The following is a 144,179-nucleotide window of genomic DNA, read 5'->3' as shown; positions in this document are numbered from 1 at the left end:
GAATCAAAAATACAACTACTGAGTCCCGTCTATGTGCCAAGAATGAAGTTAGGCAGTCTAGTGATAAATGTCCATAAGACCTCGGCTGGCATGACCATCACCTGCTGAGTTAGACCTTTCCCACCTTCAAACTGTAGATAATAAAACCAACATCACGTAATTATTATAAAGAGAGGAGAAAAGTTCAGGGACAATGTCTGGTGCACAGCCAGCATGCAGTCAACAGGAGTGCTGATTCTTTCTCACTCATTAGGAAGCACTAGTTCCAGGGTATCTTACACGAGAGGTTCAAACACCTAGCAGCAACTCTAGACAGCATCCCAGCTACAGAAAATTTCAGGTCAGCAGCCAGGATTTGAGCTTCAGCTCTCTTACCATCCCAGAGACTAGAGGAGCTCCTGGATTCAAATGACACATCTCAGTGGACACTGAGAAAGGTTTAAAACAGATTGGACCTCTCAGCTGGCATCATGGAAGTAGGAGTCAAAGACAGACTTGCTGCAAGGTCATCGGAGGTTTAGAAAAAGACAGATGTTCTTTGACATTCCCTGGTTCCTTCTTAGAGAGACAAACATAAACAGAAAATCAGTTTGTCCTTTGAAGAAGAAGTTCCAGATGGAAACAGCAAGGCTGTCTTACTCTGTGAATGTTTCCTTGATCCATCCCCAGGGCTCCCAGCAAAGTCCAAATCCCTTGGGCACCACTGTCTGGTAAACAACCCTCTAATGTTGCCTGAAGCTCAATTACAAAAATATCTAGCTTCTCCCTAAACTAGACATTCCTCCAGGGCAGAGAGTGTGTTGTATATGTGTTGATATTAATCTGACAAGGAAAAAAGCCAATAATTATTAAGTGCCTACTATACAACAACCACTTTTTTTTTTTTTTTTTTTTTTTTTTTTTTTTTTAAGATGGAGTCTCGCTCTGTTGCCCAGGCTGGAGTGCAGTGGTGCGATCTTGGCTCACTGTAGCTTCTGACTCCCTGGTTCAAGTGATTCTCCCGCCTTAACCTCCTGAGTAGCTGGGATTACAGGCATGCGCCACCACACCCAGCTAATTTTTATATTTTTAGTAGAGACTGGGTTTCACCATGTTGGCCAGGTTAGTCTTCATTTCCTGACCTCATGATCTGCCCAACTCGGCCTCCCAAAATGCTGGGATTATAGGCATGAGCCACTGTGCCCGGCCAACAAACACTTTTAAAACACAGAGATATTTATATATTATGCATACTTTAAAAAATTAAACTAATCCATGTAAACCGTATTTTATACTTTCTTTTTCTCACTGAAGTTTGGAGTGATAGCCTTATTTCTTTTAATGGTTATGAATATTTCCTCATATAGATGTATCATAATTAATTTAAGCATTCTACTACTGATTGATTTTTATAATTTTTCCTCTTCCGTTTGTTTTATCAAATTTACTATCTGTAGTCTTTGTCTGCATCAATGATTACTTCCTAACAACAGACTCCTAGAAGTCACTATGACACTGTCTTGTGTATAGTGAGACAGTAAGGCATAGAGGTAATAAGCAACAACTCGGGAACTAAACCACATTAACTAGCTGTCTAACCTTAAGTAGGACATTTAACCTTTCTGGTTAGAGTTTCTTTACTCTAAACCATAAGCGATCATAGTAACCAACTCATAGGTCTGTGGCAAACAGTAAATGAATTAATATATGGAAAGCACATAGAATAGTGCCTGCCACATACTAAGTGCTCTATTTTTGCTGTTATTATTTGTATTTATGCAGCTGTACCCCCATAAGACTGGGAGATCCTTGAGGACAGTGGCCATGTCTCACTCATGTACTCCACCCCCCTCAACCTGTCACTGAGAAGGAGCTCTGTGCATATTTGCTGAATAAATAAGATATGCGAATGGGGAAATCAAACATTTACCTGGTTGTGGTCAGTGTTCCATAGTAAATGGTTCATTAATTTGAATTACATTTTTATCCACATGTATATATACATATATATGAAACCTTACCAGTCTTTCACACCTCAGTTTGGAATGAGTTTCTTGCATATTTTCTGGAGACAAAGATGTTAAGTGGAAGAAAAAGGACACAAAAGGTCTAGGTGCCCCAGAGAAAGAGCAGAACAGACACCGCCAGGAGCGCATAGAACAGAGGAATGATGTGGTCCGTTCAAAAACAATGTCCATGCCTCCTCCATTTCATCTAGTTTTGGCTCTGCACTTGTAAAATTATATTAGAGTCAGGCTCCTATTCACTTAACTGTGGTTGATCATTTCCTTATCCATCAACAGAATAAACCTAGAATAGGGAAGCAAACAAGGACAGAAGCCAATGATTATTGAGTGCCTACTGTAAACACACTTTTAAATAATAATATTATTGGAGTTTCACACACACACCCAGCAGTTCTATATGATTATCCTCTTCCCACAAATGAGAAAACTGAGATACAGCCATGCTTGGTCATACAGCTGGGGGAAAAAAAAAAAAAAACAAAAAAACAGAGCAATGATTTAAACCCTGCCCTCTTTACATCTTGGTGCTAACCTTTTCTTCCTTGTTTAAGCAGCACGGACCCAAATAGGGCTCATTCCTAAGAAGCAAGACTTTGCAAGCTTAGCGTCCTAGCATTCTGAACCAAGCAGGAAAAGAGAGAGTTCATCAACTTTAAATCTCATTCGTAAAACTGCCTATAAGCATAGTCATTTTCCTTTGTTTCTGCTTGGGTACCATGTTGGGAGATGGGAAGAAGCAATCTGTCCTGAAACAGGTCCAAAGAAGGCCTCTCAGTCAACAAGTGGGAACTTGTGTCATCAGGGAACCAAAACTGCTGAATGTTCTGTAGCTGGAGGGGATCCACCACAGGAGACTATCAGAGGCAGCATTCAAAATTCTACAGAAATATTCTTCAAATCAGCAGCTTCTGCTTTGATTGTAGAAAGTGGAAGAAAGAAAAGAAAAAGATGTTTTGTTCTTATTTTTCATTGTTTACTTTTTTCTCATTTTACATTTGTTTTCATTTTGCATTTTTTACTGTGTCAAGTTGTGATCCTAGTCAAAGAAGCCTGAAATGATTTAATGTGGTCCCTATGAGGGTTGGGTGTTTTATAGAGAAAGGTTCAAATACATTTGGAATATATGTGCTGCTTAGGCATATGAATTATGCATATACTAAGGTAAAATCATAGATTTATTTTCAATTTTGCTTCCAAGTATTTCATAACACAAATCTTCTATTATTACCTCATGTGTTATCATCTCTTAATGGGGAAATAAAATGGAGACCAGAATTTATTTTCCCTATACAGGTGGGAAAACTGAAGAACTAGGATTAAGTAACTCCCCAAAGTCTGGAAAAATAAAAGATATTTTTTAAAAGATAAGAAAAGGAAAAGAAAAACCTACTCATTTAGAGTCCTAGAATAACAGTAACGTCTAACGTTGCCCTAACGTTGTCACCAATGCAAGGATCCTCCTAGTATATCCTTAGGGGACAGCCATCCAAATCCTGCTTCTGTACATCCAACAAAGGGAAGATGTTTTTCCTCTCAGTGGGAACCCATATTTCAAAGAAAATATTCCACATGAGCAATGCAGATGCATGGCAGGCACTGAACAGGCCCGGGGAATGCTGAAATCTATCTGCAAGGCAGTGTTAATCCCAGGTGGTTAGTGATCAGTGACATGGCTCAACTGTGGCATACTGAAGTATTCAGGAATTTGTTTCTTCAGGAACAGTTATGTATGTGTCTGGTTCAAATGCTGAGTCAAGACCTCACCCTTCCTCATGTTACCAACTTATTTCATTTTAACCTTCTTATAGGGATAGAATTTGCATGTGTGAGATAGTTAGAATGCCAAGTATTTATGAAGCATTTCCAGTGCTTTTACTCATGTATTCTTACAGTCACTCTAAAGAAGCATTACTATCCCCATCTTACAAATGTAGAAATTGAGGGTTAAAAAGTTGTCCCAGTGGGAAAGCAGAAGACCAAAGACACTATCAGTGTTAAGGGCTGATCTTGGGATTATATTAGGAACTTTAAAAAGAAGTTGTAATTCTAGTTGATGGATGGTGGTCTATCACAGGGGATGACTTCTGAGCTTGGCTTTGAGGATGAGGGAGAAGAAGGCTTTTCAGATTAAAGGAACAACATCAAGAAAAGACATGGGGCCTTGAAAGAAGATACTGAATTTGTAATACTTCTTAAAGGTAGCTCACCTGACTCTCCAACCAGACTCTCTTCATTATACCCTTGTACAGAGAAGGTACCTGTATGTATTTATTGATTGCCTGCTGGGAGATTAGCTGATGCCATTCCTATCACCATAACAATCAAGTGGGCTTTTAACAGCTATATTTGGAACTTGGAGACCTATTTTCAGATGCAAGCACTGAATCAGAAAAGTAGAGTTGGAAAAACTTAGGGATGGTCTTCTCTAGAGCTTCCAAACTTGTCTTTAGTAATGAAAATCTTTTTTCAGACAGTATTTTCAACGTACCATAGATAGGCATGTATTCCTTGGTATTTTGTCTCAAATAAAACCTAAATTTTATTTGAGAAACTACCCTTTTCACATACAGTATGTAGGATTGACCACAACCCAGCTCTAATTTGGGTCAGTAATTGGTTTAAACCATGCATCAGGTTGTATTTCTCTGGGACCATGATTGCTTTAGGGTAGCCAAGTGATCTCTGCTGATTCAATCAGATTGATCCCAAAGAATTGCCTGGGACTACTGAACTAGAATAGCTTCACTGGTTGAGATGATGAGGATGTGAAGGTTAGAACTGCCAGGAGCCATGGCTGCTACCATTAGCAGTTCTAGCCTGAGGTCAAAGCCAGCAGAGAAGGCTGATCCTTGAGAAATATAAAGAAATGAGCCTCTAATGTAAATATAGTTAACCTGCTGGATCAAGCTGTTTCCCAATCCAGTTGCCTCTGGCCTTCTTAGTTAAGTAAATAAATAGATTATCTTTTATGCTTCACCCAGTTTGAGTGGGATTTTCTGTTAGTTGCAAATGAAAGCATTTTTAAAGAATCCAAAACCCCGTAATAAGAAATAGATAAAACCAGATTCTCCCAGTTAAGGTGACGGCAGGAAACTTAGAGTCTCACCCACAATGTACTTTCGATTTCTAAAATGTGGTGCAGATGAACTTTACTATCTAGTTTAATCCTTTTTATTTTACAAATGGCCAAACCATGATTCAAAGCGAATATTAAAATATTGACAATACACGTGAAGGAATACAAACATGGGTACAAGTTTATTTGTTTTTTAAAAAGCAGATTTCAAAAAATTGGACAGGATGAAGGGTTGCTGCTTAAAAATTAGAAAGATTTTATCTAGAGAAATCACAATAATGCAGGATTCAAAATAACACGAAATAAGCCATCAGAAATTACAATATAATCACTTATGTAGTATAAGCATGTTCTACAATGTCTATAAAAAGTATTAACAGTTATTGCCCTATAGATAGTTGATCATGCTTAAAAATTGCATTAAAGTACTGTTTGCTACTTTAACCATGCTTGTAAACTTGCTACAGAAATTTCTGGTATGTTCTAATAAAAATACACTTTTCCTAGGGAGGGGCTGGTTTTATATTATGCCATTCATCTTACTTGTTATTTCAACTGTACACAGCTTTGGCTGGGCGCGATGGCTCACGCCTGTAATCCCAGCATTTTGGGAGGCCCAGGCGGGTGGATCACGAGGTCAGGAGATTGAGACCATCCTGGCTAATATGGTGAAACCCCATCTCTACTAAAAATACAAAAAAAAAAAAATTAGCCGGGCGTGGTGGCGGGTGCCTGTAGTCCCAGCTACTCGGGGAGGCTGAGGCAGGAGAATGGCGTGAACCCGGGAGGCGGAGCTTGCAGAGCAGAGATGGTGCCACTGCACTCCAGCCTGGGCGCAGAGTGAGACTCCAACCTCAAAAAAAAGAAAAAAAAAGAAACTGTACACAGTACACAGCTTTACACTATGATGCATTACCCTGTAACTTCAACTTTCTCTCTGACAGACATCGCTGTTACAGGGTATATCCTTAAGGCAAAACAAAAGAAATTCAACAGACAGGTCAAAATTTGGGACACAATATAAAAGGCACATAGTAGACCATTTTGCCGTGGTCAACTTGTAAAACATCATGATCCACAAAGGTCAGAAGACTAACCAAATTTACATAACTGCACAGAGAGAGGGGAAAGTAGAACATGTGTATGAATACATAATCAATAAATGAGTCATTTATTCTCAGTTTAAAGTTATCTTCAGAGAGGTGCTAAATCCACAAACCACATTGCCTTTATTCTTTTTTGCCAGTGAATAAAAAAGAAAAACAATTTAGTAGTTAGATGAAAAGATTTTAATCTAAAATTTCAAAGAGCATTATTTTATTGTGTCTCTTATCTAAAGATCAGTCATTACATGACTGCTTTCCAGAGTTTAAGAAGTGTTTCATAGAAATGTGTCTGATTAAAAGCTCGGAACTCAGCTTAATACAAAAACGGGTTTATCCTTCTGATTGATGGAATGGAAGTAGTACTTGTAATAATGAGGCAGGAGAATAGGGTCTGAAGGCAGGGAACCTCAGGCTGATTCAAGCTTCCTTCCTAGAACTCAATCAAAAGGAAAACCCCAACTTTCCATGCCCAAGTAACAAAAGAGCCAGAGGCTACTCCCTTTGCAACCCCCAGTTTTCTGTGTGGCAGATGAAAAACTAAAAGTACCTCTGATTGGTCACTTCCCACAACCCATCAGGCTGGCTGCGGGGCAAGTCTTCCTTTGTATAGGAGTATAACTTTGTAACTTCTGTTTAGCCTCTGGTTGCTTTACACGACCAATCAGACGTTTGCATATAGTGTAACTTTGTAACTTTGCTTCAGGCTCTGATTGGTTCCCTACCACAACCAATCAGACTGATTATGGGCCCCTACTTCATTTACATAGGGTATACACAAAGTAACCAATGGGACACCAATGGGACACCTCTAGAGAGTATTTAAACCTCAGAAAACTCTAACTGGGTCCTTGAGCCTCTTGCTCGGGCCACTCCTACCCTGTGGACTGTATTTCCCTTTTCAATCAATCTCTGCTTTTGTTACTTCATTCTTTCCTTGCTTTGTTTATGCACTTTGTCCAATTCTTTGTTTAAGGTGCTAGGAACCTGGACACAACCTCCACCTGGACACCCTCTACCAAACAATAACTCATAAATTCTGGTTAAAAGGAGAAATAATCATGAAATCTTGGTTAAAGATAAATAATTAAAAAATAGTTATTTAGTATTATTCTTGGTGACCCATATGAGCCCTTTTTATAGTATTTTTTCTTTCATCTGAAAATTTTGAGTAAAGGAGAGTTTTAAAAACTTCATTTATGGTTTGTGGCATAGTCGCTGAAGTATTTGAGAAACACTTAAGAGACTGGGAATTGGTATACAACAATATAATGATTCATTCATAAGAATCTGAGGAAGTTATCTTTCCCCCATAAAAAGAGTGAGCAATTTAGCTACTCAAATCTTTTCATTTTGTTTGGGCTGTCTTAGGTCAGTGAAAGCATTATTAACTAGTTATCAGAGTCATGGTTTATTAGAAATGCCAGCTTGGGTGGGTTTTAGTAAAATTTGAGGTCATGCAGCTTTTCTTAGACCCAGAGAGGGAAACTGAGGGATCTGCTATCCCATGTCAGCATGCTGAGAGGAAACTGTTTGAATTCCAACCTGTCCCTGCATATATGTGACTTCCGACAAATTACTCATCTTTTTTTCGGATGACTTCCTTAGTTTTCTCAACTGTAAACTGAAAATATGTATACTATTTTAAAGGACTGTTGTAAAGATTAGATTGGTTTAAAACTCTTAAGATGATTTCTGGCATATGGTAAACACTCAGCATTAGTCTTTATTAACATATAAGTCTAGTGAAACTGACATAATTAGGCAGTTTGTGCCATGAATGGCTTCACCTCGAGGAAAGCTAATACAGAGAAACCTGATCTCACCAGCCAGATAAATGTGAGGCTGGTCTCCCAGGTCAGCCTGGATATTCACTGGTTGTGGCGGGCAGAATTCTAAGATGTCTCCAAGATCCCAGTCCCTCTTATTCAGAGCCTTTCTAACCTCTTCCCCATGAACACAGGTAGAATCTTTCATGTGATGGGTTATTACCCTCATGGTTAGGTTACTAATCAGTGACTTTGTGTTAACCAAAAGAGTGATTATCAAGGTGGGCTTGACATAATCAGGAGAACTTTATAAGGCACCGGGCTCTTCCTGGAGTTAGATAGATTTGAAATGTGAGAAGCTGCACTTAGAGGAAGCTGCATGGCAAGGAACTGAAGTAGTCTCCAGAAAATGAGAACAGTCCCTGGCTTGCAGTCAGCCACAAAATGGGAGCATTTTGCCTACAGCCTTAAGGAACTGAATTCTTCCAACAGCTATGAGGGCTACAAGGGACTCTTAGCTTGAGAGGAGACCACATCCCAGGTGATACCTTGATTTCATCCTTGTGGCACAGTGAGCAGAGACCTGGGTAGATCTGACTGGACTCCTGACCTACAGAACTATGAAATAATAAATTGGTGTTGCTTTAAACCACTAAGTTTGTGGTTATTTATTATTAGGCAGCAGTAGAAAATGAATACACTGTTAATGATCCAAAGTTGTGCATCATTTGCCTGGCTCATCAGAGGCCAGGAGAGTAGATACTAAGAGCTTGTGATTATTATTTTGCTTTTTATCTGTCCCAGAAAGGGAAGCACAACTCAGGGAATTTTGTGGTCCCAGAGGATGGCTATGTTCATTCTTATGACCCTCTGCAGGAAGATTACTGTCATCCCCAAATACCCTCTTCAGCAAAGTCCCTAGAAGACTTCTTAAATTTTGTCATCCTTTAGCCTTCTGCTTAATTGAAATAAAGAGAAACTTCCCCTAATCACTCAGTCTAATGTCCACCTCCCAGAGGTCCTTCATAGTGCTGGTCCATGATTATCTTGTTTATTTGCTTTCTGGCTTGCTACTATGCTCTGATTTGAAAGTAAGAAACATGAAGGCAAGGACCTTGCTTATTTTGCTCACTGTTATATCTCCAGAGCCAGTACAAGTGGCTGGCAATGAATGAACAGTTGCTACATGAAAGTATAATAGAGAAAGGCAGCCAGTGCCAACATTGCAAACACACAACACTGTTATACACTCGTATACCTGGCATTCACACATAGCTCTATTAAAAGGTTTTTTTGTTTGTTTGTTTTTTTGAGACGGAGTCTAGCTCTGCCTCCTGGGTTCACGCCATTCTCCTGCCTCAGCCTCCTGAGGAGCTGGGACTACAGGTGCCTGCCACCACGCCCGGCTAATGTTTTGTATTTTTAGTAGAGGCGGGTTTTCACTGTGTTAGCCAGAATGGTCTCGATCTCCTGACCTCGTGATCTGCCCGCCTTGGCCTCCCAAAGTGCTGGGATTACAGGCGTGAGCCACTGCGCCTGGCAGGTTTTTGTGTGTGTGTGTTGTTGTTGTTTTGAGATGGAGCTTTGCTCTTGTTGCCCTGGCTGGAGTGCAATGGTGAGATCTCAGCTCACCACAACCTCTGCCTCCAGGATTCAAGCGATTCTCCTGCCTCAGCCTCCTGAGTAGCTAGGATTATAAGCATGTGCCACCATGCCCAGCTTATTTTGTATTTTTAGTAGAGATGGGTTTTCTCCATGTTGGTCAGGCTGGTCTCAAACTCCCAACCTCAGGTGACCTGCCTGCTTCGGCCTCTGAAAGTGCTGGGATTACAGATGTGAGCCACTGCACCTGGCCATAGCACTTTGTTCATATTCTTATAATAAAAATTTTGATGCTAGTTTATGCGATTCTTGAGGACAGAGGTAACATCCTGTTATCTTTGTACCTTTGTGCTAAACCCAGTAATCAATGTGTAGTCAATGTTCAATAAATGTTTGTGGAATATAATGGCAATTGATAATTAAACTAAAAAATACAATTATTCTCAACATGAATATATATATATGACTAAGTGTAATTCTTTTTTAAGAAACATACCAATTTTTAACCAACATCTTGATTTTAACCCAGTGAAATCCATTTTGGGAGTCTGGCCTTCTGAACTATGAGATAATAAACTTTTGTCATTTAAGCCACTAAGTTTATGGTTATTGGCTAGAGCAATAAGAGACTGAGGCAGATGTCTCCTCCTTACAGAGATCAGTTTGCATTGCAGGACATATTATCAGTGGTTTGGGGTCCTGCCACGAATGGGAACCATAGATTTTACCTTCACTAAAGCTTTTCTCATCATCTCTCAGGCTTCCTCCCCAACCTTGTGCCTGCATGTGATATGGCAGAATAGAAAGAACATGGGCTTCAGAATCAGAGAAACATAAATTTAAATCCCAGTTCCACCACTTATCACTAACATGACCTGGGACAGCTAACTCCTCCTCTCTGGTTATTTCAGTATTGTTATAAGGGTTAGAAAGCAAAGAAATCAAAACAATGAAGATAATGTTATGAGTGATGACCAAAGCAGCCTTCCAAGGAGGTACTCACACTAGAGTTTTTCTGCTCTGAACATCCACAGCATTGCATGGTGGCAGGGCCTGTGGAAAGCTGGGTTGTTCCCGTATACTCTAGGGAAAGAAGTTTGGTGCCACCAGTCTCAGTCCTGGGGTGACGTAAAGGGCAGCAGAGACTGGCTAAGAACAGAAAAGATGAGACAAATGAATGAAAGTGCAGCAAATTCTATAATGTGAACTTCCCTGGGACTTTCAAATCTTCAGTAATTAGTTCTAACTTTATATGTTCTCAACATGACTGTGTTTTTTATGTAAACTTTCATCGAAGCTTATTCTTAGAACCACTTTGATTTAGGATAAAACAGAGAGAAGATTCAGGCAGAAGGTAATCATGAGAGGGTATAGCCCCTAGAAATAAATAATAAGCAAGGAAGAACTTTGGGCTTCCATCAATGGTGAGATTGAGCCAAGATTACCAAACTCCCTAAAAGACAAAGCCAGGGTCCTGCTAACAACTCGTTGCAGGAATGCCTGGAAAATTACAGGCAATCAAATGGTGAAGACTTCAATTTGGGTGGTGTTTTGTATGCTTTCTTCTCTCATTTGAACCATATTGACTTACCAGTTTGCCTAGATAGAGATATGGAAAGAAGTTGATCTAACAGGAAAACAGTGGGGGTGGCACCTGGTAATAGCAATCATGAGGTCTATTGCCCCTTCAGGGCCCAGAATGTATCCCTTTTGTTCCCAATCACCCTTCTGCCCTCTACTCCAATGCTGTCTGCTGGGGAAGACTTAACACAAGAGAGCAGGTGGCTTCACAAGTCTTTCATTTGGGTAATGAGTTGGAACACTGACCTAAAGCCAAGCCCAAGGATCCTCCCAGCTGCTCCACACTGGAAGTTGACACACAGTAACATATATGCATATGTGTCCGTGTTGAGATGGGGTGGGGCATCATTTTTTGTAATAATCAACAAGCTTGTAGCTGTTTCCTGCCTATGTTATAAACCAGGATAAGAGCTTCCTGGATCACTTGATCTCTTTTTGTGCTGGTAAAAATAATCAAGCCTGTCTTTAGGCAATTAGCTACCTCTTCAGGTCATCAACTTTATGCACAATTTCCAAGGAACTCCTCCTTGCCTTTTCCAAACCACTGTGGGAAATGATTGGAAGGAGACAGCCAAAGGCCAACAATATAGGGCGAGGCCCCTGGGCATCCTTCTCTTCTCTGGGGAAGGTTAATGAACTGTACTTGGGGAACAAAGAGAACTTTGACAACAGAGATTCTGACAGTTTCATAAGGCAGGAAATGTGGCCATTATCAACCCAGAGCTGGGTTGACACAATCTATGTGTTTATATACCTTCTCTAAGTTTGTGGACATTGTTCAAATGGAAGAGGAAGAAAACACAAGAAGGAAATCCTCTTCCTTTTGGCAAGACATAGACAGAAATTCACATGCTTGACCTGCATCTGTTGTCTCAAGGAACAAGTCACCCTCACTGTGTTGGGTGTCACAAAGAGAGTTTAAAAGACAGCATCATCACCATCAAATCATTCATTCAAAAGCCATTTATTGAGCACTGATTATAGGACAGGTGCCAAGGTTACAACAGTAAGCAAAAAGTCATTGTCCTTCTTTTGCCTCATGGAACTCCTCATCTAGTCATTGTTGTGGTTCACCTCGTCATCATCCTCATTGCAAACACCACTACCATCTCCCTTTTTATCTCTTAGGGCAATTTTAAAAATTAAGTATGAGTCTGGGTGCAGTGGCTCATGCCTGTAATCCAAGCACTTTGGGACGCCGAGGCAGGTGGATCACCTGAGGTCAGGAGTTCAACACCAGCCTCGAGAACATGGCAAAACCCCGTCTCTACTAACAATACAAAAAAATTAGCCAGGCGTGGTGGTGGGTGCCTATAATCTTAGTTACTCGGGAGACTGAGGTAGGAGAATCGCTATAACCCTGGAAGCAGAGGTTTCAGTGAGCTGTGATTGTGCCATTGCACACTAGCCTAGGTGACAGAGTGAGACTCTTTCTCAAAAAAGAAATAAAAATTAAAAAAGTATGTTTATGAAGCACCCAGGGATCAAAAAAAGGAACATAAAAATAAAATCTTTAAAAAATTTAAAAAGTGAAAAAGAATTATCTGGGGATTTTATTAAAAGGCAAATTTTCAGATATATTTGCCATGCTACGAATTAGAAAATCTTGAGGAGAGTCCCAGGACTCAGTATTTTCAAAGTAATTCAGATAGTTCTGATGTACATATTTCACGGTCTATATTTTGCAAATATTGTCTTACGTTATAGCACTTTTGTCACATTCATTGTGTTTTGAATATCACAAAAGTCCAATAAGGTAGACAGAATGGGAAATATTATCTCCAATTTACTTATGAGGAAAATGAATGCATAAAACTGTGCATTTATCCTAATTTAATATAACTGATATCTAATTTGTTCAAGCCTCTGTTTTAGAAGTTGCAGAGAAGAATGATATACTTAATGAGTTTGTATTAGAAGGGAAAAGCAATGTATACAATGTGTCAGATGCTTTACATGCTATATTATTTGTAACTTACTCTAATATGTATTAGTAATACATGCATATAAATGCATTATATTAGCCTTAATTTAAACCCTAAGGGTGATACATTTCTTCATTTGCTAATTTGTTCATTCACTTGTCTAATATTTATTGAGCACCAATTATGTGGCTGACATTGCTTTTTGTATTTTGAATGCAGTGTTTTATTAAACACATTTTAAAAGTCTTCCTGGAGCTCATATTATAGGGCAGAAACAGAGATCAGGAAGTCACAGCACAGTGTGATTAGTTCATATTTGTAGGGGTATATCTAGGAGTCCACACTCTAGATGTAACTGTGCAAGTGCTTAGTAGCACTATCCATATCTACATCAGAGGGTTTGCTGATTCGTATAAGGATGCCAGAAATTATGCCTTGGTGAAATAAACGATATTCAAGATGTGTAGTTGACAAGAAACATTATAAGACAAGTTTACTCTTTCATGAATAAAGCAGCTGACATTGACAAGCCCAGTAGCCTAACATCTTTGGCATAACTAGGTCTAGAATTCTATTTGATCATCTTTCTCCTCCCGTTAATGGAGGACTCTGTCATCTTATCTTTTCTTTTTTTTTTTTTTTTTTTTTTTTTTGAGATGGAGTCTCGCTCTGTCACCCAGGCTGGAGTGCAGTGGCGCGATCTCAGCTCACTGCAAGCTCCACCTCCCGGGTTCATGCCATTCTCTTGCCTCAGCCTCCCGAGTAGCTGGGACTACAGACTCCCGCCACCACGCCCAGCTAATTTTTTTTGTATTTTTAGTAGAGACAGGGTTTCACCATATTGGCCAGGTTGGCCTCAAACTCCTGACCTTGTGATCTGCCTGCCTCAGCCTCCCAAAGTGCTGGGATTACAGGCGTGAGCCACCGTGCCCGGCCCATCTTATCTTACTGGATAATTTCCTGAACCTGTATGCACCTCAGAATAAGGACTGCATGCAAGGTGCTTATTGAAACGACTAAAAGGATAGAGAGGGAGAAATCACCAGGTTTCTGGGAATAGGCTGCATGACTATTTGGGAACTATTTGATAATAAGTGTTTGTACAAGCGGCAGAATTCTTTCTGAGACTTGCTCTCATCAAAAATCCCTTCCACAAGTGAGATTCTTGGGGAGCAAATTCACAACCCCACCTGCCTGTCATTGTCACAGCCATTGTTTGCCAAAATAATCTGACAATTATGAGCAGACAAATTGACATCCCAATTTGTACCAGATTGTGTTATTTAATCGCTTATAATAATAAGGTGAGGTGGTGTAGACAATCTTATTATCTCCAGTTTACAGATTAGGCACTTCAGGTTTTAAGAGGTTAAATAATTTACCTGATGCTGTTATTAGATATTGAGTAGCAGAGCAAGGGTTTAAACTGGTTTGTTTCTAAAGCCTGTACTATTTCCACTTACTCACTCTGGTTTGAGAAGATCCTGCTGTCACAAAATCTATGTAAAAACCATCTCTCAATAGTTCTCAGTGGCCTTATGTTTCACTTGGTCATTCTCTTTCACACCAGCCACATTCAACCTACCTTTGAGTTTCCTCTCCAACCTTCTGTCCATGAAGAGCCAATTTAAATTTCCCTTCTGGAAGAATTTCCCAGTAGTTGACGATCACTTTTTTTTTTTTTTTTAGACGGAGTCTCGCTCTGTGGCCCAGGCTGGAGTGCAGTGGCCGGATCTCAGCTCACTGCAAGCCCCGCCTCCCGGGTTTACGCCATTCTCCTGTCTCAGCCTTCCGAGTAGCTGGGACTACAGGTGCCCGCCACCTCGCCCGGCTAGTTTTTTGTATTTTTTTAGTAGAGACGGGGTTTGTTTCACTGTGTAGGCCAGGATGGTCTCGATCTCCTGACCTCGTGATCCGCCCGTCTCGGCCTCCCAAAGTACTGGGATTACAGGCTTGAGCCACCGCGCCCGGCCGACGCTCACTTTTTGATCTATGTTAAACCTTTTCTCCCTCAAGTAACTAACTGAAAAAATTTTCAGATGAAATATTTTTTTCTATAGTTTTCTAATACTCCATAGCACCTAGTATGATGCAATACATGTAGAAAGCGTATGATCTTTGTTGCCTCCGCAGGTAAAATGGAACTGCACAGCTTAGCACGTAGTACCTGGCATATAATAGATACTTATAGGTACTCACTCTTGAAATTAGAATTTTCACAGGATTCTAGATAATATAGTGGATGTCACTTTCAGTTTAGATGATCAGAACTAGAAAACCAGTGAGATTCCTTTTGTAATTTAAAAGACTTATTCTAAATGGCTATTATTTACTCATTCTTTTAAATATAAGGCTTAAAGGTCTTGGAACAAGAGGTTCATTCTTAATATATAATGTATGTATCCAAAAATCTGAGTCAGCAATGAGGTTATCTGAGGCCAACCTGAGAAAATATTTGTGGAGGGAGGTTCTGGATAGTGTGAGCAGAACTGAGATGGAATACAGAATATGGGGAAGGAAAAGTGTGCACAGAGCCAAAGCTTTACATATTAGATTTTCTCCATTGATTATAAACAAATCAGAAGAAAAGATATTTCGTGCACCATATATTAAGTTCAAAACAGCCCTTTACTTACTTTGGAAACACCAAGCACATTTCACATCTTGTCACTTCTTAATGATTAGTGTGCTGAATACCATTTGATGTCAATTAAAACAGACTGAGTTTGCAATTATTGCTTAGTTATATGCAGACATGTGATAGAATCACAGCATTTAATATATGCATGCTCATGTATATAGCTATGTGCAACTTGTTTCCAAATCCAATACCAAGCTGAACAATTCAAGAGGGGATTTTGTTAATTTATGAATTTCTTTAAATTAATGTTCTATGGTGCAATATAAATTCATTAGTTTTAGGTATATGTGTTTGAAAAGAATGAAATTATCAGAAACTGAGACTGTTGTCAAAATAAGAAATACAGTCATTCTGTAAACAAGTATGGATAATACAATTAGCAAAAATAACTATGAGCTTTATGCAAACTCGAAGGGTAGAAAACTCATTTCAATTAAAACTTAAGAAAGAAGGTGTTTTTGTGACACGCGCATGTATGATAAATACCCATAACATATTGAACTATGAGAAACAGCAACTTTATGATGAAAGCATTGGTTTTTAAAGTGATACAGTTTTAGATATGGGTCCCTGTTCTACCAGCTGAATTTACTTTCTATTTCTGAGCTTTAGTTTTCTCCCCTTTAAATATAGGGGTAAGCATAATTGTTCCTATCTCAAGGAGTTGTCTGAATAAATGAGATAGTATACATGAAAATTCCCATCACACAAGTGGGATGGTTACTTACCTCCCCCTCTTTTTTTTTTTTTTTTTTTTTTTTTTGCCTCTGTTGGTGTTTATTATGAATATAGCCATATGTTATTCTATTTGGAAGGGCCATCGGATACATACAAGAGGATATAGGCAGGCATTCTCTTGTGTCTTTCGTGCATTGTATGCAGAAAGTAGAGAGTGGAAATTTTCAAAAGTGCTGTTTGAGATATTCCCAAGGTTTTTCCTGCTAGGCTATGGCCAGCAATTTAATTAGAGACAAGATCTCTCATTAGCCAAAAGAAAGTCAGATGACAAGTTATTGCTATACTGAAAAGATACCTTGAATATAGGAAATCCCCAAGGAGCCTTGATGGGCAGCAAGGAGGCAGAAGGAAGAACCAAGCACATGCTGAAGGCCAGGGCAGTGCAGGGAGTCAGGCTGTAACAGCCGAGTGAAAGGAACCAGCAAAGCACACCAGCAGGAGAGGAAGATTCCATTTGAACCCAAGCTACATGACCCATCCAAGTCCTAAAGCTCATCAATGTTATGCACCTTCTCAGCATACCCAGGTGCCAAGCACAGGGGCAGGTAAGGAACATCTCCAATGACATATTCTGATCTAATGAGGCAAGCACTGAACCAGGAGCCAAGAGACCCAGATTCAATCCGTCTTCCACTTAGAAACTCTGTAATATGGCGCAAGTAAATTCCTTCAGTGCCCTCACTTGTAAAACACTGATAATGTTTGCTCTCTTTCACAGGTAGTATGAGATTAAAAAAAAAAAAAAGAAAGAAAAGAAAAAAAGGAACATGAAACAACACAGGTTAGAGGTCAATGACATAGACTGCCTGGATTCAAATCCAGATCCTGTACTTACAGCAGCACCCAATCTTGCCAAGTGTAGCTGTACCTCAGTGTGCTCATCTGAAAAAATGGGATAATAAGATGCCTTTCTCAAAGAGTTGTAGGCAATAAGTGATACCAGCAGTACATGTGAAGTGTTCACAACAGAGCCAGACATACAGAAGACATTCAGTAAATTTAATGTGAACTATGATTAGTAATGAGAACATGAATAACCAAACATCACCTGTTTGTGGACAGGTGTTTTAGGAAGAAAATAGAACTTGGTTCCAGAATCAGACAGACTTAGGCTCTGATTCAAATTCCATAAATATGAGCTGGATGATTTGAAAGACATTCAACCTTTCTTAATAAATATATTTTTTTTTAATTTGCAAACTAGGCATGTTAATTCACTTTACACTTTGTTCTTACAAAGATTTGAAATGGTCTATGTCAAGCAGATAAAATATGGTATATTTTCGATGAATGGTAATTATGTACAGTTGTAGGATGATAGACACATTTAGAAGGCATTGGTATTAGAACTGATATTATTGCAAGTTTTTTCCTGAGCAATGGATGGACTTCTCAGATGCTAAGACTGTGACATTATTGAGTCAGTGTGAACAAGGTGAGCCAGTGCAGCTGGGAAAGTCGAGAACCTGGTTTAAAACAAGTATAAACGCTTCTTCCTTTATAGACAACCCAATCAGAATAGACATTCAAACAATTCATCTGTCCCCTGTGGTTTACATTCATAGTGCATTTTGCCCAGTCCTCTCTCCTCTCTGGTCCCCTGTGTTGGTGAGACCAATGAGGAGAACAGTACAATGTCCTGGGACAGAAATGCCACAGGTAGCCTGAGGATATGAGCTCTTTGTCCTGTAGGTCTCAGACATCAACAATGCTGCCAGTGTTCTCAGAAACGCTGGAATGTGGATGGAGGCCAGCTGGACTCAACTACCACAAAAGCAGACCAAAGAGTTGCAAATGGGCCAGGAGGAAGGCAAGAAGATGGGTATTTGAGAATTCAGGTTGTGGTGCACTCTCACAGTGCTCTTCAAAGCACTGGGCTCGTCCCAGTTCAACGCGTGCCAAGTACCCAAAGGAGCAAGCAACACGCTTCTGATTCCCAGTAGAAAGTCATGGCTTAGAAGAAATATGAAGGGGTAAATTGCCTCAGCAATGACTAAGTTTCTCATTCACGGCAGGTGCTTTATACGTTGATCCCATTTGGTCCCCATAGCACCTGTGTCAAGTTTCAATCATCCCAATGATGCAGGTGCACTGTAACCCTTCAACCAATTTTCATTATGATTATTGTTGTTGTCATCATTATTATTGGAAACGGAGAGAAAGAGACTCATGGCAGTTAAGTCATTTGCCCAAATGTATACAGCTGCTTAGCGTCAAAGCTAGGACTCAAACTAGTGGCCTATCCTTTGCATAAAAGCCTACAGCCTAAATGACTCATTAAACACCTTCCCTGAACCAATGGCCATATTAGGAGCATAAACAGAGATAAAATGGTTTGCTCTAAAAAACTGAAAGTCTAGTGAAACGTTTTGCAGACTCTAGGACATAGCCTTCAGTAGGTCATTAAGCTACTTTGAAGTCATCACAAATACATTTTTAATACTTTGTTAAAAAATTTAAGTATAGAATGCATGTTACATAACACTAGTATTTGATGACACTTTTGTTTTAATCATATGTAAATATACATATATGTGTATGTGCCATATCATAATGTACAAAATATATCTTTTTTTTTTTTGAGACAGAGTCTGCTCTGTCACCCAGGCTCTGTTGCCCAGGGAGAGTGCAGTAATGACTGCAGTGTAACCTCAACCTAAAAAATAGCTCATAATAATCATGGTGAGAAACTTCTGGAAGCTATTCGTTTAGTAATTTTGCAAGCAAAAGACACAGAGATTTATGTGGGGCATTCCCTACTTGCTAACTCTTGTCCTCAGTCTCTACGGTATCTCGAGTGGAAGAGAAGGATTATAAAGCCCAAGTCAATAGTTAGGACTTAATAAAGCAGACTTCTGTAATCCACAGTGAACATCTCAGTATACTACAAAATCCAATAGCATGATATGAATTAAGGTTTGAATTAAGCTGGAGTTAAGGTAATTTTTTCATTCAACCAACATTCAACTAACATTTGTTTATCCTCCTCTGTGTACTAGGAATATATTTTCTACTGTACTAGTATATTGTCTACTGTACTAGGTACTAAAGAGAGGAGGTTCAAAAGACAGATATATTATTGCCCTGTCCTCATAGAGCTCACAAGTCCTTTCACAAATACGAATTGAACACCCTGTATGCACTAGAACCTGTGCAAGGATCCAGGAATATCAGAGTAATGCCAAACAATGTTGGAGTATGAGGATCAAGAAAAAACATATGCCCCATATACATTTTTTTTTTTTTTTTTGAGACGGAGTTTCGCCCTTGTCGCTCAGGCTGGAGTGCAGTGGCACAATCTAGGCTCACTGCCACCTCTGCCTCCTGGGTTCAAGTGATTCTCCTGCTTCAGTCTCCCGAGTAGCTGGGATTACAGGCGCCCACCACCACGACCGGCTAATTTTTTTGTATTTTTAGTAGAGACGGGGTTTCGCTATGTTGGGCAGGCTGGTCTCCAACTGCTGACCTCGTGATCCGCCCGGCTTGGCCTCCCAAAGTCCTGGTATTACAGGCACTAGCCACTGCGCCCGGCCTATATATGTTTTAATATAAAGATTTAATTTTATTATTTTATTTTTAGTTTACAAATCATATATATTTATGGGATACAATGTGATGATTTGATCTACGTATACATTATCGAAAGATTTAATTAAATCAACATATCCATCACCTCAATAATTTATCATTTTTGGTTGTGAGAATGTTAAAAATCTTTTTTAGTAATTTTGAAACATAAAATACATTTTTATTAACTGTGGTCAACATGCAGTGCAATAGATTATTAAAATCTTTTCTCCAAGAAATAACATTTATTTCTCCAATAAATAAAACTTTGTACCCTTCAATTAATAACATCTTCCTTTTCCCCATCCTTTCCACTTTGCCCTAGCCTTTGGTAACCACCTATCTATTCTCTGTTTTTAGGAGACTGACTTTTTTCAGATTCCACATATAAGTGAGAGCATATAATATTTGTGTTCCTGTGCCTGGCTTATTTCCCTTAGCATAATGTCCCCCAGTTCCATCCATGCTGTCACAAGATTAGAACTTCCTTATTTTTAAAGACTGTGTAGTGTACCATTGTATATGTATACTATATTTTAAAAAATCCATTAATTTGTTGATAGATACTTAGATTGCTTCCATAACTTGGCTAGTGTGACAAATGTTGAAATTAACATGGGAGTGCAGATATCTCTTTGACATACTGATTTCAATTCTTTTGAATATTGATTTCAATTCTTTTGAATATACACCCATAAATGGGATTGTGGATTATATGGTAATTTTATTTTTAGCATTTTTTTAAGGAAATTCCCATTTTCCAAAATTTCCATGCTAATTTACATTCTCCCCAGCAATGTACAAGTGTTTCTTTCTCCCCTTCCTCACCAACACTTTTTATGATTTGTCTTTTTAATAGCAGCTGTTCTAACAGGTTTGAAGTAATATCTCATTGTGGTTTTCTTGCTTTTCCCTCATGATGAAAGAAATTGAGTATTTTTCATATATTTGTTGGCCATTCATGTGGCATATTAATATGTTTGTAATTTATTTAAGAACATTAAAATCATTGAAGAATATTGAAGTCTAAAAGTAGGTGTACTAAAACTCAATACATTATTTTAAGATTAAATATTTTATTTATACCCAAAATGAACTTATTTTAATTTTAATTTCCTGTTTTGTTGATGAGAAAACTCACCAATATATTCAAAATCAGCTTCTTGCTGATCTCATTTTTATTTGGGGAAATTGCTATGTTTAACAATTTATCTTGACCAAATGAAATGGTCTTACATAATGATTAATACAAATCCAGTCTTATTTAAAATATTATGTTCACAATGGAATGTTTGCACTAATTTCTATTTTTAAAAGCACTGCACTAAAATATTATTTATCTTGGTTGTTTATGTGTTTTGCTTCCTCTACTCTTTCACTGAATTTTGCAGCCAGTCAGGTGTTTCACTCAACTCACCCTAGTCCCAGCACTGAAGAAAACATCAGCAAAATAAGATAGAGCCCTTGTTCTCCAGCTTTTATAATCCAATGGGAGGTCAAAGTAAGTAGACACATACGAGCTAACATAAGTGCTCTTCTAAGTACTTTACATAAATTAATTCATTTAATTCTTCCAGCAATTTTATGAGGCATATACTACTTATAATTCCTGTTTTACCAAAAAAAAAAAAAAAAAAGAAAGAAAGAAAAAAATTTAGGGACAGAGTAGTTAAGAAACAAACTCAAAGTCTAAGATACTATGCCTGTAATTGAACCCAGACAGCCTGGCTCCAATTCTGAAAAATCAACCACTGAGTAGTCTCTAGATTAAGAGAGGTGGTTGTAGTTTTTTATTTAAAGGATCATCAGCTTAGCTGGAGAAACAAAAAGAGAACATGATATTACATCATATAGGATTTTTAAAACCAACTTAAAAATAATAATTACAATAATTAACACTTTGGGTAATCTGCCCCCAGATAGTTCTCCTGAAAAATGTGATTTTCCTTCCCTGAGCTATATACTTTTCATTCCCAAGGAGGATCATAGTAATTCTCTCTACAAATGCTTAAATTAAATCAGAGAATTTCCTTAAGATGAATTTACACTCACAAATTGACATCTTTTGCACAGTAAGTAGCCACACTGAGACCTACTACACTGAATCTATGTCTCTGAATATTGCATCTTATCCATTCTTTGAACAAATATTTATTAAGCACCTACTGTGAGTCAATTTTATTTTTAAAGAAAATATAAAATATATTTAAAGCATCAATCCACAAGTCCGTTTTACTCTGAATTCTTTTGGAGACATCCCTGAGGAGGAAGCAGTACTAATGCATAAAGCTATATCCTCAAATATAAAACTATATGTAACACACATCTGTATGACGGTTTATGGGTTACAATGTGTTTTCATGTACATTATTTCATTTGCTATTCATCCTCTATAATGTCTCAGGAGATAAGTAAAATTAAAATAACACTAATTTAAAACACTCTAATTAAAGGAGCCTAAAATGGTAAGCACTAGCAATAGATAAACTCTAATTGTTGCCCCACCGAGGAAGAGAGTTTGAAAAAATAGGTCATACATAATGGTTTTCCCTGTAGGGAAGGAAGATAAAATGCTGAAGCCCTGCCACTAACCGCTAACCACTTGGGTGGTATCAGGTTAAATCATTAAGCTCTGTATTTTAGTTTCCTTACCAATATAGTGAGTTTTCAGTCACATGCCAGTTCATCTCACAGAGTGAGATGAGTCCCTCAAGTACAGAGATTGTTCATCTTTTCATCTCTGCAGTTCCCATGCCCAGTACAGGTCCTGGTATGTAGAGGGCACCCAACATGTATGTTGAAAGGATGGATGATGGATGGATGGATGGATCAGTAGATGTGTCAATGGGTGGACGAATAAATGACTAATGAACTGATTTTGTCTGCCCTTTTGGCCCTTTCCTTGAATCTGTGACACTCACCCATCACTTGAAGCCAGTGGTGGGTGCTAGTTCAACTATGGCATTTGCCTAGGGTCTTTGCACTTGCTATGGAAGAGGTATGCTCTTGTTTGAATTATTTACCTTCTTCATTCTACTTGCCATTTGGATTCCAGATCAAATGTGTTTTCTTCAGAGTTTTCTTCCCTAATCACCTCTTAATGTTGCCTGCTTAGTCCTGTTTTATCAGTCATCCTGCTTTACTATCTTCAGAGCTCTTAGCACTCTTTGAATGATATTATTAATTTTTGCTAATTTACATATATGTTGCTTGTTTTTCCCATTGAATGCGAGCTTCATTAGGCCAGGGAATTAGTTTCTCTTATCCACTACTGAACCCTCAGTTTATAATACAGTGATGGTACTTAGTAGCACATAATAAATTATTGTTACATGAATGAACAAATTAGCCCCAATCACTCTTTCAAGTACTGATATGACCTAATATTCCTGCTTTAAAAATTACTTTCTGGAAATTGGACCTGGTAATTGGCCTTATAATCTTGGTTGCAACGTTTTCTCCAGGTCTACTTTCCCATTTTAGAAACCTTGAACTTTCTCACCCATCTCCTCCAGTGCAAATCCATAACCCACTAACTCCCAAAACTCTAAAAATAAAATAATTTCTTCCTACTTCCTCTTTCCCATGAAACTTTCATTGATCAGGCTTATTCCTAGATTTCCTCTTATGAGAGGATCTAGAAATGGATGGATGGTTGGATGGATGAATGGATAAATCAATGATGAATTCGTTTATAAATTGATAATGATGAATTTAAAAATACTTTCAAGGTTTATGACAGTTTTCACCAGTTGAGTACTTGTAAAACGTCTTTTGTTTTCTCTACAAAGCTTTCTCCAGTGAAAGAGAATTGCCATTATTCCAGGACCCTACTACTACTCTTACAAAAACCCATTTTGAGTTTGGAAAACATTGACTAATTAAGACAAAATATTTAAAGCTGCAACTGAAAATCAAAACAAACATCAACTTTATTACTTAAAAAAATGAATCGGAGGATGTGATATAGATGTATTACATCAATAAGCTCTGTTCCAATTATCTACCATAGCTGCCTAACAGCCACCCAAAAATTAATTACTTAGTAAGAGTTATTTATTTCACTCATGAATATCCAACTTGGGCAGAGCTTAGTAGGGACAGCTTGTGTCTGCTTCATGTGGCATCATCTGGGATGGCTCCACCAGGCAGGAGGATCCACGTTCAAGGAGGCTTATGCACATGATCAGCAGGTTCCTTGGTAGGCTAGTTCTGACTGCTGCTGAGCCTGGCTGAGGGTATCAGCTGGAAGCCTTGCATCCTCTCCATGGGCTACTTGAGCTTCCTTGCAGCCTGGAGCAAGATGACAAGAGCAAACATTCCAAGAGAATAAGGAGGAAGTGCATATCATTTTCATGCCCTAGTCTTGGAAGTAACAGTATTATCACTTTTGCCATACGCTATAGATCCAAATAGTCACATACTCTCTGCCTATATTCAAGGTTAGGGAACAGAGACTACATGTATTTATTTATTATTCTTTTTTTTTTTCTTTTTTGCCCTCGGCCAGTGGAAGATGAGAAAGAGACTCCATTACTTGATGGAAGAATGATAAGGTTCTAAAGAGTGTGAGATGGGTGGTATTGCTGGAACCATCTTCAGAAAATAAAATATGCCACAGGCTTCCTAATACTGAGTCCCAGAATTAGAGAGACATACCCTTCTTGTCATAGGCAGCTCTGGTAAACCCACATTGATGCCAGCCCCTGTAAAACTTAGGGCATGGAGCAACTGATGGGACAGAAAGGTTACACTGAACTGAATTCTAAAACCCAATCCGAGCCAATTAAACACAAAGAATCATCGGCTAGAGTTTCTAAGAGAGAGAAGTATACTCTCTTACACATGATTTGATGGTGTGAAGATGTGAGGTTTATACTTATTTCAGATATTTTGTCAACATTAGAAGAAATAGCTAAGGAATAATGTCACCACACAGAGGAGTCAGAGACAAGAGATAATCCTAGTGGCATTATTCAACTGAATCAAATGTTTAAAGTTGGATGAAACATTGGACTTTTAATTTACATGAGCCAATACATTCCCTGTTATTAATATTTGCAAGCCATTGTAAGTTGGTGTTTCATTCATTTACCACCTATCCTCCTATACTCTGCATGCCACTAGGGGAGTGTCTCTCATAATGAACGACACTATAGATGATAATGATATATACATCTTGGAAATTCTCTATCTGTTCCTTTATTGCCTCAGCAACATATGGTTTGGACCTGGGCAAATTCTCCCCAAGACTTCCAGTTACCTCTGCTTTGGTGGGCTTCTCTACTTACTTACAGTGTCTCCTACCTCCCACCCATTCCCCATCCCCACCATTCAGCAACCCCCTCACCAATACCCACATCTTCTCTGATCTGATCACTCACATTCTTTTATCAGTTCTCCCATTTCCCACTTCTTCAAGTACAGAGTTCTCAATCTTGTCCCCTAAGCCTCTTCTTTTACCTTTCCAGATTTAACTCCCATGAACTTGATAATCCATCCCAACTTTATGACTCAGTTCTCTGACAAGAATGCACCTTTTTTCCCTCATTTCTCAATTTTGTTATTGCTGTTCCTTCTATGATATATGAAAGATGGCCACAGAGCCCTTGCTATTTCTTTCATCAAGAGGGGCAGTCTGTATATCTAGTACAAAGAAAGGACAAATATTTAAGGTGATGGACATCCTAAGTATACTGATTTGATCTTTACAAATTATATAAATGTATTAAATTACCACATGTAACCTCCCCAAAAAGAGTCTGAACCTTTTTTTGTAAACCTGGGTTGGTCTTGGGGACATGATTGATCAACAGAATGCAGCTGAAGTGACACTCTGGGATTTCCAAGACTAGGTTACCAGAAGCCTTAAAGCTTCTTCCTGGGCTTCTTAGAATATATGTCTCTTTGTTCTGGGTTTCTTGGAATGAATGATTTTTCTTGGAACACTTTCGAATCCCAGCCACTGGAATTCATTCTGTCAAAAAGTCCATGTCAGCCATGTAGAGTAGATACAAGATGAAATAAATGCTTGACCAGCCTTCAGCTGTGCTACCCATTGTGAAAAAGGCACCAGATGTGTGTGTGAAGCCACCCTGGAACCCTCAGATCAGTCCACCTGCAAGCTGAGTACCACTGAGTTACCTTGCTTGATGTTCCTTGGAACACAAGAAGAAAGCAGCCAACCTCTACCTAAATTCTACATGCACACAGTAGAGCATCTGTGGCCACTGTAGTTAAGGTGAAAAGGAAAAAGGAATGAATTATAGATCCATCTTAAAATGTTTACACACACAATAGAGATATCTTGAAATGGTTACTTTTTAAGTCATTGACTTTTAAAAATAATTTGAATATAGCAATAGATAACTAGAACACCCTTCGTCAAAGTAGGTCTAAGTTCACTAGAAAAAATCATAAGAAAATCTTACCTCTTTCTTCTACCTGAACTTAAAAGACAAGAATCTTTTGGATTGATTGATTTTGGACAAGAATCTATCATTGCAGTTTGATGGTGCTAGACAGGTTGAAGGAATATTTCAAGCATATGATCCTTTTGTGTATCTTGTTATAGTTGAATGTGTAGAGTTGGCAAGGTGTGGGCAAAAGAACATTATGCCAATGGTGGTAATATGAGGAAATGATGATATCATGTTAGAAGTCCAGGAGCAAGTATGAATGTTCCCTGAATAGAGAAACTGTCTGCCTTCAAATGACCCTGCATCTAAAAACCCATTTCTTAAAATGTAAAAGAAAATTAGCATTGCTGATTCTTCATGATAAACATTTTAAAATTATATTTTGCAATGAAGATTATTTCTATCTCTCCCCCACCCCATATTTTTTTTCTCTCACATTACTCCCTGATCCCTGCAAAAACAAAAAAAAAGGGGGGGGATTATTAAGTGTTCTAAGTTTTTCTGTTTAGCCAAATTCTGTCTGGTGTTTGTAATTTGCAACTGATCATAAAGTTTTACATATTAAAATAAAGAACTTTGCCATATTTGAAAGAAGACCAAGGTTATGTTATCCATTCATTTTAACATTAGACACAATCAGCCCAATGAGGAAGAGGAGGAAAAGGAGGAGAAGAAGAAAAGAAAGAGAGAGGAAGAGGAAGATGATCAAAGTGGAAATGTGGCCGGGCGCGGTGGCTCATGTCTATCATCTCAGCACTTTGGGAGGCCAAGGTGGGCAGATCACTTGTTTATAGACCTCCTATGGCATATACCTCTCCACATTTTTATAATTGCCATTTATACACGTTTTTAAGTTCCTAGAATATTGTCCTTCAAGGCAAAAATCCTGGTATAATCTTCTTGATAGTCTTAGGGCCTAATGTTACCAAAATGCCAGGGGTTTGGTCTTGGTCCTGTAGCTTGCTGCTTGAAGAGCTAGACCCCGAGACAACAAGAGTTGCCAGGTGAGAAGGCTTTATCTGGGTGCTGCAGCAAAGGAGACAGGAGATGAGTCTCCAACCTGCCTGACTACAACTGGGGGTTTATATAGCAGAGAAGGACTGTAGCTACAAGCAGGAAGGAATTAGGGAGCGATAAGGAAGCAATCATGATGAATGAGGGGTCTGAGCTCTCGTTATCTGGATGTGGTGATCTAGTGAGTTTCAGTCCCTTGCCTGAGGGTCAGTTTCCTGAGAAGAGAATTCAGATGGGGCAAATATAAGTTTCAAATTTTAAGAGCAGGAGAGTCAATTTCTATATTTATTCAAAAAACCCATAAACGTTATTTCTATGGCGCAATTGGGCTGATTTCACTAGCCCAGTGCTTGGATATCTTCAGTGCATTATTGAGTAAATAACTTCTCAGTAAATAACTGCTGAATTAAAGGAAGGTGGCGATGATGGCAGTGGTTGTGGAAGAGGCGCTGGTTAGTAGCCACGATGATTGTTTTTGGTGGGAATGTTACCGACGGTGGTGATGATGATACTGATGACAGAGGTGGTCCTACTGATGTTGGTGAGGTTGGTATTGTTGAGTCCTAACTAAGAGAAAGGAGCACTAAATTATCTAGGAGTAATATCATTTTGATAATCAAGGAAAATTTGGTGGTAAGCCTGATTGCCAGTCTATGCAACAGTTAGCAGGAGAAAATAGCAGACTTTCTCTGATAGCTTTGGGATCTGATGAATAGACAGCAGAGGCTACTGGGAGCAATTTTATCAGTCTCTAGAGAGTCCTAGCTGACTCCCTAAATGCCTCTTTGCTCCAGGACTTGGTTTTTTGAAGGAATTGAGCAAGGAATATGAAAGAAGAGGGATAAATAGTCACACCCAGAGTAACTTCCCATCCCTCATTGTCTCATGCAAAGAAAAGACATTCTTTAGAAGGGATCCTTCCAAAGAAAACATCCTGAGCATCTAAGTATCCTGCTTGTGGATCCCCAGTAGCCAGCACGCTGACTCACTGATATTTGTGCAGCTCCCATGTGCCAGTGAATTATAATGAGAATATTCTGGGCAATCAAATTACTGGATCTGAAGGGGATGGTGAAGTAGGGGTTGCCCACATAGGTCACTTTCTAGAAAGCAGGTTCCAAAAATGTCTTTCTGTGCACTGAGAATTGGATCTCACCATTCCAACAGAGAGAATACTTCCTGCCCATAACATACATAGACCGAAGGAATTAAAATGCAATGAGTTATTTGAAAGCTTATTGTACTTAAATCCACAAAAATTAGGTACTTTTCAACTTATTTATCCTGTGCTGTATTTAAACCACTTCCCTCCTGCCTTTGTTCTGTAAATAACCATTCCAAAATCTAAACTGCCTATCGAACAACAAAGCAATGATTCAGTTAATAATTATAAACCTTAACAATTCAGCATGCACCCACTTATAGAAGAACTAGATATCACTTGCCTGAAATATTTGACAGTCATACAAGAAAGCAATGGGCTACTTAAACAACGCAGTCATGTTGGGAGCTGTTGGGGAAGGGGTAAGGGCGGGGAGGATTGTTTTTGAATGAAACTTCGTCTACGTGGTTCCAATGGATTCTTTCCCACACAAGCTCAAGCCTACATCTCACAGAGCTATTAGGTCTGTTCACTTCCTTGTGCTCTGCTCCAAGAATTAGTGAGTCATGTTTTAAGCACAAATTCTTAACATAGGTGCTACCAGGGAACAAAGGAAAACAAAATGCCTCATTCTTTTATTCATCTTTTGAAAGGAAACTCATGGCGGAAACATTTGTATAACATTCCATTTATGTAACCTGAGAAATATCAGCTGAAGGAAAGAACAGTACAGCTGAGGAAGGGGACTGTGGTGCTTTCTTTCCACAAACCCATGCCCCTCCTAGACTATTAGTTCCTAATGTGTTTCACAGCTCGTGGGCCAGCAAGGAAATGTGAGGGCACATAGCGGGAGGCAGAGAGGTGGAGGGGAGCACATCAGGAGAGCCCAAATGCTCCAGCAGGTATTAGGAAATGCTTCAGTAGAGTGTGTGCAAGCATGGGCTGCAGAGTCAGGCAGACCACTGGCTGTGTGACCCTGGGCAGGTGGCTGAACGTCTCTGTGCCGTAGCATCATTGTTGGGAAGAACGAGGATAACAAAGAAACATACCACAGGGACAACAGAAAACCATGTCTGATACATAAACCAAATTCAATAAAGCTCCTTGGGTCCAATTCTGCTTTCTTCTCTTGGATCGGTCATTTTGCTCCTCTTAGTTCCAGTCTCCTCATCTTTCTCTGAATCTTTTATACTTGGGATTGGTGGAAAAGTTACAGAAATGTTCTGAAAATGGAAAAATGTCATTACAACCTAGCCATAGCTCACACATATCAGTGTGAACCAGGAATCCACCACTTGTGACCACAAAAGGGAAAGGAGAAAGAATACAAGTCTTTCCAGCTCTGTATTGCCCATACATCTTGGATATGTTGAAAAACCTTTACTGACTATCTTCAAGTTAGTTTATTAATGCTCTACTATTTTTTATTTCTGTCATAGTATGCATACGATGTATTAGACAGGGCTCTGGGTACAGATGGGCAGGGTTTAAATGACAGATTTAAGGCAGTGGCTCACACCTGTAATCCCAGCACTTTCGGAGGCCAAGGCAGACTGATCACTTGAGGTCAGGAGTTCAAGACCAGCCTGGCCAACATGGCAAAACACTGTCTCTACTAATAATACAAAAATTAGTCGGGCTCGTTGGCACACACCTGTAATCCCAGCTACTTGGGAGGCTGAGGCACAAGAATTGCTTAAACCTGGGAGGCGGAGGTTGCAGTGAGCTGAGATCACACCACTGCACTCCAGCCTGGGTGACAGAGTAAAACTGTCAATCAATCAATCAATCAATCAATAATGGATGTTCTCCTATGTGCCCTGGAGCAAGTGAATTGAACCCTGGTTTTTTCCTGCCGCAGGCTTACCAAAGTTAATTTTGTTCATTGGTCTATTCAAAGAACCAGCTTTTGCTTCTTTTTATCCTTTTTACTATGTTGTTTTCTATATCACAAATTTCATCTTTTGCATTGGCAATGCCCATGTATTCCCTCATGATTTACTTTGAATTTTCCCTAGATTCTTAACAAAAATTATTTATTTTCGGTGATAAAATAATAAAGGCATTTTAGGCTATACATTTTTCTGTAATAATAGATTTATTTCTAATAGGTTTTGACAACAAGTAATCGTCTTTTCACTGATTCCTAGATAGGATTTCATTTCTATTTTTATTTCTTCTTGGCTCTCAGGCTTATATTAAAGAACATTCCATATTCATACTTTCCCAGTAGTTAAACTTTTAAAAATTCTATTTACTTTGATTTTCTATTTGTTGGGCATATGAACTATAGCCCTAGATTTCTAAATTTACTGAATTATAATCAGAAAAGGGCAACTTAAAAAATCTATATTTGGGGGAAAATCATTATTATTTTTAGAGACATGGTCTTGCTCTGTCACCTGGGCTGGAATGCAGTGGTGCAATCATAGCTCACTGTAGCCTCAAACTCCTGGGCTCATGCGATCCTCCCACCTCAACCTCCCAAGTAACTAGGACTTCAGATGCATGCCACCACATCTGGCTAACTTTTAAAGTTTTGGGGGAGATGCGGGTCTCACTGTGTTGCAAGCATGGGCTGCCGAGTCAGGCAGATCACTGGCTGTGTGACCCTGGGCAGGTGGCTGAACGTCTCTGTTCCTAACCCTAACCCTAACCCTGACCCAGGCTGGTTTCAAACTCCTGGTCTCAAGGAATTCTCCCACTTTGGCCTCCCTAAAAGTGCTGAGATTACAGGTGTACTCCAAGAGTGCTGAGATTACAGGTGTGAGCCACTACTCCTGGCCCCAGGGTACTTTTTAAAGTTATTTTTTTATTGCAATCAAATACTGCGTTTTAAAATTTGTTACTTAGATGTAAGAGAGAATTAATATCCTCTCTGTATAGTTCCTTACATATATAAAAGCAAGCTTATTTAAATTACTCAAATAAGTATATCTTTCAGAAATAACTGTCAAGTTTTTCAATCATATTCTGAGACAGGTGAAACTGTTTTATCTTGCATTTCTGAATTGTTCATTTTACTGTTACATAATAAGACACTGATTAGATGCTTTGGGTTTTGAAGTTTTTCCTTACCTGATTGGCCAACTCTCTAAGTCTCAGTTTGTCCATCCATAAAATAGAAGTAATAATGCTTGTATTGTAGAGTTGTAAAAATATACAATGAGAAAAATATTGTGAGGTACCCAGCATAGTAGCCACCATACAGTAGACAATAACCTATTTTACTTATCTACCTTTCATTCCTTAAGCTAACTATCTGTTAGTCCCAAGAATAAAATCTTGGGACTGGGAAAAGTCTTCTTAATTTCTATTTAGGGGCCCTGGATCATTGAGATTCTTCTTTCCTGTTAACTACCAGGCTATGGTTTTGAAAGAATCTCTGTTAGAAATATAATAGCATCATTCTCGACAGAAGAATGGAAAACTAGTGTTCTAAACTGGATCAAAGGGTGTCTTGTGAAATAATGCAGTCATTGTTCTCTATAGTTTTGCTCCAATAGGTCGAGGATATACTAGTGTATCAGGGGTAGCTATGGATCCTGGGATTTCCCCTTTACCACAAAGGAGATGATGTAGGTGTGAAATTCCAGGCACCTTGCCCATCTTTTGTAATCCATTCTTCTTTTTTTCTCTCTACCGGTTGCTTCAGATTCTAACTCTACAGCCCACCTGGCTTAGAGTGCTGATGCCTTCTCAAGGCTTCCTCACTAAACTTCCTAGAAGCTATGTTCCAAGGAAGGTAGAATCATTGTTCTGGAAAACTAACTAAAACTACATTCAATGCTTATCAATAGATGACTCACTCAACATATTAACTTTCACATTTTAAATTATATGCTCTTACTCATTAAATATACACAAAGCTTTTTCTCTCTCTCCTCTTTCTCCCAGAAGTGTTTGCAAAATTCTTTCTTTTTCCTATAAGTTTAAATACTTCTACAAAGTTATGTCTTTTATGAAAGAGAAATGTTAGTAGCAAAAGGTACAACATTTGCTAAACAGGTCAGGTGGCATCTACAAACACATCACCCTGAGTTTTCACAGAAAGCCTGAGAGAAGATGTCATGTTCACTTTTCTGAAGACAAAACAGAGGCTCAGAGAATCAGCTTGCTGAAGGTTTCACAGCTGGCAGATCTAGGAATCTAAACCATTTCTGTTATCATGGCCCATGTTCCATTTGGTTATGCTCTCCTCCCACAAACCTCCCTTAGGTTTTGGAAACTGAAAAATGTATGTGGAGTGATTGCCTGAGGTTCCTCTAGTTAGAATTGATCGATTGAGCCACATCTACAGCAATATTAGATGGGGAGGAACCCCATGAATCCTCAAATCTCTTTTAAGAAAACCATTGAGGGTCCTGAATGCTTATATGCTCCATATGGACATTTGGTGCTTTTTTTATTTGGCTTAAGTGAAGCAGCGTCATTGTCTGGGGTAAATACCCAGGGTTCATCATCTCGTGCCAAGAAGATTAAGGACACAGACCACATGAGGAGTGAGTTTAGGAGCAGAGGGTTAACAGGCAAAAGAAACAGAAAGGAGACCAGCTCTCTCCCTTGTAAGAGAGAGGGGCTCCCAAAAGGGGAAAAAACCACCCCTTGGTGGACTGCACCAGAATTTATAGGCAGGCTGAAGGAGGTAGTGTCTGATTTACGTAAGGCTCACAGATTGGTTCAACCAGGTGTGATGTTTACATAGTGCAGAGGGAAAGGCTGGTCACCCCACCTGAATCTTGTTAAGTAAATTGGGTCTTTGCCTGGCGGGGGCCATATTGTCTTCTCCTTACTGTACACATGGTTTGGCAAAGAGAAGGGAAGATGGAGCCACTCTTTTGAACGTGCCTAGTCCCACGTAGCCTTTTCCTATTGGCACAACTGTGGGCATTCACCCGTGCAAGCTTCCAGCTTGCTTATCGATGTCTGCAGCTTGATTATACAGGCTGCTCTTTGTTAGAAAATGATCTGGGGGCTGCTTTTCATTAAAAGGAAAACTTTACCAAGGACTCCTGTACCCTCACTATCTGCCTAAGTAATTTCTTCCTAACTCCTATACCATGAGGACTGACATTCTTCAGAGGTAAGGTGTTATGCTGCAAGTTTGTATTATCTGGCAAATTGATTGGAAGATGTTACAGTAAATTATCTCCAAAGATGATGCCGTAAATTAATTATTTTCCTCTATGCACATGATACTCTGCCCATCTAAATTTATAGTCTGCTTCTTATTCTCTTAAGCCCGGAGTGGACTTTTGACTTGTTTTGGTGAGCAAAATATAGCAAAAATGATGCTATGCCAGTTCCAGGTTTATTCTTTAACAAGTCCGGCAGCTTCTGCTTTCATTCTTAAAGCCAGCCACCATCTAAGACATCAGATTAACCTGAGACTACCATGCTGTGAAAAAACACAAACCAGCCACATGGAGGGGCCACATGGAAGAGGATGAGGCACTGTCCATGTGAATGAAGTCTCTCAGATCTTCCATCCCAGCCCAGACACCAGCTGGATACAGCCAAAGCAGTGACTCAGTTGATACCACTAGACAGAGAAGAGCTGCGTGCTGAGCCAAGGCAACCTACAGAATCAGGAGAAGTATTTTTATTTTTTGTTTAATCCATTAAGTTTTAGGGTGTGTTACTACACAGCAATGGATAATTGGTGGATGTTTAGGTCAAGAATAGACAAAAATTAAAAATTTAAAAAAAAAACTTGTTCTAATGGCCCATACATAATCCACCAATCGCCAGGAGTTTGCAACTCTGGCTGAACATCAGAATCACCTGGAAAGTTTTTTAAACTACAGATGCTCAAAACCTAATGGAAGCCTTTAAAATGCAAAACTTTAAGGCCTACACATTTGCATGTTTTTAAATTCCCTCAATATATATAAAATGAGCAGTTATTGTACTAACCCACGAAATTAAAGACTCATTTACTTTAAGAAGTTCCTTTTTCAAAATGCAAATTCTTTCAGGGAGTGATAAATCAAGCAGATGGTCACAGGATTACATCTTTAATCAGATTGTTTTCTTAACTCCTGGCCAGGATTAGCAAATGTAGAGTACAGGAGAGTTAAAGACAAAGCGTGCACACACCTGACCAGGGAGCTATTGACTGAGGTCCCAAAGAGATGTCATTAGAACAGCCTACGGTGAGCTTGGGCCTAATGTGTGCCTGGAAATTGGAAGACAGGTGCAAAAGGTACAGTGGAAGATTGACAAGGCTGATTACAACTATTCTGATGTCAAGTCACTGAAAATCACCCCAGGAGTGGCCCTTAGAGCTTGTTATTTAGGAACCTAAGAAATTATTATGGAGGTTACTAAAAGGGAGCACAGTAAAGATCCAGTCAGATAACAATACCTGTGCTCATACCTGACCTCTCAGAAGGCCAGGATATGAAGTTGTTCTGATTCCTCTTCCCTAATCAAAGAAATAGAATGTGTCTAAAGATAAGTCCAAGAAGAGTCAGAGTTCAGTGTTGAAAATGGAGTGTTGAAGAAAGAAGGCTTTTGTTGTGAGCCAGGGAATTCCTATGTCTTTGTCTTTTCCTTCATATTTCCCCTAAGCTGCCCAGACCACCTTCCTCACAAAGCCTCACAGGGTGGTTACCTGTCCCTGAGGAGTGGTGAGTCAGCTCCCTCTGAGAACTTTTCACTTTTACTATTTCTCTCTTACTGAGTCTGTACTAAGATACACCTGGGGGTTTTATGTTCCCTAAAGAAAGGAAGTGAAACGTACTGCGTTTGCTATACTACTCAACCTTCCTTTCTCGATGTGGAAAGAACAATAAATCTATAGTTCCTGAAATCTCTGTACTTCCTGTGTTGCTTAGTCAATAAGAAGAGAATTAGCAGGTACTGAGCACCCACCATATGTTAATTGCATTACCTGCATTCTCGTATCAATGATCATGCCCTATGAGTTATACTTGTTGAAATAAGTTTTGTGATCCCATTTGACAGAATAGGACACTGAGGCTAAGATTTTGAGGTTGCTTGCCTAAAATCATATAATTAAGAAATGATGGGAACAGGATTTGAGCCCAGATTTGGTTGACCTATATCCTATAATTCTAGCCAACGAAGTATCTCTGCCAAGAATTTAAAAAACATCATTATTTCAGGGACTGGAGTGGGACATTTTCAGCAGGTCATTTTGTTAGCATACGAACATAGCCTAACCACCTGCTACTTCAGATCAAAGTCAAAATCCAGCAGCATTTGTCTCACCTGGAAGTAAGTACTATTGACGCATGCTACTCAAGTGAGCGCTGCTGACAGGCCACATTGACATCATCTGGGAGCCTGTGTGAAATGTGGCATCTCAAGACCCACTCCAGGCCTACTGAATTAGAGTCTGCATTTTCACAAAGTCCGCATGTACCTTAGTAGGCAGATTAAAGTTTGAGAAGCACTGACCTAAATTAATGTGTTCTAATTATTTGAGCCTGATACCTCGCTGATTTTTTTTTTCTAGACACAGTGCTACTTACATACTTGAATTCCTAGGGACTTCACATCTCACAATGGGGGGGGGGCTTGAAACCCAAATAGGCAAAATCGGGGATTGCAGACTTCCCAGTAAATTAGTGGCAGACTCAGACCTAAGACAAGTCCTTACCAGATGCTCAACACCTGTCATTTAGACATCATGTATTAAGCTCTAGGTCTGTGCCAGGAACCTTGCTAGGTGCTGAGGATTCAGTGGTGAAAGAAATAATTTGTGCCCTCAAAGAACCCCTGATCCATTGAGGGAGACAGATACACACACGAGCAATGATGAAACAATATGGCAATGGGGAGACAGAGTGACACAGGTGACATGAAGCTTCCAATAGGAGACACTTGGAGTCGCCAGGCTTCGTAGAAGAGGTGCAGCCTTCACCAGACCAGGTGCCACCAACTTTGTGATTAATTGATGTTCCAGCTCCCCCTCTATCATTCATTCCCCTTTCTCCTTTTCACTTGTCTTCACTCCATTCTCTTTACCATCGCCCCTTGGCCTGGGTCCCTTCTACTTCTCAGATTCCCATCTTTTCCTTCAAGGCTTTTCCCGCCGGCTCACCCTAATCCACAAGTTCTGCTTTCTCTTAACACCTGTAACTTTTCTGTATTCTATCTGTTTCCAGATCCTCCTTCCCACCATCACCACCGTAGGAGCCTTAAAAACTAAAAAGCCCCATAACAGGCCCTACCCTCAACTCTAGAGATGATTCTAGGTCATCACTTTTTCCCCAGAGGTGCGTGTGCAGCAAGGGTTGAGATGAGAACCTTGTTGACCCCGCTCGCCTGCCATCTACCCCTAGCAGCTTGCATTACGGAGAGAGGCAGAGTTTATAAAGGCCTCTGCACCCATCATCCCATTTGATTCCCACATCAGCCCCATAAAATAACAAGTAAGAGGTGCTTAGTCCATTTTACAGACGGGAAAAGTTGCCCAGATCTGGGACCTATGTCTTCTGACTCGCCCTGTGCTGCTTGGAGAATATGTGTATGGTTAGAATGAAGGCAGAGCCCTGCCTTGCTCTTTCAATGCCCCCATTTCCCTAGCCTAACGTGTAAGCTGCTCAGCTCAGAGCTAACTGATGGTTGATGGTTGATGACAACTGCTTATTGAAGGAGGCATGTGTCATTTTCCCAGGTCTCGAAGGTCTCCACCTGAGAAAGAGGAACTAGGAGTTGGGTGTAAATCAGAAACCATATGACCAGACACACTTGAGTACACTCTGTGAGAAAAGGGAAGGATGCGGACAGCCAGAGGTATTGGAACTTCCCTCAAAATCAATCAGGAGTCATGTTCTGATCAGAAGCGCAGATAAGAGGATCATGAGGACTGAAATGTTCTAGGGTTTCGTTCCTTCCCACCCAGCCACCACCTGCTATTCTGTCTGAGCAGTGCTCTCGTGAACGGGACCCTTCTTACCTATCCTTGCCTAGAAAGTAAACATGGAAACACTATGAAGCTCCCCTCTCTCCTGATTCTGAATGCAGCCCAGGAAGCAGGACTGATGAGAGGAGCCCTTAGCAAACATAAACTTGGGCAGGAAGGGGTTGGGAGTGAGGACTAGGAAAAAAACCTTCTTTTGCTTTCTTTTTTTGTAATCTCTTTGCTAGGTTTTCTCCATGTTCTGCTTCAGAAATAGACTGGATATGTCCTATGTATGTTTTATTCCTCTCATCTCAGGAATAATTTCCAGTTCTTAGAAAAGAGCAAGGCAAGGAACGGACAGGGGCGGGCTGAACGCCTCCCTGCTGTGAGGAAGGAGGCACGGATAGGGCGCACAGGAGAGCTGACATTATACAATCCACATATCAGCATTTCTGGGGCAGCCAGGAGGTTATTCCTAAGGGGAGCATGTTCTAAACCAGCAGAAAATAAATGCTGCTTCAAAAATAAGCATTTCAGGCTGTGACTTTCTTGGGTCAGAGAAGCCTTGTTATTTTTCAGAGTAAATCTGCCCCAGCACACACGGCTGCTGCACTAAAAGGGCTTATTTCAGAAGGCACTGGGTCCTCATTTTCATAAATAAATAAACCCTCACAGGCCTTTGGAATCTGATTATATTTGGGACAAAACTCCTAAATATAGGGCCATTGTCTGAAACCATGTGACCCACCCCAGTCTTTTAACTTAATTGTATCTATTAAAGAATGGCATGCTTCCAGGGCCAGGATTAGGCTGTAAGCTGGTTTTCAACAAATATCATGGGTTCTTTTGTGTTGTTTGCAGGGGAAGTGGGGACAAATGACTTTCTCTTGATTAGAAAAGCTAATACTTTCATTTCAAAACACCAAGAAAAAATAAAACCCTCTTCATTGGTGTTTGTCATTTTTCTTGGATAGGACAAAATCCTATTCTTAGAGAAAAGCCTAACGCACACATCCACCCTCTGTGTTGCTAACTGGTGGAGACGTTGGTTTCTATCTTAGCGTCTTTTGTTAACTGACCCATTCCCAACTTTATTATTATTACTATTATTAATTAATATTAATTATTATTATTTTGAGACAGAATCTTGCTCTGTTGCCCAGGTTGGAGTACAGTGGTGCAGTCTTGGCTCACTGCAACTTCCACCTCCTGGGTTCAAGCAATTCTCCTGCCTCAGCCTCCTGAGTAGCTGGGATTGCAGGCACCTGCCACCACCATGCCTGACTAATTTTTGTATGTTTAATATAGACGGAGTTTTGCCATGTTGGCCAGGCTGGTCTTGAACTCCTGACCTCAGGTGATCTACCTGCCTCAGCCTCCCAAAGTGCTGGGATTACAGGCGTGAGCTACTGCACCCAGTTCCAACTTGATTAGTTTAATTTAGAGGAGTGACGTCAACTCTATTCATTCACCAGAAAACTATCTACTAGTGTGGACCAAGTCTGAGGAAACACTTGGTCTATAGAACAGATGGCTGGCTTGCCTTGATGAGGCTGTCTGTTAAATGGGTAGGAAGACATTAATAAATAATTCACACCATAAGCCATCTACTTTTATTGGAATAAATTCCTTGAAAAAGGGCTGTGAAGACATAGGCCTGGACCTTGGAATATAGGCAGGGGGTTCAGGAACGGCTTTTCTGAGGCAATAACATTTCAAATGAGACTTTCAGGAATAAGAGTGGGCTAGGGAAGAGAAGCCGGAAGGGCAGGTGTTCTTGGCAGGGGGGGTGACCAGTGTGAGTGTCCCGAAAGAAGGCCAGCTTCTGCCACCATGCCCGGCCTGGAAGCTAGACAGGTAGCAATGGTAAATGCATGGCATGTGATTGGAACACAGAAGAGGGATACCAGCATCAAAAAGGCTTCCTGGAGGAGACACAACTGAGCCAGGTGAAAGGAGGCAGGATGAGGTACATTTCTGAAAGAGGAGATGTGGCAAGGTCACAGAGGCCACAGGGACTTGGGGAGTGAGATGAAGCAAAGTCCAACTCTTATTGCAGGGGTAGGAAGCTGGGGAAGTGTGGGCAGAGATTTGAAACCATCACATGGAGATGTGGAGAGAGTGGGAGCCCTGGAGGGCCAATGGGGTGTTGGTAGAACAAGGTCGAATTGAAGTGTTTGGATGAACGCTTCGAGTGAAGCAAACTTAGAAATAGGGCCTCCTCGTAAAACTGAAGAATCACACTTCAGACTTGCTCCAGGTTAAATTTTATTCACAAAAGCAGATGGCTGTGGACTGGATTTGGCCCATGGGCTGTGGTTTGCCTACTTCTGCTCCAGACAGGAGACTGGAGGTTCAGGGAAAAGCATACGGTGTATACTAACCATGGTGGCAATCTCTTTTGGAGAGGAATGCGTTAAGTGAAACCATCTTGCTGGCATCTCTTTCTGTGCTGGTTGGTTTCTTGTGGTTCAGAAACACAGTGAGTAAGTCAGTCAACAACTCTTGTGCAAGAGTTTTCTAGGTTCCAGGTCTGTGCTAGGACCCAGAGATCAGTGAGAACAAAATGGAAGGGACATCTTTGTGCCCAGTCAGTGAGCTGGCGCATGTTGATTGTCCACTATGGGGCAGGCTCTCTACCAACATCTTGAGATTCAGTACTGAACACTTTTAGTGGCACGTGTATCCCTCCATCTGTCCATCCATCCACCCAGCGACTTAACAAGCATGTCATGAATTTCTGGCAGCATAAGACATGTTGGCAGAACTCTGTGGGATTTATTGGTAACCCAGCCATGACTCTTGCTTCCAACTTGCCTACCTTCTAGAGAGAGAGATAAGCCAAGTGCATTAAATATCCAAGATCTGAGGTGGACAGGGTAATGTACTGCCAGCAGAGAACAGATGGGGATGGAGTGGGTGCTCAGAGCAGAATAAGATGACTTTCAGCTGGAAGAGATCAGGAAGGCTGACAAGATGACGTCTAGTTTCCTGTTAACCCTTTAAAGTGACATGTGAGTCTCTGCAAGGATTACAAGCAGATTTGAAAAGACAATGCTCTTTTGTACATGCTATTAGCCCTCGGGTCCCATCAGGGCAAGTCTTACAAATGCCTTATGATTTCACAGTCCTGGAGATGGCTCCTTTCTCCTACCAGCAAAAGTATCTTACCCAGCACGGTTTGCCTATTTGCTAGGAATTTTCATATGTGTCAGCTCTTGAGTTGAGCACTGAAGGGAGTTATTAATAGAAAACAATAATAATTCTTGCAATAACTCTGTGCAGTGTATTGTTCCATCTATTTTAAAGATGGGGAAGCTGACGCTAAGAGGAGTAAGTAGCTTGCCTGGTATTACAGAAGAGAGGGAAGCAAGCACGGAACCCATATCTCTTGACTCTCAGATGATTCTCTCTTTAACAAACTCTCTGGTTGCCAGTCTTCAGATTAGTAGCCTATAATTTGCTTTGACTTCTTCCTCCATTCAGGTCAGCTTCCTGCTTGACATTTCTTTCTCCACTCCACTTCTCAGAGATGGCTCTTTCTGTTTTACTCCCACAACCAGCTCCATGCTCATCATTATTGGGTCAACAAACATTTATTTTCTGCCCACAGGGGATCATAGTCTATTATCCAGGATTTTCCTGGGTAATAAATTGGCCTTCTCACTTTTTACTTTCCCCTTTCAAATCTGCCGATCAGATACCAATAATAAGCCATCTCTTTAGTGTAATGTAAGACACATTCACTGATTATCTAACTTGTGGCAGGCATTGTCCTGGGTCTTGAGGAAGAAAAATTATAAATTTACAAATCTCATAGTTTACAAAGCATTTTATTGAAGCCAGATAGGCTTCAGGATAAATAGCAAACTTCATTGGAAATGGTCATAGGGAGTCTGGGCAAAAGAAACACTCTCAATACAGAAAGAAAGAAAAGATGGGTTTTCTGAAAAAAAGAAGCAGCAGCTTGTGCAGTATTTGGCAGCCCCAGCCAACAGCACAAGAGGAAAGGGAGAAAGAGCACCTCATTCCCAATTGTGGGGCAAGAACAGATTCAATATAGCTATTTAAGAAGCCAAGACAGAATTACATGGGTAGGGAGGATGTCCTGTTACCAGAGCCCAAAAGTTTAACACCCTTTGATCACCTTCCGTCTAGAGAGACCACTCAGCAAAGGTCGTTGGCTATGATAATTAAACTGTTTTTCTAAATAGAAGCAATTTCAAGAAGGCAGGTTGACCTTTGGGAGAATTTCTAGCAGCAATCACTTCATGATTGATTGGGAATATCTGCAAATACACGTGTCCTGAGAGATGAATGAGAAATGTGGGCAGTTACTGTTTTCCCAATGAGTCTATTTGTCCTTGTGGAACACTTTAGGGGAGAGTAGCATTGAGGAAACAAAAATGGCCCAGGGATCTTGGAAGCTCTATCTGTGAATGTGTTCCTCAGTTCTCGGATTTAGGGGATTGGGGAGGGATGTGGAAAGCGTAGACAGAAGGCACTGCAGAAGAGGAGAGTAAATGACTTTAGGTCATTGAACTGGTTTTTGATAGAAATCAAGTTAAGAAAAATAGAAGTCAATAGTACTAAGTTTGAACTTTATCTTTCTAAAAACTGCTTCTGTGGGCAGAGTTCATATGCTGGAGGAATGAATCATAATGACACCCCTTGGTATGACCCTGGGGAGAATAAATGTGACTTATTTGAGGTTTCTGAGCATGACTTTCAGAAAGAAAACAAGAGGAGAGGGAAATACCCTTTCTCTCTGTCACACTGTCAGGTTAGAAACTCACTTTAGGGGCCACAACCTATGACAAATACGCTCATGCAAATTCTGCACTCGCTTCCACGCTCCATTTCTTTGCCAACTATGTAGCTAAGCAAAATGGAACAAGAAATAGTGTCTTGGGAGAAATAAAATTGCTGGATTAGATACAGGCCACCTTTATATAAAGAAAAAAAGTTAAAATTATGCTGCTGGTGAAATGAGTCCATCTGGGTTATTGTGGAATTTTATGTGAGACTGAGATAGCTGATTAAGATGATGATGCTTGAGTATTATCATTTTAGTAATAAATATTTCCAGAATCAAAGTGAATAATATGTAGGGAAGAGGGAAGCAAACTGCAGCCATGGGCCAGCAGCCTGGTTTTTTGTTTCGTTTTGTTTTATGGTTCTTGAGCTAAGAATAATTTTTAAATTTTGAAGCGGCTACATTTTATTTTATTTTATTTTATTTTATTTTATTTTTTTTTTTTTTTTTAGGCTAGTCTAGTGAATACATTTTAAATGCTTATACAAGCACTGAAGTGATAGCTTCAATTTTGCCTGTTGGCACACAAAGTCTACAATATTAATTATCTGTATCTTCTAAAAAACAGTTTGTCAGCCCCTGGGATAATAAATAGTAGATATAGGCTGGGCATGGTGGCTCTTGCCTATAATCCCAGCACTTTGAGAAGCTGAGGCAGGCAGATCACCTGAGGTCAGGAGTTCGAGACCAGCCTGGCCAACATGATGAAGCCCTGTTTCTACTAAAAATACAAAAAATTCTCTGGGTGTGGTGGCACATGCCTGTAGCACCTGTAATCCCAGCTGCTCAGGAGGCTGAGGCAGGGGAATCACTTGAACCTGGGAGGTGGAGGTCGCAGTGAGCTGAGATTGCACCATTGCACTCCAGCTCGGGCAACAAGAGTGAAACTCCATCTCAAAAAAAAAAAAAAAAAAAAAAAAAAGAATGTATAGTCTCCTGGGTCAAAGAGATCTGAATTTGGATTCTGCCTAGATACATCATTAATTAATTTCAAAATACTTACCAAGTAGGTATTCTTTCTTCACTTGGCTTCCAAGATACCACCCTCTCCTGAATTTCTTCCTTCCTCACTCACCAATTCTTACCAATCTTCTTTGCCAGTTGTTCCCAGTCTTCCTGATCTCTCAGCACCAAGACCATGGCTCAGGTCTTGGCCCCACTCCTCTTTTCCACCTGTACTCACCGGGTGCTTGTGCTGAGTTCATTCTTCCCATTTTATTTACTAACACCAATGTGCTGATGACTTCCAAATTTATACTTTTAGCCCGGGCCTCTCCCTTACACTCTATGGTCATAATACAACTATCATCTTTAATATCTCCATTTGATGATGAACATAGATCTCAAACTTAATACATACAAAAAAGAGCTTCTGATCTTCATCCCCAAACCTGATTTTTCTAGAGTCTTCCTTGTATTGGTAAATGATAACTTCATTCTCCCTGTTATGTCGGCTTCTTCATTGGAACTAGGCATCGAACTTGTCTCAGAGCTGATATAAAGAATAAACGATCCTCAATCGCTGATACTCTTGAGATCGTTTATTCTTTATATCAGCTCTGAGACAAGTTCGATGCCTATTCTCAGCAATCTATCGCAAGAACAGAAAACCAAACACCGCATGTTCTCACTCATAGGTGGGAACTGAACAATGAGATCACTTGGACTCAGGAAGGGGAACATCACACACCGGGGCCTATCACGGGGAGCGGGGAGGGGGGAGGGATGGCATTGGGAGTTATACCTGATGTAAATGACGAGTTGATGGGTGCAGCACGCCAACATGGCACAGGTATACATATGTAACAAACCTGCACGTTATCCACATGTACCCTAGAAAAAGTATAATAAAAAAAAAAAAGAAAAAGAAAAAACAAAGAATAAACGAGATAATACAGTTTTACTGCTTCTCATAATACCTACCACATTCAGCATTCGGTAAGAGTGAGGAGAGGAGAGCATAACCTTCCAATTCTTTCATCTAATGGCTATGTTCTTTCCTTCTCTTTCAGACCCTTACTATCTTATCCCAGAACCATTACAAAAATTTAGTAACTGGTAGCCTTGATTTAGTAGTAAAGTGCTAAATACAGAAAATATTATTCTCCTCATTTAAAGATGAGGAAAAATGAAACAGCCAAGATGCCCTAGTCTCCCCTCTTAGCAAGCACCGAAGTTGGAATTTAAACACCAGCCCATCTGAAAAGCCAGTGTTCTCCAGGCTCAACCTCTGCAACACAACCTTCACCAGCTTACTCTCAGGTGAAGAGCAGACCCTACGAGGCTAAATATGATAACAAAACAGGGTAACTGGACTATAGGAGACAAGAGCAGGGCTTCTTCAACCGAGCTAACATATCAGAATTCTCTGAAATTTTTATGCAGATTCCTGAGCTTTGCACTAGAACTACTGAATCAGGTCGGGCCCAAGAATGTATACATTTTTAAAGCTCCAAAGGCATTTTTGAGCAGTCAGATTTAGGCACTCCTGCTCCAGGATTTAAAAGGAAGATTTCATAATATTTAGAGCCAATAAATATAATACAATAACCTACAACTCTCAAACCAAAAACCATATTTTCCAATATATAAATGGGCAAAGGGCATAAAAGGAGGATTTACAAAAGAGGAAGCAAAATGGTTAATAGAAATATTTCAAGTTATGAGACCTACTTATATTCAAATAATACAAACTTCTAAATGTTAATAAAATGCCATTTTAGCTGCCAAATTAGCCAAGATTTTATTAATGCAGATACAATATTCCTGTGAGTATGTGATGAAATGAGCACTTTCATAAACTACTGAGAAAGCAAATATTGGAGCCACCACTTTGAAAACCAATTTGGTAGCAAGTACCAAAGTCTTGGAAATGTCAGTAGTCTTTAATTCAGAAACTCCCTTATACAAATATATCCAATAAAATTATCCAAAAGGAATGAAAAAAAAATATACTGCACCTAAAAGACATTTATAACAATCATTTACAAAAGCAAAATAAATAAAAATAAGTGAAATGTTAAACAAGAGAAAATGTGAATTATTCAGCATCATTGTATTATTAAGCAGTTATCAGATCTTTCAGAATACACTATATTATTTCATTTTACACAAATAAATAAATAAATATGCCGGGGGAAATGTTTGAGTGTCCCTACATCAAATTGTTAACAACAGAGTCTGTGAGTGGAGTGTAATATTATTCTACACATATAAATTTGTTCAGACAAATTATGCTAAATCTACAACTCAAAATATGATGTTTCTTCTTTTTAGAAGGTTCTACCCAGCTTTCTATGCTGGTAAAATATTTTTGTTTTAAGAACTAATGCAAGTGTCATCTCCCCTAGAAAATCTAAGTGTTTTTTACCCAAGCAGTGATCCATTTATCCCCTTTATTTGTTAGCATAGATTACCTGTATTTTAGCACTTACTTGCTATTCAAAAATTATCTGTTGCTGTATTTTTTCCTCCTAGCAGACTATGAGCTGCCTGAAGGCAAGATCTGGGAGTCCTATATGGTCAAAAGTGTTTATTAAATTAAAGATAAAATGATAAAATTCCTTGAATGATAAAATTCCTTGAAAGATCAATGGAAACCTTCCATTTAGTGTCTGTGACTCCATCACAAAGAATGCTGTGCAAATTGCTAAGAGGGTAGATGACTGTTTTTATCACCAGAAAAAAAAAAAAAAGAACAGAAAATGGTAAATAGTTATCTCATATTGATGAGATGGTGGATATATTAATTACCTTGATTATAGTGATTATATCAAAATGTATATGTGTATCAAGACATCAAGCTATGCACCTTAAATATATACAATATTTATCAATTATACCTCAATAAATGTAAAAAAAAAAGCTGTGAAAGACTTTTGGCTTCTACTTAGGATATAGAAAGCAGGAAAGAGTAGCACTCCTAGAGGTACTAGGACATAATGCTAAAGAATCTGCAAATTCGGCTGGGCACGGTGGCTCAAGCCTGTAATCCCAGCACTTTGGGAGGCCGAGACGGGTGGATCACGAGGTCAGGAGATGGAGACCATGCTGGCTAACACGGTGAAACCCTGTCTCTACAAAAAAATACAAAAAAAGTAGCCGGGCGCGGTGGCGGGGGTCTGTAGTCCCAGCTACTCTGGAGGCTGAGGCAGGAGAATGGCGTGAACCCGGGAGGCGGAGCTTGCAGTGAGCTGAGATCCGGTCACTGCACTCCAGCCTGGGCGACAGAGCGAGACTCCGTCTCAAAAAAAAAAAAAAAAAAAAAAAAGAATCTGCAAATTCACAGCTTTTTATTTTTATCTTTACTTTTGTAACTAATCAGAGAACTGAGGTCGCAGGACAACAAACTGGTCCTAAATAAAAAGTAAGAAAAATGCCTTCAGGAAGAGCCAGGACATGAACACATGTTTTCTTAGGATAGACGCCCCCAGTAACCATACAGCCTGTTGATGATAACTCAACTAATGTTTTAAAAATTGGTAAAGGCTGAGTATGGGTTAACATAAGATTATGGAATCCCTGGAAGCCATAGAGAAATGGGATTCACGCTATTCATCGGCTCTTCTCAATAGACTACAAATTTCATCAGCTGTAAGATGATTGGAGGCAGGGTGAGAATCCTAAGAAAAATTTCCTCATGGCTCATATTTCAAAGAGAAAAATAGCAGCCAGTGTAGGATTGGAATAAAGCCTTACAGAGATTCTTCACTATATCTCTTCTGTAGAACACATAGCTCAAGCTTGTAAGAAAAAGGCAACAAACAATGTTGGCCTTGGGACAGCGGTGAAGACCCACTGCATCTGGGGAGAAGCAATAAAAATAGACTCTCTATCTCTGAAAGAAAAGCAAGAATACATGCTGAGCTCAGATAAACAGGTCTCTTGCAGTTTAGGAAAGGGCAGTATCATGGAGAAGGCACCACTATCGGGGTATTCAGGAACACAATGCCTATGTGAAACTGAGCCTCAATTCAAACAGCAGAAAACACTCTGTTTCTCTCCTCAGTCAGCAGCAGGTTCCTGCTATGAGAGGACAAGAGCATGTGAAAAAAATCATCTTATAACATCAGAAAAAAGACCTAAACCTGACAGTGGAGCAGATCCCGAGGAACACATCTTGCACATGAGTCTCCAGTCTAAACACAACGTACCTCTAGAACTTAAATCTTATTGTGCAGGAAAGGTAAGTTACATAATTTGGATATTTCTCCCCTCTAAATCTCTTGTGGAAATGTAATCCCCAGTTTTGGAGGTGAGGCAGGGAGGAGATGTTTGAATCATGGGGATGGATCCCTTGTAAATGGCTTAGCACTGTCCCCTTGGTGATGAGTGAGTTCACATAAGATCCGGTTGTTTAAAAGGGTGTGGCACCTCCTCCCTCTCTCTCTTGGTCCCGCTCTTACCATGGGATATGCTGGCTCCCTGTCACCTTCTGCCGTGACTGTAAGCTTCCTGAGGCTTCACCAGAAGCAGATGTCAGCATTATGTTTTCTGTAAAGCCTGAAGAATCATGAGTCAATTAAACCTTTTTTCTTTTTTTTTGAGACAGAGTCTCACTTTGTTGCTCAGGCTGAAGTACAGTGGTATGATCTCAACTCACTGCAACCTCCACCTCCTGGGTTCAAGCATTTCTCCTGCCTTAGCCTCCTGAGTAGCTGAGATTACAGGCACCCACCACCAAAAAAAAGTAATAAATTTTGCATTTTTAGTAGAGACGGGGTTTCACCATGTTAGCCAGACTGGTCTTGAACTCCTGACCTCAGGTGATCCACCTGCTATGGCCTCCCAAAGTGCTGGGATTACAGGCATCAGCCACTGCCCCTGGGCCTTTTTTTTCTTTATAGGCTACCCAGCCTCAGGTATTCTTTATAGCAATGTGAGAATGGACTAACACAGAAAATCGGTACTGAGGAGTGGGGCATTGCTATAAAGATACCTGAAAATGTGGGAGCAACTTTGGAACTGGATAATAGGCCTGAGATAAGAAGACTTTGAGGAGTGCAGAAGAAAATAGGAAGATGAGGGAATGTTTGAAACTTCTTAGAGGCTGGTTAAATGATTGAGACCAAAATGCTGAAAGTGATATGGACAGTGAAGTCCAGGCTGATGAGGTCTCAGATGGAAATGAGGAACTTATTGAGAACTGGAGCAAAGGTCACTCTTGTTATGCCTTAGCAAAGAACTTGGCTTCATTGTGTTTATGCTGTAGAGATCTTTGGAAGCCTGAACTTAAGAGTGATGACTTAGGATATGTGGGAGAAGAAATTTCTAAGCAGCAAAGCATTTAAGATGTGACCCGACTGCTTCTAACAGCTTATACTCAGATGCAGGAGCAAAGAAATGACTTAAAGCTGGGATTTATATTTAAAAAGAAAGCAAAGTATAAAAATTCGGAAAATATGTAGCTTCGCCATGTGGTAGAAAAGAAAAGCTCATTTTCAAGGGGAGAATCTAAGCAGGCTGCAGAGGACCCACTTGCTGGAGAGATCAGCATGATTAAAAGGGAGCCAAGTGCTAGTAACCAAGACAACAGGGAAAGGCCTGAAAGGCATTTTGGACATCTTCAAGCAACCTCTCTCATCACAGGCTCAGAGACCAAGGAGCAAAGAATGATTTCATGGGCCAGACCCAGGTGCCCACTGACCTGTACAGCCTTAGGACACTGCTCTCTGCATCTAGGCCACTCCAGTTCCAGCCTCACTCAAAAGGCCCTAGGTACAGCTCAGGTCATAGCTCTGGAAAGCACATTCTGTAAGCCTTGGTGGCTTCCATATTGTGTTAAGCCTGCAGGTATTTAGCACGCAAAAGTAAAGGAGGCTTGGTAACTTCTACCTAGATTTCAGAGGATATGTAAGAAAGCGTGGGTGACCAGGCAGAAGCCTGTACAGGAGCAGAGCCCCCACAGAGAGTCTCTGCTAGGGTAGTGCCAAGGGAAAATGTGGGGTTGGAGCCTCCACACAGAGTCCTCACTGAGACACTGCCTAGTGAATTCACTGGTAGGAATGGGGCCTCTACCTTCCAGCCCCTAAAATGGTAGATCCACTAGTAGCTTACATCCTGAGCCTGGAAAAGTCACAGTCACAGGCATTCAACTACAACCCATGAAAGCAGCTACATGGGCTTCACCCAGGGAAGCCACAGGAGTGGGGCTGCCCAATGCCTTAGGAGCCCACCCCTCATACCAAGATTCAGGGCAAAGAATCAAAGGCGATTATCTTGAAACTTTAAGATTTAATGACAGTCCTACTGGATTTAAGACTTGTGTGGAGCCTGCAGCCCCCTTATTTTGGCCAATTTGACTCTCTTTTAAAATGGGAATGTTTAATCAGTGCCTGTATCTCCATTGTATCTTGGAAGTAAATAATTTATTTTGATTTTACAGGCTCCTAGGTGAAAGGATGTAAGTCTCAGATGAGACTTAGGACTTGATGTTGGGAAGAGCTAAGACTTTGGGGGACCTTGGGAAAAGATGATTGTATTTTGCAATGTAAGAAGTACAGGAGATTTGGGGGCCAGAGGGAGAATGATATAGTTTGGATGTTCGTCCCCTTCAAAGCTAATGTTGAAATCTAATCCCCAGTTTTGGAGGTGGAATCTGGTGGGAGGTCTCTGAATCATGGGAGCAGATCCCTCATGAATGGCTTAGTGCCATCCCCTTCATAATGAGTGTGTTCACATGAGATCTGGTTGTTTAAAAGAGTGTGGTATCTCCCTCCACTCTCTCTCTTGCTCTCACTCTCACTGTGTGACATATTGGTTCCCTGTCATCATCTGCCATAATTGTATGCTTCCTGTGGCCTCACCAGAAACAGACACCAGCAACTTGCTTCCTATAAAACCTGTAGAACAATGAGCCAATTAAACTTCTTTTTATGAAATAAATTCCCCAGCCTCAGGTATTTCTTTATAGCAATGCAAGAATGGCCAAATACCATAAGCATATCATTAACAAATCTCAAACTGAGGTTAATTTTTGACTTAAATGACTCAAACCAAAGACTATCTTCCCCCAAAATCCTGGCAAAATTCACAGTATACCCAATTGATTCATAAAAATTACATATCTCAGTCTTGTCATATAAAAATATTATGAGGTATACAAAAATATAAGACAGAAAGAAATAAAACATAATGTCAAGGAACAGCTCAATCAATGGAACCAGACTCAGAAATGAAATAGATGTTGAAAATGTCAGGGAATTTAAAACAACTGATTAAGACGTTAAAGACTCTAGTGAAAAAGATACATAAGTTGCACGATCAGTTGAATGAATTTAGCAAAGAGATCAAATTTTTAAGAAATAATTAATTGCAAATGTTAGAAATGAATAAAAGTGTAACAGAGATGAAGCATGCCTTTGATGGGCTCATCAGTAGATTTGATGCAACTGAAAAATTAATAGAGAACTTGAAGGTAGGTAATTAGAAATTATACAATCTGAAATACAACATACAAACAGAGCAAGAATAGTGGAAAAAATAGTAGGTCACCCTAGAGCTATTCAAAATATCAAACTATTTAACATTCAGTACATGTCTTTGGAATTCCAGAGAAGAAAGAGAATGGGACAAAAGAAATCTTTGAAGAGATAATGGCTGAAAATTTTCTAAAATTAATGAAAGACATTAAATCACATATCCAGAAAGCCCAGAGAATATGAAACAGGACACACACACACACCCCCCACTATAAATATTGTATTTGAACTGCTGTAGAACAAAGGCAGAAATAAAATCTTGAAGGCAGCAAAACTGAAAAAAGACATATTACATCCATAAAAAAACAAAGACTTTTTGTCAGAAGCTATATAAGCCAGAAGATAATGGAGTAACATCTTTACTCCAGAAGATAATGGAGTAGCATCTTTAAAGTCTTGAGAGGAAGAAAAAAAATACTGTAAAGTAAAATTCTATCCATGGTGAAAAGAAAATGTTTTTAATGAAGGAATCATAAAACTTTTTTAGTCAAACAAGAACTGACAGAATTTATTACCAGCATGCCTGCAGTACAAAGGAAATTCTCTGGGCAGAAGGAATTAACCAGACAGACATTTGGGTCTATGAAAAGAAATGAAAACTCCTAAAAATTGCATATAAGAAAGTACAGATAAAGCCTTTAAAAATTATTTTTTAATTATTCATAAAGATTATTTAAAAATCTACAGTAAAATAATAGCAATATGTATATTCTTTGTATATCGTGTATAAAAGTAAAATGACTGACAGTAGCACAAATGTTGGGAGGAGGAACTAGGAGTCACTCTCGTTTAAGGTACTTAAACTACACCTGAAGTGGTATCATTTTATTTCTTTTTCTTTTTATTTGAAACAAAATCTCATTCTGTTGCCCACTCAGAGAGTGCAGTGGCATGATCGTTGCTCACTGCAGCCTTGAACTCCTAGGCTCAAGTAATCCTCCTACCTCAGCCTTTCAAGTCGCTGGGACTGGAGGCATGTGCCACCACACCTGGCTAATTTTTATTTAGTTAGTTACTTTAGGAGATGAGTTCTCATTGTGTTGCACAGGCTGGCCTCAAATTGCTGGCCTCAAACAATCCTCCTATTTCAGCCTCCCAAAGAGCTGGGATTATAGATGTGAGCCATCATGCCCTGTTCGTATTTGAAGATACAGATGCTGATTAGCCAAAGATGCATACTATAAACCCTATGGCTACCACTGAAAGCATTTTTAAAAAGAGATACAAATACATAAGCCAAAGTGGAGATACCATGGGATTATTAATACTCAATTCGAAAGAAAGTGGAAAGTAAGAAAAAAAATGAAGATTGAGCAAATAGAAAATAGCTAGCAAAATAGCAGATATTAATCAAAGTATATCAAATAATTAGAGTAACCATAATCAAAACACACATAGGTGTATTAAAAGATGGAGATTATCAGACTGGATAAAAAGCAAGATGCAATGTTATGTTTTCCATGCCTTCAGATACAAAGATATACTAAGGTTTAAAGTAGAAGGATGGGAAAAGATATAACATTCACAAACTAATTTTAAAAAATTAAGTAACAATACTGCATCAGACTAAGTAGGCTTCAAAATAGGGAATATTACAGGGATAGGTTTATTCTCCAAGAAGACATAGCAATCCTGAATGTTTAATCACCTAACAATAGAGCTTTCAAATATATGAAATAAAAGCTGATAGAACTGAAAGGAGAAATAGACAAATCTACAACTAAAGTTGAAGTCTTCAACACTTGTCTCTCAGTAATTGATAGAACAAATATTAAGAAAATCAATAAACACACAGAAAATCTAAACAACACCATCAGCCAGGTTGACCTAAGCAAAGATCTATCTAATATACAGATATATCAGAAACTAAAATAAGCCATATCACTGTGTAATTAATTCCCCACCAGCAGAGATATTAGAGGAAGCTTTGATGACTACACCCAGATATTATAAGTAGGAAAATGACTTTTCTGACTTTTAGTACTATAAAACCATTATTCAAAATTAAACCATATAGAGAAGCCTAAAATATATAACAGATACAAGGAGAACCACTATAAGTAGGAGTCCAATTGATGTACCCTCAGACTCTACAGTGGGCCTGAGATATGACCACAAGTTATCTAAGACTCTACTGATCATGATTTTAAACTACCAGAAGAGAGAATTTAGGTAGGTTGTGTCTATTAATATACCCTTATCTGAAATTTTCTATAGTCATCATTCTCCATACCTCTAGTGACTGTGCCCTTACTCTCCTAAATCTTTCACAGTCTTTGTTCTGTAAACCAGGTTCACTCTAGATAATAACAAGATGGGTCCTTGAATAAGCCTGTGTTCAATTTTCTCTATATAATTTACATAGCTGATAATGCTAAGAAAATTCCATAACTTTTCAGTCTTTGTTACTTGACATGAAAAGTGGGGATACCAACAATATCTATCACAAAATATTTTCTTTCAGTGAAGTTTTTGTAAGTTTTTTATTCAAATGAAGCATTGACTTAATGCATATGAAACAGAATAGTGTCTGACATATCACAGAAGTTTAATAAATATTAGTCATTATTTTTATCAGTAATCAGCAGCTTTTTGGTGTGCAAATAGAAAGGGCTTTGAAAATAGATAGATATGGGTTCAAGTTCAGCACTGTCAATTAATAGCTCTTTGGGCACAGGCAATTTACCTCCAGATTTTTACTTAAATGTCCTCATTTGTTCCAAACCCATTGATTGAGCGGCTACCATGAGCTTGCTACTCTTCCTGGTTCCTTTTGTACAAAATTTGGGTAAAGAGGATTCAAGGAGCTAAAGGATGCAAGTAAATTACTTGGGAGTGAATTGGAGGGTGCCAAAAAAATTAATATTGCCTAGGACATCTCTAGGTCCTAGGTCTAAGATATAAAACTATCCATTGAGAATGCAATATTTTATATGTTCCTCTATCCCTTGAGCTTATAAGACAACCTGAGACATAATTAGTATCAATAACTGCTTGCTGATAAAAATGTAATTGGCATCCAAATTGCGGTAATAGAACACGTGGGAATTACGATGTTCTTTGTGAGACCCAATGAACTGTGGGCACATCTATTGATAGTATAGTCAGAAATAGGAGTCTCTTATACATATTGCAGTTCTTCACATCTCAAGACCTAGCATAAAATCTGCATTTTTACATTTATTAACATTCATTCATTTGGATATGTCCTTGCTAGAAAGAAAGTTGAAGAAGGTGCAAAAAAAAAAAGTATGAGGGAAAACTTCTAAATTGAACAAATTTTAAATTTGTTGGAAAAGATCATCATGATGAAGTATAGCCAAAGACAACCCCAAGTAAATTTTCAAATAAGCTACTGTGCAAAGATGAAGCTTGAGAGTCACCGTTGGATCTAAATTCAGCAGCTTCTGGCATTTGATTGACAACAATGAATGTTTCCCATATGTGATGTCACATAGTTAAGTTCTGACCTCCCCGCAAAAGATTATGTGTGCTGTAGCACTCTTCTTTTTTAAAAATAAATATTTCTTACCCTTGAGGCCTCTCCAGACTTTCTATTTTGGGCAGTTCACACCACTTGACCCTTTCTGATTATTCTTGTCCCTCAACAGCAGACTTAAGATACAAACCTCCCTCTCTCATTATATTCCTCCTCTTTCAATCCTTATGAATGTGCCATTTACAATATTACCTTGAGTTAGTTGGATATCTCTTTGCATGTCTTATCCTAACTGCATTATGTGTGAAACTTGTTGAGACTTTAAGAATGCATTTTTAATAGGATAATAGTCTTTCCTAGTCATCCTGAGTACTCAGCATTCCCCAAAGGTGCCATGTGCTCACTCTCATATCTGGGCAGCTCTGAACATGCTCTTCTTTCTACTCATCATTCCCTATTTTATCCGCCCTGGCTAGTGAACGCTTCACATCCCTCACAACTTGGTTCAAGCATCTGTTTTCTGCAACGGCTTTCTTTCTTAATATGTCAGTGACAGCACTGGACTGCTCTGTCAACAGTCGCTGTGGTAGGCAGAATAATGCTTCTCCAAAGTCATCCAGGTCCAAATTCCAAGAACCTGTGAACGTGTCAGCTTACATGGCAAAAGGGATTTTGTAGATACGATTATATTAGGGATCACAAAATAGGGAGATTTTTCTGGATTATTAAGATGGGCCAAATGTAATCACAAGGGCCTTATAAAGCAAAGAGGTAGGTGAGAGAGAGTCAGAAATGATGGAAGCAGAGTTACAGCAATGTACTTTGAAGATGGAGGCAGGTGCCACACCATGAACAGGAATGTTACAGTCTCTGGAAGCTGGAAAAGGCAAGGAAACAGATTCTCCCTAGAGTCTCCAAAAGGAAAACAACGCGGCCAACAGCCTGAGTTTAGCCCAGAAACATCAGGCATCTGACCTCCACAACTAAGACAATAAATATGTCTTGGCTTAAACCAAAGTTTTCAGAACTTGTTACAGCAGCATTAAAAAAAAAAACAAAAAGGCTGGGTGCGGTGGATCACGCCTGTAATCCCAGCACTTTGGGAGGCTGAGGCATGCGGACCATGAGGTCAGGAGTTCAAGACCAGCCTGGCCAAGATGGTGAAACACTGTCTTACTAAAAATAGAAAAATTAGCCGGGCATGGTGGTGTGTGCCTGTAGTCCCAGCTACTCAGGAGGCTGAGGCAGAAGAATCCCTTGAACCAGGGAGGTGGAGGTTGCAGTGAGCCAAGATTGTGCCACTGCACTCCAGCCTGGGTGACAGAGTGAAACTTTATCTCAAAAACAAACAAACAAAACAAACAAACCAAAAGAACCTAAAAATAAATAAATAAATAAATAAATAAAACACAATTGTTTTAGGGAATGAAGACCATTCTTGTGTGGTCTTTTTATCTAGTTAAATGTCTATTTTTCTTAACTATTACTACAGGGTAAAATAAGGGCTTAGTAAATTAATGATGATCAACAAATAAAGACAGGGATAATTCACTGGACAATTGTTAGAAGAATAATCAGAAGTTGAATGGAACAGTGGACAGTAGACTCAGGGTCAGAAACATGAATTACAATTTTAGCTCTGCCACCTGTATGGAGATGAATCATTTCCCCTTTGAATCTAAGCTTCTTTACCTACAAAAAGAAATCAAGATATTCTTTGGTCTCCAAGGTATCTTCCAGCCACAAGACTATGTGACCATATGCCAGGGAATTTTTGGAAGACATGCCTGAACTGGGTCAGGGGTTGGACTGATGGCCTCAGAGGTCTCTTCCAGGTCAAAGATTCAATGACACAGACCCAGCAGGATGCATCTTGTGTAGAAAGTATTTCTAAGACAACTGATTTTGCTGAGTCTCCTGGGAGGAGGGGAAGTCCTCTGGGAGCAAACAAAGGCACCAGTAGCTTTGGGTCAAGCCCTGCTTCAGATTCGGGCCAAAGACAACGAGAATGCCACAAAGAACATCAAAGGGCAGAATCTGGCCCTGAAACAAGAAGACGGATGGAGGGGAAGTCATGATCTGCAGTAAAACAAATAAATAACCTTTAAAATCACATCTGCAGACACTCTAACGTTCTTAAATGCTTTCCAATAAGCTTTGCTGGTAGCTTGCCACAAAGCCTGTCCAAGAGGATTTACAACAGATGGAGGCAGGGAATACTGACCTAGGCCTGATTCTGCTACTAACCAATTGGGTGACCTTGGGATCATCATTTCACTTCACTGGGCTGTAAGTTTCTTATTTCAAAGTGAGAGGACTGAATTAGATGACTTCTGACCTCCCCTCTGGCCTCAAAATCTTACTACCTTCCAGCCCAAGCAGTAATCATGGATTCTCAAAAGCACAATGGTTAGTTTGGTATTAAGCAAGCAGTCATTTGCAGGAAAGGAAGGAAGGGAGGGAGAAACAGAGGGCTATAGGAGGTTTTTTTTCTCCTTCTTAAACAATTTCCTCATTGTTTCCTCCTGTTTATGCAAATGCTGAAAATTAACAATGACCACTATCCTTTTAAATGACCCTGCTCTAGCTAAAGTTGTGTAGATCAGGCTTTGAGCTGCTGCTATCTGTCTGTTCTTAGGCAGAACTTCAGGCGTGGGCCTCCCAAGCATGAAACCCCAATCCCAAGATAATGCTTAGAAAATTTAATCTTCCTTTGTCCTTGGCTTTCCAGTATGGGAAACCATCAAGATGGAGCACTGAGCTATCTCCTAGATTTCCCATTTTAGGACACGTCTTGGAATAGTTTATGATGTAACTGTTTCTACCGCATTTACTTCAGACCGTCTCCTGTCTAAGCCAAGATTGTTAGAGCAAGAACTTTTGGTTTTTTGAGAAAGGCCCAAACAAAAATGAAAAAGGTGGATGGTTTATATTTGCCAGATGTTAAAAGGTGTTCTAAGTTTGAACTTCAGTATGTTTATAATTTTACCACGCCCAATCCTCCAATGGCTCCCCAGATGCCATATAAACACATAGCCAACTGTGCCCATGGGATCATTTTTAGTTCCTAGACACCAGGATATAGTTACCAGGGAAGAATGGAGGAGAATTGTAAGGACAATAGAGTTTGTTCCAAGAACTAATTGTAAGTAATTCCATATATTTGTGGAATGCTTTAAAGTAGCGTTTTCCCAAATATGGTGTATATACATGTGGTATTATACAATATGCAAAATAATTTTGGGTGGGATATATTGACTGTTTCACCCAAGACTGATATCCTGACTTTTCTTATCCCTTGCTGATGGGCATTCCTGCTCTCAGAGTTTAATCCCAGGAAGAAATGCTATAAAACTTAAAATGAGGAAGACACATATTCCATTACCACGTTTCCTGAAAGACCTGTCACTTCCAAATTGGGGTGCTGGCTTACTATGCTGCAGTAACACCATGGCTCCATCTACGTGGCAGTTTCCATTTCCTAAATCCTATTAATCATCCCTAACTTTTCAAGCATCCCCTCATCCCCAAAGCAGTTTTATATCTCCTCAAGCTCTCCCAATTTTTCAGTTTTGACCCTTACATGATGTCCTTAAACTAAATGTTTCTTGAAACCCCTGACTCTAGTTTCTCTGTCACGGCCTCTTTCTAGCTTCAGTGCCCCATCCTACCACTCAATCAAAAGCCTCCATCCCATTCTACTCCAACCTTCCTTCTCAGATTGGAGTTCACTTCTTTCAGTGGGTCAACCTGCTGCCTTGGATCTTCCTCTCCCGTACTCATTCTGCTCATTTCATGCCAATTTCTTGAGCCAACGCAATGAAAAACTGGTCCCCAAGCCCAAGATCCGTTCCTGTCTGCTCTTCCTGAACACATCCGTGAGCAACACTTTCTCTCTTGGGCCTTGATCGTTCCTATAGTTTGAGCCTGTGTTTTTTTTTTTCTTTTTTTCTTTCCATTAATTTCCCTTTATAAATAAATGTATTTAAGCAAAAAAGAAGTAAATTGACTTAAGACAAATATATTTACTAAATACTAAATAACAGTGAAAGTGATACGTGGATGTGGTCAAAATTTGGATGATTGTAAATGAATGACAGCTTAATGAAGACTGTCTTAGAATTACAGAATATTCTCTTGCTTTTTAAAATTTGTTTTTGGCTATCCTGTAATAGCAAGGAGGATGGGAATAATTAATCCACTGTTCAGAAAAGAAAGCTAAAACTCAGAGTTCGTATGAATTTCTAATACAATGCAGCTAGCAGCTGGTAGATGCAGGACTAACGTGAAAGCCTACTGACTCCAGATCCAGTGACACTCTCCATGCACATGTCCTTAAATACATTTTCTTCTTAGTTGAAGATATAGATGCCAGGCATAGACTCTAGGAAAGGGTACCTCCCAGGAGAAAATATACATAAAATAAATATAAATATTCATCTCAGATAGTTTGAACATGTGTCAAATTAATCAGCAGTGTGATCTATAGCCAAGGAAAAGACAGCAAATCACTGAAATGTAAATAAGGTTCCCTTATAGAATGTGGCAGAAATATGGAAGACAAATGTAACTCCAGGAAAGTAATATAAGACTCCTACAAATTCAAATATTAGATGTTTAAAAGAATATATTGCCAAAAGATAAAAAATACAGGTCCTGAATAAAGTCAAAAGAGCTCAGGTCAAATCCCAGCCCCTTCACCTACCTGCTGAGTGATGCTGGCAAATAGGCCTAATATCTGTGTTTCTTTACCTTTAAGAAGGTGGCAATAACAGCACCTAGCTCCTAGAGCTGCTGTGAGGATTGAGTGAGATAATTCTCCTAAGAAGAGTAGCACAGAAAATGCCCAGTTAAACATGGCAGCTTGAATCTTTGCTTTTACTCTGTTCTTTTATGCAAACCAATAAAATGATTGTAAAGGAATGAAAAAACGATATAAACTTACAAGAACAAAGAGAACTGGAAAGGTAATGATATCAATTGTGAGATGTCAACTAAATTGTTAACTATGGGAAACAAAAGGATAGAGGTAGCCAACTGATCAGAGCAGAACAAGTGGAAAACTAAGTCCATATTAGGGATGTCAAAAGCTAGTTAACATCAGACGATGCAGAAAAGATAATGGCTCATTGGCATCCAGTGTATTTGAAAGAGGAAAAAAATGAGAGGGTTGATTGACAATATGTGTAAGGAGGAGTTAGAACCATAGATTCACTGTCTAGTCCTAATAACCAAACAACTACTTCCTCCCCAACACTTAGTATCTACAGAGGCTCTATCAGAGAAAACCAGAACATGGAGACACTAGGCCTATCTGAGGGTGGATATAAGAAGATATATCAAAAATGTAAAAATTAAGTCAAAATATACATTTTGAAAAGTGCTATTTATGATTTTTCCCTAATGCTGTCATTCAGGTCTCTATTCCCCACCTGTGACACTGGAGAATTCTTCTCCATGGAGATTATCTGTCTCAGGAGGAAAACAAACATTCAGATACTATCATAACAAAATGGCAGATCCTCTTCTCATCACTCTATGGTGAGGTCAACCAGTTGACAGCCCCAATCACATACACAGCACCTCTAATTAACTTTCCAGTGCTTCATTCTAGTCATTAGTAGAGTGCCAAAATATCATAAAATAATTGAGGAAAATCTTGAATATATAAAACAGAGAACAAAGTAAGCATTTACAAAAGAAAAATATCCTTGGAATTGTTGTGAAAGCAAACATTAAAATGTCAAGAAAAAGGGAGGATAATTGGAATACTAAGTTGAAGAACTGTTCAGAAATTTGAAAAAATAAAAGTTGATGAAATAGAAAATACTGGAGAAAGGTAAGAAAATTAGACAATTCTCTGGGGGTCTAATATCTAACAAATATTAGTTCTAGGAAAAAAATGACAGAGAGATTACATGGGAGGAAATTATCTAGGAATTTTTTAAAAAATATGCATAGAATCAAGATACATGGCTTTCTAGACTAAAGGGATTTAACAGGTTTCCTGCATCATGAAAAAAGAAATACCCACATCATGGGACATCATGACAAAATTTAAAACTCCAAGAATAAAAAGATACTAAATGATGCGATAGGAGAATAAAAAATTGCCTTTAAAGCATGAAAAGTTACAATGACATTGGGCTTAACAGCAACATCAAAAACTAGAAGACAATGGAATAACATTTTCAAACACCTGAACAAAAATGTTTTCCAACCTAAAATCCCATACCCGTAGTCCAATGTGTGAGGAGATAACAAAGATATTTTTAGACACTCAATTTTCCCAAAACTGTTGTCTATCAGACAACCTTACTCAGAAAGCTGTTGGGAATCATATACCATCAAAGTAAGTCAGTTGGGAAAGAGATCTAGAAAACAGGAGATTATTCCCTAGGGGTACTGAGAGTTCACTGCTATTGCTAACCTTTGGGGTACTGCACACTCCCACATTTATGTCTCTAAGCCTTTGCATAGAGTCCATTTATAAAACTCTCCTCCATTACCCAGTGTAAGTTTTGTATCTGTCTGCTGCATGACTGATATATATTCAATATGCAAAATAAATACATATTTAACAAAGTCTAACACAACTAAGCAGATTGGGGGAGTGTCAATGAGTGCAGGTTTTCATGATCTCCATTGCTTTGGAGAGACTTGCTTGAACAGGAAGTATTCTGCCAGTCCATAGGGAAGACCTTCCAGGTGCCAGAAAGCCCCAGTGAGATTCTCTCATGCTCCTAATTACCCAGAAACTCCAGGTAGGCAATTATTCTGTACTTGTTTTTTATTACTCTAAGACAGACTCACACAAAGTTAGCAGCTTAAAATGACACCTATTTGTTAGTTTATAGTTTACATGAGTCAGGAGTCTGGGCATAGCCTAGCTAGGTTCTGTGTTTAGGGACTCACAAGGTTGAAATCATAATGTTTACCAAACTCAAGCTCATCTCATCTGGAATGAGAGGTCCTCTCCCCAGCTCATTTAGTTTGTTGGTAGAATTCAGTTCCCTGTTGCTGTAGGACAGAGGTTCCCATTTCCTTGCTGGCTGTCATCTGAAGCTGCCATTCTTGGCCACTAAAAGACAATCTGTTTGTTGCCACATGGCTCCCTCTGTCTTAGCCAGCAGTGGAGAGTATCATGTTGAGCATCTCTCATGCTTTGAGTCTCTGACTTCATTTGTCTCTGATCTGCAGATCCATATTTAAAGAGCTCATGTAATTGGGTCAGGCCCACCTGAATAATCTCCCTTTCAATGAACTCAACTGATTAGGGCCCCCAATTACCTCTACAAAATCCTTTTTGCTATGTATCATCATATTAACAGGGTCATTTCACACTCAACAGGAGGGGATAATAAAATGGTGTAGGTTATTAGGAGCTGTCTTCAAACTCTGTCTACTGTACATTGCCTTTAGCAAGCCATGTTGCCTGGCTCCAACACCCAGGATCTAGGTCCCATACTGCCAGTGCCATCTTGCTGCATTGTGTAGAGGTTAGTGAATTGGCCGAGACACGTGTGGAGTTACATTGCAACTAAGCAGATGATGATGACTGGGCTGTGGACGTGGGCAATGGTTGAAGGCATGAGAAGGCCTGGACAGAGTAGGACAGAACATAGCCACTTTTTTCTTTATGGAGAACTTAGAGCAATAGTTTTCATGCATAGTCCCCCTCCCTAATACAAACTTATATAGTACCCATGATGATTCCCACCTCACAAATGAGAAAACAGGGGCTCTACAGGATTGGGCCAATGTCCAAAATTACCCAGCAAGAATTGGTAAGCTAGGATTCAAGTGAAGATATGTAATATTCCAAAGCCCAGGCTCTCAGTGACTAAGTTCTGAGACCACCCAGATAGTTTTGTGTTATAAATCCTGCCTTCCCTTCAACAGTCCTTCATTCCCATTGGCCTGAACTTGAGCTACTTGACTGAACTTTTCCTTAGAATGAGTTCCTTCCCAGAAATGTCTAATGAATACTATTTCATGCAAATTGATCTTAGGTCCTCCAAAGATGATTGGAGAGGTATACATCTTTACACAGGGACACTGCTCAGCAAAGAAGCTATCATCACTTAAGACTGTCATTCATGCTCATCAATGTGACCGCACATTGAAATTAGTGTAATTTTAGCTAATACTAAAGAACCTTGAAATTTAATTAGTACATGCAACCTAATCATTGATAAATGTGTTGGACTTTTGAAATATTTAAAATAGCTCAAATCTCCTATTATTACTTTGACAGACATTTAAGAACCAAAATAATCCATGATAAGAAACAATGCTCTATTTAAAGCTAATCGTTTTAAATTTGCAATTGTCCCAATAGAAAAATTTGCTTAGAATTGAACTCCACATCCCAGTCCTAGAATAAAGAACCCAATGTATTCTGGAAAATTACCACAAGGCTCAAGATTCACAATAAAATTATATTGAGCAAATTGTGAGTGTGTACAGCATTGAATCAAGTAGATGAATGATAAATTTCTTCCTAATCAATAACTGGGCAACTCTTTAAAACTCTGAGAAAATACGAGATTGACTAGGTTTTCCATCTCATCATGTCAGTTCTATCATAAGATTTTTTTATTGTGTTTTATTTTTATCAAATAAAATGTCATACCCTTAGTAAAGACATGAGGATGCTTGTGGCTTGGCTCCTACCCAGTTCTCCAGTTTTGTCTCCTGTATTTCCTTTTTTCCATTATTCAATGAACCAATATTGGTTAACTACCTAGAATGGGCTAGAGATATAAAGACAAGCAAGATAGTCACCTGAGTGTTCCTCTTTGCTGTGCCTTTCTGGACACACCATACCTGTGGTTCCCAGAATATGCAGTTTGTTCTACACTTGTCTGCCCTTGTGTGTGCCTCCCCGATTTGCTCCTCTGACCCCTCCATTCCCACCCTTCTGGTAACTTCTCAGCCTCAATATTGCTGCTTCTGTAAAGACTTTCTTGAATTCCATTCCTCCAGCTCCAGCAGCTTCCCTTCCCTGGGCATTGCCTCCTTTGTGCATGACTGTACATCAGCATTTACCACATTTCTATAAGTGGTTTCTACTGGCCTTCGAACTCATCTTATGCCACGCTTTCCACTCAATCCATACTGGCCTCCAATCATTTCTCTAATGCACCAGGTTCTTCATGGCCTCACATCACCTACACATGCTGCTTCCCTGGCCTGGACAGTTCTTCCCCCACATTGCACTTACTCTAACTCACCTTTCAAGTTCTTCATGGCCTCACGTCACCTACACATGCTGCTTCCCTGGCCTGGACAGTTCTTCCCCAACATTGCACTTACTCTAACTCACCTTTCAGGTCTCGGCTTAAATGTCACTGCTTCAGAAAGTCCTTCAGTAACTACCTAGTCTTACACGAGTCCCCAGTGTTATAGCTTCCACGACATCTTTTACTTAATTCACAGTACTTATCACAATTTTAATTCATTTTTGTGTTTCTCATTCATCTATTTATTCCATGAATATTTATTAAGCACATATCATGTGCCATGCACAATTCTAAAGGTGGGACATTGTGGAGCAACTATCTTCTCAGCTGTGAGGAGAGATAGATAATGAACATATACACAGATAAATAAATTAAATAATTTTAAGCAATGATAAATGCAATTGAGAGGATAACACAGGGTGATATTTCTGAGAGTAACCAGGAAGAGAATACTATTTTAGTTCAGAGAAGAAGTGAGCCAGGAAGAAATGAGGGGAGCTATTCCAAGCAGACAATATCATGAGCGAAGCCCAGGGATAGGAATGAGTTTGAAATGTTCAAGGGACAAAAGAAAGTTCAGTGTTTATGGACACTGGTGAATGAGCAGGGACAGAAGAGAGAATGAGGACATCGAAGTCAGCAGTCGAGGCCAAGTCATGTCAGGTGATACAGCTCATGATCATAAGTCTGGATTTTATTCTGGGAGCAGCGAGAGCTCGGTCAGATTTAAAGGAGGGGGACAGCTTACACTTTAGAAAAATTACTCTGAGTGCAAGGTAAAGATTGGACTATCAAAAGTGAGTTCGGACAATCCAGATATGAAGCTGTTTCAGAAGCTCAGGCAAGGAGAGACAGTGTCTTGGACTCTAGGTACGGCAATGGAGATGCTGAAAAGTGGTTGGATTTGGGATCTATTGGAGAGGTAACTGATAAGACTTATTGATGGATTGAATGTGGGTTATAAGAAATGAGACAAATCAAAGTTTTTAGCTTTTTTGCCTGGGAAGCAGGATGGATTGTGGTACTCTTAAATTAGGCAGAGAAGTCTGTGGAGAGGGAGATTCCTTTGAAAGACTTTAGGAGTTGGAATCATTGTCACAATTGTGGCCATGTGAAATGTGATATGCCCTTTAGATTCCAAGTGAAGGTATCTACTGGGTAGTTACATGAGTGTATTTAACTTAGAATTTGAGTTTTTGCTGGATGTGTAAATCTGAAAGTCATTAATACATATAGAAGGTATCTCAAGCTATGAACTACATGAGATCATAAGGTAAAAGGGGCCAGAGAAAAGAAAGGGATTAGAACAAAGCCTTGGGATACTTTGACATGTAGACATCTATTCAATTTGGGAAGAGCCAGTATGGGCATTGAGAAGGAGGAGCCAGAAAAATATGAGAAAAACCAAGAGATTGATATAGCAGAGAATTTGAGCTGTAGCTAGAAGATGACCTTATCAGGCAGGATTCTAGTAAAAGTTAGAAGGCATAGTCAAATTAAGATAATTCTGGGAAGGCTTATTCATTAAAGAACTGCGTGTGAAGATATGTGCAGGGCATGGACAACCTTCAGAGATGGCACTGTAACTCTGTGCTTTGAGTGCAGTTTCTAGGGGAGTAAATACTCTGATGCTATTCTCCTCTCTTCCTCCAATCTCCTGCAAGCTGCTTATTTAGCAAATTCAACCTTAAACCTGAGTGCATGGAAACTATTGATGCAGTGTCCAAGGTGGAGAGAGGTCAGAGTGGATCCAGAGGAGCCAAGAGAAGATGTCCGGCACAGTGACCTAGGCTCAAGTCAAGGTCCTTATTTCTCTTGTAAGATCAAGTATACTAAAACATGTTTGAGTGCTGATGAAATTGATACCATAAGAAAGAAAAAATGTTGACGGTGCTGGGAAAAGGGAGATAGTTGTAAGAATGAAGTATTTTAAAGTGTTAGAAGAGTGAGATCCAAAGAGCAAGAACTGGCTTGTCTTAGAGAGGAGTAGAAATAGATCTTCAATTATCGTGGGAAGTAATGTACAGATGGAGCTGGTGGCATAGAATCAGTGGAGGGAATTGAAGATAATGTCTATTTCATCTAATTTTTTGGTAAAGTATGAAAATAAAACATCAGTTAATGGGGAGAGGTTCTGGAGACTTAAGGAGAGGAAGATATGCAATGATTATCTCAGAAAATGGAAAAGTAAATCTCCTATAGAAATGTTAGATTATCTGATATCTGAGTTAGATTATCTGGTAACCAAGTGCACATGCAAAGTGAGTCCTGTGAGTAATATTGTGATATTTCAACTTCTCAGGAGCAAGCTCAGACTAAGTGATAGTTTGGATTTATCCAGTATTTATCTAGTCAAGAATGGCAAAAGGAGAGAAAGGAAAGAAAGATAAGTGGTTTTTCAAGGCATTGATCTTAATGATGGGCCATAAACTCTAAGCTGGAAGGTGAGAGAAGTGAAGATGAGAAGGGAAACATACATACAGACAAAGCTATAGAAGGGTAAGTGGATTTGAGATAATGATGTCAGTCTCCAGAGGGAAGATGCCGGAGGGAATAAGCTACCAGGAGAGAAGAATACTGTATGCAAGTGGGATGTACTGAAATCAAGATTTTGGAGATGATGCAATTTCTGGAGATGACAAATCCTAGGGCATGACTATGTGAGTAGGTGGCAGAGGTGGGAGGAAGAAATGGTCAGAGCTACTAGGCCAAAGAGCTAAAGTGCCAGAGTCATAGAGACTCCACCTTCATGAATGCTGAATTTGCCAAGAATGATATTGGACAGAGAGAAGAGGAAGTAAGCCAGACATTCAAGTTATCAGTCAGTTGATAACAACAAAATAATTACAGACACTTACATGGCACTTAAAATATACCAAACACCATTCAATGTGTATTACCTCATTTAATGTGTATTACCTCATTTAATTCTCATGTGTATTACCTCATTTAATTCTCACCTCTACCCTATCCTCATTCTAAAGATGAATAACCTGGGTCCCAAAGATACTAATTAACCTTTTTTACTGTCATAACTAGTAAATGGCAGAGACTGAATCCAACCTAAGCAATCTGATTCCACGGTTTATGACCCTGACCTTGAGTTTCCTCTAGTGCTCTAAAAAACAAAAATAAAATAATAAAATATGTAACTAAAGTCAACACTTTCCTGTATGCCAAGTTCTTTTGGGTAATAAAGTCTAATGATGGGCTTCAAAGATGCTAGGATTTTTGGAGTAGGGAAAGACAACAGAGAGAAAGGAGGTAGCATCCTCACCCCCAGGCCTTAAGTCATCTGAGGTGTGAGAGATGAAACAGTTACCAATGACAGGGGAAGCTGCTTTATCAGGGAACAGAAAGTCTTCATTTACATCAAGGAGGTGATAGGACCAAGAAACTGGGGAACATATGGGGGTTTATTCATGTCTTATTGTGAATTCCAGTGTGCAGAGAAAGATGGAGATAGATTCAGATTTGATTCACTGTGAATTCCAGGGGTGGGGAACAGGGGTTTAGAAGGGCAGAAAGAGATGGGGATAGAGTCATATTTGAGAAGCACAGAAGCAGGTCCATTGATAAGAGATTAGATGGGAGCCTTGACCTCTGATGGTGACTAAGAAGGGAGGGATGAGAAGTGTAATGGTTATGTGATAAGTCCCAGCAGTCCAGGAGCATCAGTGATAGAAGTCCTGGGTTGGGAAGGGAGCTTTACCTGAGTACTGAGACCTGAGGGACTTGCCATTGCTGAGATACGGTGACAACTGGCAATATGCAATAAGGTAATGCCCCCAGGGCAATGTATCTGGTCCATAAACATATTTTATTGGTCTTTATACCCCCATACCCAGCAAGGTTCCCAGCACACAGTTGGTGCCTGTACTGTTTACACAGGTAGCAATGTCAACATTATCCAGCCCCCTCCATACCTCTCTCATTTCACCTTGAATTACTGTCCTCCATGCTCACCCAACTTGCAACACTGGGCTTGGTTGTATTCCCAAGCCTACCAAGCTCCTTCTCATCTGAGAGTTTATGTAGTTATCAGCCCATCTACCTGGACACCCCCACCCCTACTCAGCCAGTTCCTCATATGCCTGGCTCCTTCTTATCACTCAAACCTCTGCTCAAATGCTTCCTTTTCAGAGATGACTTGCTTGGCCTCTTATCTTCAGCATGACACCGCTGTCTACCTCATCATCATATTTTATTTCTTTTAGAGCACTTATCAACAATTCCTTATGTATTTGTTTGTGTGTGTGTATACTACTGGTTTCTTGTACATTTTCTGTCTGCACTAGAATGCCTGTGAAGGCAGAAGCATAATCGGTCTGCCTTATCTTCATGTCCTGACTCTTAAAATGGTAAATGCAGTAAATATTCATTGAAAAACTGTCGAAAAAATATTTTGTTTAAGTATCTTCAAAGTTTTCAAGCACAGCAACCATTGTATAGTTTAAAAGCCCCCATAGTTCATGAATAACCAACCCTCCGTAGCCTGGCAAGATTGGGATGTGGCTCAATATTCCCGAGATAGCTCATCACACTTCATCTGCAACTAACCGTGTGGTTTCAGTGGCCGAAGCTGAATAGCTCACAAGAGGAGTAAGCAAGTATTTGGCAGGGTCATTTGCCAAAGAGTCATTGCCCCTAATCAAAAAGCAATTAATTACGGGAATTAAGGAAAAGAAATGGTCTTCATGTCCCTGGGCCACCTTTTCTGAATGACTCAGGCGGCCCAGGGCAAGTCAGGACATAAAAGTAAAAATAAGTCCTGTGCTCCAAAGCCACACTGAGGCTTTGACAATAAAGCTGCTGAGATGGCAGGTCACAGATAAGGAGACCTGAGTGTAGAAGATTTTAAAAAGCATGCCTTTAAAAGTAAAGGAAACAGAGGAAGAAAATGATTTTTATAATTACAATTTAAAAATACTGATTTAAAAAAAAATAACTTAGCATGGGTTAAAGAGAGATAAGATTTACAGCACTGGGAAAACCAAAGAGAATCCGTGTAAAGTGTTGTCATGGGATTAAGCAATTGAGATAAGCCCTTTCCAGCTCGAATAAAGGGTATTAGTTTGAAAGCAAAGTGGGCTTTGTCTCTGCCACTTTGTCCATTTGATTTCTATTTTCTGGTCAACTTGACCTTTGAGTCTTACTCAAGTGATTTTTGACCTAGTTGTGGCATGGGGCCTGAAGCTGTATAAAACAGTAACTTATTTGATTACATTGTTCAGCCACTATAAGATTCCTTCATTTTTTTCCCTACTTTTGAAAAGGTTTTCTCACCTCAGCTAAACAAAATTGGTCTTTTCAGTTTATGGCTACAAACAATAGCTCATATTGTTTTAGTAGTTTCCAAAGTTAAGAAATGAATTTAGCAATCATCCAGTTAATTCCCAACTCTCTGCCCATTTTATGGATGAGCAAAGTAAGCCCTAGAATCCTGAAGGACCTGGCTCAAGAGCACAGCTACCAGGTGGCAGGACAGAAAACCCAGCTGTTGAGCCAGGTGGACCCATGTTTGAATCTATCTCCACTATTCATTACCTGTATGAAGGGACCATCGCTTCTGTATCTGCAACAAGACTATTTCTTTGACTGAACCTCAGTTTCCTCATCTATAATATGGGGAAAAGTTCATGAATTCTGTAAACATTTATAATGCAGAAGCACTATCCTGGAACCTAGGGATGTAGATACAATAAAAAATAGACATGTGGAATTTACTGTTTTGATGAATTGGTAACTATGAATCTCATCAAAAGAAAGCAGAATGGAGATATTCTGAGCAGGGAGTTTGGGGGAGAAATAAGAGTGATTCCTCCTATCTGCTGCTAAGGCCATGAAGACACTACACCAAGAAGAGGAGTAGGCTTGGCCAGGTCCATGTTCCAGGCCCTGTTGAAAAGGCTCTTAGCTCTGTCTCCTTCACACCTTCAGACTCTATACACAGACAATATTCTCTGTGCCTTGGTGTGTAGTATTCTAGAATAATGGCTTCTATTCAGTAGGGGTTTGACACAGACATTTTTCATGTCATAGCTCATACAGAAAATTTAGTTTTCATAGAAATGTATAGCCCAACACAGGGATAGGTAAATGTTTCTGTAAAGGGCCAGATGGTAAATATTTTTGGCTGTGTGAATCATATAGTTTCTGTCACAGCTGCTCAACTCTGCCATTATAGCTAAACAGAAGCCATAGACAGTGTGGCCAAGGACAAGGATGGCTAAGTTTCCATAAAATTTGATTTACAAAAACAGGTTATGGGATGGATTTGGCCCACTGACTGTTTGCCAGCCCCTGGCCTAGCAAAAAGTTAAAACTCAATAAATATTAACAGTCATTCATTAAATCAAAAACACATTTACTGCACTTTCTATGTGCCAGGTACTATCCTGGGATAGAGGATATCCCAGTGATATGTTCAGTGACAGGACACAGTTCTTACCCTCATTGAGCTTACAGTCTACTTCCTAAATAAGCCGTTATAAAATACAAAGCGATATGAAGGAAACAACTGTGGTTTTGAGATAAATAACAATCAGAAACCCAGATCTTCTGATATCAAAGCGCACATTCTTATATTGCTTATAAGCTATTTGGGGATGAGAAATAAATCTATTCCTATCATTTCATACTGATTATATTGTACTGATTAGCACAGTTCTGGGCACACATTCATCACTTCACAGAAAACGTTCTGACTTTAATATCATAGAAGGGGATTTGGGTTGTAATGGAGATGGAGAACTTTGTATATGTTAGTTTTTCCATCTTTACAATCTTCTTTCATGTTGTAGATGCAGTAAAAATTGCCTGGCTCATTGATGTGAGTAATACGTCATTGAGCCCAAGACCATGGGCAATACTAAAGCAACCTGTTTAAATCCCAAATCTCAAATGACTTTGAAAAAAAATTGTGGACTAAAAGCAGGAAATCATCCCAAGACCTTGTCTCAATGTAAATTCCCCCTAAAAAGTAAGACATGGGGTAGAGACTTTCAGAGAGTTTATTTCAGAGAAGTGACTTCAAGAAATCGGGGGTGGGAGATGTGGAGAATGAAACAGGGAATGGACAGGTGCACTATGGAGCTAACACCACTGTGAGCATCTGGGGCTCGGTCCCACTTCAGACCCTCTGAGAAGCCTTGTAGAATGCTCTGTACAATTGCTACCTAGGGGACAGAAGAGGGAAGTATTTATCCACCACCTCACCTTCACTGGTCAAGGGTTATCCCAGAAGGTGCTACCTCTTCTGTATTCTCAGAGTTGCATATGAATCAGAATGACGGAGCAGGTTTCTTTAAGTACTGCATATTAGCCATGTCATAAAAGGCCCAGGGGAGAAAGCAAGACTTACAGGGTGTAGTCAAGGCTAGATGCTGTTGGTTTGACCTGCATGGTAACTGGTTATTGTAGCAATGGCTGGAGTAGAACATGTAGACCAACAAGGTGTAAGAACACAAGAGCTGTTCAGTCCAGTATATACATTCTGCTGAACCAGTATTCAGGATACAGCAGTATTCAGGGATATAGAAGTGTTCAGGGGTGCATCAAATAAAGTTCTATGCTTTATTTGGAGTGAACACCCAATCATATGTCTACCACCAGTTCTCACTTCCAAACTTCCTTCCTCAATTGAGATAATGATAATAATCCACCTTCATGTACCACATGCATAGTACTTTTATGAAATTTGACTCTCGCAGAAGTCTTGTGATGTAACTAAAGTCTGACTACTATTCTTCCTTTTTGCTACATAAAGAGACCAAGCTCAGACAAGTTAAGAGAATTAATTGCCTAAAGCATCATTTTCCAATGGAACTGTCTGTGATGATGAAAATGTTCTACACACTGTCCAACACGGTAGCCATTAGCCACATATAGCCATTGGGCCCCTGAAATGTAGTTCACATGATTAAAGAACTGAATTTTTCATTTCATTCAATGTTAATTAATTCTGATTTCAGTTTTAATGGCCACATGTGGTGAGTAGACAAAGCAGTGGCAGACATTTGACATGTCTTTTTCTTGTTGTATTCAAAATATTTTTCACTGTTGAAGTGCAATGAAAGAAATGTGTTGACTTTCTTCATATTGCATTCTTATTTACATAGTCAGTTATAAATTAAACTATTTCCTTGTTTTCTTGCTATCACCTGGTTGCTTCCCAGCATTAACTGTAGTGTTAAAAGAAGGGACTTACCCAGAAATAGCACTGAATAACTAATGCAAGCTAAAGCAGCAAGAATCTTCATGGGAACAGAACAAACACAAAGGATGTCTACCCTTCCTCCCTCCACCCACTTGGATTCTTATTTCTAGTTTGCACCTGGACATAAGGCCATTTTGTACTTCCACATATAGAGCAAAAATGTTCTACACACCTAAATTTATAGGGTGTACCTTGTGGAACAATGCATCTAAAATACAATTTGCATAAGGTGAGACTTGCATAACTTGGGGTTGAGATTTAAGACTCTATTTCAAATCTTCTGAGTTTTAAGTGTAGGACTTTTAAGCCTAGGACTTTTTATTTCATATTTTACCACTTCTTAATTCAAGTATGATAAGCATGTCAAATTCATGTTCATTCAATAAATGATTCACGAGCTACTAACTTACACTACAATTGTTTTTAAAATATTTATGTGTTGTTTGGAGGGAAACAGGCATTTTAAATCTAAAGACAGTAGTAGATCATCCATCCTGAATTGTTAGAGAATGAGGCAACTCATATTCGTATGTTTTTCAGAATACTGAAGCTTACTTTAACCCTTAAAGAATGAGCTTTAAAATCCTATCCATTTTTTGCTGGAAATCTTTCTGCAAGAAGTCTCTTACTTTCTTAAACAGAGTACTTCAGACAGTTTTATCATAAATTGACAATTTATAATTCTATAATTTATGGGGTACAACATGATATTATAATTTATGAATATAATGTGGAATAGCTACATCAAGCTAATTAATATTTTCATTACCTCAAATACTTAACATTTTTGTAGTGAGAACATTTGAAATTCACTCTTAGCAAATTTGAAATGAACAATTCTCTATTATTAACTATGTTCAACACACGGTCCAATAGAACTCAAAAAAGAATAAATCACATTGTTAATGTCTCAAAGATTTTATACCCTTTAATCATTAATTTTCTGTTCCCCCAGCCTCTGTAACCAGCATTCTACTCTTTTTCTATGCGTTTTAGATTCTACATTAAAGTGAGAAGATGTGGTATTTGTCTTTCTGTGCCTGACTTATTCTACCTAACATCATGTTCTTCAGTACCATTCATGTTGTCCAGATGACAGAATTTTCCATTTTAAGGCTGAATAGTATTCCACCGTGTATATATACCACATTTTCTTTATCCATTCATCCATTGATTAACACTTAGCTTGATTCCATAACTTGACTCTTGTGAATAGTGTTAAATGAATATAGAGGTGCAGACATCTCTTTGACGAACTGATTTCAAATGTTATGGGTTAATTCCTAGAAGTAGGATTGCTGGATCATGTGATAATTCTATTTTTCATTTTTTGAGGAACCTCCAAACTGGATTTTATAATAGTTGTACTAATTTACATCTCACCAAAAGTGTACAAAGTTTCCCTTTTCTCTCCATCCTTACCAACACTTGTTATCTTTGCTTTTTTTATATAAGCCACTCTGACAAGTGTTGAGTGATATCTTATTATGGTTTTAATTTGTCTTTCCTTTATGATTAACAATGTTGAGCATTTTTTTGAAAATATATTTGTGACCATTTGTCTTCTTTTAAGAAATGTCTATTCAGATCCCATTTTTTAATTGGGTTTTTTGTTAAGTGAGCTCCTTCCATATTTTGGATGTAGCCCCTTTTTGGATGTATGGTTTACAAATATTTTCTCCCATTCTGTGGGCTGTCTATGCACGCCAGTAATTGTTTCCTTTAAGGTGCAGAAGTCCTTTAGTTTGATGTCATATTTTGTCTATTTTTGCTAAACTAATGTCTTGCAGTTTTTTCCTATGTTTTCTTCTAGTAGTTTTAGAGTTTCTGGTCTTACATTTTTTAATCTAATTCAAGTTAATTTTTATACATGGTGTGAAAAAAGGGTCAACTTTCATTTTTCTGCATATAGAAATTTGTTTTTTCAAGCACCATTTATTGAACAAACTATCATTTTCTCATTGTGCACTCTTGGAACCTTTGTCAAAAATCAATTGATCATGTACGTGTGGGTTCATTTCTAGATATTCTATTTCATTGGTCCATGTTTCTACTCTTTTGCCAATACCATGCTGTCTTAATTACTACAGCTTTGTAGTATAGTTTGAAATCAGATGGTGTGATACCTCCACAAACATTTTTCTTTAATCCATTGACTTATACATTCGTTTACTCTTTCAACAGATATAAAACAAATACTACCCATAGATCATGCACTGCAAAAGGGTCTGGGACAGACCGAGTAAATAAATCCATTCTGCCCTCAAGAAACTCAGAAGTCTGGAACTAACTACCAGTGTCCTATTCAGTCATTATTATTCAGAATGGTCCAAATATTCTGGAAGCCATGTCTTTAAAAGAGTAAAAGAAACAAGTGCAATCAAGTTTAATACTATATTTTAACTCAATATATCCTAAATCTTATTCTTTCAACATATATTCAATATTTAAAAATTGTTACGGTATTTTACATTTTTTATATTTAGTCTTCAAATTTCCATGTGCATTTTATATGTACAGAACATCTCAATTCATATCAGGCATGTTTTGAGTGCTTAATATCCACATGTGACTAGTGACTTTTCTATTGGACATTGCAATTTCAGAGCAAAACAAGTACTGATGATTAATCACCAATTCACTACACGGAAGCAGATACTTAAATATTTCAACTTTGTATGTCTGTTAACTTCATATATTCATATGCCATATGAATATTTTAAGTTCATATGGCTTCTCATTCTTCCACCTCACTCTCAGGCAGCCTGATTTCCTTCATTATTGTTGCAAATTTGCTATCTCTAGCAAATGACAGTGCCTCCTGTTTATTATTATAGTCTGGTATAAGCTAGAAAAAATTGGTAGTAAAATTGCCTTGTTTTATTCAAAATAGAGTAAATGGGCTCTAAGTAGGGGATAAAGGGGCATTTCTGTGACTAAAACATACACGTATTAATGTATAAAATTTCTAACACAGGCTTGACTTCTCAGAAGCCTCTTCTCTCTTTCAGTCTTCTTGGTCAGTGGTCCTCCAAGTGTTGTCCTCAGGCCCATAGCAGCAGCAGCACCCAGGGAGTTGTTAGAAAGTCAAAGTCCTGGTCCCCACCCCAGACCCACTGAATCAGAAACTCTGTGGGTGAAGTATATAGCGATCTGTGTTTATAAGCCCTCTGGGTGATTCTGGTGCCCACTAAAGTTTGAGAACTGTTATTCTAAAATGTTCAGACTGCTAGCTATATACGTGGACTTGAGATGAATAAGTGTTCCTTCACTACTTTTAAATTCAGTATTTTGATTACTTGAAAACGTAACAAGGAAGTCTGTTTTTCTCTTTGAAACATGGTAGTAAAGTTATGTCAGTTAATATATGTACATATTCCTTTCCTACTGCTGCTGTAGTGAATTATTAAAAATTTTACTGGCGTAAAACAGGAAAAAATAATTTTCTTTTAGTTCTGGAAATTAGAAGCCCCAAAGGGGTCTCACTGGGCTAAAATCAAGGAGTCAGCAGAACTGCTTTCGTTCTTGGAGGCTTTAAGGGAGAATTTATTTCTTGGTCTTGGCAACTTCTGGAGGACACCCACATTCCTTGGCTCATGGTCTCTCTAGCTTCAAAGCCAAAAACATCTGATGAAGTCACTGTCAGGTCGCAGCTCTCTGGTTCTCCTTATTCTGCTTCCCTCTTCTACTTTTAAGAGGCTTTGTGATTACATTGGACCCACCTGGCTAATCCAAGCACAACACCTCATCTCATGTTCAACAACTGATTAGCAACATTAATTCCATCTGCAACCTTAAAATGCCTCTCTGGCATGGACCCTAACATATTTACAGGTTACAGGAATTAGGACATGGGTATCTTTGTGGATCATTATTAACTAGTCAGTGATATACCCTAATGCAAAATTTTTAAAAATTATTTACCCTTGCACGTTTTCGGGTTGACATCTAGCATTTTTCACTAGAGGTGCAAAGGATGTCATTTCTTGCATTTTGCAAATCTCAATATTTACATCACTCTTAAAAATATCTACATGAATTTAAATGTGATGGCAATTTGATATAGTTTCTATCCATTTTATCCATTTGTTTTTCTATACAGGTATAAACTCTTTTCCAACAGTTGAAATTGTATAGCCTTCCTCTTTTTCCTAGCAAACATGTTCCCATTTTCTTTCCCCAGAGAATATTATATTGACCTATTTTCCACACTTTAGGGTTTTTCATTGATTACTCCAACACACATCTCAACAACAAAATTATACACATACTGTACATATAATTATGCACATGCGTGTGTGTATATTCAATTTTCTGTGATCATAAAGTTTTATGAGTTTAAATTTTTTCTTCATACATATATAAATGTTAATGCAATTAATAGGAACAGACAATTGAGCTAAAGATATTATCCATTTTATAAATATTTTAACTTAAAAAAATAAATTTCATTAGAAAGACACCTCTTTGTTATATACGGGTGGAGAGAGAGCAAATTATGGCATCTCGATTAGATGAAGCTTTTTTAAACAGTATTTCAAATAGTCCCTCTGAAGTTTTCGCATCTCAGCACAACCCTTTGTAGTATGATTCTGTGTGTAAGAGACAAGGCTTGATTTGGTAAAGTGGGACAGGGACAACAGTGAAAGCAATAAGAACATCAGGATGCCCAGTCAATGCAAAGCAACTCTTCTCACAGAATGTGCAGACTGTGCAGCAGATACAATTATAAATGCATCATACATTTTCTTCTTTGAGTGCAATCACAAAAAGAACGTATCAGCAATCCAATATTTATAGGGCACACATCTCTAGCAGTACTACAAATAGCATGACTGCCTGTGGGTGAGGTAATATGTTTTATGCATCCCAACTATCAATAATAAACACAAATTCCAGTCAACCATGCTAGAGGAAAGACTGAGTTAACTTCTGATTCCCTCTAAAGAAAATGATATTGAGACACCACTGTCATCTGGCAGGGAGATCAAAAGACAGGTAGCTCCAAAAAGTAGGAAAAAAGTTTTTTTCAATTGTGTTTAAACGTAATTAATTAAAATATTACTATGTAGATTTTTCTGACATTAATTATATTTGTTCATTTTAATTCATTGTGCAACTTGTGATATCTTGTTTTGAGTAAATATTCATTTTCACAACTAATTCTCTATTTATAATTGGTATGCCTTTTAAAAGGGAAACTCTATTATTTTAATTTTAAAATACAACTCAATAAATGATTGTCAAGCCAAATTGAATGGAATTCACTTCTTTTTCTTTTCTTTTTTTCTTTTCTTTTTTTTTTTTGAGATGGAGTCTTGCACTGTTGCCTGCGCAATGGCACGATCTCAGCTGGGCTCACTAAAACCTCCGCCTCCTGGTTCATACGATTCTCCTGCCTCCACCTGCCGAGTAGCTGAGATTACAGGCACACACTGCCACGCCCGGCTAATTTTTTTTTTTTTTTTTTTTTTTTTTTTTTTGGTACTTTTAGTAGAGACTTGGGTTTCACTATGTTGGCCAGGCTGGTCTCAAACTCCTGACCTTGTGATCCGCCCGCTTTGGCCTCCCAAAGTGCTAGCATTACAGGCGTGAGCTACTGTGCCCGGCCATGGAATTCATTTAATCAAATGAGAAACAATTACTATTCATTGACGCCTGGTGTATGCCAGCCACTCTGTTTAGACTGTTTGGAAATGGTGTTTTATTTACTTCTCAAAAAACAAGTGACCGAGTACAAGCCTTATAAATGTGTATCATTGTCCAAATTTCACTGCCAAGGAAAAGTTAAGTAGAATATTCAGTCTCACAGCCAAACAACCCAGAATTAGATACTAGAATATTTTGACAATAAGTAGTAGCAACCATCAAGTCATTATTCAATACACTCAAGGGGTCAGTTCACGGTAGGCACAACATAGAGCAAAGAAAGTGGGAAAGAGCTCAGCATGGTTGCAGTGGCAATGGCGATGGAAACCAGGTATAAGTTTAAATAGGGTGTTCAGGAAAGGCATCATCAATAGGGCAACCCTTGAGAAGAAATTCAAGAGACAAGAGGAATCAGTCATGTCAATGTCTGAGGCATGAACATTGTAACACCAAATGCAAATGTTTAAGGTATTCTGGTGTTTGATGAACAAAACAAAAGCCAGTAAATAGAACTGGCAAACAGTGACAGCTGAAGCTGGGGTTGGGTGTGGTTTGTAGCTCACAGAGGCTTTGTAAGCCTTTGTTAGGTTTTCAGCTTCTACTTTGAGCAAATTGCAAAGCTGCTGTGGGAGGATGCAGAGTTACTGATCTAACTTATATTCTCCAATGTGACTGTAGCTGCTAGGTGGAAACTAGGCTGAAAGTTGGGGAGGGTAGAGCAAGAGAAATCAGGTAGAAGGCCACTGCAGTAATCCAAACGAGGCAGTGACAGCAGCAGAGGTGATGAGAAATGATCCAATCACAGACTTTTTTTGAAGGCAGAGCCACAGGATCTAGTGATGGTATCTGGCAAGTATGAGAGAGAAAGGTCAAAAATGACTCCAATTTTTTTTTTCTTTTACCCTGAGCCAACTGCAAGAATGGAGTTTCCATTTTTTCTAGGGCAATTATTGTGCTAGGTTTTTAATTCAAATTATCTATAATTTTCATGCCAACCCAACACTGCACGCAAGATGGCAGAAGCAAGGGTAGAAACAAAACTCTGCCTGTCTCAAAGTCCTCTGCACCACACTCTGCAGCTCCACGATCTGGGACAATTATCACTTTTAAGAAGGATTTAGCATGTGCTAAACCTTCTTACATTAATTTTTCGATTTAATCCTCAAAACAACTTGATCTGGAAAGCATTGTTTATCTACATTTTCAGACAAGGAAAGTGAAGTAGAGAAAGGATGAGTTGTGTACAGTTACAGAGTGAGGAGGTAGCATAGCTCAGATGGGGAAGTACTAATATGTCTTTATGACTCCAGAGCCCAAACGCCTAGCCTTTACATTAGAATACCTACAATTTACTCGGCTGGAATTGCCTCGTCCATATGCTGGGAATTATATCTGCCTTTTAACTCAATTATACGTAAATTACCTGGCATACCGTAGACACCCAATATCAGTGTCTCTTTATCAATGTCACATACGCATGATGTCATGGAATTAGCACATAATGCTGACCCGCTACTCCTAGTGACAAATCCAAATGTCTGAATATGTCTCTGTAATCAAAGTTTTATTTTGCTTCATTTTTTAAACCACAATTTTGAGTAAAATTCTTCTACCTCTTGATAAACAGTGAGTGGTGGCACGTGCAGAGAGATGGAAGGAGTTACCAGTGGACGTGTTGCCTCTCCAAGACAAGGCCAAGCAGCCAGTTCAGGAAATTAAATAAACGGAAGTGGTGGCAAGGCCTAACCCTATCCACACAAGTAAAAGTCATAAGGGGTCTCTGTGGTATCATTTTTAAGAAGACAATCAAGGACTTACAACCCCAATCTGCCCACCTTCTCTATCCTCATCTGTCAAATAATAGTTTTAGGTGACAGGATTTCTTAATCCTTTCCAGTTTTACATATCTATGAGTGGGGAGGGAAAGAAGAGAGGGTAAAAAAAGAAGGACAAGGAAAGGAAGACGAAGGAGGAAGCTTCCTTTGATGCCTTTCAGAGATTCTGTCTATTTGCCCTGAGAATGGCTAATTGCATTTTCAGCCTTCTATGACTGATTGAGAAGACCCAAAATTTCTCCTGGTCCAAAGTTTCTCCACCTTGAAGAAAATGACTGTGAGGCCTCAAAGAGCCATTCTGGGTGTAACGATAACAAACAGAGGAGAAATTCCTTGAGAATTTGAGATGAAAGATGCAACACTTGTGTAAGTACTACAGAGGTATACAAAAAATGAACTGGGCATGACGTCTGCCTGAGAGGCCAGACAAGCAGCAGTTAGATATCCAGTGAAATATCTCCATGGGCAGGAATGCAGATGGCACCTCAGGTCCAGGAGCCGAAGTGAGCACTATTCAGTTGACAGAAAGCAACTAGAATGTGTCAGTGAAAGGCACTGGAATTATCATTCCTTCTTGAGAAGGAAAAGAGAAGAAAGAAGAAGAAAGAGGAGGAGCAGGAAGAGGAGGAGGAGGAGGTCTTCTTCCTCTGAGGAATTCTTAGTCTCCTGGGAAAGATAGCTCTTCATACTGATAATAGGCCACATTTTCTTATGGGTGTTGATGGACATGCACAAAGTTTAAAAACATCACAAAAAGGAGAGATGATTGAGAGTAGCTGATAGAGGGTGAAAGCAGGCTTAACAGGGGAGGGGACACCAAAACAGAGCTGTGAGCATTAAACTGAAATGTGCCAAACACAAGAGAGAATGGTGGTGCCCTTCCTAGTAGAGGGAAAAGAAAAAAGAAACATGCAAGGTCAGAGGAAGGAAACCATCTGGTATAGGATGCCACTTCTTATCTTAAATGAGAAATCCATGACCTCCAGCCACCAAAACTTCACTTCATTCATTCACAAGTCCTTTCTGGATCCATCCACTGCGAAAAGGATAATGAATCTGTAAAATTTTCATTTTCAACCTTTAATTACATGGAATATATTGAGCTTCTAGCACATAGCTTGACATATAGTAGGTGCTCAATAAATAATATTAAATTTTTATTAATATAAAGGGAAAAATAGAGAACTACAAAAATGTTTTTGTCAGTAGTAATTTTCTTGAGGTGTTCTTTCTTAGTCAGCCATACTCTCTTGATATGGAATTTAATCCCATTTAACAAGCATTTGCTGAGTGTCAGCTGTGTTTCAGGCACTCAGGAAGAAAGGCAGAGCTGCTTCTCAGCTGGTGTGCACCAGAATGTTCTAGGAGGATTCCCTCTTGGTTGACTGGAGAGTATGATTGCCAGTTGTGAATGATGAATATCAGCCTGGTCCAGAGATGAATCAGATCCTGTCCTTGCTCTCAATAGTTTACAATCAGCTGGGTCAGGTGTGGATATTTCTTACAGCAGGCAGGTTGGAGACCAGCCCTGCCACTGAATTACTGTGTAACTAGGAACAGCCACTGAGCCACTTACAAATGAGGTTCTCCACATGCAGACAGTCAGTAATAATCTCACCTTCTCACCTCACAGGGATTACACTAGTTACTAAGCTATTGTTTCTCAGCTCCAGACCCACCATCCTATACCCAGCTTGGACTTTGAAAACTGCCCTAGTCCTGAGCTGCCTGGCCCCCTGATCTGTTCTGGCAAACTGGAAGGCAAGAGTCCAGAATGAAAAAATAACTTGTTTTTGGCCGGGCACTGTGGCTCATGCCTGCAATTCCAGCATGAGGTGGGTGGATAACCCAAGGTCAGGAGTTCGAGACCAGCCTGACCAACATGGCAAAACCCCATCTCTACTAAAAATACAAAATCAGCCAGGCATGGTGGTAGATGCCTGTAATCCCAGCTATTCTGGAGGCTGAGGCAGGAGAATCGCTTAAACCCTTGAGGCAGAGGCTGCAGTGAGCTGATGTTATGCCACTGCACTCCAGCCTGGGTGACAGAGTGAGACTCCACATCAAAAAAAAAAAAAGGGAAGAACTTGTTTTTGCTGCACTGTTCGCCATTACTATAAGTGTCATCCTGGAACAGTCTTCATCTAGTGGCAACAGATGATTTCTGCTTTTTTTTACTCTCAGACCAGCCTCATCATGCCCCTGGAGAGGTACCAGTGCCAGCTGGCAGGGCAGCACCTTCTCTTCACCAGTGGGGATCCCATCTTCATAGGGTCTCTTTTCCAAATGTCCTGAATCTGATAACTCCAATCTCTTATATTTGTAAGGTTAAAAACCGCTTCCTGCAATAACTTCACTATTTTTTTTTACCTTTTCATTTCTCTTGTATTTAGCCAATTCCCTATTAAATTTTCCATTAAGACAAATAGTGTGGTTTTTATTTCCTACACTAGAGCATGATGGATTTGCTGATGCTATGACAATCAATTCACATTTACTTCCACAAACATGTGTTCTGTCTTTGCTATGCTAAGATGCCATGCTAAGTGGTAAGAACACAAAGATGAAAAAGACAGAGAGTCTGACCTCAAGGATGTTCCTGAGCTAGAAAGACATGTACTATGCTCACTCTGTAAAAACCAATCAGGCCATACTCCAAGTTAAAATACAAATACTGTCAACAAAGTGCAGTGGCCACACAGAGGGAGCAGTGACTGATTCTAACTGAAAGAGTCTTACTGGCTGACAACAGGGCTGCTCCATGAAAGTATGAAATTTTATGGAGAAAACAGAAGAGGAGTGGGTGGAAGCACAGGAAACAGCAAGAGCCCGGAAGAGTAAAATTGCTTAGAATGTCAGGGAAAGGCAAGTAGCTCAGCAGAGTAGAGACAACACTGAGGCTGTGATGGGAGCATGTAAGAGTTGAGACAGGAAGGGGGTTATGGGTCCTTGGTTGGCATGAGAGGAATTTGAACTCTTATTCTCCCAAAACTAACAGAAAGTCATCAAAGGAATTTGATTGAAGAGTGTCATGGTCAGATCTGCCTTTCCAAAGATCACTCTCAGTATCCCAGAGAAGATAGGAAGTTGAGCTGTGAAAGGAACTCCATTGGGAGATAAAAGGACTGAAGTAGGGCATTGGAGAGGTGTGTGGAGTAAGGGGCAAATTTGAATGAGATAACATATATAAAATTACTTTGAAACATGTAGAATCTTGACAGAAAATCTAGATATTATTCTTATTTCCCTTCATTTCTTGCCACTATGCTAACAGTAGCCCTATCCCAAGTAGGCAGGCATCCATGTCAACTTCAGGCTCTATGTCTCTCATACATTTTTCTATTCTTCCTGGAACAAGCTGGCAGACATTTAAACATTTTCAAATTCTATCTTGTTCAGTCAGTCTCTTTTCTAATAATTATATCGTTAGGTAGTCTGGGCATTAACTCCTTCCAGAGCTCAAGCACTGTTTAGGGAAGCTTGTTGGCCAGTGCTTGTTGGATCTCCAAATGACTTCTTGGATAAGATTTGGAGTCCCACAGCGTGGATCAAGATTAGGCCTGGCTCTGTCATTTACTGTCCTCGAAATGTCTTGTCAATTCTCATTTTCTTAACCTGTAGAATGTGAATCCCAGCACCTATCTCAAAGTAAGTGATTTCCTGGGATATAACAAGGAAGTCTGTAGGAAATCTAGCATGAAGCTCAATCCACTTGAAAGCACAGTCAGAGCATTCTTTGGTAGTAAAGTCTTCTGTGTTCATCACTGTATATTTATTGACTGGCTAGCTCATTCAAATTAGCATTTGCCTGTCTTGTTTTATTTTTTGTTTAGTCTATGTGAACGTAATGAGGGCCACTTCTGTTCTATAGTGTTCTTATAGAAGCAGAAATCCTGAAGAAAATTCCATCTCCTTACATCTCACTGCAACACCTTTTGCAGTTTCCCAAAGTCTTTCATTTTAGTGAACAGATTGGCCTTTTTTTCAGAAGCCAAGGGATTGTTATGTCCACATTACAAGAGAGAAAACTGAGACCCAAAGGCAGGGAATGATTTGAGCATGTTCACAAGGCTAAAATAATAAAGTTGGGACAGGAATCAGATGTGTCCAACTATATAGTTCATTCTATCCTGGACCACAGAGTGGTAGTAAGATGGCCAGGATTCGCTGTTGGGGATGGGGAAGAGTTGTTTTGAGGAAAGAGTTAGGGGTCCTGCACTCAAGCTAATGAAGGACAATAGGGCAAAGTCCTGAGCCCCTCCCTAGGCCCATGGTTTGGTAGTTTATCCTCATCTAGAATCTATATCTAGATGCCTCCTTGCTTATAGCCTTCCTCTGTCATAAGGTAGTGCTTGAGCCACAGGAGATGCTTCTGCTTCATTTTCATTTTTTTTTCCTTCCTTCTCTTTCTTTTCCTGATGCACTTCATGGAATCCACTGTCCTCATCATATCTACTCATCAGCTTAATTTGTTTATAAAGATACCCACTAAGAAGGGCCTCCTCCTCATTCTTCCTCCTTTTCTATCCTTTGGTCCTATCCCTCCATGTGCCTGTGTTAGCTGCAGGGGAAAATAAATAAACCTGCCCACATTATGCACATAGGAAATTAAAATTTAACATCTTTTCTTTTTACCCATGACAAAACACTTTAATTATACTGAAGCAAGGTAAGTGCTGAAGGCAAAACCATATCAACAGAAACCAGAGCAAACACACTCTTTCCCAAGCTAAAGTAGGAAACAGCTTTCCATAAAGTGAGGGCATGGGGATGGAAGACAACAAGACCCGAGTCCTAAAGCTAGTATCACCATCTCCTTCCAAATCTGTGACTTTGTACAAATAACTGTCTTGTCTCTCAGAAAAGCTTTGCTGATCCTGACATACTGACATACACGTTTTTTCCCTTTTAGGGATGAGACAAATTGTGTAACTGATTGTCTTTCCTTTTAGCTCTATCATGAAGCTCATTGGTTTGTCTGGGGCTAAATTTAAATACATAAAATGATATCTGTGAAACCACCTTTGCAAAGATTATGGCAGTGAAAGAAATCTAACACGGCTGACTCCATTTTACTTCTAGCCTAACAGGCTAGTTTTTCTCACTCATTCCTGGGCATAGGACAACTAACCGTGGGAGCAATTTAGTTTATAGTTTAACTTGGAAGCAAGGATAATCATAGCTCTTCCCTAAAACTAACCCCTTCCTTGTTCAGGAACCAAAAACTAATAAAAGGCCATGAAATTAGAATTATGAGAGAAACCCAAATTCTGCTAAGATTTAGAATAGGCATAGTTTCTATTAATCCTGCTCAGGAATCATGTGGCCAGAGATCACAAGATTTTCAACTTCCCCAGTTGCTCCTGTAGATAACATTGTTCTTATAGAACCTGAGATTGTTCTTTTGAGATGTTTTTCCGACTTTTGGATTCTGGCAACCGATTGACCCCGTTCAGACCCATGACTCGTGACTCAAGTAGTCCTTTGGCCCCCTCCTGGAGGCAGACTAAGTGCACAACAACCATTTTCCACACCCCTATGATTTCACCCTTAACCAGTTAGCAGCACACAATCCCTATCCCCCTGCCCACCAAATTAACCATAAAAGCCCCAGCCTCTGAGTTCTCAGGGACACCGATTTTAGTAATAACTCCAGTCCTTCCACTTGCCCAGGCTTGGATTAATTAAACTCTTTCTCTACTGCAACACCACAGTCTCAGTGAATTGGTTTTGTCTGTGCAATGGGCAAGAAGAACCTGTCAGGTGGTTACATCTGCATCATTCCCAACTTATCCTCTGTTTTTTATCTTCTCCGCATCTCTATTTTCCATGATTCTGACTTTTTATGTTGGTATTCATATTTTCTTTCTACTTTTATTAAGTGACCATGTATATTCATGTTATTAAATTTTTATACATGAAAGCAGATTATAAGTAAATAATCTCTTTGCACTTCCATTTTTAGACCTATAAATGTAGATATTAGCAACTACCACATAGCACTGTTATGAGGCCAAAATAAGACAAAATATATAAAAGTTTTAGCATAGCCTTGCCTATTAAATATTAGTGTTCTCATTTCCTCTCTGAAATGAAAGCATTGGCTGCCATGTGTGGCTCACTGAAAATGTTTTTAATCAGAAATATCAGATCTGAGGTGTGGGACTATGTAGCCAAGGCTAAAATAGTCCACAAATATGAGCGTCCTCCAGCATGTCACAGCTGGGTGCCAAGTCAACAGTCACCTTACAGTCTTCAGGGTTCTCTCAGCCTTCACTACAATAAGCGCAATTTTATGCAGTGTTAGTGTTCAATAGTCCATGATCTTGGGCAAGTTATTAACCTCTCTAAAGACTTGGTTCATTCATCTATAGTGCAGAAATAATAATATTATATCTCTTTCTTTAGACTTTAATGAAGATTATGTGAAATGGAACATGTAAATTGTTTATCTCATGTAGTGCTTAATGTTAGTCGTTAACTCTAAGCCCAATAATTAGTACTATTGTCATTCCTTGTACTTATATTTTGCATCACACTATCTCATCTAATCTTTCTAAGTTAGAAAAGCAGGTATTATATTATTACCTCCATTTTGCAGATAAGGAAATTGAGGCTCAGAAGTGTTTCATGACTCCACAGTTTAAAAAGTGACAGATATAAGTAGAAATTTTTGCGTAAGAAGGATTTAGAGTCATCTAAAGTTATAGAATAAACTAGGGCACTTACTCAGGTTCAGTCCATGCCAAATTTGAGTCTTAAAACGTAAAAAAAAAAATTTGATTGGAAGGCCATTAGGCTGAGATGGCTCCAGTGCTTTGGGTTCTGTATTAGTCCATTCTTGCATTGCTATAAAGAAATACCTGAGACTGGGTAATTTATAAAGAAAAGCGGTTTCATTGGCTTACAGTTCTGCAGGTTGTACAGGAAGTGTAGTGGCTTCTGGGGAGGCCTCAGGAAACTGATAATCATGGCAGAAGGCAAAGGGGAAGCACGGACATCTTACATGGTTGGAACAGGAGGAAGAGAGAGAGAAGGAGGAGGTGCTACAAACTTCTATGCAACCAGATCTCACGAGAACTAATTCATTCTACAGTCCCAAGAGCAGACGATACTAAACCATTGATGAAGGATCCACCCCCATGATCCAATTACTTCCTACCAGACCTCACCTCCAATATTGGAGATTACGACTGAAAAAACAGAACTTAAGTTTAGCCAGTCTGAAATCACCAAGTACACTCTAACTAGAGACTTCCCACCAGATTGTACCTAAACAAGGCAAAAGGCCCATCTGTAACCAATCAAGCAATTTCTTTACTTTGCTTTCATGTTCACTCTGCAGAAGCCCGCTGCTCATGCTGCTGAAGCAGAGCTCTCTGAACCTTTTCCCATGTGGAGTTCTGCCTGATTCATGCTCAAATAAACTTTGTTAAATTAATTTTGTCTAAATTTTTTAACAACATATATAGGACTAGAGTGAAATGTCCATCACCTAGCATAGCACCAAGCTCATTTCAGGGATTTTAGAACTGCTTTTTAAAATAAATAAATAAATAAATAAAAGCTTTATTGAAGTATAATTGACATACAAAGACCTGCACATATTTAATGAGTGATATTCATTACAATTTGATGAGTTTGGATATACGCAAAAACCATCAGCACAATTAAGGTAATGGACATGCCCATCACCTTCCAGTTTTGTTGTGTTGGCAGTAAGAACATGTAACATGAGATCTACCCTCTTAAATTTTCTGGTGCACAATACCATGTTACTAACAGTAGATAATATGTTGTATAGAAGACCTCTAGAATTTATTAATCTAGTGTAACTGAAACTTTATACTTATTGAACAACAACTCCCCATCTTCCCACTTCTTGGCAACCACTACTGTGGTCCCTGCTTCTATGATTTTGACAATTACAGACATGTCATAAAAGTGGAATCATGTAGTATTTGCTCTTCTGTGCCTGGCTTATGTCACTTAGCATAATGTCTTCCAGGTTCATCCATGTTGGCACAAATGGTAGGATTTTTTTCTTTTTAAGGCTAAACAACATTCCATTTTGTGTATATACTACGTTTTCTTTATCCATTCATCTGTTAATGGACATTTGTGTTGTTTCCATATCTTGGCTATTGCAAATAATGCTTCGATGAACATGGGAGTGCAGAGATAAATGAAGGCTTCCATGCACAAATAGAAACAATGGGTAAATGTAGAGCCACACTTGGGAGACAAGCCTATTTTAAGCTGAGAAGAAGATTATATTCCTATCAGTTCACTCTTTCCTAGAGCTATCTGTTGTTCTCTAAAAGGCAGAGCATTGGATGGTGCTGTGATTGCCTCAGCTTGGGAGCTTTGGAGCTAAAACCGATCTGGGCTCAAATCCTGGACTTTAGTATTGTTAATATATTAAATCTTTGGTATTAAGGAATGCCCACTACTTTCAAAAGAGATAAGTAACTTCACTATTCCAGTCATGAACTTGAGGCCAGTTGAGATTTTGAGTAAAATTTAAAAAAGACTTACTCATCAAAGAATCTGAAATATTTTCTCATGAATGTAAGACAATTTTCAAGGCAAGTACTGGAGATTCACTTTATTTATAGCGAGAAACCTGTAAGTAGGGAAAAAATGTGTTGTCTTACCAAGAAGGGACTAGCCCATTTTGCATCATCTCATTCATTCATTTTATCCATCTCTATTCATCAAACCACCACATTTTTCTCTCTTTAAAAAATCTAACTTATTTCATGCAGAATGGGTTCTAATATGAGGTACCCTGTAACATCAGGGAGATATCCTAAGTATTATGTTAACTTCCATTTCTACACATTTTTCACAGGGATACTCATATTACCTACTCCTTGGAGATTTAAAAGGTTTGTATTGCCTTCATATACCCCCAAAACTCAGCATGATTTGTTCAAAATTTTACTAGTCAGCATTGAAATTTAAAAAATGGTGCATCATACTCAATGATAAACTACCCCATGTGGTTTGGATAAATTAAATACTTTAAGCTTTCAGTCTCCCTAATGATTTGGAAATGAAGAAGCTGTGATTTATGACTCCAGCTGATAGGCTAGATCTGAAGTTTACACTTTGAAAAATGCCATATTTAAAAATTCCCCTATAAATAAAAAATAATATTGCTTTAAAAGCCCAGCCTAGGATATATATGTAATAAATTAGAGATACTCATATTGGGTGGGGGAAATCTCCAAGACTGATGACTTTCTCCCTTGAAAAAATGCACTGAGTGAACCAGACCTAGGTCTGTGTCTATCTGCTATCACTTAATCACCAGTTATTGTCCCTTTCTGTCCAATCATTCATTTGCTCATCCTAATGACTACTATTAGAACCACCTGCACCAGCTCAGTTGTAAAGATGATCTGATGTGGTTTTTAAGTCCAAATTAAGTATTTTTAATCAGGTAGTTTCAAAAGTCTTGATACTAATATCATTCTTTGCTCCTCGTGCTTTTTGTTTGCTTATTTGTTTATTCCAATGACATGACTGCTTTTGGCCTCTGATTTGCTTTCCCAAAAAGTAACAGAACTAAAGCAGGTAATCAACATAATGCACATGAGCAGGGAAAAAAAGGACTTGGAGAGGAGTCAGCTGACCCATGGTCCAGTTTGGCTTCTGCTTCTTTCTACCTTGAAGTCATTCACAAATTCATTATTCTCTCTGAGATCTTTATATTGCAAGGGATTGGCTTATTTGACTCCTAAACTTCCTTCTTTCTCAACAACCCTATAGCCCAGTGTTTAGAGTGGAGCAGACCTAAGTTCAAATCCTTTAACAAGTTACTTTATTCCCTCTGAGTTCCAGTTTTCCCGGGTATCATGTAGGGATAAATAGCCCCACTACACAGATTTGTCATGCAGATTAAACAGTAGAAAATACAATAATTTCTAGTGCATAGTAAGCACTCTAAATAATAACTGTCATTACTATTTTTATAATTTATATTAACAATATTTTCATTATTATGCTAGACAATAACCAGATATAAAGGGAGGAAAGGTGAATATCACAAGCTTCAGAGAGAAGATGACAGCAAAGCAAGGGCCTTCTCTCACTTGTTTAATAGCCACAGCAGTCAAGCCAGCAAAGTGGCAAAAAGAATTAAGACAAATACCAAGTCTTCATGACCCTCAACACTCACCGAAAGCTACCTAAGACCTCACGCATGTAGACCTGAATAGTGCTTGGTGTTGGGCAAGTCACGTCACCTTGTTGAGCTCAGATTTTACATCTACAAAATGCAGCAATAATCTCTACTTTACATGGTGATAGTGAGCATTAAGTAAAACTGAATATTAAGCACTTTGTTTGTTACCCAATGGACAGCAAGTGGATAAAAAAAAATAAAAGTTGCCACTATTACTATTATTATCATTATTTCGATTATTATTATTGATTTTTCTGGTACTGCTTCTCTGCCTCTGCTAAAGCCACAGACACTCAGTTCCTGGTGTTTTCAGGTTTCCTGTGAGGTCCCATCACGTCCCTTCTCATTTATTTACACCATTCCACTTGACAGGCTCCACTCCTTCGCACTTCTTCCACTTTCTCTGCTTAGTTTTTACACAAGTCCTCAGCTTGCTGAGGAGGGCTCTTGTCTCATTTATGATTCATGAGACACTGAGTATACAGATGGCATTATATAAATGTTTAATAATTGCCATATGGTTTCCCCGGAAATGCTGTCACTCAACGAGGAACACATACTTAAGGCTTCTCACATGTGAAATAAAGAAAAGGCAGACCTCTACTCTCGTGCTCCCCTTCACTGCTACAGCCTCAGAAAACAAACACAAACAGTTCATCCCAGGCTTCTAGGTGTTTAGAGACCACCAAATTTGGGAGCAGTAAAAAAGTAAATAAAAATAGATATCCGATATTACTCTTCTGTGTTAAAGATAGACAGCTCAGTCGGTGCTACAAAATTCCAATGTCTATGTCAATTGTTATACTACAGGGCACTGTTTTAATGGGGAGTGGCCATGGGGTTTTCAATTGGATCCACTTCCATCATGATCTCATTTCTCCCGGCTGGTTTCTTAAAGGGCTTTGCAGCAGCCATTTATTTATGAGGTTCTGCACTTTGGATGGAGATGCATATGTAATGGGGAGAGACTGCACATTTGACAAATGGGAATCGTGATTGTCTGACCTACTGACAGTTGTTGATGTGCTCTCGTGACCTGTAAATGTTGCAGCTGACTGATTACAGTAATTGATTGAGAAAACATTTGTCAATAGTCTTCTAATGAAAGAGAGCAGGGAGGAAGAGATTGCTGGAGCGCCTAGGAGTTGGGTGTTTTGCTTAGCAGAAGGAGCACTGACCCATGTTATAGACAATCGCAGAATTTCATATCCCCATCTATAAAATGAAAATACAATACCTCTCATCAACACTTATAAAGCACCCACTATGTGCTAGGTTAGAGATCATAAACTGGTGATATGTAAGTGGAATATAACCCTCAGACTTGGTCTGTGTATTCTCCACAGTTGATCTGCACCAGCCTTTTGTTAAAATCGGAAGGAAATTGCTAATATTTAAAATCAGGATATTTCACGTGAAAATCTAGATTTCTAGTATCTCAGAAAAATCACTATTTGGCAGCACTGGGCCAGAATTTCTGCAGGGCAATTGTTGTCCTGACTTGGGTGGCTGGTGGAAATCGGGGTATACTCCTAAGTTTGTCCCAATTGCTACCGCTCTATTCCTTCATCCTTTAATGTTCACTGTCTTGGCCCTGTGGGATTTTGAGGCTAAGATTCCTATTTTGGGTTCTGAAGAAACAAACACACACACAGAAAAGAATGATTTCAGGCCTTTCCTTGAGCGTACTCATGATGCTATAACTTTTTACAACAGTAAATAGTAAGTATCTAGCAAATAAGGAAAAATAGGCTTTCTGGTTTATTAAAGACTCTGCACAGTGAAACCAGCCCACATTTATCAAGATGGCTGCCATATGCAAGAGACTATTTTAAAAACCTTTACGATATCCTGTCTTCAGTGGTAGCTGGAATTGTAGGTAAAGGAAGACTGCATTTGTAAGTAGTGGAATCGGGCAGGGTTTTCAGTAGTGTCATCTGATTGCTGGTGACCCAGAATGAGTCCTTCACTTCCTTGGAAATCTTATTCCTCCAGAACCAACAGAGTAGAAGGTTGAAAAGTGTGCTATAAACTATAATGCTGTATACCAGGGGCAGTCATCTATGGCCACTAGTTTTTGCAAATAAAGTTTTATTGGAATACAGCTACACCCATTCAGAATATAAACTCCAGAGCAGTTATTTTCAAAGTATAATCGCCAGGCCACTTGGTTCATAAATGCCTAGGCCTTGCTACTACGACAGATTCTAAGGCTCCACTGCAGACTTCCTAAAACAGAATCTTACAGTAGAAGAATGCCAGACTCTATTTTAAGAAGAATCCCAGATTATTTCCATGAGTCCTAAAATTTGAGAGTTTCTACCCTAGAGATAGCAGCTCCCTCTTTCTGTACTATATGGCACATACAAATTTGGAAGGAGACAGGAAATTTGTGTCCAGCACAATGCGTGACAGGCATGATGAGAGCTAGTGGCATGAATTATGAATCTCCTCTTGTCAGAGAAAACCCTTCAGGCAAGAGAGACCTGAGCTGGCTTTTAACGGAGTCGAGATAACCTGGGTAACCCCAAGAGTTCGTCCTCTGGACAGCTGCCTCATGAGGGAGCTCTCAGAATCACTTCCTGCTCCAATGCCCAGACCCACACTTTGACTGATTTAGTCCAGATGGACTCCCGCCTACCATTCATTACACATGTGGGTGTTAGCCCAGTGTAACTTCAGTTCCTCTCTTATGGGTCCTCTTTTAATGGATGAGGGCATATGTGTAATGAGAACTCTGAACACGCAGAACTCATAGGGCTTAGTCATACAACTAGTTTCTTTTTCTTTTTTTTTTTTTTTGTCCCTGACTGCCCTATTAAACCTACTAGCGAGGATAATCTTTGCCCTGCCACTGGGTGAAAATTCAGTTGTTTCAAGTCTTTTTGGATCACTTTTATAAGTCTTGAACGTCTAATCTCCAATCATAAATCAAAATATTCAGTCTAATACAGGAATGAAAACCCCTATCTATATTCAAGGATAAGACCTTCCTTTCCTCTGGGCCACCCCAACTGCTAGAGTCTACGGTAGGCAGGTAGCCAGCATTGGGGAAGACGCACGTCTCACGTTCTCACGTGCCACTTTCTCCACTGACTAATCACTGTTTCTGATCCTCATTTTCATTCAGATGAGGGTGGAAGAGGTGAGAAAAATAGGTGAAGGAAATAAGAAAGTCCTTACTCTCTTATTTGTTGTACTGTTGTGAACCAGCTCTGCTCTCTCTGGGCCCAAGGGGTGAACCCTATGGACTGAACACTTCTCAGCAGGCCAGCCTCAAAATGAACTAAATGTTTTTGCTGAACTCATCTACAATATGAGCTACATTCCTTTGTTAAGCTCACCTACTGCAACCTCAGTTATACACGACATGGATTCACCCAGGCCCATGGATAAAGTTCTCTACCTATCCAGCACGGCCCCTGACGCACGCACCCAGGGAGTCCCATGGGTACAAGGCAAAGGAGCTTGAGCCTAGCTCTCTCTCTCTCTTGTGTGCCCACATCTGGTCCAGGGGACACTCACACATCCTATTCACTTGATGCATTTGCTGAGTGTCAGGAGAAGGAGTCACCTCTTTCTCATGTGGCCACCAAGTAGCCCCCCAACCTCTCCCTCTTGCTCAGTAGAGTCCCCTGAAGGGAGTCAGACATCAATCCACTACTCACTCCCAAATCCTAGATACATACATTATGCTCTCTGAATGGTTTCACAGAAGCACCTCTCTCACTTGGCTTGAAGTGAGGGACAGACATCCCCAGACACGTCCTTAGAGAAGGACTCAAAGCCTGTCATCAGCTCCTCCAAGAAATTATCCCCAAATAATCTTCTCTCCGTTGGCTTCTGACCATTTTACACTCTGCATGGGATAGACTTTTTAAATTAATAAAACTGGTTTTCTGGTATCTCCTATGAAATGTTTTCTGTGCTAATATCTAATATCTATTCAATTTTATCTTTACTAGTTGAAACTTGGAATATATTAAGCTTCAGTTATGTTATCATTATGTCACCTTCAGGATTAGCTATGAAAAAATTACTTCCATGAATAAAACATCTGAAAGAACAAAATCACCTAAGAAAATCATACAAAATATGGCAATTAGCTCAGGCTCCCAGCTTAGGCTTAATCTCAGCAAACTTCTAGGAGAGATGCCAACATCTATAGAAAATGGGTTCCCCCATTATTTTCAGGAGGCTAGCTCTGTGGTGGATGAAATGCCTCTCCCACAGTGATGCTGTGTTGTCTTTCTCTTAACATCCTGCACTGTGACTGTTCGCTGCCATTTCCCCATAAACTGAAAATCTCTTGAAAACACACTTCTGTCTTATTCGTCTCTATTTCTCCAATGCCAGCAACAGTTCAACACTTAGAAGACACTAAATAGATGTTAATTGAGTTGAATGGAAATATTTCTCCCTTCCCAAACTTACCTGTGATAGCACGGTCAGCCACATTGAGGGAGAAATGACTGATGGCAGCTCAAAGCACTATATATTCCAGACATATCTGTGAGCATATCAAAGCATGAAGGAAACAGTTGATAGCGACTTTGAAAAGTGAGTCTTGTCTTCTAAAATCCTACCATGAGTGGGTATGCCAACAAAGAAGGCTCTTCCACCTCCTGTTACATTTTATTGTGCATGTGGTCCAGGTATATCATGATTCCTTCCAGGTGCACCGCTGGAACACATTTATAGCATGACCTAGCCAGAGATCTGCTTGAGGCACAAATTTCTTGTTTGCCACTTACTTCTTTAAGAGCACCTCCTTCATGCCAGTGTTCTCCCTAACTTGCTCAGATTGTTGGGCTTTGCAGAGATGTACCAGAGCAAGTGGGATAAAGGAAGCCTGGGGGTCTCTTCCAAGGAAACTGAGCCATAGACTGGGAGACTGTAAGAAGCCCCAAAGAATAGAATCTATACCTGTGGAGTGAGCTTCTCTTCTCCTGGAAATCAAATTGCCTTACTGTTCTGGGCACCAAGGCCTCCACTCATGCTATGCTTTTGTAACATTTTGTTCATCCTTTGAGCAAAGCGTTTACCATGCTCTTTTATGGTGAATTCATGAATATCCGTCCTTTTGAGACTCAGAGCTCCTTGCAGGGAGGAATTTTTGTCTTGTCTCAGAAATCTGAGAACCTAAAACACATAGTTTTGTTAAATGGGTGGATGTTAATATTTGTTGGATGATAGATAGGTGGATGGATGGGTGGATGAATGGATGGATGAATTAATCTCTTGCATGTTTACCATGTGGAAATTAGAATTACACTGTGTCTCTGGATTCTCTCAAAGCCAAACAGTGATCAGGAAGAATCCGGAAGTAATACTATTCTCTACCATTAGCAGCAGCAGTAGTATCTCACAATGGCATGATATATCGAAATGTTCAAGGAAGAATTTTTATGTTGACTTTCATTTAAGACTAGAATGCAAACTATATGTAAGAATATTTATCCACAGTGTATGAGAAAATCTCTTTTCTAATATAAAAAAGCTATTAAATTTTGTATTTAAAACATATTTAAGTGAATCGCCTGAATAGATTCTGATTAGAGTGTCTGTCGTGTTTTGCTACCAGCATCCAGCAGTTCTTCGTCAGATAACCATGCTCTGATTGTTTTCCAGAAAACCACCTTTGCCAACAGCCTCAGCCCATGTGCCTTGATTGAAGTATCCCCATTGGCCAAAGCCACTCACAGTGTTTATTCTTCCTGACCCTAATGCTCGATTTAAGGATAGATATCTGTTCCAATCAGAGCTAGAGTAATAGTATGAGACTTTTGCTTAGACTTCTGGGAAACTCTCTTTCTGCTTACCTAAACCCGAGAGAATATAAAATCTGGTTCCTCAGCAGCTATCTTTCTACCATAAAGAGGGCAGTTTGTCTGAGAAGGAAATTACCTTAGACTAGAAAATGAACGACACAGAGACTGGGCAATGGTAACATTATATAAATCTCAGAATAATGCTATATCTTAACACTACTTCTGTACTATCTTTTTCTGTGTGTGCATGTTTTATAGTTACTCATGTTTATATATGATTACTCAAACAAATATATTTTTTCCTAAAGCTAAGTGGGTCAGACTATTTTTTTGCATTTGCAACCCTAAGTCCTAACAGATTAATTTCTCTTTTCAAAATTAAATCCTTGTATAAGTTTTTGCAACTTGTACTATACACATGGATGAAATCAACTTTACTATTGTGGGAAGTCCATGTATGGACTCAGATGTTTCACAAATAATAGTATGTACTTACTCATCCAGGTCCTGTGCCAGATTCTTGAAAGACAAAAATTACATTCCGTATCTCAGGGTGCTCACATTTTTAATAGGAATTAGATTTGCAAACAACTGATTAAAATACAATATATGTGAATAAAGTATTAATATAAGTAAAAATAGTGTAGTGAACACTTAAATGAAAACTCAGTTACTCCTGATTTTTAAATAGTATTTCTAATTTATAGTCACCAAATAAGTTAGTATGGTAAGTGGGTGGATGGGCAAGAAGGAAGACCTTTTCCGTATATTGGAAGGCTTTGTATACAGGGAGTTTTTAAATGATTCTGATACTGACATCACTACTCCAGAGCAATTTAAAGCATATTCTCTGAGGGACAGGACCCGGGCTTTAGTATTTTAGAAGCTCCAGAGGTGATTCTAATTTTCACCCAGGGTTGCCAATCACCTTTTATAGTTGCCAAAGAAAACAGTGATGCTTAACCTTCTTGTGCATCCAAATCACCCTGGGCAGTTTATGAAAAATACTCATCCTCAGTCTCTACACGCAGACATTCTGATTCAGCTGGTCTAGGGTGGGAATCAGGTGTCAGGGGGTTTAAAAGTTCCCCAGATGACTCTAAGATTCAGCCACGATTAAAAACCACTAATTTATAAGAAATTCATCATTTTGGAGGTGCCAATGGAGTCCTATGTATCATGCTGAATACATTTATATGCCTGATTTTTCTTTGTTCTTCTTAAAAACCTTTCAAATAGCAGCATTATACAGAAAATAGACACTCTGAAAGCAAAATAACTTGACCAATATGACCTATATAAATGACAAGAGCTAGAATTTGATCCCAGTTTTGTCTGGTTTCAAAATCCAAATTCTTTTAACCTCAGCATTCATGTATTCGTTTATTGTTAGTCAGTCTGTTTTTCTTTCAACAACCACTTAGTGTCTTTTAATAAATGTGTGAATTACATCCCAGAGTGCAAAGTATCTCCACAAAGCGGCCACCTACCTCCTTAGGAACACAACCATGTAGACCTATATGTGAAAGACAAATCTGTGTTTAATGAACCAGCTTTAAGCCACCCCTAGCACCTCAGTCTGCAAATACAGTTTGGTTATTCCAATCTCTTTGTTCTGGACACAACACAGTCCCAGTGGCTTCAAAGAAGGGCAGGCCATATTAATCATACTGTGGGAAGTCACTTCTAGATCACTAACCCAAAAGGCAAGTGACATGAAATACACCTGGTCCTACTCTAGTCAAATAACTGCAGGGAGAGTGGCAGGTAGGGCTTTCTGCTGGAGAAGGAGCACCTGGGAGAGACAGAAGGGCAAAGCTAGTCTTGGTGTGAGAAGCAAGATTTGCCTCCTGGCTACAAGGAAACGCTCTCTTTGTCTTTCTTAGTCCCAAGAACAACCTGCCCTTTATGATCAAACCTGCCAGCAATTTCTGCCTGAAGGACTGGAAAAGCCTGTCATCTCAGCAGACAAAGGAGGCCTCCAGCCCCAGAGGCAGTGCAGTCAGTGAAGGGGAAGAGGACAGCTACCTTTCCTTCCACTCACCTTGATGGCCTCCTGTTACAGGTGCCTCCCTGCCATTTCAGAGATGCATGCCATCCTGCCATCTGCTCTCAGAATGTTAGAATTCAGGGAATTCTATGCTTATCTTGTTGTCCACACACTGAATCCTTAGCCCAGCTTGGAGCAATTTAATTCCAACCTACATTTTCAGCTTCATCACCTGCTGCTGCCCATAGCTTAATGACCCTTTAGTGTAGTCACCGCGGGCCCCTTTCTTTTTGGCCTTCTCTCACAAAGTTTCTTTCCTGCTGCCGAAATTCTCTTCTCCCTTCCTTCTCTTGGAAAACTCTCACCTACATAGTTGTCTACCCTACTAGGAAGACTTCCTGTTGTACTGGTGAGCAGAGTCACCTTTGTAATTTTTTATAAGACAAAATTTTCTTTACTTCTATAATTCTACTGATATTATACTCATCTTAGGGGTTTAGAATTAAATAATCTTTACATACTTGGCTCAGTTGTAACCTCCTCCAGGAAGTCATCCTTGAGGCCCCACTTTTCAGTCTTAGACCTCCTTCATGCTCTCATAATGCTATACTAGTAGCTCTCAAATGTTAGTGTACATAAGAATAACTTGAAGAACTTGTTAAAATGCAGGTTTTTGGGCCTCATTCCCAGTTACTGACTTAGTAGGTCTAGCATGAAGCCCAGGAATTTCCATTTCTATTACATTTTCAGTGATGTTGATGCTGCTGGCCCAGCGATCACCCTTTGAAAACCACTGGTCTATACTTACTCAAACATAATTATCTCATTGTACTTATAATATGTGTGGCAAATTACTTATTTATGATTCCACCTTCCCCATTCACTACATCGGTCAATAAGGAAATTTCAGAAAAATATTAAGCATGACAAAAAGTAATTCAGAGTATACTAATTATCTATTGTGCAATAAACTACCCCAAAACTTAGTTCAAAACAACAAATATTTATTATAGCATCGTCTCTGTAAGTTAGAAATCAGGAATGGTTTGATGGATGGTTCTGGCTCAAGATCTTTCACAAGGTTGTATTCAAGTTGTTGGAAAGGGCTGCAGCCTCATCTGAAAGCTCAACTGGGAAAGGAACCTCTTCTAAACTTACACTGTGGTTGTTAGTAGGGCTCAGTTTTTCACTGATGGTTGCCAGAAACTTCAGGTCCCTCCCACATGGACCTCTCCATCAGATGGAGGACTAATGTTCTCCAAACATGGCAGCTGGCTTTCCCAACAGCAAGTAACCCAAAAGAGACAGTGAACACCCAAGATGGAAGTCACAGTCATTTATAACCTAATCTTAGAAGTTATAGCTTCTGCCATGTGCAGGTGGTAAAACAAACCAACCCTAGTTCAGTGAAAGATGGGACTACACAAGGGTAAGACCATGAATGCTGGCTATCACACAGGGTAGTCATAGAGGATAGAGATGACCCTTTTATGTAGGGTATCTAGGGAAAAGCGTTTTGGGGAGATGCTATGAAAACCAAAACCTAAATGAACAGAGATAGTCAACTGTATAAAGACTTAGAAGTAGAGAGTTCCAGGAAGAGGAAAAGCAAAGATTCTAAGGTAGAAATGAACTTGGTATATTTGAAGAAGAGAAAGTGGGCTGGTAGAAGAGCCAGCAAGGGGCTGGAGGGGTAGCTGTTATTATTAATATTAATATCAAAAACTTTTTTATTATACTTTAAGTTCTGGAATACATGTGCAGAATGTGTAGGTTTGTTACATAGGTATATACGTGCCATGGTGGTTTGCTGCACTCATCAACCCATCATCTACATTAGGTATTTCTCCTAATGCTATCCCTCCCCTTGCCCCCCACCCAACAACAGGGCCCAGTGTGTGATGTTCCCCTCCCTGTGTCCATGTGTTCTCACTGTTAAACTCCCACTTATGAGTGAGAACATGCAGTGTTTGGTTTTCTGTTCCTGTGTCAGTTTGCTGAGAATGATGGTTTCCAGCTTCATCCATGTCCCTGCAAAGGACATGAACTCATCCTTTTTTTATGGCTGCATAGTATTCCATGGTGTATATGTACCATGTTTTCTTTATCCAGTCTATCATTGATGGGCATTTGGGTTGGTTCCAAGTCTTTGCTATTGTGGATAGTGCTGCAAAAAACATACGTGTGTATGTGTCTTTAAAGTAGAATGATGTATAATCCTCTGGGTATATACCCAGTAATGGGATTGTTGGGTCAAATGGTATTTCTGGTTCTAGATCCTTGAGGAATTGCCACACTGTCTTCCATAATGGTTGAACTAATTTACACTCCCACCAACAGTGTAAAAGCATTCCTATTTCTCCACATCCTCTCCAGAATCTGTTGTTTCCTGATGTTTTAATGATCGCCATTCTAACTGGTGTGAGATGGTATTGCACTGTGGTTTTGATTTGCATTTCTCTAATGACCGGTGATGATGAGCTTTTTTTTCATATGTTTGTTGGCAGCATAAATGTCTTCCCATCAAAAACATTTTTAAAGCATCTACTATGCTCAGGATCTTATCAGCCATATATATAAGGAAAAATACATCATTTCTAACTTCAAGGAACTGACCTTCCAGTTGAAGAAACATTTCGATGCTTTTTAATTAGTGCAATCAGAAAGTCTAGATAATTTAGCTTCAATACATTCCCATTACCACACCCACATTTTTTATTGTATGAGTTTCAATTATGTTTAATCAACTCAGGAGCAAGAGTTTGAGAAAAAAAAAGTATCAATTAGTTGAGTGAAGCCAAGACTATGCCTTATATTTGTCAAATTTAATGAGCCAGCACCTTTCCAATCTTGGAGAATATGCAACCTGGAAGAGACTTCGGAGATCATTCCATCCTTCTCTCTTCATCTCCAGCTTGATTTTTGGAGAAGAAACGGAAACCAGTGAGCTAGAGAAACCAACCCAAGATCTCAAAGATTGTTGGACACTCCTCTATCCACTAATTGGGTTAATAAGCTTAATGAGAACCCATCCCATGCAAGGTGCTCAGGGTAGCAGAGGAACAACTAAACTCCCACCTCAGTATTTCTAGGTCAGCCTGTGTTCCACAGCAGAGATAATCCAGAAGCTGCCTTAGGTGTGGGAAGGAGCAGTGAAAGGGGAAGAAAGAGGCTAGGACGCAGCCTTCGGGCTCTCCTCTGCTAAACCACAGCAGAAGCACTTTCATCCATTTTATATGTAGGAGTTTATAAATGTCTCTGCTGAAAGAAGATTGAAAGCCACTTCATAACACCATTCTTTTTTCTTTGATAGTTATGCCTAGAGGTCAGCAAACTTCATCTCCTGAACCCAATCTAGCCCACTGCTTTTATGTATATGACCTGTGAGCCAGAAATGGCTTTTGCATTTTCAAATGGTCAACAAAAAAAATCAAAAGATAAATAATATTTTGTCACACATAAAAAAGTAGATGAAATTCAAATCTCGGTGTCCATAAAGTTTAGAACACAGCCACACCCATTTATTTAAATATCATCTCGGGTTGCTTTTGTGCTGCCGTTGCAGAGCTGGGTAGTTGTGACAGACCATCTGGCCTGCAACCTAAAATATTTACTATGTGACCTTTACAGAAAAGCCTGCCGACCCCTGGTATAGCCAAGGGTCCAATAGATGCTTAAATCCCTCCTTCACATCTTCCTTCTCTTTTTATTCCTCCTGCTTCCCAGCAAAACTTCATTATATGTTGGTATTCAAAATATAGTTTACTGGGATCCACAGGTCTGCCTTTGATGCTAGTGTATTTTGGGGACACTTAACACTAGGGTTTCAGCTTCCTGATTCAAACCACCCATACCCCATCTGCTCTTTCTAATAACATCCTGTAGTCAGCATTGCAGAAAGAGTTTGAGTGATTACCTCCCTACTCTTATCCCCCAGTCAATGAAGCATCTGCTAATGATATGAGCTGTTCTTTCCTATCCCTGTGGTCCATAAAAGCCTGGGTTACAGAAAGAACGGAGCTGAAGTGCATAGACAACTCCACCACCCACAGCTACTTGAGCTCCTAAATAGCTCACTAGAAGGGCAGATATGTGAAGAGGAGTCTGGGAGACATGTTGTTTATTCTTGTTGAAGGTGTGGATTGCTAGCAAAAGGTTCATTGCCAGAGATAACCTAGGTCTGAGGAAGCAGAGGCCAATAGTTTTTACATGCATCAGAGGGTTAGACAATAAGATGCAGTGTAAAGGTGTTTGTTCTCACTGCTAACCAAAGACAGGCAAGTTAGACTATTAAACTATTCTTTTCTACCCACTAAAATAATTTTAGAGAAAATTTAAAATTACAAAGCTCAGCGCTAGTAAGACTGTAGGGAAAAAGAAACACACACACATTGGAAAAATCATTTTGGAGACCAAATTAGTAAAATAAATAAAGAGCCAATATAATCATGCCCTTTGACAAAGGAATTCGCCTGGCTTCATCTGAAGGCATAAATTAAAAACAACAACAACAACGACGACAAAAAAAAAATGAAAAACTTGTACAAATAAATTCATTGCAAGATATTTACAGCGTGTTATTTAAAGTAACAAAAAGTCCCCAAAGTCTAAATGTTTGATAATACATTTTGATGTATTAAATTATGGTAAATGAACCCAAAGGAAATACCTTATAGTCATTAAAATGACCATGCTGTAACATACAAACTCCTTTAAAAGTAATATGAAAGTAGAAAGGTAGAACAGAGAACATGCTGCAATTAATGTAAAAATATGCCTGCATCTGACTAAAAATGAGATAGGAAGTTTCTGACAGTTCTTTTCTGTTAGCCATGCGGAGAATATAGGTGAATATTCTTCTATTTTAACTTTCATGGAAGTTGTTGTAATAAGTAAAAGGCTTTGATTTACTTAAAAGCATATATTTTAATAAAAGAAGACAAGAAAAAAGAAGAATGAGTCTTCTTTATAACATTACTTTCAGGGATACTGAGAAGCAGCATTACATTTGAGAGAGCTGGGTCATAACCCACGGGGGGTACCTCTCAGGACCGTGATGCAGGGATCCAAGAGGGAAGGAAGCTGCGCTCTACCCACGAAGTCCGGTAATCGTGACATCAATAGAGACGGATGCTTCTGATGGGAGGCAGAGACAGGGCCACTGAGAAAGTGACTCAGCAGGGCCAGATGGTATTTATTCAAGAGCTCATTTATTTGGATCAACTAACGTATGAAATAGCAGGGATTCTGACAAGGACATGCGATACCTCATTTCCTTGAAGATTAAGGAGCTGCAAAGGAAGTATCTATCCTCCAAAGGGAGCCTAAGGAAGACAGAATGAGATTCAGAGGTGGCCAAGCACTGAGCGGAGCCCAACTTCCATGAGACTGACAAAGACAGAAGAGTTTGCGTGGAGTTACGGATTGAACTGTTATCTCCCACCTCCGCCCTCCCCTCCCCAAAAGATACATTGAAATCTTAACCCCTAATACTTTAGAATGTGACCTTATTTGGAAATAAGGTCATTGCAAATGTAATGAGTTTAGTGAGGTTGGACTGGTGTGGGCCCCTAACCCAATACAACTGGTCTCCTTATAGGAAGAGGAGAGCACACAGAGACACATACACACAGGGGGAGCAACACATGAAGACACAGATGGAGATACATATAAAGGGAGTGTCCTGTGACAGACAGGCACAGATGGAGTGATGCATCTACAAGCCAAGGAACGTCAAAGATTGCTGGCCATTACCAGAAGCTAAGAAGGGTCAAAGAAGGATTTCCCTATAGGTTTCAGAAGGAGTATGACCCTGTTGAGTGCCTGATTCCAGACTTTCAGTCTCCAGAACTGTGAAGCAATACAATTTCTGTTGTTTTAAGCCATCTAGTTTGTAGTATGGTTTAAAGATGCCCCAGCTAGGAAACAAGTATACCCTGAAAGCCTCTGTGGTCAGCTGAGTGAGTCTGAGCTAGTTGCTTTTCCTTGCTTATCTTCTGGATGGCTACAGCTGGTTGCAACTTGGGTCTTACTGATACAGAGACCAAGCAGAAATAACCTAGCAATTGGATACACACCTTAGGCCCAAAGGAAGGTACACAAAGCAGAAGTGTGGGTTCTGAGCCAGGTACCTTCTCCCCACAGCAGCATGTAAGCATTTAATAGTGGGAGGACAGGAGTAAAATGGGGGAACCATGGGAAGGCGAATGTGGTGCCCAGATAGTAATATGTAGTGTACGGTATGTATAGTGAGTAAGCACCTGGATTCAGAGTTCTAATTTCAGTTACACCACGTAACTAGCAGTGATCCTTTAAGTTACTTAACCTCCCTGTGGCTCAGTTGTCTTATCTGTAAAATGGGACTAATAATAGTTCCTACCTCACAGGGCTATGGTGAGGGGTAAGTGACTTAATACCCATAACTGGCATAGAACTGAGCCCAGTGCATAGTGTGTTAATGGTAAACATCACCTCTACCTTTCCATTTATGCCTTTACAGTTATTCTGTCAACTATTCTATGATGCTAATTTTATTACGTTATAAATAGATAGAGAAACTCAGGCTTAAGAGGTTAAAGGAAATAGGTTAAAGAACATACACAAAATAAAGCAGCTTGGCAATTGGAGACTGAAACTCTGGCAAGAAGGAGCAATGGAGGACAAAGCAGGAATGTGAGATGAAAGTCAGGAACTTTCTGGTAAGCAGGTCAAACTGGAAGCCAGATTACCTAGCGCCACAGTGCATCCTTTCTTCAGTTCTTCACTGTCCTGATGTCCTAAGTTCTGGTTGATCTGCCATCAATTTGTTGTATAGCCTTCAGTAAGTCACTTGTATTTCTTAACTTACATCAATGTTTCTTAACCTCAGCACTGTTGATATTTCAGGTCAGATCATTCTTTATTGCAGGAAGGTGTCATTTGTATTGTAGAAGATTTAGTAGCATTGCTGGCCCTTGTGCACTAGATACCAATAGCATCTTTCCCACATGATAATAAAAAATGTCCCCAGACACTGTACCAAAGATCCCCTGGAAGGGAAAATTGTTCCAAGCTGAAAATTACTGACCTACATGATAGGATTAAGGTACCTGTGAAATTGCCTAATTGAGCCATTCTGAGAAGCAAATTTGATAAATATGTTTTTAATCTTTAAAAAAAAGTATTGCTAATATAAGATATTGTAAGACAAATAAAATGTTATTTGTTAGATGTCACTTATCACATGCAAAAAAAAAAAAGGTAACGGTGCTCTCCTTTAAAAAAAAATTACAACCAAGAAGGGAAGGAAAGAAAAGTATGAAGGCAATAAGCATTGTTGAGGTCAAAAGGCCTAGGAAGAAACTACCCTCAATTGAGTCAATAAGGGGATTTTATAAAGGGAATAGGACATGAGCCACTTATTGAAGGATGGGAACAATTTCTGCAGACAGAGATGAAATCTCCCTTAGAGAGAGGGAGATGCATACAAAGTCATCACCCAGCAGGAGCCAAGAGAGAAATCAACAAGAGACTAAGCTGATGAGGACTCCTGAAATAACTTTGTTTTTTCCTCTTCCTAGAAGGCCATTCCCACTTTCACAAACCCAATCATCCTCGTCCTTCAAGGCTCAGTTCAGATGCTACCTCCTCCAATAAGACTTTTCTGAGCTCCCAAATTTGGCAAGATACTGCTTTGCGTTGTTCCTCTTTGCTCCCAGTAGTAACCCCCATTAGTTTCTCTTATGGGGCTGCCATTGGCAGTAGGGTGGGTTGATTCTTCACTGAGTAATTGAATAGAATTGCTTTATGCATTGTAGAACGTTTAGTATTCTTAACTTTCACTCCCTAAATATCAATGATATTCCTTATCACTGTGATGACCAAAAATCTCCATGACACTATCCAAATATCTCTAAGTAGCAATAAAAACCACATCGCAGTTAAAACTACACCTCAATACTTAATACATTTTGCCTGAAACCGTGCGCCTGTCTCCTCCTGTCGAGAGTAAGCCCCTCGAGGACAAACTGTTGATCTCAATCATATCTGCATCACTAGGACCTACTCCAGTTCCTAGTTTACAACTGGTATTTGATAAATATTCAGTGATCTATCAAAGCCTAGATTTTATCTAGGGGAAAATTGTAAATTCAGAATTGGAAGACAAATAGGCGCCAGATTGTAAACAACTTTGAATATGCTGAGAAACATGAGTTTTATTCTATTAGGTGAAATCATATGAAGTTATCATTTTTGTAAGTCAAAAAATGGTCAGTTTTCAGGAACTGCATATAACCTTTCCTAATGTAACCCAGTACAATTTTTTAAAAATTGGAATATTTTTTCTGGCTTAAATACCTACCTTTGATCTGATCCTAATTGAGAACCAATATTCATGCAATAATAGATCATATGCAATAATTTTTTAATTAAAACATTAAAATAATTTTGGTCCTTAACAATTAATGATCATTTACTCACCCCCTAACATGATATTATGTGCTACAAGTAGAGACAGGTACTGCTGTAGGAAACTGTGCTCTAAGCAACGGGGATGGATCCACTGCAGTCTGAGGATAATACTGGTAATAATGAAATAAGGGTGGGGAGTGTTTGAAAAAGAAGGGGAAGAAGAGAGGAGGAAGAAACTATAGAGAACAAGGAAAATGTGGAAAAAAAGTGAAGGAAAAAATAACAAAGTAGGAAGAGAAAAGAGAAGAAACAGCAGGAAGAAAAGAAAAGGCAGTAGGAGATGATTACTATGAGCTCAAATTTGTTTCTCCCTTTGTTTCCAAGTTCCACTCCAATGCTGCAGTACAATCAGCTCAGAGCCTGATTATCGTGGCTGACATAGCATAGCGCCTGCTTATTTTTAGATGAAATTAATCATTTTCATGTGTTATTTTTGGTTTAGATAATAGCTCGGGTACACAGCAGCTTCTTCATTAGCTGCCAACAAGAATGTAAACAAGGTTGCCTCTCTCCTTGGCAGGTTCTCTATTCAGCTCTGCCATGAAGAAGCTGCGTTCCTGCAGAAACTGAGCAAGCTGCTTCTCCTGCAGCCTGAGAGAGATTGCAGAGTGGGGCTTAGGCAGTCAGAAGAGTAGCTGGATGAAAGGGAGCTGGAACTGCTTTGATTCCAATGCTCTCTTTGTTCAGTTTCTTTTAAGTCAGGAACTATGTGTCAGTATTATTGGCATTTGCACTGGATTGTCCTTTGTTGGGGCTGGGGACACTTTCCTGCAGGTGTTTAGTGGCCTCTTGCCAATAGATGCCAATAACGTCCCCACCCTCACCCAAAAATGTCTCCAGACATGGCCACATGTCCCCTGGGGAGACACTCCAAGACACCCCCAGTTGAGAGACACTGATTTAAATCAATACAATGAAACCATAATCGAGTAACCCAAATTATGGTGGAACAGACTCCCAACCACTTCACTGCAGAAATTAAAATTTCCAGGGCTGTCTTGTATATGTGAAAGAACAGAATGCTCATATTTGTCTCCTCCTGCCTCTGGGTTGCTACTGGAGATCCTTGAGAGACAACTGCTCCAGTGGGCACAGACTCCAAGCTTTCCACTGGTGGCTACTGCTGCTACTACCCCGTCTGACCTTGGAGGACTCCTCAGCTCACTCCTTCCTTGCTTCATACCAAGCATGCACAATGTCTTCCTATTTAACTCCACACAGCAGAAGAGAGAACCAAATGTAATTGTTTCTTAAGTTTTTTTTAAAGGCTCAGGGACACTAACAACAGGATAACCATGATCCCTGCTCTGGCCTTCCCTGGCCAGTGCTGGACTGGCTTGTCATCGCACTCCTAGCTTCTCTCAATGGGGCCAGACATAGCATGCTCTTCCCACTGAAATCTCTCTAGTTAAATCCATTGCATTTAAATGCAGCTAAACTGTGACCCCTCCTTGCACCCAATACCCACAAAAGAAGGCATTCCTCTCAGAGTCCAGAATTACACTCACTTCCGAAGTCCTCACTTGCCACTCCAGGAGTCACCTACTCCCAAGGTGACGCAAATTGGAATACACATGAATCTCTGCTGTTATGCACAGGAGTGTACCTCAATGCTGCATTTTCAGAAAGATAATCACCGAATAGGCTGACGTTAGTGCCCCCCCGAGTCTGGGCACATGGGACACAAACTATTTGGAAACAGTCCATTTTCCCTTAGTTTCTCCTCATCAAGTTCAAAGGGAAACATCTGAAGATAACTCTACAAGCAAATGATCATATTAAAACATGAAGAAGTTTCATTGAAACCTAGAGAAAAGGAAGAAACCAAGGCCAAGACAGGAAAGAAGAATTGGTGGCAGATGTGAGACATTAGGAGGAATAACAAAAAGTGACCAGAAGTCAGCCAGATAAAGTTCACAGGGAGCTAGGCAGGAGGGGAACCGCGAGGTGATTTTCAAAGCAAATGCACCCCATGGTGGAAAACAGCTTTGGGAGGCCGAGGCGGGCAGATCACGAGGTCAGGAGATCGAGACCATCCTGGCTAACACAGTGAAACCCTGTCTCTACTAAAAATACAAGAAATTAACCAGGCGTGGTGGCAGGCGCCTGTAGTCCCAGGTACTCGGGAGGCTGAGGCAGGAGAATTGCTTGAACCCAGGAGGTGGAACTTGCAGTAAGTCAAGATCTCGCCACTGCATTCCAGCCTGGGCAACACAGCAAGACTCCGTCTCAAAAAAAGAAAAAAGAAAAACGAAAAAAGAAAGATACAGAGATACATATAGATTTTCAAGGATGTAAAGGATGAACAATGCTGAGAGATCAGATTTGGGCCAGGTCAGAGTCTGATCTAAGAAATCTAGAGGAGACAAGGATCTGATGACTTGATTTTAGAAGATGATCCCAAGGCTCCTGGCTGTGCTGCCCTACGATGTTCCCTCTGACAGCTGGCTACTACAGAAATGTGCCAGCCACACTACCCTTTAAAAATAAGTACCAACTCCCATTTTCTGTTAAAAAGTTACCCTTAATTTTCCAACCATAAGGCTGGAAAAAAGATCATTTTTTCTTGTATTGATTAGGCCAGAGTGAAATGAGAGCTTACTGTGAGCACTAAGGTGAAGGCTGGCTGGCATCACCCTGATCCCCAGGCCGCTTGTTCCCTTGGGACACCTCTTCAATGACCCTGGGGATGATTTTAGGATCTACACTCGCCCCTGACTTAGAGACACAAATGCACACACACTCAGGCATTCAGGCTAAGTGTTATAGACTAAGGGTTTGTGTTTCCCTAAAATTCATATGTTGAAATCCTAACCTTCAAAGTGATGGTGTTAGGAGATGAGGCCTTTGGAAGGCGATTGGGTCATGAGGCTGGAGCTCTCATGAGTGGGATTAATGCCCCTATCTCTCCGCCCTATGAAGCCAGTGAGATGTCATCAATCTGCAACTGGAAAGGGTCCTTTACCAGAACTCGCTCATGTTGGTACCCTGATCTTGGATTATCAGCCTCCATAACTGTGACAAATAAAAGTTTATTGTTTAAGCCACACAGCTGATGATAATTTGTTATGTCAGCCCAAAACGACTAAAACACCAAGTCAAGGAATTTCTACTTTCCCAGACCAGTTTAGACTACTAGTTTCCACCTTCTCTGTCCAGTACTGAACGTAAATAAAATATCAAGGGGGAGACAGCTGCTGATTTTCCTTTGCAACACTTATCCAATGCTGACGCTACTGTCTCCTCTTAGCCACAGCCTTGTGGTTGGTGGTGGTTTTCAGATAGAATTTCCTTATCCAAATCCAAATATCAGATACTGATTATCACAGCTTTAAATAGAATCTAAAAGAAAAGTCAGATTGGACTATCCCAGTAAACTTGTCAGTAAAAATAGTGACTCTCACATACTTAAGGCATTCCCTGCAGAAGTAATGATCATCATTAGGTTGGGAAGGATGGCTGTTTCTACATGTGCTAGGAGTTTCTTCTTCATGGGATGGGCTGTTAGTCAAGATTCTTTAAGTTTCAAACAATAGAAACCCAACTATAATTAGTTTATGCAAAAAGACAGGAACTTACTGGTTCCTCTAAAACACAAAATGTGGGGAGATGGGTCTAACCTGTATGATGGGTTTCTGCCAGAGCAAAAAACCTATCAGGACTTTCTGTCCTTTCACCTCTCAGCTATGCTTCTATCGATATGCCGACTTCATCACCTTCTACTGAGATAGGCATCTTCCATGCAACACGGACCATGCCAGATGCTGATCTAGAAGCACATTCTAAGGTAGAGATGAACACATTGCCTCCTTCAGTTCCTATTTGAAACCATAGAGAGAGATGCCGATTGGCCTGGCTTAGGCCATGTGCTCATCCCTGAACAAATCAGAAAAGCCCAGAGTGTGGGGCATTATAATTGGCCCAGGCTGAATGGAGCCGTTTAGATCTACAGTGAGAAAGGCAGAAACAATCCTTACCTGTCAGTATACATGACCAGTTCCCCCTCCTATCTAAGCCGGTACCGTATCCTCTCTCATATACTCAAACGTTTTGCATTTCGAATGATCTCATAGGTCTCATATCAATCATTCCTCCCTTTTATTGGTGTATATGTAGGTGCATGTGTCTGAATGTTGGAAAGGCAGGGGGAAAAAGTCAGTATCTCCTACTACAGATAGGATCAATAAAGCTCCTTTAAATCTATGGCAATTTTCGAAAGTTTCAAAGGAGATTTCTAACTTTTCTAATTTTGTGTTACATAATTTTTACCTATCTGTTAAATCAGCGATTTCTCCTCTAATTAAAAGATAAATACGCAGATATATAAATATATCCTTCTATCTTAAAAGAAAAAAAAACAACTTCCTTAACCTCATGTCCCCCTCCAACAACTGCCTTAGTTTTTTCTCTTTACAGACAAATTTATTGAGGGTTGACTATGCTGTCTGTTTCCAACTCTTCACCTCTCTTTCTCTCTTTAACCTGCTTTTATCAGATTTTGTCTCCACCACATCAGTAAAACTACTTTTGTGAAGCTCATCAACATCCTCCATCTGGCCCGATGGGCCCCAGTTTACTGACTTCTAAGCCTCATTTGACAATTGTGCACACCTCCCTTTCTGAAACATTTTTTTCATTTGGCTCTGTGACCACACATTCTCCTAGTTCTGCTTTTGCCTGCCTGGCTACTCCCTCTGAATCTCCTTTGCTGGGTCCTCCTCTTGTTCACAACTTTTAAATGTAGTAATGTGCTTGGCTTAGACGCACTCTGCACTCTCTCTGGGGAAACACATCCATGGCTTTAAATAAAATCTGTGTGCTGACTACTCTAGTTGAGAACTCTCCCTTGATTATCAGGCTTGTGTTTCCAGCTGTTTATTGAACGCCTTCATTAGCATGCCTAGTGATCTTAAATTTACTAAGGCCAGAGCAGAACTTTCCCACTTCCATTTCACATTTGCTTCTCTCCAATCTACTCTATCTCCTTTAATAATAGTACTATTCACTCAGTTGCCCAGGCTATAAAACTAGGAATCATCCTTAATTCTTCCTAACACTTCATATTCAAACCATCAGCAAGTACTACTGATTCTGCCTCCAAGATATATTCTGAGTAGCATCATTTTTGGCAACCTCCACTGCTACCAGCTGGTGCACGTTACCACCAAATTTCTCCTGGACCACTGCAAGAGCCTCCTAGCCATCTCCCTGCTTCACCTCTTGCTCCTTGACAGTTCATTCTACACCCAGCCACAAGAGTGATCTGGAAACACATTCAACTCGTATATCTCTCTTGCTTAAAATTGAACAATCTCTCCTTGATATATTCTGAATTATATTTCTACATGCTCTTATTCCCTTTTACTTCTCCATCCTTTCCTCTCCCATTGTCCTTACTAAAATGAGCCAACCACACTAGCATTTTTTCTGTTCCTCCTCCATACCAAGCTTATTCCCTTTTCAGGACCTCTATTCTGTTTATTCTTTTTTAAAAGTGCGTCCTATACCACAGTTATTTACACAGCTGTCTTTTTTGCCATTCAAATGTCGCTTCTTAGGGAACCCTTCTTCAGCAATCCTTTGTACAACCGGCACACTTAGCTGGCACCTCAGAAAATCTTTATCCCATAATCATATTTTATTTCCTTTGTAGCACTATTTTAAATGACACCATTTATTTATTTAAATATATTTGTGCTTTTCATCTTCCCCCCACTGGAGTGTGAACATGTACCATATATGTCTTATTCTGTTGATTTCAACTCATTTGCCTGTGTGTCCACAACTCTTTGATCAATATCTGGCAATAGTAAATTCTAAATAACATGAAAGAATAAACTTGTGTCTTCCATTGCCCTTTTCATAGTAGATGTACAATAAGTTGTTAAGAAATAGTTGGATAGATAGGATGGTGGGTGGAAGAGTGGCTGGCTGGCTGGTTGTGTGGCCAGAGATAAATATGCAAAATCAACCAATTTAATATCTCCCCATTACTTGCAAATATAGGATAGTGAGCACATTCTTTAAGTAATCTATAGCTGCATTGACAACCAGCCCAAGATGTCATAGCTTAGAAAAGTAGTTGATTCTGTCTCATAATTCCAGAATTTCATTGGGTGATTCTTCTCATCCACATGGTATTGGCTGGAATGCTGGCATGGATACAGTCATCCAAGGGCTACGCTGAACAGAAACATTCAACATGGCTCATTCATGTGGCTGTTGTGGCAAAGGTCAGCTGTTCACCTGGGACTGTCAACCAGAAACTACACATGGCATCTCCACGTCACTTGGGTTTCTCCCCGCATGGCAGGTGGGTTCCGAGGCTTCCCAGAAGTGAGTGTTCTAAGAGATTCAGGCAGACACTGTAAGACTTGTTATGACCTAGCCTTGAAAGTCCCAGGATGTCATTTCTTCCACATTCTATTAAACAATCACTACTGTCAGCCTAGATTTAAGACTCCACCTCTTGAAGTGAGCAGTGTTGGTGAAGCCATCTTGGAAACTGTCTACCATACCTGTAAACAGACAGCCCACTGGGTTCTGCAGGGAAACCACATTTATAGATTTTGATTCTTCTGTTCTTTTTATTGAAACCACTTTGGGAATATGCATCTATGTGTTTTATTTTAAGCAGATCAGATCTTACTAATCACAACTGAGTAAAGTAACAGACTTGCATAACTCCAGCCTTCATAATTCAGTAGCTGCATATTCATTATCTGAAAACTCACTCTTCAGAATTCCTTGCCTCTTTTTGGTTCCAAAAATACAATCTTGTTTCACTTTCTTTAAAGTAGTCTGTGTATTCTAATCAGGGTTCTCTGTTTTTTCCATCGCTATGTTCCTGCCACCTGTTCCCTTTCCACAACCACATTTCCTTCTCTTTAGCACAAAGAGGCTGATGAAGAAAGAAAAAGTCCGTTTTAAAATTAAGAGCTAGAAAACAAGATCTGCACAGTCAAATGAAGATATAGTCAAGGCAAAATATTGAGTCGAACTATTAAATTAGTGATTGGGTTCTGTTCAGTTAGGATGCTACTGTCTTCCCTTTCAGCGTTTGTCACATAAGTATCATACATGGAGTGACAACAAACAAAAGTACAAAACATACTGCACTTCACCCCAGACATACAAATCAGAAGCTTAAGGGGCATAGCTGGACCCCTGCATGTATGTTAAAGATCCACATAGGTGACTCTGTTGTTCTCTCGGCATACATTACTTCTAGGTATCAAGATACCACATTGCAAAGGAAAACCTAGTTCTTTTACAATTTTGGTTTATCTTATTAGCACACTTGCTATTTTCCCATTGCAGCAGTGATTGGAACTATTGGTTATGTTTGCCAGTGTGTTTTATATCTCAGTTTCTGGATGAACATATTTGTACATTTATAAAGAAAAAGTACGAAGAGAGCTTTCAATATGTGAAGATTCGCTTTCCAGGCATCTTTTCAACATTGATCCTAATCTGCAAAAGACATTGACCTCACAAGAAACAATTGCAATCAGATTCTCACTGAGCTGAGTTTCCTCAAGTGTACCCCTGTAAGTGGGCCACAACTGCACCAGCAGATTTTGCACTTCTCTTGTTCCTGCTGAGGATGAAATGTGCTGAAGCCAATAACCTGGTGAATAATTCATTTTTCCAAGGAACAATTGGTAAGCCTCAGAATTGCTTTTTACCCAAATAGAGAGCAAATTTAAACAATAATAATATTTTCTGTATGTATAGAAACTTCTAATTTTTTAAATCATTCTTCTAACAATGAGGATAATGACCATAGCTGATATTTATCAAAAGCTTATCTTGTGCCAAGTTTTGTGCTATTTACTTCAACATAGATCATCTCATTTAATTTTTGCAACATTTTGAGACAGGTATTGTATTTTTAGCTCTCTGTTTCAGAGGAAGAAACTGAGGTTTACAAAGGTTAAGTAACTTTCCCAAGTCCACACAGCATTTAAATACACATCATAGCCATCATGCTAGACTGCCTTCCATTTCTTTATTGATCAGTAGACAGATAGATAGAAGCAGACATATAGACTCATTTGATAATTATGAAAACCCTGGGTGACAAAAAGTATCATATATTATGATTACTAAATCAGATAAGAAAACTTAGGCTGCAGATTTAAAACAACCTGCTCAAGTAACACATTAGCAAGGCAAAATCAGTTTTTTGATCTGAGTTCTGTGATCCTCCCATAGCCCTGGGGCACCTCCAACAGAACCAAAAAGATTTATTTAATTTTTGCCTTGCAGTGTGCATGGGAGTGTGTCAGGGGAAAGGGACCAGATATGGCAGTGTACTGAGCCCTACGATGACATTTTCAGCCAAGAAGAAGAATGCTTCATCAAATCTCCCATCAGCCCAAGACTAGATTGTACCAAGATTTTGCAATATGAACATAATGTTCCCTACTGTCCAGGATCTAATCCTTTTCCATTGGGGAACACATTTGCAAACAATGACTCCTAACTGATGAGGAACAGGATCCAACTGTTACTCCACAAACTAGGACCTTTACACCACATTGGAGGCAATAGCCCTGAGGTTAAAGGGCTGTTCCGTGTCTAACCACTGAAGCTCTTGCTTGAAGGAAGGTTTCCCAAAATGAACCCCCAAAGAAACTGAAAATGGCATGAACGTACATCCTGTTACTCAACACTCCCCGAGTTTCATAACGTGAAGTCAGGAAGAAAAGGTGCCAACATTCCTGAATGTTATAATCATTAAGGAGCAAACTCTTAATGTTCTCACACTTAAACGTTAAAGAGATGGGATCATTCAGTCTCCTCTTTACTTATGGAATTGCTGCAAAACCATATGGGCTGAATTAGGCATCCAAGGCTAATGTTTCCTACCATTCCCTCTGGGAGGCCTTTGGGGCTCATCCCAGGCAATTGGCTTTAAAGACAAGGATATCCTATTTGGAAACATAGTCATGAGCCCTGATATTAATAAGCACTTTCTAACTTCAAAGCATCTTTATAACCATTGCCCTAATTAAATCTCATAACCTCCCAGAGAGAGAATGCAGGCTTCATCATTTCCACTTTACAGATGGAGAAACTGAGGCAGAGCCCTATGGAATATGAAACCATATCCCACCTGATTGAGCAACCACTAGAGATTTTAATCAGTTTCAGACTAAATTACAATGTTAAAGTTTTAATTTTTTCTTTTACCATTTGGTGAGATTAAAACAAGGCATTTAATTGTGTATTCTGATGGTTAAAACCACCAGACCTGGTTGTGTGGCCTTGGCATAGGGATCAAACTTCTCTAAACTTTAATTTCCTCACTGGGAAAAATGAAAATAATAACAGAGTCTACCATAATGTTTTTCAGGTTAAATAATGTATGTTAAGTTTCTGGCATGCAAATAAGCACTCAATAAATTGTAGCAGTTTAAGCCAGCTTATTTTCCTTCAGCTACCCATTCATTCCTTCATTCACTCATTTGTTTCTATTTATTACAGCCCATTGAGTGCTGAGGGCTGTGAGGTCCACAAAGGACACGGCAGTGAACAAAACAGAAAAAGGACTATTTCCTACATATGGAATATATCTTATTTATGATTATAAATTAATTCACACAAAATGTGGGTTATTCCACATTGTTAATTTTGATCTGATCTTACACTTACTTCAAAAGGTCTCTGATTGTTCGTTCACCTGAACCATCACAGTCCTTGTGCAGAGTGAGGCAGCACTGACTGAGTTCTACTAGCAAATGCTGGAGATGTGGTTCCTGTTGGCCTTTTAACTGATGTGATGGAATAAAGTCTTCTACAATCTGACTAGTTTATAAGTGGCAGAGTTTGAATTTATTTTTATCTCAGTGTATGCAGTTTTGGAAGTCCGTATTAGATTTCTGTTGCTTGCAGGCACTGTACTGGGCACTGTGGTGAGGAGGAGAGGCAGGAGGAAAGGCTTAGGCAATGCAGTAAGGCTAACTGAGGCCCTGCTGGAGCCACAGCATTTTGAAAAGAAATAGTATCAGTAAAAATGTCATTCCAGGGGAGGGCACAGGATGAGCAAACCCATGGAGGTTCTGTTCTCCAGAGCTTTTTGCCTGGGGACCTCAATGGTCTGAGAAACTCCAAATTGTCTTCTGCACTTTTCTAATTATATGTATTTATATAATGTCTGTATGCATATACGTATATGTGTGTGTACAAAATATACATATGTTCTTTTTCATCAAACAAATGCTTGTTGAATAGTAACTAAAAAAGGCATTTATTGAGCTTTTATTCTAGGTCAGAAATGCTGAAGGATGCCCTGACACATATTAGTACATTTAATCATCCTGAGATTCCTATGTATATAATTATTTTTCTCATTTTACAGAGAAGGAAACAGATGTTTGGAGATACGAAAAGTTTGCTTACGGTTTATAAGTGGCAGAGTTGGAAATTAAAGCCAGGTGTGGTCATTATATTCAAATGATCATCATACCAGAAAGGATGAAAAGGAAGGAGGGAAGAAGGGATATAGGAAAGGAGGAAAGGAGAGAGGGAGGGAACAATTTAAAAACCATTCAGGCTGGGCGTGGTGACTCATGCCTGTAATCCCAGCACTTGGGGAGGCCGAGGCGGGTGGATCACCTGAGGTCAGGAGTTCGAGGCCAGCCTGGCCAACAGGGTGAAACCCTGTCTCTACTAAAACTACAAAAATTAGCTGGGCATAGTGGTGGACACCTGTAATCCCAGCTACTTGGGAGGCTGAGGCAGGAGAATCACTTGAACCCAGGAGGAGATCGCAGTGAGCCAAGATTGTACCACTGCACTCCAGCCTGGGTGACAGAGTGAGACTACATCTCAAAAAACAAAAACAAAACAAAACAAAAATTCGGCAATACTAAGGGATGGCAAAAATGAGCTATATAATTCATATCCACATTTGAAGACCCAAGAATTTAGTGTTTGGACCCACTGAGAGAGGATGGGGAGACACCTATCAAGAGAAGATATGTGATGAGAGAAGAAGGAGGTGGTGTAGGTAAAGATGGAAGTGTAGCCGTAACCCTGCAAGACTCATTGAGAAGAGCACCATAAGCTGCAGAGCAGTGGCAGCATAAATTATTTTGCACAGGAGAACAGACATACATCTGACACCTCTCAGCACCCAGTGGCCAAGCAGAGCCTTCGATCTGTCAGTCCAAGCCAAGGAGTCATCTCTGTCCAGCCAAATCTTTTCATCCTTCAAGATCTAAATGAAGTCTCTCTTCCCCAAAGAAGTCTTCTTTTAATTCATTGTTTGCAGAAAAGCAATCTCCAAGAAATGTTACATGAAAATACTAAGCCCCCAATGCCCTCTCCTTTGTTTGAAGCCCTTATAAATCAAAAAGTTATAAAATTGACAATAGTTAATATTTACTAACTGTACATGAGGTTCTAGGCATGTTTTCATTATTTAGGCATCATATTTTAAATAACTGCAATGATCTTTAGAATAAGCTGCTTTTTATTCCCATTTTACAGAGGCCATAATGGTTAAGTAATTTTCCAATGTCACTTCACACTCAAGTGGCAGAGCAAGGTGGCCACCCCAAAGCCCATGTTTCTTCTCCTCTAGAACAGTCTTCCTTGTGGCTGACTGCTTGAAGATTTAGCCAGGTGTTAAAGGATCAAGACTGGAAGGGACTGGTGAACCGTTTGCAGTGGTTCCAAAGAAGCCCAGAAATGGAAAAGAAAGAGGAGAGTGAGAAACTCCATGCATGGAAGCTTGGTCTGCTTTGAAAAGAGCTCAGCTTAAAGGATGATATCATGGGGGCTGTCAACAGGAATCAGAGATGCACGTCCAACGGCAGAATCTAATTTCAACTCCAGGACATTTCATGAAACAGAATGCAAAGCAACAATTATCTGCTAAATGGAAAATTAAAGGCATAAATAAAGTCAAAGCTCAAACCAGTGAGGCAAAAATCACACAGGCTCCAATTTCCTTTTGCTGCTTGTAGCTGCCAGTTTGAAAGGAAGGACACATGGGGATAGTAAAAATATGAGAGCAATGGACCACGTTTAATCAATAGTGATGCCTCTGATCCCACAAATGCTCCCCTTCCCAGTATTAGCCCTTCTCCACCTACTGCCAAAACCCAGCAAGCTGGATGGAGCAAGACCTCTGAGAAAGAGGCCCCTGTTCTCTCCATAGGAACTTCACTTTCCTATAAATGAACTCCAGCACTGAGTAAGTTCTGGTAAAAAAAAGAGCTTTATTTCCCCAGACTCCTTGTTCCTCCACTTCTGCCAAAATACATTTCTTAAGTGTTCCAACCTGAAACACACACATGAACACACACACACACACACACACATGCTGCCAATTTCTTGGTATTTTGTCAATACTGACTTTGCCCCTTTTCTAAATCTTCATTTCCAATTAAGGCTTCCTGTTTGATGGATAATTGGTGACAGATGACACAGAATAAGCCCAGTGGAAGACTTTGTTTCCCATGGGTCCATATGTAAGACATTGGGTCAAGTGTCAAATGCTTTGGGCCATGGTTTACAACCAATGTTTGTGACTTCCACCCCTCCTCACCCTCTGTCTTCCCTGCTGTCCTTTATATTCTTCCCCACAAGTATGTTTCAAATCTTTTCTCTCCTCTTGATGCCCACTGCCTCTTTTACTTAGACCATTGCAAAGTTCACCACTTCAATTCTGCCCTCAAAACATCTGCAAGAATGTGTTTTCTAATCCATAAATCTGATTATATTTTTTTCTTTGTTCAGAAAACACAATGGGCTCCCATTGCCTACAAAATAAAGACCACTCTCTATGGCCATGCCTACCAGGACCTTCATCAATAACCCCCCTTAACCTCCTCTACCACTGATGCCATTCATTTATCTTTTCACTCATTCATTCAAAACCATGAAGCATCCACTATGTGCCAACCATCATTCTGGACACACAGCCAAACTAAACTTCTCTTTCCCAAACACTTCCTGCCCTCTTACAACACTGCTTTCTCTCACAACGTTCTCTTTGCCAGAAACGCTTCTATTCCTCTTCTATCAAACTCTCATTCATCCTTCCAGATTCAGCTTTCTTTGTGTGCCCTCTGTGAAGCTTTGCCTAAGACAGACACACACGTGCACACACATGTTCCAAGCAGGTTCTCTCTTTTGTATCCCCACCCACCATGGTTTTATGGAACGACCATGACTTGTATCACTTTGAGGAATCACTGCCTGCTTATCTGTTTCCTTTCTAAGGCAAAGATTGTGTCAGCCTCAAGGGCAGGAGAACGTATATACTTTTCTGTATACTTAACTCACTGATTGGCACATAAGAAGTGTTGGTGAATGTTTGCGGATTGACACCTGCCTCCACCACCTGGCAAAAAAGCCACTTTGCCATTCCAAGCTATTCTGAGGAGTGAGCAAGGTGAGTGGCTACCTACCCAATGACACCTTTCCCATCATGAAATTTTACTCTCACCACCAGCCTACACCCCAGTCTCTGCAATTGCGCCATTAGATATTTAGTTCTCAGTACACACTACCTTTTTTTTTTTTATCTTTCCACTCTTATTTTCTGATCCAGGAAACACGGTCCTTAAGAAGACAGAATCTGAAGTCAGAGTGCTTCTATGAACCCACCAACTTTGCCATTCTACCTGGGCAACCTGGTATCATTTCCATTCTTCACTCATGAAATAGGGATCCTCATAATACTCAGTCTCACAAGGTGGTTGTGAGGATTAAGGAAAGCAGTACTTATGAAGTGCTTAAAATAGTAAGTGGCACACTGTAAGTGCCAACTATGCTAAAGTATTTGCTATTATTGTTGTTGTTGTTGTTCTTATTTTCTACCTAGCCCTACCTTCACCTTCAAAACCAAGGTTTTCATAACCCTTAAACTCATCCTTCCCTTTCAGGCTTCCCTGCTGTTTCTCGCCTTGCATGTCTCTCTCTTTCATCTGTTCATTCTTCATGATGGATCTCGAGTCTCCTTCCTAAAGGCACCAAGACCACTCCTCACCCATTTGTCTCACCACTGGAGCCTGTGCATGCCCAGATCGCAGCATTCGCCACTTCTGGCTTACGGTCCATTTCTCCTATTAAGTCCAGAGTGCTGTGACCTCAGGGACAGTGTCTATGCACCTAGCATAGCCTTTCTGAAGTCCTTCCCTGGGCTAGGCATTGCGGCAGCTTCTGAGGATACCACATAGCTCAAGCATAGTCCCTGCCCTCAAGAAGCAGACAAGAAACTAATCTGAAGGTCTATGGTGACAATAAATGTGGTGTCCTTCTTGGCAACTACAAGGAAATCAGTGAAAGGGGGAGGACAGAGAGAAGAAAGCCCAGAAAAAGAAAAAGAAGGAGGGAGGAAAGAAAGAGAGAAGTGAATTGAGGCCATGGAGTTACTTCAGTTGTCAAATGTTCCACTGAAATATATTTACAACTATGAAAAGGAATTACTTTCACTATTCCAGACACATTTTTGCTGATTCCTTTAGCACAGTGTTTCCCAAAGAATGGCCACCATGCCCCAGGAGGCATTTGACCATAGTGTGCAGAAGGATATTTTAAATTGTAATAATTGCATGCTTTAATGTGTGTTAGTACTAAGTTTCTAGCCTTTCAAACCTGTCTTTTCATGGATATTATTGCTTTATTTTGAGTGAGTGTAAACAAATTGCAAGTAAGAAAAACTGGGGGGGTTCTGATTTCATGTCTTGCCTAGAAAAGAGCTTCTGAGGAGAAAAAATTTCTAGGTCTACCACCAAGAAGGGTAGGGGACAGCTAAAAGTCAAGATTTCAGAAGCCAAGGGCACACCTTTGGCTCTCACCCTGCCTGACCAGCACCTTCAAAACTTCTATGCACACTCAACAGTTATAAAGGAGCTCCTCATCTACTTTTGGTCAGCAGACTGCAAAAGTCTCACATGCTCTCAATTCATACATAGAGAGATGAAAGCTGGGAAAATTAAATGAGTCATTAATATTTCACTAGTTGAGACTAAATCTATCTGTAGAAAAGGTAGCCTGACCAACTGCACTTTTTAAATAAACTTTGTTACTCCCACCACAGAACATGCTCCACAAAATCAGCTTATGTGGGTAATTCTTTTCCAGCCTTAATCGCAAACCCCCAAGGAATCTCATTTGGACTCAGCATTTGTGTATAAGCAACAGCAGAACAAATGGTGCAATAGCTCATTAATATCTTTCTTGGCAGGATATGCCGTTAAAACATATATATCAAGTTATAGTGTTGATAGGATCACACCTCATTTTAAACAGTACATGGGGCTCTGCTACCTGCAGGGTGTTAGCCCTGGGAAACAAGCCGCTTCCAAAAATAAAAATGTCTAACCTGCTCATTATCTTGCAAATAAATGACTTTGTGCATCTTCCTCTTTTTCTCATGCTTACTTTTCCCTTGTATTGTGCCAGACTTCCTGTACCCTGTTATTGTAGGATATTGTCCTGACATGCTACAACACAAGGCAGTATAGTGAATATTGACACAACCAGAGCACCATGGCAAAAACACACACACAAGAAGAGCAAACTGAAGACTTTCTCTATTGATTCAGGTAGCAGAACAGCCTGAGGTCAGGCAGTAACATATTTGATTAACCTTCAGTACACCAGAGATTCCTAACTATCCTCAGCTGAGCATTATTGCTGTAGCCAAAGCAGGAACTCCTCTGAACCGAAGAAGGTCCACTGATATCATGCTCGGGTAGTTGGTCAGGTAGATTGCTCAGCTGCTCCTAACTCAGGTGGACTGTCCACACCTGAACAACCTCACCCTGGTCACTGCGAAAGCCACTAGTTGAGTGAAGACAGGCAGTTGGTGTCATTCAAGACTACATGATCACCAGACCAAATTAAATTATGGGTTTGTAGCATCCCTAATCCCCCTTCTCAGTACAGAAATTGTCTTGCGTGTTAGACACAATTTTATTTGGAACTGGCAATGAAATTTTTTTTCCTGGCTCTCACCCTTCAACCAATTGGTTAACTCCTATTTCTTCTTCAGATTTCTGTTCAGAAAACACATCTTCAGGAAAATCACCCCTGACTCACCCAGGCTAAGTCACAAGCTTTTGTTATAAGCTCTCATCATACCATATGCCTCTCTTTCAAAACCAGCACCTGCAGAAATGTAAGTGTACATTGATTTATGTAAGTATTTGAATTATGACTGTTTCTGTATTTGTTCATGAGCTCCCTGAAGGCAAGTACTTTGCCCGCTTTTGCCTGTTTCATAACTATCATGCCTAACACACAATAACCTCTCAATTAATAGCCAAGTTTATTAGTAAAAAAAATGAATGAAAAAGTGAATGAATAAAAAAGTTGCTACCAACATAGGCATTATAATGAGATGATATCAGCGATCTGAGCTCTGAACAAATTTATTCTTCTCTGCCTGGGTACATACCTGAATTATATTTCCCAATCTCCTTAGAGTTAAAATATAGTGGTGTGACTTTTGAGACATGGGACTTCCAGGTCTGGCCCTGGAATCTCCCAACATGTGCTTCTTCAAGCCCCTTTGCCCTTTTGGCTAGCTGAGATTAAAATCAGCATAGCAATCTTAGAAGCAGATGTTAAGGATGACTTAGTTCTGTCGCCCTAGGTCCCTCAATGAGCACATGGAGCAGAATCACCCAACAACATATTCAGCCATCTTCAGAACTGTTAAATTGAGCAAGAAAGAAATTTCTGATAAGTGTGAGCCTTTATGTATATGGAATTTATTTGTTATATCAGTTAGGGTTACTTGAAGTAATACAACTCTTCCCAGTGATCCTCAACTAGAAAAGAATTTGGAGGGCATGTTAGAATCTCATGGGGAAAGGGGCTGTTGGAAAAGTCTTCCAAAATATAATCACTGTCTTATGTACTTTATACATAGTTTGCAATAAAAGCAGAAATGTAAAGATATATTTGACTAGATGAAAGGATTTGTGGAGGTGTGGAACACACACATTCACCCACATGTGTGGACGTAGAAGGCAGATACAACAAAAATTACGGTTCATCGCTAATAGTGGCAGAGGATGGGTTTTGAGCCACTTCCCTTCAAACCAACCACAACGTCATAAGTGATTACCATCATTCTAGTTCCTGTGAAGAAGAGAGAGCTGTGAAAAATGCTTGATGCCCTCAAAAGAGATAGCACAAAATTTCATTTTAAAAGGCTTGCCTCCTATGTGATTCACTAGAAATGAAACCCTGGAAAAATTACTTCACCCCTCTTTTCCTTCATTTGTTAAAAAAAAAAGTGTTTAAATTTGCAACTCATCAGTGTTTTAACGTTATATGATTCAATTTGTATAAAGGGTCTTGTGGAGAGGAGATAAAAATACATCAAAGATTATAGCCAAATGTTTCTTATGCTGGAACAGTTAGGTACAAAGGGTTATAGAAACGTAGCCTGCCGGGTTGAATAGTAAAGAGGAGGAACAGAGAAGACTTACAGTAGGAAATAATCCCTAATTCCAGAGCCAAATGTGGGATTCAAATAATAGAGGCTCTAGCAATTCCGAGGTGATCAGGTGGACTTTCCTGGACGTTCTGGGTCTTGACCTGATTGCTGAAAAATGAATACAAATTCAGAGAAGAAGAAAGCTAGTATGAGACTATCAAATGATCATCAGACATTTCTTGAACACCAATTAAATTGCTAGGTATGCTAAAGTTTACAAAACTGGTATAGACACCAAGAGTGAGATATCAACAGAGACTCCCCAAGAGCTAAGAGGAAACCACCTTGGACTAGAAGTCAAGAGACAAAATTCTAGACTCTACTCTGTAATTAACTACCTATTTGAATTTGGAAAAATCACCATCAACTTTCCCAGCCTCATTCTCCGCATCTGGGAAATGAAGGCGTCGTCCAAATGATTACAAGCTTCTTTTCCTGCTCTTATTGCATGATTCCACTTGCACAGCCCTCCAGCATTTTTTAGAAGCTGCATCGCTCCATAGAGCCTGCAGGGGGCACTAGACTTGGAATTAGAAAACCTGATTTCCCTTCCAGCTCCACCTCTGACCAATTGCGTGACCCTGGTCAAATTGCTTAACCTCTCCCTATCTCAGCTCCCCATCCATAAAACAGAGGGACGAATAAACTCTCCTCCTACCACTAAGAGGTGTAGCCAGAGTTAATACCCTCATCGTCCTTTGAGCTCAGCAGATGAAAGGCACTGAGAAAAGTACAAAGAATTTTTATGTGCTATTGACTTTATTTTATTTTATGTGGGGGAGGGAGTCGGCCCCAGCTGGAAAGCTGCTTTCTCTGAATCAAAGGGCAGGAACCCAGCAAGTTTCTCAGGATTGGGGCCTTAGACTGGGCTGTGTATACAGACAGTGCCAGCCAACCCCACAGTTCAGTTTCCTTTAACCTGGCGCTCCAGGCAATAACTGTGCAACTCTGCAATTTAACAATGTGTTCTTTGTCCCACAACTGTTCTCGTTTCTCAACTGCCCAGGTAATATGTTTGGGCCTGTAGGAAGAGTCAAATAGTTAATAAGGGAAGGGTTTGGCATGCCCTACGTAAGTTCTACCAGCAAGTCCCAACAAGAAGGCATTCTGTGTCTCCTGATTCCTGACCTACCCCCAAAATGTACAAATGTACAAGGAATGAGCCCACTTTCCCAGCAGGCTGTAATACCAGTTTGGCCTATATCAATGCATTGGTGAGCTGTGTTTTGTTTATGGTTTTATGCCATCTATTTTCCCATGGATATTATGTTTTCTAAAGAGCCCTTAAGTTTACGTCAGCTTTTAAAGCTACCAGCAGCACCATTTCAGTTCATATTAAGCCCTTAATATGGTATGAATAGGAGAGCTATTAGACTAAAGAGCCATAATCGCCCCTGAGGAAAACATCCATCACCAACCTTTATGTGGTCCCTGAACTTCTAAAAGGTGTCATCTCTCTGGGGTGTATCTGGTGAGAGCTTTCTCTGGGAGATGCCAAGAAGCCAATGCATTAGATGAAGCTTAGAAGGGCATTTTCTAACCATTACAAATTGCCTAGTCTAGCATCTCAATTTCATCTACGTGATGAGCCTTAATTAAATTTGTTGGGGTTTGATCCTTTATCCCCAGATGTGGCGCTGACAGAGATTGCTGACATAAATAATGTGTGCTCCAAGTGCTTGCCAGGCTCCTGGCTCAGCCAGGACAGCTGTAGCTTTTTGAATGTCATTCCCAAGATATCCTGCAGGTGTTCAGCTTCCCCTCAGTTCTACTCTGGGAAGAGAGCCGTGGGCAAGATCAGCCCAGATGACACTACTGCATCTTGACAGAGCATTCCCACTGGACAGGTGCGCTACCTGCAGACACCTCCAACAGTGAAAGAACCCCCCGGCTGCAAGTATGGTCTCGCCAAACTGAAGGCATTTCTTGTATAAGTCTTGAATCTGATGTTCTTTAATAACACTTCCTTTAAAACTGTATACACACATGCACCTGAAAACGTTATCAGGCTTTTCCTTATTTGACAGCAATATTCCAGGAAACGGTCCAAGTAGCAAAATCTTCTCTCAGTGGCTTTCTGGTTCCTCATTTCTGACTTGTTTTCCTGCTGTCTACTGGAGCCAACAAGAGAGGCATTCTCACTCTGGAAGTTGTTAGTTCATTACAGCCCAGGTTGATCTCATCTGGTTCTGGGTGGAGGTTTTCTTCTGAAGATTGGCTGGTAAAAGCCTCCACAAAGTCTTAGCTAGAACATTCAGAGCCCTGTGTCAACTTCCGCCTCAACCCTGGCTTGAACTTAGCTGACAGCCCTATCGATTTGCTCAAAGGAGCTTTTTTGCTGCAGGCAACAGAAAGGAGTGGAAAGAACACAGGCATTGGAACCTGCCAGACCTAGGCTCGCCTCAGGCTCTAGGACTTGCTCACCATGTGATCTCAGACACATGACTTCATCGCTGAGTCTCAGTTTCCTTATCTGTGAACCAAGGATACTCATACCTTCTTCATAGGACAAGAGAGGCACATACAAGTTCATATCTGTCTCTCCATTTCAAGTGATTCTTCCACATCAGAACCAGTTTGTCTTCCCTGGCCTGGTCTTCTTTCAAAGGATGCACAAGGCCATTTACAACTGGGAACAGAAGAAAAACTTTGGCAAAGCAGTTGCAGAAAAAACAAAAAGGATGAGACACAACAGCAATTTTTATTCTTTTCCTGGTGGAAATCCAATCAAGAAGAAGAGTTCTCCTTTGATTCTATATGCTACCATTATGCCCAAAGCTGAGAAACTAGTGTTTGCCCAATACATTAGAGTTTGCATGAGGACCCCATATCTATGATGGTGTTTGATACGCAGGCTTGATTAGTAGGACTAAAAAATTGCCACCACTTCACAAGTGAGGACAGTAAACCTCAAAGGAGTCAAATAACAGCCTAAAGTTTATGTAGGTTTAAATGGTGGATCAAAGAAACAAGGCTAGTCTATGAATCCAAATCTGGGGTGCTTTCTCCTCTTGTATGGCCTCTCTTGCTCCCATTGGCCTGTGGGCATTCATTATACACTTCAGTTTGTTAAATGTTAGGAGGAAAGTCTAAAAAGTAAATTGCTAACACAAAGCAAACAAATGAAAATTCCAAATTGATAGCCTGTTTTCTAGCACATAAACGACATTATGGCATATAAAAAGCTGACACCACCTGCATTGCTAGTTCCCTCTATCACCCCTTCTTTCTGACCCTCTCTTTAGACATAAAGAAGGGCTGGTCATTTTTACATGATCCCATGATCCCTGGACTCTGATTTCTCAAGGCTTAGACTCGTGCTGCCTAGAATGTCCTTCACTCAGGCTGGTACATTCCAAGTCTCCCTTCAGCACACAGCCTACATGTGAAGAGCATGATCGCAGCCCCTCCAGCAAGCCCAGGTAAAAAGAACCACTGCCTTAGAACCCTGCAGATGCAACTTTTGTAAAAGCCCTTAATCCTAGGTTTGGGACCCTGGGAAGGTTGCTTTACTTGTCTGAGAATCAAGGGAAAATTATACTGTCCCTCCAGCAGTGATGGAAGATTAAACAAGAACATGTATAACAACAGCACAGCATTGCTACTTAGTACCACTCCAGAATTGCTACTCTACTTCCCCTCCTTCCTGCTTCCTCTGTTCTCCAGCAAATCCTGTATGCCCACCAATTATAGTGCTAATCACACTGTATTGCAATCATTTGGGTCCTTTTCACTAGACTGCTAGTAGGTTCCTCAGTGACATGAAAACAGACATTTTTATCTCTGTGCCCCAGAACTCAGCTAGACATTCATTAGGCATTCAATATACGGTGAATGAAAAAGCCATATAAGAGCAGGAAGTTATACAGAAAATGTTTCCCTTTCTTTGCCTAGGAAAAAAAGTATGTTATCTCTGATTTCTTGAAACCAGCTTTGTCTGAACTTTTTGAACTTCAGGTGGCTTTAAATGTTGGTTCTAATTAGACGGCTTAAACCAGCACGGATGTCTCCATCAGGAATTTCCCATCCACATTCCATAAGCATCTGTGTCTGTGCACAAAGTTGGAGGGTAAATATCTGAGTAGAGTTCCTCTCTCTTGGATCTGCCAGCCCAGCATGCACACAGCTCAACAGTTCTTAAGCTGGGCCAAGAATCCACACATTATAAAACTGACATGAAAATAGGCACTAGCCAGATGGAATGGAAATCAAGCAGCAGATCTAAGGGAAGCAGGGAATGGAACCAAAGAACACTTCTCTGCCTCTCACCCCTTTGTGTCCATCCTGTGAGAATCTAAGTTCATTTGAGATCACTAGAGGTTGGGTGACCACAAAACCATGAATTATGTACCCTCTCTTTACATCAGTTTCCTCATCAATGAAATGCAGGATAATATTTTCCATAAAATAGCGATATTATGTGGCAATATCCTCACCCCATCAAATATTTATTTGGATCAGGTTTCCCCTGTGCAGATCCAGCCTTGAGCGACATCTACCCTAATTGCAAAATAACTCTGAGAACATTTCATGAGTACCATTAGGCACCATTTCCTCCTGTGCAACCCCATGAATAGGACCATTGCGTCATGTCACTGTTTCTTACCCCATTATGCTGGTGATGTTGTCCTCTGTCCTAAAATAAGATGTTGTGGGATAAAGATGCACCCTCTATTTGATGACTGAAAAATGCTGAGATTCTTTCTAGGACAGCAGCATTCCAGGGACAGGGGCCTTGAGGAATATAGGGATTTATTATAAACTCTAGAATGATAATTTCTGAAAAGGTATGTGGCATAAGTGTTTCTATGGTTTAGAAGAATACTTGGTGACATTCTGGAGGATGAATTAGAGGAGGGAGACAGTGGTTGCTGAGAGATTAATTAAAAAGTTTTTCTATAGATCAGAATGAGAGATGATAGGATCCTGACCTAGGCCACCAGCAACAAAAAGGAGAGTGAAATATGTACACTTTGAATGTAAAAGTTGCATGGTTTGTGGACCAAATTTACAATTGGGAATAGAGTAGAAAGGGAAAAGAAGCAAAATAGCCTATCTTAACACAATTAAATATGTTCCAAGCCTCCTTTCCCTAAGAAGCCAGGATAAACTCACCTATTTGTGACAAGTGTTTTGTCAAAATATTTGTTCAATAAGATTTCCTTCCTTCTTAAGATATTTTATCATTTAAATCACCCCAGAAGAACAGAATTAAATAGTAAAAGTGATTTGGTCATTAAACAAGAGGGTTGGACTGATCACACCAGCTCTTGAAAGTCATTTCTGCAGTTAATCACATAACAACGCTGACTCCTTAGAATGGTTGAAATGGTAGCATTCCACTCAGAAAAGCCTAATCTAATCCTGGAGCACGAAGGTCACAATCCTGAGGCCAAGATTTTAAATTCCAGCTCACCCAGGATGAGTACTTTGTAGAGACTCCAGCCCTGACCTAGGTGGGCCATCTCCAAACAGAAGCTTGGGACAGTTCCATGGTCAGCTTTTATTTTGCATTTTAGTAAAATAGAAACAGTTGTCTTATGTGTGTAGCATTCAAGCATTCTAGAAAAAAGAAGAAAAAAACTGGGTTCAAAAGTGTTGGAGTTGGTGTATAGAAAAAAAAAATAAAACATAAACCTCAGGATTCCTCATAAATTGCATAGGATTCTCCTAGGTAATAAGAAAAATGAAGGAGAGGGAGATTATCATTGGATATGTTTGGATACAGGGCTTTGGAAAGCTGGGCAGACTGATGTGTCAGTCAGGCTCTTAGCAGGCAATAGGAGCACACCCAAATTAGGGCACTTTGAAGGGAACCACTGCACTCTAGCCTGGGCAACAGAGTGAAAGGAAAGGAAGAGAAGGGGAGGGAGGGGGGGGGGGGGAGGGGAGGGGAGAGGAGGAGGGGAGGAAGGAAGGAAGGAGGAAGGAAGGAGGAAGGAGGGAGGGAGGGAGGGAGGGAGGAAGGAAGGAAGGAAGGAAGGAAGGAAGGAAGGAAGGAAGGAAGGAAGGGAGGGAAGGAGGGAGGGAGGAAAGGGGGAAAGGGAGGGGAGGGAAGGGGAAGGGGAAGGGGAAGAGAAAGGAAAAGAAAAGGCACTACTTACCAAGTGTGGACAGGACCCCAGGAAACCTTAAGAATATTGCAGTACCCCAGTGTTCACTATAGATTTATACCTCAAGGCTAGAAGGGGAAAGTGGATAGAATATTTACTCAAACCTGGAGTCAAAGAGGGCCCGGTGGAGAAAGAGGCCGAGAGCTTTGGTCAAGTTTACCCTTCAAGGAGGGAGCATGTGAGTCATCTTCCCAACTCCACTTGCCCACTCCCTTCAGTGTTCTGTTAGTGCTCACCCTTGTCTGAACCCAAGCAGACATCAGAGACATGGGAACCTGTTGATTTAGTCCATACAGGTCAGTCTCCTGGGGAATAGAGCAAGGTAGAGGAGAGTAGAAATGGCATCAGAGAACTGAATGGAAGATACACAGCTCAAACGCTTTCCTGAGAGCCCCTACATTCTATAACATCCTAGTTAATGTGCATTGGGTTGTGTAAGAGCTGCACCTATTCAGCAGCAGTTCTCAGGCTGATGTGATGGTAGACACATGCACTGAGAATCTCAAAGAATGTGTTTGGGGTAATTAAACTGTAATAGCAGATTTCAGAATTTTGTTTATAATCCTAATAAATGGCAAGATCCTCTATGATTTAAGGGGAATTTTGCTTTAACATCTACTACTCTACAACACATCTGTGGATTGGGGCTGGCCAGGTAGTATTTTACTCATTTTCCAGATGAGGAAACATAGCAATCTCTTTGCTCATCTTAGTTCACAAAGCTCAGTGAAAACTTGTCCTTGGATTCCATGCCATGAATGCCAACGGCCTAGGTCTACTTCTTAGCTTGCCTTGGGAGAAACAAATTAAAAACAATGATTTCTCTGAGGAGCTACTTGTAGGAAACTCATCAGCTTTAGCTTCAGACACTTTAATAAAATGCTAATGTCTCATTCAGCAAGTCCATCTATCAGACAACATTTTTGTAACCCTCCCTTCTGCAAGATACTTTGCTGGCAACTGGGTGGAAAGAAGAGGTGAGGAGTGTTAGGATTTGGGGACGTGGTAACACCATATTAGATACAAATCTTGTCCTGCCCAATGAGAATTTACAGAAAAAAATAAAAAGAGGAAAAAGAAAGAAAAAAGAAAAAAGGAAAGAAAAGACACTGTGAACAGGACCTCAGGAAACCTTAAAAATATTGCAGTACCCTAGGGTTCATTATAGATTTATACCTCAAGGCTAGAAGGGACAAATGGAGAGAATATTCACTGGAACCTGGAATCAAGGGCCAGGTAGAGAAAGGAACTGAGAGCTTTGGCCAAGGTTACCCTGAAGGGAGGGAACAGTTGATTCTAATGGAGAACCAACCCACAGGCTCATCAACAGGACGATGGAAAATAAATGGTGATGTATCCATATAATGAGTAGTATACAACAATAAAAGGGAATAAATTACTCAGGCATGCTGCAACATGGGTGAATCTTAAAAATAAATTAAGCCAATGAAACCAGACACAGATATATACTGCATAATTCAATTTACATGAAATTCAAGACCAAGCAAACTAATCTCTGTTAATAGAAATTATATTATCTCTCGATGTGGAGACCGAGTTGGAAGCACCATTGAGGACACTTCCGGGATGGTGGAAATGCTTTATATTTTTGACTCAGTTGTGGTTGCATGGAGATATATATATATATATATATATATATATATACACCTGAAAGAGAAAAATCATCAAGTGGCATCTATAAAATTGGTGCAATATATGTTTATAAATTATATTCTAACATTTAAAAATAGAACAGGAAATGCTACAGTGAAACATGCATAGTGATTAAAATGCTGTCCTTCTGGCAGTTTTCTTCTCCACATGAGTAATGCCCTGAGAGCCTTATGCATGTGTTTTGGGAAACTGAACTACATGGTTGTAAAGAGCATGGGCTTTGCTGAGTGACAGATGTAGCTCAAATTCTAGTTCTATCACTTCTTAGATGTATGACCTTGAACAAGTCATATAACTTCTCTAAGCTGAGTTTCCTCCTTGGTAAAATCTATCTCCAACATAGTGTTGTTATGAGAATTAAGTAATAAAATGAATGAAAGAACTTAGCCAACTTCCGGGAACATTCTATGCTCTCAATAAATACAGGCTACTGGTTATTATCATTGTTATAAATGCTGCTTTTCTGCCCTCTGCTCCACTTTACCTGCAGTGAAGACAATTCAGAGAGAGAAAAGGAGGGTGGGCAGAGGGAATGGATAGTGTCTGTGAATTCTCTTTTCTTTTGCTTTTCCAGCAGTTTCTTATAGGGCACGTTTGAGGCTGACTGCAGTGGAAGATGTAACTGACTGGACATCACAGGGACAAGGTGCATCCTGTCCCTATGATACACCATGCCTGGCCTGCGGGCCGTCTTAATGTGCAGGGCAATGGCCAGCGCTGCTGTCCCCCTGCATGCAGACTTGCCGCAGTGGCACTGTGGGGCTCTGCTGGGCTCATTAGTGGCTCCCTCACCCACAACCTTCACAACTCTGACTGGAATTCTTCGCAGAGCCAGTGCACCTAAAGGCAAAAGGTGAGGCCCCCATGGTGTCTGCCAGCCGGTTGCTTCCATAATAGAGTATTGATCTCCACCAGAAGAGTTGCAAGCCCTGCACACCCAGCATTGGCCATTAAAGGCAGGCTTGTGCAGATGGCAAATCCATCAGCTACCAGTTTGACATTAACAAGCAATTACAATGCAGTCCCTGAGTTAGCTCCACTAGGGATATCAGAGTGATTGCTTCAAGTGGAGAAAGATAGGGGAAATTTTTTGATCAGTCCAGAGTGCTTCTCTAGAATTCAGGCCACTGAGGGTTAGACTGTATGATGTGGCAGAATGAGCACTAGACTCTGAGTTAGGAAATAAGGGAGGCTATTACTAGTGATCTGTATCCATCACTTTCCTTCTCCGAACCTTTCTGTCTTGTTTCTAAAGCAGTGGTTCGCAAGCCTGGCTGCACATTAGAATCACCTGGGAAGATTTTCAAGTTCCCAGTACTAAAACTATGCTTCAAGCCAATTATATCACAAACTCTGAGGGCAAAATCAAATATCCACACTTTTTAAGGCCCTTCAGGAGCTTTCAATTTGCAGGCGTAGTTGAAAACCTTGAAACTATCTGGAGAGAGGTAGCTGAAATTAGTGATCCTTAAGGCAGTAATGTATGACTTTCAAGAACATGAATCCTTCAGGTGCAAATCATCTGAGGATCTTGTTACAGTGCAGGTTCTGACTCAGTAGTTCTGACTTGGTAGGTGTGAGATTCTGCAGTTTTGTAAAAGCAACCAGTGGATAGAGCTGCTGCTGGTCCTGGGACAACATTTTGAGTAACAAGAGAAAAAAGGTACCTTTTCTCTCAAAAATTTGAAAAGTCCAGTGCAGCACTGTCTAATAGAACTTTCCACGCTGACTGAGTACAGTAGTTCATACCTGTAATCCCAGAACTCTGAGAGGCTGAGGAGGACAGATCACTTGAGGCCAGGAGTTTGAGCCCAGCCTGGCCAACATGATGAAATCTTGTCTCTACTAAAAATACAAAAATTAGCTGGGCACGGCGGCACACACCTGTAGTCCTATCTACTCAGGAAGCTGAGGGATGAGAATTGCTTGAGCCGGTGAGGCAGAGGTTGTAGTGAAAAGGGATCGTACCACTGCACTACAGCCTCCGTGACAGAGCAAGACCCTGTTTCAAAAAAAGAAGGACTTTCTGCACTGATGGACATTTACTATATCTGTGTTTTCCAATATGGTAACCAGCAGCAACATGTGACTACTGAGCAATTGAAATGTGGTGCTCGTGCAACTGAGGAACTGAATTTTAAATTTTTATTTAATTTTAATTAACTTAAATTTAAATAGCCACATGTGGCAACTTGATATCACAAGTCCAGAGGTTTTAAAACATGAAGCATATAACATGGCTAAGAAGGGGTGTTCATACTATATACCCACGAGCAGGATTACACATGCTCTTCTCCAGAAATAGGCCCCAGTCCATGGCAAGAAGGTCTCTTCCTAGCTCAAATTAAGCCCAAAGTCAGTATGAACAGAGTGTGTTGACTCTGGGTGGACCATGGGAGGAAAGTGACTAGAGTCACAACTGAAGAAATAATCACTGTATTGAGCCTCCTAGAACAGGCTGAGGAGCATGAGTTTTAAGACAAGGGCAATGGCAAAGATACAGCCATGACATCATGACACTACAGAGAGGGAACACTTAATATTACCCAGAGCTGGCAGGGAAGACAACCAGAAGAACAACATTTGAGCTGATTCTTAAAAAAAAAAAAAAAAAAAAAAAAAAGATATACACAAGAAAGCCAAATTAGGAGAGAATGCCAGAAGAAGGGAGTAGCATGTGCAAAAAAAAAAAAAAAAGAGAGAGAGAAAGCAAAAATTAGCAAAGGGAAAGTACTAAGTGTGCGTCAGAGAGTAGGGAAAGTGAGGGTCTTAAGAGGCCTTGAGAAGTCCCGCCTCAACTAAAGACAACAAAAGACAAAACCCATGGTGGCATACCTTTTCTTATTTTAAAAGATAACAAACATTATTATTAAGAACATTTTAAGAGGTAGCTTCCAAACAGGGTCACTGCATACAGTTATACAGAGTGCACACTGCCCAATTCCAAGGCAGCTGTTTGCATCAATACAATGTAAATGGCATCCCATGGAGCTGTGCAGTATGCCAGCCCTACCCCCATTTCATTCCTTTTTAAAATTTTTCATTAAAGTTCTTTCTCTTCTGGTCAAGAAAACCCTATGATAATAGAATCTTCAAACTGAAAGCATCTATAAAATGAACCCCAGATTCCTGGGGCTTTAGCCTTTTGTTAACCAAATGAGATGAGGAATTATGGGTGTCTGATGTGCCAGGTACTATTCCAATACTTAAAATATATCATCCCACATTTCTCACAGTAGAACCATGAAGTGGAGACATTACTTCATTTTCCTATGAGAAAATGGGACTGAGATGGTTAAGGTGGGATAGCATAGATAGAGACCGTTACAACAAACATACTCAGTCTTAACTAATTTCTAGATCCGTGCTTCGTCCGCTACTTTATTATTCCTTGAAGATGTTAGGGAAAATTCATTAGTCCATTTCAATAACACACAACTCCTCTGGAAATAACTTACATGCCTATGATTAGAACACATAGGTTCAGACATCACAAAGCTTTGATGTGGCTGAAATTCTGTCAATTTACTGGGGCAATGCTAGTTATCTCTTGGTGATTTGTGCCTCTGTTTGGCAGTAGTCTCTGCCTTAGATCCCTTGGAAAGAGAGAAACTAATTACTTAAAATTTTGCTTATTTGCCATCCTAACAAAATAGGACTACCTAGGGGACAAATAATTAAGTGGATCATTAATGGTGTATTTACCACATCCTGACTGGAATCATAATTATATGCTTACCGAGATGTATACCACCCTCAGTTGTCCCACAGTAAGCTCACCCAGCTTCTCTATGTTAAGTTTCAACACCATCTAAGTCTTCTTGGGTAATCTAATCCACTACAATAGCTTTACATATCACACACATGATAGTTATGGCCAAACCTCTATCTCTTTCCTTAATATTTAATCATAGCACCTAACACATATATCCAGCTGCCTGTAAGACTCCCACTCCTAAATGTCCTGCAGCTCCTTCTACCTTAACATTTCCAAAACTGTGTTAATTCTCTTCTAACCTTGTTTTTTCCTTTTGTGTATTACTCTCAGTGAATCGGACCACCACCCAAATCACCCGAGAGTCTGCTTTGATTTTTTTTCTCTTTCTCAACATTCCCAACCCCTTTCTACCCCACCTAGTCACTTCCAGCTTTTTTATGGTGAGAACCAGCTTCATGTAACAGAAGCTCTAAAAATGTCAATGATCTAAATAACTTGGGTATATAAATATCTCTCTCATAATAGAAGATCAGAGGTGGGAAGTCTGAGCATGATATAATGGTCATCAGGGGTCCAAGCTTCTTCATTCTGCCTCACCATCTCACTTGCAGCTTCTGCCTAATGTTGACTTACAGTTCAAGATGGCTTCTGGGAGTGCTACCATCACATCCGTGTTGCAGGCTAGAAGGAAAAAGGCAATGGCCTGAGGAAGGGAGAGTTCCTGTTAACTCAGCTTCCTTTAAGCAGCCTTCCCAAAAGTTGCACATTGTATTTTTGCTAATTCTCATTGGCCAAAACTTAGTGCCATAGAAGACTAGAAAATACAGTCTTTTAGCTGGATGGCCTGCTATCCTATATAAAATGAGTTTAGGTTACTGAGACAGAAAGGGAGAGCAGATCTTGGGAGGCACCTAGCTGTTTCTGCCATCCCAAGTGTTGTGATTTCTACCTGCTTTAGATTTAACCTATTTGCCAGTTTCTCTGCATCCCACCGTCATGGTTCTAGTTGAAGTCCAACCTCAGAGAAATAGCTACTTAAGTGATACTGGGATGCTTTGTACAGAGCAAAGAAACCAGTCTTTATGCCACTTGGAATAGATTTTTCCAATTGTGCTGCCCCCACTGAAAAAAACTCTTGGTTCAGAAGAAACAATGACCAATGACGTAAGAAGGACTAATGTTTCCACCTGCCTCTCAATTTAATAGCAAGAGATTCCACATGTCAGACAGGAAAGAAGCCTAGGAAGGAAAATGAGCATTAAGATTAATAATTGATGTTAATACTGACAACAAAGACAAACAATGGTGATAAATGAAATGGCAGAACCAAGGAAATTGTTCTACTGTGATATCTTTCTTTCAAGCAGGTCAACTGTATAATTATAAAACTCAATTTCATCAGGAATTTCATCAACATCAGAGCCCCTGGGCCACCAGTCTTCAATGTTTGCTACCAGTGTGTTACTGTCTGCTTGTCATTATCTAGAGACAAAAATGGAACATTACAATGGGCTTTATGACCCTTTTGTACCTCAGCATTTCCATCCTGCCCCCTTCACCTAGCTGTACCTCATTATCTATTCCAGTGCCTGGCTTGTAATATCCCTGGAAATTATTATTGCACTAAACTAAATTAAACACAAAGACTTATTTAGTGGATTCACAATTTTTAGTTGTACTACATAGTCAAACAAGTAGACATTCAGGTCACAAAATCTACCCTGTCTCCCCATGAGACCACAATGCCATTGTCTGAACAGATTAAATAAAGCAGAGCATCATCTCAAATGATTTCCATGGTTCAAATCTAGGTGGCTATACTTACCAGCTGTGAGGCTTAGGCCAACCTATTAACCTTCTATTTCACTTTTCTGCTAAATGAGAAAATATGGACTTTACTTCATTTTGTGAGAAATAAATAATCTAAGTAACTGGCCAAACCATATTTTGTGCTTCTTAAAAAAAAGGTGCCATATGTATATATATATATACACATATATATACACACACACACACACCACCCAATATAATGCAATCTTTTCAGATGACATTAGAAATATTTTAGTCAGGTCTAAGGAACAGAAGTTAATGATAAATATGATAAACAATAAATAATAGCTACTCTTTAGGGAGAAAATTACACACATCTTACTTGACTTAAACCTCACAACAGAATTGAGTGGCAAGTTATTACCCTGAGAAAGGCGACTCAAGGTTGGCAGAATAACAAGTGGGAGAATCTAGATGTAAACTCATATCTCATATGCAAATGAGCATGAGAATTTAAGCAAGACTGAAGGAGAACATTTAAGTTCCCTTTCCAACTCATATCCCAATTCTGGAATCTAATTTCTGTAACAAGTAACTATATTCCTTGCCACAGAAGTAAAGATGGCCCCATGCAGAAGCTGGCAGCATGGCATGATGGAAACAGAATAGAATCAGGAATTGTTTTCTACCTGTGTGTCTGTGACTTTGGTGTTCTGACTCAGACACATATTTGAGAGGTGGAGGGGGGAGAAGAGGGTTGCCACATTATGTAACAGAAAGGAGCCCACTGCCTAAACACTTACCTTGTGCCAGACATTGCACTAGGACTTTATTACCTGCAACCCATCCTGCAAAACTGTGAAGATTTGATATAATCATTCTCATTTTATGCTTGAGAAACAAGGGGTAAGGACATTAAAAATTTACTCAATGTTTAACATTTGCCTGTCTTATTCTAAAGCCCCTTCTCTTTTCACAATACCTGTAAGAAATGGAGATCAAATATTGAGTGGCAGAGGCAAAAATATGGCCTACCAGAACCATTATGATAGCTTTACAATATGCCCACCAATTATTTGATACTCCTCCTGCCAAATGGTGAAGGCTAATTACCCTCCCACAGAATGTGACTCACTTCTAATGAATAAAATATGGTAAAAGTAAAAGTGTGCAATTTGAGAGACTAGGTAATAAAGAACAGTGGCTTCTTCCCTGCTCTCTCTTTCTTAGATCATTCTCTCTGGGGGAGTCCAGCTGACATGTTGTGAGGACACTCAAGCAGCTTTATGGAAAGGCCCACATGGTGAGCAACTGAGGCCTCCTACCAACAGCCAACAAGAAACTGGGGCCTTTGCCAACAGCCAGGTAAGTGAGCCATTTTGGAAAGTGGATCCTCCAGTCCCTGTGAGGCTTCCAGATGACAACATCCCCTGCTCTCATCTTGACCACAACCTCATGAAATACCCTTATCCAGAATACCCAGTTAAGCCACTCCATAATGGCTGTTGTACAAAACTGTGAGCTAATGTGTTGTTTTTAAGCTATTAAGTTTTGAGGTGATCTATTACACAATGATAAACAACTAATACACCCATCCAGTGCTGAAGAAAGGTGTTGTCAGGAAGGTGGAATTTGCACTATTAAATCTTCATAGAGTGCTATTTCCCCTCACCACACCACACTTGCCACTAACTATAAAGAATTAGGTCAGGGAGCTTCTTTGGTTGCACCCCTTTTGCCTTTGGTTGTCAATGGTAGAACCATTTCCCCACAATCTGCAGGAATTAAGAATCAAAGAGAAGGACACACCATTCCATAGCACAGAACACAAGTAGATGACTCCCATGAAGAGTCTAACAGCATGGTATGTAATATCCCTAGATATTAATATCCATCCAGGAATCATGGTGCCTACACTGGAATTTCAGATTGGCCACTGACACAGTGGACACATTATTCAACATTTCCAAATCTTGGTGTTCTTATCTACAAAGTGAAGATAATAATTGCCAATGCACAGGTGACTATGAGTTAAAGAGATTACTTTTGAAGAGTTCCTAACACATTCGTTCAACAAACATTTAATGATGCTTCAGGCACTGTGTTCATTACTAGTGAGAATATGACACACAGAGCCATACAGTCAAAGAGCTTTCAATGAAAAGTAACATAATCGAGTGATAATTTTTAAAGTGTGGTAAAATGTGTGGCACATAGTAGGTATTCAATAAATACTTGTTTTTTCCCTCCTTTTTACCTTCTCCTAGAGTTCTACTTGATGGTAGCTGTAGTTTTTCTTCAAGACATCCTATTTGTCCTGGTACAGAACCTCTTTTGACCACTAAAGGCACAGTCACAGTCCCTCACCATTCCCTTGCATATTCCACAAAAATGTGAGCATTAATCATTCTCCATGATACAGATAATTCATTGTTTAATTTTTAAAAATTTTACTTATTTACTTATTTATTTTGAGACCAGGTTATGAGACTGGCTAATTTTTGTATTTTTGGTAGAGATGGGGTTTTGCCCATATCTACCATTTGGTAGAGACAGGGGTTTTGCCATATCTCAGACTCCTGAGCTCAAGTGATCCTCCTGCCTGAGCCTCCCAAAGTACTGGGATTACAGGCATGAGCCACTGCACCTGGCCTGGATAATTTTTTTTCTTTTTTTTGAGGTGGTGTCTTGCTTTGTAGCTCAGGCTGGAGTACAGTGGCGTGATCTCGACTCACTGCAACCTCTGCCTCCCAGGTTCAAGTAATTCTCCTGCCTCAGCCTCCTGAGTAGCTGGGATTACAGGTGCCCACCACCACACCCGGCTAATTTTTGTATCTTTAGTAGAGATGGGGTTTCACCATGTTGGTCAGGCTGGTCTTGAACCACTGACCTCAGGTGATCTGCCTGCCTTGACCTCCAAAAGTGTTGGAATTATAGGCATGAACCACCACGCCTGGCCCTGGATAATTCATTTTTAAAAGAACATCATACCTACCTTAAATGCATCAAGATTTCACATTAGACTCATTATTCATAGTGAACATTAGGAACTTAAGTCTGCTCAGTAATAATGCACCTATCCATGACTCTTGATTCAAAGATGTGCACCTATTTACCCCGAGCCAGCTCCTTGGAAGGACATGAAATAGAGGGTAATAATCACATCTTTCCAAATTTTCTATGAAACTGCATCGCCAAAAACTGAGACTCATTTTCTGATTGATGTATCGAATGACAACAAAATCTCCAGGGCATTCAGAAACCCAACAGGGATTAATGATTAGGCATACCAGTGGTAGTCAGGAGACTTGCCCAAATTTCTAGTTTTCTGCAGATGGCATCTAAGTTAGAAGACTGTCATAAATTTATTTATGACTTGGCTTTCTGCTATTTGCTCATTGGTGACACTTTTATATAAAATGGTGTTTCTACAGCTAGGAAATCCCAGTGGAGATCAAGAAACCTGGGTTCTACAAACTAATAGGGTGGCCTTTGATTAGTCCTAAGTCCCCATCCTACGCCTCAGTTTCTTTAGACATGAAGTGAAAGCAATGGATTACATTGCCTTAGACTTTTTCCTAGATCAAAAATAATGTGATAATTGTGCCTTTCCAACAATAATTGATACCACTAATGAACTTTCTTAAGCACGTCTATTAAGGACTTTATTTACATTATTTTTCTAATCTTTAAGCAAACTCTGAGATGACATTATGATGTTTATTTCATAGGTGCAAAAGGTTTGTCAAGTAACTCCCCAAAGTCAAAGGGAGGGCTGGAGTTTAGACTCGAGACTGTTCTGCTCTAACCCAAGTAATTCTGGATTCCAGACTCCCCAAATGACAAGTTATTCCAGAAATACTCAGAAAAAGGAGGGTGCCGTATGTCGCACATGGAAAAATAGAAAAAGTAACAGAATCCAGCCAAAGGATTCCCAGAAATTGAGGCTCTTCTGTTCTTGGCATTTGCATCTTTGGATGTGTGTTTTTTACATTGCTCTATGCAAAAGGTATGTTTCTATGTGATTTTTTTTTTATCCTCCCGTCTTACTACTGAGGAATCACAAGGAATAGACTTGACATCTGTGAACTCAATTTACCCTAGAAAAATGTTTCAGTCACACTTAAAATGAAAAGGGCATCAATTAGAATAAGAAGGACACTTTATTGCCTAGGAGGACTGAACTTTTTTGGACCTGGGGCACCTTATCAGCTTCATTTTTAGCTCTAGTATAATCAAAATGTCAGGATCTCCATTGGACCTTAGAATTTTTTTATTTTTCTATAAGAATTTCTGAATGTCTGCCATGTGTCAAGGGAAATGCCTGGACTTCTATGCATATGTATTTTATTGTCTCCCTACATCTACCCAGGAAGACAGGCACAGTGAGCCTTCCATGTTATAGACGAGGAATCTAAGTCTCAAAGAAAGAGAAGGAATTTCTCAAGGTCACACTCTAAGTAAAAGGCAGAGGAGGGATTAGAACCCTGGATCCTCTTTATTACACCAAGCCTGCCTCACAAGGATGCCAGTCTCTCATCACTTACTGGGAAAGACCCACTCCTCCCATTCATGATAAGGTAATGCTATCCTATAACCCCAAAGCAGGCATAAAATATGAAGTAGCGAAATTCAGGCAGGCAGAAGCAGAGTGGTTTAGACATGGCTCTTGTCTGCAGCAGGGAGAAGTTCCTGGCAACATGACCCTGAAAATAACAATGAGTGACTGAAGCTAAGAAGGAAGAATCCTCCAAAGACTCTGAAACTAGATATTTTCTCAAGCCCCACCTATAGACAAACACAAATCACGGAGAAATAAAGATGCCAGTCTCCAGGAAGCACCAGTGTTAAATTCATTCTGGAATTTAACTCCTGGCATTAACAGTTAGCTGGGAGATTAAAACAAACCAACACACAAACACAAAAAATAATCAGTAGAAAAAAGTTTAAAAAAAAATCAATGGACAGTGGTTTCATAGCAGATGGCAAGAGGAATATTAAAAGCTGTATTTTATTCGGAACTCATTGTCTTCTGGTTTCCTTATTAGGTGTTTTGTATATCGAGGCCCATAACTCCAAGCAGCCTCCATAAAGTAGAAGCTAAGAACTGCAATTTGTGGGTTAAAAAACTGTGCTTGAAATTCCTTGTTTGTCCCTTGTTTGTCATTTCTCTACCCTTCTGTACCTGGCCCACACCCTAGGAATATGACTTGTATAAACTACATAAATGAGCTCCTTGCCTTCTGGCTTCTAGTTGGGTTTAGTCAATGAGATCTATCGGCAGGAAGACTGGAAGGTAGAAGAATGGCATCTGACGTTTTATTACTTTAAATTCCTTCCTGTCAGAGCTTAAATTGACTGCCTTTGAAAGTTGCAGCTCCCTTCAGAAAGCTCTTTCTTGCAGCTCTAGCATCTCCCCAGGCTTCAGTAAATGCCTCCTCCCTGTGCCCTGAGTCCTAGGCTTAGAGTGAAAATGGGTCTCTGCTGCCACTAACCCTGGGATGCTTTGCCCTCCCTTGTGAGTTTCCCTTAGTTTTGCCCACATCTTTGCATATAGTCTCTTCATGGAACTTTCCTCAATTGCTTCTTTTAAATGTATGAGCTGGTTATGTTGGGAGGGGCCCCACGGTGGGAGGAACAATGACTAAGACACAGAAAGCTTAAGTAGCTTGTGCAAGGTCATACAAATAGTGCATTAGTTAAAGCAATGCTTGTTTCTATAACAAATAAACCCCCATATCTCAGTGATTTTAAGTAAAGATACATTAATTTTTTTTTACCTACCTCAGTCCAAAGTAGGGTTTGTGAGCAGCAAGTGGCTCTTTTCAAGTGGTGATCCAGAGAAGAAGACTCCTTGCATTTTCTGGCTGTGCCATATTCAATACACCTTTCAAGGTGGCCATGTTCATCAGCACAAAGCTGGAAGAGGGAAAGAGTATGTAGGCTTGAACATGGCAGGTTTTGAGTCACACCCTCCACTCATGTTTTATTGGCCAAGCTCAACTGCATGGCTGTCCAATTGAAAGAGAATCCTAGAGATGGTGAGCTCAGGAGGATTAAAAAGAGAGTTTGGGAAAGCTCTTGACAATTTCTACCTTAGAAGTGTGTTTGAAAACACAAACTCAAATCCAAAGCTTTTCGCTCAAAACACAAGGCCTCCAGTTCATGGCGTATACAGTTATTTAATGTGTGCATTAAGTAACAAGAATCATCCATGTGTGTTCCAGAGGGGAAGAGACAGAACCAGAGAAAATTTTATAGTGTGATAGTGTCAGCCCATGATTCTACCAAGGGAGTATCTATTCTGAAAATGTGTAAGATGGGAAACAGGGACTGCTGCTGCCTCCGCCTATCACAGTAACCACTTACTTTACTTATATTACCAATAAAGTAATATGTAAGTAACTGCACACAAGTCTAGCATTTAAGGACATTGATTTTTACATCACTTGTTATTTATTTTAAAAACCACATATATTTAATAGTAAATCACTGTAAAAGGATTATATGAACAAAAATACGCATTCTATGATGATTTACAGTCCCAGTTAGAAATTCCAAGGATAATTTTGATCATATGCCCTGTTTCCTTTATCCACTAAATTTAGAACCTGCATCTCCACTGGATTCAAACTGTAGTTCTCTCTCTTTCCACTCACACCTCTGTGGATTTCTCTCTACTGCCTGTGAGTTTTATAGTGTTAGTACATACTCTCCGAGAACCAGACACAGTGGGACTTTTTGCATTGCTATGTAAATCTGCAGATTCACTACTCAATAAGTATTGACCCGTTGACTTTGCCTTTTTTCCACCTCATAAGCATTTCCAATGATCCAGAAATGTGGAGAAAGAACAAGTCCCATGAAGGTAAATTTTCCCTAACTGAGTAACTTGGGGAGCTCACATAAAAATGGGCTGCACAAATGTTATTTCAAGATTTAAAAACAATATATTTGAATCCTACATCAATAAGTAAAAAATCATAAGCTCTCAGCCTGCTGATTGACTCTACAGCACTCTTTCTCATCATTATAATATCCAAATAGAAGAATGTGAAGGAAAGAGAATTTCAAGCACTGTAAGATTATCATAGATATTACCCCCATTGATCTAGTCATTCACTGAGTGTGAGACCATGTGGCCACAGCAGTGAAGAAACTTGTGTTTCTGCCATCAAGGATCTTACCTGGGGTAAACAGATAGTGCACACATCATCAAATTTTTTATAAAAAGGTAATTACTGCTGGCAATAAGCGGGGTAAAGGAAATCAAATTCAGGTGCTATTTTCAAAAGTGCTCTGAGATGAGCAAATCACGTGCTATTTTAGAGCGTGGTCAGAAAAGGTTCCCCTTAGCCTGAGAGCCCTGATTGATGAGTGATCCAGCTAGAGAGTGGAGGAACAGTATTCCAACCTATGCAAAGGCCTTGAGATCAGGATGGTTTCAGGAAATTCGAGAACACCATGAGTCTGTGTGGCTGCAATGGCAACAATGAACATGAGGTAAAAGGTGGCCAGAGGGGTTTTCATGGGCATGTGGAGTTTGTAGGCCAGGATATCAAGAGTTTGAATTGTGTTCAAAGGGTAACATAAAGCTATGGAGGTAGATGGGTGAACAGAAGAGAACCATCATCTGTTTTGTTTTGTTATAAGGATCACCCTATTCGCTACATGCAGAATAGGCTCTGTGTGTGTGTGGTGGTGGGGAGGAGGGGAATTGCCAAGAGTAGAAGCAGAGAGATAAATTGAGAGATCAGAAATGACTTGGACCACAAGGCTAGACTCGGAGGTGGTGAAAGTGGTCAGATTAAGGATGCACTTGAAAGTGGAGTTGTCAGGACCTGTTGATGGCTATGGCATGGCTGTGAAGGAAAGTGAAGAATCAGGATGCCTCCCAGGTTTTCAGCCTTGGCACTAGTGAGAGGAC

General features: G+C 39.8%; 1 long non-coding RNA gene across 1 annotated transcript; it reads right to left on the bottom strand.

Annotated features, from left to right (window-relative positions):
• Positions 1 to 23,921: 23,921 nt before the first annotated feature.
• Positions 23,922 to 142,604, bottom strand: LOC126961835 (uncharacterized). The gene is made up of 3 exons (XR_007728440.1): positions 142,037 to 142,604; positions 48,881 to 49,020; positions 23,922 to 24,301 (listed from the first exon to the last, which is right to left on the bottom strand). It is a non-coding gene; the product is annotated as an uncharacterized LOC126961835 (long non-coding RNA).
• Between the last annotated feature and the right edge of the window lie 1,575 nt (positions 142,605 to 144,179).

The sequence above is a fragment of the Macaca thibetana genome, chromosome 8, assembly GCF_024542745.1.
Source record: "Macaca thibetana thibetana isolate TM-01 chromosome 8, ASM2454274v1, whole genome shotgun sequence".
Classification (NCBI taxonomy): Eukaryota; Metazoa; Chordata; class Mammalia; order Primates; family Cercopithecidae; genus Macaca; species Macaca thibetana.
This window is presented reverse-complemented; position numbering and strand designations above follow the sequence as displayed.